The sequence below is a fragment of the Archocentrus centrarchus genome, chromosome 5 (assembly GCF_007364275.1).
Source record: "Archocentrus centrarchus isolate MPI-CPG fArcCen1 chromosome 5, fArcCen1, whole genome shotgun sequence".
Taxonomy (NCBI): Eukaryota; Metazoa; Chordata; class Actinopteri; order Cichliformes; family Cichlidae; genus Archocentrus; species Archocentrus centrarchus.
The window spans coordinates 4,678,137-4,822,315 of NC_044350.1; the positions used below are offsets into that span (position 1 = coordinate 4,678,137).

A 144,179-nucleotide genomic window follows, 5' to 3' on the forward strand; every position below is an offset into this window, starting at 1 on the left:
AAATGATAAATTTCAGACAATCATCTTACAATTCAATTCAATTCAATTTCAATTTTATTTATATAGCTCCAAATCACAACAAACTGTCGCCTCAAGGCGCTTTGTATTGTGGGTAAAGACCCTACAATAATACAGAGAAAACCCAACAGTCAAAACGACCCCCTATGAGCAGCACTTGGCGACAGTGGAAAGGAAAAACTCCCTTTTAACAGGAAGAAACCTCCAGCAGAACCAGGCTCAGGGGGGGGGCAGTCATCTGCCGCGACCGGTTGGGGCTGAGGGGAGAGAAAGACATGCTGTGGAAGAGAGCCAGAGATTAATATCAATTAATGATTAAATGCAGAGTGGAGTATAAACAAAGTAAATAAGGTGAATGAGAAGAAACAGTGCATTATGTGAACCCCCCAGCAGACTAGGCCTATAGCAGCATAACTAAGGTGTGGTTCAGGGTCACCTGATCCAGCCCTAACTATAAGCTTTATCATAAAGGAAAGTTTTAAGCCTAATCTTAAAAATAGAGAGGCTGTCTGTCTCCCGAATCCAAGCTGGAAGCTGGTTCCACAGAAGAGGCGCCTGTACAGTGTAATTGCTGCTACAGTCATGTAAAAAAGAAAGTTTTCACAGTATACCATTACTGCTTTCATGGGAGGGTAAGTAGCAGCCGGTTCCTGCTAATCAAATGCACTTGATTAACTGATCATCAGGAAGTTTGACCACCTCTATAAATGCAGACGTTTTGGCAGGTTGCTTGTCTGGAACATTCAGGTGTGTCTATTGCAATGCCTTGTCCCAGCAAATTCACCCCAAGCTCAATGCAAGGTAAGGCTCAGAAAAATTCAAATATAATAAACTGGATCATGCAACAGGACAGCAATCCCGAACTCACCAGTAAATCTACAACAGAATGGCTAAAAAAGAAAAGAATCAAGGTGCTGTAATGGCCCAGTCAAAGTCCAGCCCACAACCTGATTCAAATGCTCTCTGGGACCTTAAGAGAGCTGTGCAGAAACAAATGTCTGCAAACCTCAATGTACTGAAGCCACACTGTAAAGAGAGTGGGTCAAAATCCCCCCATAATGATATGAAAGACTGATAAAATCAGACAGAAAACAATGACTTCACATTATTGGCGGTAAAGGTTGTTCTATAAGCTACTGATTTTTAAATTTTTTTATTTAACCTTTATAAAGGTAGTCCCATTGAGACTCATTGAGATTGTGTCTCATTTTCAAGAGAGACCTATTTCCAAAGCTAAATAATTTTACAACAATAAAATAATACAATAAATAGTAAGTAAAATGCCAAATGTTTACACAGTCATATTAAAAGAAGAACAAGGTCCCAGTGATGATGTAACAAAATTGTTTATACGTATTTTAAAGTCAATGGGCGAAATCATTTGGCAGGGCTGCAAGTCCTTCTGTAGTGTGTTCATGAAGATGGAGCAGAACTGATGGAATAACGAAGGCAATAAGTTCCTGAGAACGCAGATTGTGACTACTTTGTTTACATAGCATGTATTTTAATAAACAGGAAGGGACTAAACCAGAAACAGATTTATAGATAAAACGAAACCATTGAACCATCCTGTGTGAGGTCAATGAGGACCACTTGACAAGTGAATATAAGGTACAGTGGTGAGTTAGGGGCTTACAACCAGTTATAAATCTTAATGTCTCATGATAAAGTGAGTCCAGCTGATGGAGAGAATGAGCAGGTGCATTCATATAAATGATATCACCATAGTCCAGGTGGGGTAAAAAAAGGGGCAGCAACAAGTCTTTTCCTTGCAGCAAAAGGGAAACATGATCTGTTTCTGAACAAGAACCCCAGTTTCAGCCTCAGTTTCTTTAACAGGTGGTCAATATGTGACTTCAAGCAAAGACTGTTATCAATCACAATACCTAAGTATTTATATGAGGTCACAGGTTCAATAATAGTACCCTGAAATGATACGAGAGAGGGAAGTACTGCTGGCACCCTCTTTCTGTTTGAAAACAACATGACCTTGATTTTCTCTGCGTGTTAAACCAACCTAAGCTGAAAGAGCTATGACTGAATACTGTTGAAAGCTAACTGCAAGTTTTTGAAAACTGTGTCGATGGTACAAGCACAGCAATAAATAATTGTGTCATCTGCGTAAAAGTGGGCAGATGCTTTTAGATTTTGTCCCACACCATTGAGATAAATGGTAAATAATGTAGGTCCTAAGACAGAAACCTGTGGAACTCCATTAGTGATGTTTGAAAAACTGTAAGAGGAACCATTAAACTGCACAGTGCTTACAATCAGAAAGGTAATTAGAAAACCAACCAACTGCTTGGTCTGAAGGACCTATTTCCAACAACCTCTGACATAAGATGCCATGGTCAGCAGTGTCCAAGGCCTTTGACAGATCAATAAAAAGAGCAGCGCAGTATTTTTTTGCATCCAGTGCATGACATTGAGAACTTATGATAAAACAGTTACAGTACTGTGCAATTTAGTAAAATGTGATTGAAAGTGTGATAAAAATATTATTTTGATCCAAATAGCTCTTAAGTTGGTTGTTCACCAACTTTTCCAGAACCTTGGCTAAAATACAGAGTTTGGAGATTGGTCTGTAATTATTGACCACTGAAGAATCACCACCTTTCAACAGGAGGAGTACAAAAGCGCGCTTCCAAATCTCTGGTAAAGCATTCTGTTGTATTGACAGATTAAAAACGATATTTGCAGCCAGGCACAAGAAGATGGGAGACAGATTGTCCGGTCCTGCCGACTTTTTAATATCAACGCTTTTCAAAGACCTCTTCCACTGTAAAAGGTCTAAAAGAAAAAGCATTAATAACCGAGGGACTATTGCCAGAGTTGTATGTGAAAGGTTTACATCAGATACTGTGTCGAACAAAGAACAGGAAGTGACAAAATGTTTGTTAAAACAATTGAGCATTTCGGTTTTGTCTGTCACAGGAGTAGAGTCAATAATTAAAGGGGAAGGTAGCTCCGAGGAATGAGAGCTGGCAGAAAGAGAATTTATAGTTTGCCAAAACCTCCTAGGGTCTTTCAGACTGTCTGTGGTTGAGGCCAAAAAGTAATCGCGTTTAGCCTTCCTAAAAAAGAGTAGCCAGTCATCATCAGACTCAACTTCCTCATGGCTGCTCAGGCCTGGTTTTTCTCACGTAGGAGACCCGCCGGTTCAGAACTGAAACAGGGGCTGTCCCGACCTTTCACTCTGACCCGGGAGTGTGTTTGTCCTCAAAGTAGATAAAACGCTCATAAAAAATATTCCCAAGCTAAAGCGACATTGTCTATCGGTGTTATACAACTCCAGGTAAAATCCATCAAATCACAAAGAAATGCTTTCTCACTAAAAAGCTTTAGGTTTCTCTTTGTGATGATGCGGGGCTTTAGAGCGTGAAAGTTTTGTGTTCCTCACAGCACCAACCACGCAGTGATCACTCAAATCATTGGCAAAAACTGCTGATGTGGAAAATTTATGTGGCATACTGGTTAAAAAAAGATCAATAAGAATCACGGCGTGTGCTTAGTTTCTCACAGGACTGCACTGAGTCCTATGAAAACTTTTTTCCACAGGACTGTGTGTCTCATTGTTGTGCATTTCATACTAATAAATAACATTTACAAAGTTCTTTCAAATATTTTCTGCACTGAACAACATGCAAACACAGATAATATTTAATATCTAATCACTGATTAATATCTTGCGATGTTGCTGAAGTTTTCCTTCCTCTTCTCTCTCCCCACTTTCCTCAACCCCTCCCCTCCCTCGCTCCCCCGGTGCCTCTGCTCACTGACCCCTTGCCACTTCTTTAGCAGCTTTTGGCCAACATGTACATCAGATTCAGTTACAGCCAAACAAGCTCACAATGAAAAATGCCTCCACATTTCCCCGGCTTCACAAACACTGTTAGAAACAAAAAGCCCTTATCGGACCTGTGTATTATTCATGGTGTTAATTGGAGGGAAAATAAATGTATTGTGCATCTCAACTGTGCTGTTAAAACAAGATAAGGACCATGCGAGCAGGTCCGACGCAGTGGCTATTGAATGAATTGTTTAATAGCGAAAGTGTGAACAAGTTGGGAACCTGTTTTTTTTCCTCTTTCTGGTGAACTGTGGCCTGGTGGGGCCGATGTGACTAGTCTGGTAATCCCCAGGTAGGTGTAATTTATTTATTGTCACTGACTGCAGCATTATGTATTCAAGCTGCAAAGTTCATGGTTAAACATGAACAAAAAGCAAAACAATCACCACCCAATGAAAACGCGATAACTCAGCAAGCAGCATTTTCATTTTTGACGTGACACTGAACATTAAAGTGCGGCAGATACGGAGGCCTGCATGCAGGTTAGAAGAACCGTTTCTTTCAGTAAAGACGTTTTACTACATTCTCAGCAGCTGTCGAGCTTTTCTCTACCTCAAACCACAATGAACCTCACCCCTGTGTTCCTGACAAGTACAGCCACCTTATATAAGCGAAAAGTGGCAGCTTTGCGTGAATTAAAATGGCTGGTGACAGTGCGCTCATAAAGTTTTATTTCATTTTAGTAGCTTACAGAAAGGTTTCAGCAGCCTGACAATTGTAGTTCCTTAGATTATTAAATCAAACAGATGAAGGAGAGAAGACAGATTAAAAAGAAAAAAAAAGATTATTAGGTTAAAGCTTATGGAACCATTTTGTACTTATAAATATGTTTTGTGGTGCAAAACCACACGCTGTAACCCGGTTTGCAGCATCTGCTGACAGAAAGAAGCACTAAACTGAAGCAGTACAGTAAGAGATATTTCATTCACCATGATTCACTTTAGTAAAGTCCATATTTGGTAACATCAGGGCTCAGAAAAAAAATACATGGTTCCACATGTTTCTATAAATGATTTCCACATCACAGGTTAGGGCAGTGACAAGTCACTCCACCCTGTGCAAACTGAAACAAACTGATTGTCCACTTTGAATAAAACCAATAAACATGTCACTAAAATGATGTTTGTTTGGTGGGGGCTTCACTGACTGCTGCCGGCATGATACCATCTATTGCAAAGAAAAGCATGACAGAATGAATGAGTGCATGAACAGGTACAAGGTTCACATACAGGCTGAAATGACCTGCCATCACAATTTTCACTAAAATCACTGACTGACTCAAAGCCATTAACTGGTGAATATTAGAGCTTTTAGGTGATCGATCAGTATCTACATGTGTTTGTTTTTCAAGTCGTCACTAAGCAGTAATGTGCGTTGCAGAGTGTTACATCATTTGACATAAACATGGCCCAAAGACAGAAGCTGAAAGTAGTTGGAACGTGCTGATCTGGGTGAGTGAATATCATAAAATTGTTACTTATTTCAACTGTTGTAAAAAAAAAAAAATCTCAGTGATGTATTCTTAGAAACTCGAATGCATCACCGCCTTTTTAGGGCTACTGCTGTGCAGGCATTTTGACACACACCACGCCCTGCCGCTTTAAGTTTCCCTTTGTAAGTCTTCATGGGCTTTCCATGCCATGAGTAGCTTCCTGGGGCATTAGTGGGTCCCCACTAACCCGCACTAAATATAACAGATCCAGTATATCACCTCCTCTATCAGCTGATTAATTGGTTAGTTCAAACAAATAACTGGATGTAAGTCATTATTGTTTTAAAAGAAAAATGAAAAAAAAAAAAACCTGCTCCAGCTGCACAAATGTATTTGTTAGTTTCCTGTTTTTTCAATCAGTTCTTATGTACTGTTGATCAGTCAAAACAAGACTTTAGATAATGTTCTGTATCATTAATTATCAGTGAGGAAAGGGGGAAAAAGCAAATGATTGTTGGCAACTTTACAAAGTTTCAATAGTTGAGTAAGGCCTCAAACACTGGCTAGAGACTGGTTGGAGACCTCCTGGCAACCTCAGGTTGCTAGGGAAAAGTGTGTATTCCCTGTCCAATTGGCAAGTAGTTTCTGGTGGTTGCTGGTTCTTGCTAGATGAAAATGGTTGCAAAAAGTGTTGCACAAAAAAACCTCCTTGTGATTACTATGGTCATTAGCAGATTGCTGCCATCACCTGAAGTTTGCATGAAGATGCCAACTTATCTGCAAACACTCACAAACTACTCTGAGCAGCAGTGAAACTGTGAAACGTGCAATGCAAACCAGAAAGGGAGAGCTTCACCTTTAAAGTGGAAGCTCCAAACAACATATTTCAAAAGGTGCAACTTTTACTTTGAAGGCAACCACAGCAACATAATAGTAAAGTAAAGCAATCACAAGGAGTTTTTTGGTGGAACACCATATAAGCTCTATAACAGCTGCAAGCAACCTCCACCAACCAGCTGTGGACACACTTTTCCCAAGCAACCTGCGGCTCGCAGAGGGTCACAGTCGGGTCTCCAGGCCTGCATGAATGGAGATTTAGCAATTCATTTCAAATCCACTGTCAGCAATCTCCCGCAACTTCTTATCAGCTGGTCGTGGAATACACATTTTCCATAGCAACTGATGGTTGCCAGATGGTCACCCAAAAAAATTCAACATTACATTATGGGATTTGAAGGAATACATAGTTTACAGGCTACAGATCCTGTGGGGGTGCCAAAAGTGACTCCATTTACTATGCTTACTGTCATTTCTGAGACATGTTGTCAAACATCAAAAATCAAGTCAAGTTTTAAAAATCTCTCTAAGGAGACTTTCCAAGTTTTTTTTTACACATAAGGTGTCAGAAACAGATGAATGACAATTTTAAAACAACTGTAATGCAGTTCACTGATGATGCACAATGATGATCAATAGCAAGTTCTTGGACTTGAGCTCACAGTGCTGTAGGTAGTTCACTGACTCTTTATAGCTCTTTCATTATAACTAAATACAGAGCAGTGGCCAACATCAGCCTAGAACTGATTGTAATGACTCTAGTGTACCCCAGGAATTAAACATGTGGAAACACAGGGGTCTATAATACTGTATGTACTCGGTCATAGCTGGAGATGTGTTGTTTCACTACCTGATGTCACCCTCAAGTTACATCATTGAACTTTTTTTTATTAGATTTTAGACTCAATCTTATTTTTTTTCTAAGATTGAATCTCCATTACTAACTTTACTTAAATGACAAATGGGCAAGGCCAAAGGTGAGCTAATCTGTGGCCACAGACTGAGATTTCAAATTTCTTCCAAGTTTATTCCACTCTCTGTGATGTTGATCTAATAAACCTGGACATGACATCAACTTTGTTGTGTGCAGACTGCAGGCTACAACACAAGGCTGCGATTCCTCTGCTGTTTCTGTCCATACTATATCCTGCTTTATCCTGTTACTTTTACCAGTGGAAGACACGTCACATAAACAAGCTCAACTGGATTTTCTTCTTTGGACAACAAAACAATGTCAATAAATTGTGCTAAACAACATGTTCAACATGACAGTGTCTCAACCAGCATTCCTTTTGCTCGGTTAATAGATGTAAGCCATACAGTCGTGTGAAAAAGAGCACACCACGTGATTCAGTAGCTTGTAGAACCACTTTTAGCAGCAATGACAACATTGCTTCAGATCATTGAGGTTTGTGGGCACTGCTTTATGCACAGCTCTCTTGAGGTCCCACCATAGCATTTTAAATGGATTGAGGTCTGGACTTTGACTGGACCATTGCAACACCTTGATTTGTTTTTCAGCCATTCTGCTGCAAATTTGCTGGTCTGTTTGGGATCATTATCTTGTTGCATGACTCAGTTTCAGCCAAGCTCCAGCTATTGGACAGATGACTTCACATTTCACTGCAGAAGACTCTGGTATAAAGAGGGTTCATGGTCCTCTCAATGACTGCAAGGTCCCCAGGACCTGTGGCTTCAAAAAAAGCCCAAATCATCACCTCTCCACCGTGCATAGCAGTTGATGTGAGGTATTTGTGCTGATATGCCGTGTTTGCCTTTCACCAAATGTGGTGCTGTGCATTATTCCCAGACATCTCCACTTTGTTCTCAGCTGTCCAAAGGAAATAGTTCCAGTAGTCTTGTAGTTTGTTCAGATGCAGCTTTGCAAAGCTAAGCCATGCTACCAAGTTCTTTTTAGAAAGAAGAGGCTTTTTCCTCATCCACCACGGAGGAGGATTGCTCGTTTGGCAAACCTTCCAAACAGGCCAGACTTGTCTTTCTCTAATTGTGCTGTCATGAACTTTACCATTTCACCTACTAACTGCAACTGGTAGAGTTTGAGGTGTATTTACTCTTTCTTTGAGCAGTACACAATCTAACCTTGGGAAACCACTCCTGGAAAGATCGTGGCATTGTGTTAACACACACATGAATTCGCCAGACCAGCAAAATGCCAAATCCTCTGCTTTTATGGACGTGCTCACACTCGCTGACAATCAATCAAGTGCATTTGATTAGCACCACCTGGTACATCTTAATTCCTATGGAAGCAGTAAGGGTGTATTAAGTTTTTTACACTCTTTTCTTTTTTTCACATGGCTGCAGCAACAATCATAATGTACGACGATCATCTGAAATTTCTGACATCATCTGAATTTTGCCCCAGGTTATTTTGGCCTTTGAACTAGTCTCACTGTGCGATGTGTGCAATGACCAAATATATTACCATAATTGCTACAGATTGGTCATCTGTAATCTGGGACAGGAGCCCATAAATGCACAGTTTATTCCTGGATTTTGGCTACCAGCCAATAAAGCAGGGAAGTCAACACAATCCCTGTAAAGGTAGGATAACAAAACAGACATCTGTGGGGAATCTGTTAGTGTAATCAAGATGTGTGCTGGTTAAAAACTCAACCAGCTGTGCATCACTGCCAGCACTTACTATCCTTCAAAGCAAAAAGCAGCACATCACAGCTTTGAACATAACCTTTAATTGAATTTAATTGTACAAACACTCCCACTTTATAAATATGTAATCAAACTGCATGTGACAATATTTAGGAAAAAAAAAACATTATCAGCTCAGACTTGCAGTCTTGTTTCAACTGTGATCCAAGTGCATTGTGAATATCCTGTCAGTCAGAGAGGCAGGAAACAGACAGCCAGTAACTGACTCTATCAGGCCTGCAGGGGTCAAACCTGTCAGGTGGCACAGTGGTGGAGGCAGGGGTCAGGCAGGTGAGCAGCGAGGAAAACAAAGAACCACTACCAAACCCTGAACCCCACCCCCCCTTCCTTCCCCATCCCGTCTGCCTTCCCTTCCTCTCAGAACAATCACCACCAATAGGACCAGGAAGTGATGTAAAAAGGAGGTTGATCTAACCCGGGCAATTTTTTTTGGGCCAGGTCAGACAGGGAAAGAGAAGGTAGGAAAGACAGGCGTGGAAATGGGAAAAGATAGAAAACAAACACAGTGAGTGGTGGCAGAATATCCTGTTTGGGTGTGTGTGTGTGTGTGTGTGTGTGTGACTTTCCTATTTATAGCATATTCCAGTCCTATTGTGTTGTTCATCAGTGACTTACCGGGTCCAGTATTATTGTTTTAAGTGTTGTGCTCTTACTCCTCTTTTTGTATCTCTGTCCTGTAATGTTTTTCTCTTTACATTTGATCCTTGTAGATGTTATAATAATGAGAATAATGTCAGAAGATGCCCAGATGACCCCGACTGTGACAAAGTTATGGCAGCAGTTTGAAGCCACCCATTCTCTGCATGCTAACACCGGCCTCCATCACTGTTATTTTGACTCCAGGGCCTCTGTGGCTTGAGTGCCAGCGTCTGCAGCGTCTCCCTTCCCTCAGTCTTCCTTGAGAATGTGAGCAGGCATGTGGCATTGAGAGTCAGCCGGGCCATTCCTGCGCTCATAGCACAGACACAAAGCATGTGGCACTTGACAGCGATGCCAGATGAGGGACGCACACCACCACGAGCCGCAGCAGCCCTCTTGCCTTTTAAGATACAGCCTGAGGGGTTCCTACCCTGAAAGGCGACACCTCAGCCTGCGCCACCGAGGCTCCTTGCGTCTTTTCTTTCCCCCCACTTGCGGACTCTTGTCTGTCCTCGGCTACTAATTTCCGTCACACTTTCTCTTCTAGGCAGAGTGGTACGGGGGGCAAGACTGTGCTGTATGTTATTAATACTATTGTTAACTGCACACTCAAGGCTGGCCTTCCTGACTCAGCTCATCATGTTACAGGTATATTGTGCACAGCGGAGAAATGGCCAATCCTGGTTTATATAATGTCATCTCTATATATATCAGAGGGAATGCCTTGGCCAGTTATGGTTCGAAGCAGGCTGATTGTCACGATGGATCTGTCAACAACTTAAAGGGTTTCTTCTTGGACTAAAAACAGAGGATGGCTTCTGACTGTGGTGATTTCAGAGATTCTTTTTTTGTGAGAATGATTAAAAATGAGTTACTGCGAGACAAACTTAAGATATATTTACGTAAGAGACAAAATAGTTCAGGATCCAACAGAAGAGTTCAGGATCTTCCGGTGGTCCAACAGAAGAGTTCAGGACCTTCCGGTGGTCCAACAGAAGCGCTATTACTCATTTACCAATCAGCTCTGAACGTGTGTGAACAGCTGGAATATCAGATGTGTTGGAGCTCCCTCTGGAGGCCAGTTTCAGTAGTACTGTTGTCGGATTCTGTATGCAAACTTAAAGGTACTTGTAATTTTTATTGGAAAATTTGAAATACTTTAAATTGTAAATTTCTAATAATTTATTTATACTGATTGTAAATAAGAACGTGCTCTTAATCACTTGTGTGGTTAAATAAAGGTCGCACTGACTCTTGTACAAATTACACGAACGTACGGCCTGAGACCCATTCAGTTTCTTCTGTGTGCTCTTCAGCACGATACAGAAACAGCTTGGACACAAAGTCAGAGTGGCTATTTCTTCACATTCTTGTTGATAGTTGTATTTATTTTGGAAGCTTTTAAAATATTTTTAAACACAGAAATTTACCATAATTACCCCTAAACATAAAAACATTACTATAGTGCCAGAGTGAGTTCTCAAAGAAATTGCAGTCTAGTTGAAATTTAAGATTAGTAATAAACAAATAAAAAGACACAAAAGTATTTGCTCCCAGTTGCTATTTACTAGTTTAAGTAAAGTCTTAAATCTCTCCTACAGAAATCATCGTGCTAGGCTCCCGCTTCTGTCTTCTCAGGCAGTGGATCCTCTTTAAAATTAGAGATTCGGGTCTAAATGAGTGCACACATATAGATGATATCTACACCTGAGCAGAAACAGCACCGAGCAGATGGGGCTGTTCATCGGTGGCAGAACAGGTTCGTTTTACCATGGCGCCACCTGATGGTTAATTGCAGCGGTGGCACAATTACACATATGTACTTCACTTGAGTAGAAGTACAGATAACTGCGTTAAAAAAAACAACAAAAAAACACTCTGGTGAAGGTTGAAGTACTGATTGAACTACTTTACTCAAATAAAAGTGAGAAAGTACAGGCTCTGAAATAAACTCAGAGTATAGAAGTAAAAATAGCTCTCTGAAGGATTTTTCTACCAGCTTTTTTTTTTTTTTTTTTTTTTGCCAAGTTAACTGAACCTCATGTCATATTAATATCATAATGAATGTACTCAGCTTGAACACCTGTGATGTTAAAACAAAGGGAATTTAAAAAAAAACAGCTCTATTTGCTGTGGGATTCTACAGGTGTGGGAACCTGAAGATCAGCTGTAGTTGTGGAAAGTGGGAAAAGACTCACTTAGAAATAAGTCAGAATAATTTCTGTTGGGAGCTCTGGTAGATTTTGTGCACATGCTGGGATCAGCTGAGCGGTGCTGCTGCTCTTTGTGGATTTAGCCAACTCAGTTCAACAAGATATAATATCATAGCTGATTTATGACTCCTACACTGTTATAAAGTTAACCTTAAAAAAAGTGGAATTGAGTGAGTGAATCTAATCAGCATCCTCACCTTAAATTTAATTTGATCCCTGCCACCCTTGAAAAACTGCACTGACTACAGCAAAGTAACCACTGTAGCCTGCATTAGACTGCCCTGTATTTTCATGCAACCTCCGTATAACAGAAAGTTAGTATACAGTTTGGTTTGCATGAGCAAAAAAAAAAAATAAATAAATAAAAAAAACAATAATCATGAATCACACAAATCCATTCAAAAACTCTAAAATGGATGTAAGATTTAAATTTCCAGTTTATCAAATCACTCAACCTTTTAAATCTCCTGTCCTCTTGCATCTGAGTGAAGTTCTCTCAGTCTTTTCTCTCCTCGGGAAATACAGCAGCTGCTGCAGGGCACTTTGTGTGACAAACTGCATAGAAACAAGTTTTTTGTGTTTGCAGATACTGGTTGATCTGTGAGTTACCTGCCAAAGTTACTTACTTTGTGTGTGAACTTCTTCTGCAGTGCTAGTTAGAGCTTGAAGTACCACAGCTGCAATTTATGGGAAGCTGCACCAAAAATGCTGCCACAAAAGGAATGATGGTATTTAAACAGGTGTAAATGACTGGCTGGCCTAAAATCTGCCAAAAAACATCTCAAACATATTTCTATTGAAAGATATTAAGTAATTTTGAGCCTTAAAGAACATTCCTGTCACTAGGTAGAAGCTACAACCAGTTTTTGGCAAAGTGACTTCTAGATATCGTTTATTTATCCAGGTGAAAGGTCTCATTAACATTACAAATGTCTTTTTCAGGAGAGATCGGTTTGGTGTTTGAAGGTGCGCAGTGATGGGAAATAATTACTCCCATCAAACGTCTTAAACCTAAAGTAATGAGCCTGTTTTATATTTGTTATATATTTTATATTTGTGTTAAAGTGTAGGGAGTAGAAGTAAAAAGTTTCCAGAAAAATAAATACTGAAGTAAAGTACAGATACCTGAAAATGAAAGTAAGTGCAGCAACTGTACTTCAGTGCAGTTGCTGCAATTACAGCTGCAAGTCACTTGGGGTATGTCTCTATCAGTTTTGCACATGGAGGGACTGAAATTCTTGCCCATCCTTCCTTGCAAAACAGCTCGAGCTCAGTGAGGTTGGATGGAGAGCGTTTGTGAACAGCAGTCTTCAGCTCTTTCCACAGATTCTCGATTGGATTCAGGTCTGGACTTTGACTTGGCCATTCCAACACCTGGATACGTTTATTTGTGAACCATTCCATTGTAGATTTGGCTTTATGTTTTGGATCATTGTCTTGTTGGAAGATAAATCTCCGTCCCAGTCTCAGGTCTCTTGCAGACTCCAACAGGTTTTCTTCCAGAATGGTCCTGAATTTGGCTCCATCCATCTTCCCATCAATTTTGACCATCTTCCCTGTCCCTGCTGACGAAAAGCAGGCCCAAACCATGATGCTGCCACCACCATGTTTGGCAGTGAGGATGGTGTGTTCAGGGTGATGAGCTGTGTTGCTTTTACGCCAAACATATCATTTTGCATTGTGGCCAAACAGTTCGATTTTGGTTTCATCTGACCAGAGCACCTTCTTCCACAGGCTTGTGGCAAACTTTAAATGAGACTTTTTATGGATATCTTTGAGAAATGGCTTTCTTCTTGCCACTCTTCCATAAAGGCCAGATTTGTGCAGTGTACGACTGATTGTTGTCCTATGGACAGACTCTCCCACCTCAGCTGTAGATCTCTGCAGTTCATCCAGAGTGATCATGGGCCTCTTGGCTGCATCTCTGATCAGTCTTCTCCTTGTTTGAGATGAAAGTTTAGAGGGACGGCCGGGTCTTGGTAGATTTGCAGTGGTCTGATACTCCTTCCATTTCAATATGATTGCTTGCACAGTGCTCCTTGAGATGTTTAAAGCTTGGGAAATCTTTTCGTATCCAAATCCGGCTTTGAACTTCTCCACAACAGTATCTCGGACCTGCCTGGTGTGTTCCTTGGTCTTCATGATGCTCTCTGCGCTTTGAACAGAACACTGAACTTCTGGAGTGAGTTTGCTGCACTGAAATTAAAGGGGCCGAATAATATTGCATGCCCCACTATTCAGTTTTTGATTTGTTAAAAAAGTCTGACACATCCAATAAATTTCATTCCACTTGTTGTTGATTCTTCACAAAAAATTAAAATTTTATATCTTTATGTTTGAAGCCTGAAATGTGGCAAAAGGTTGAAAAGTTCAAGGGGGCCGAATACTTTCACAAGGCACTGTATATATATATATATATATATATATATATATATATATATATATATATATATAGTAACTACAGATGGATAAAATGGATGAGCATTGGGGGAGAGTTGTTAGGCCAGGTTAAGAAGAGAGGTGATGATCAGTGAGCAGCAGTATGGCTTCATGCTGAGAAGGAGCACTGCAGATGTGATGCTTGTTTTGAGAGTGTTGATATAAAAGTATAGAGAAGGTCAGCAGGAGCTGCTCTGTGACTTTGCAGATCTAGAGATAGCATATGACAGGGTGCCAAGAGGGGAACTCTGGTACTGGATGAGGAAATCAGAAGTTGCAGAAAAGTATGAGGGTGGTGCAGGACATGTATGAGGACAGCGAGACAGTGGAGAAGTATGAGGCAGGAGTGACAGATGGGTTCAAAGTGAAGGTGGGATCACATCAGGGATCGGCTCTGAGCTCCTTCTTGTTTGCATTGGTGATGGACAGGTTGACAGATGAAGTCAGGCAGGAGTCTCTACTGACTATGATTTTTGCAGAAGACATTGTGATCTGTAGCGAGAGTAGGGAGTAGGTAGAAGAGAGCCCGGAGAGGTGGAGGTATGCTCTGGAGAGAAGAGGAAGAGAGTCAGTACAAGCAAGACAGAATACGTGTGTGAATTAGAAGGAGACAGGTAGAAACGTGAAGTTTAAATACCTGGGAGCAACCATCCGAAGTAATAGACAGTGCACAAAAGAGGTGAAGAAGAGAGTGCAGGCAGGGTGGAGTGTGCAGCAAGTGTGAAGGGGAAGGTTTACTAGATGTCAGTGAGACCTGTTATGATGTATGGTTTGGAGATGGTAGCAGCAACAAAAAGACAGGAGGCTGAACTGGAGGTGGAAGAGCTGAAGATGTTAATGTTTTCAATGGAAGGGACCAGTAGGGACAGGATTATAAATGAGTACGAAGGCCAGTTCAGGTTAAGTGGTTTGGAGGAAAAGTTAGAGAGGCAAGGCTGAGATGGTTTGGACATGTGCAGAGGAGGGATAGTGGACATATTGGGCAAAAGATGCTGAAGATGGAAGGAGGAAAAGAGGAAGACGACAGAGAAAGCTAAAGGTACCAGGCGAAGGAAGATGCGCTCTCTTGCAAATACTATCAAGTGGGTGCAGTAGTGGCCTCCTACCTGCAGGGGTGCTGCTTCACATCACGAGACCTCTGTACTGGTACTGGCAGGGCACGCGGAAGGAAACCCGCCATTGAGGAGAACTCAACGTGAGTGTTTCGTTTGAGTGCATTTTTTTTTTCGAAAAAAGTGCAATTTTTTTCAGCATATATCTACGGCTGATATTTCGTTGGAAGGATGGCGTACAGAGGACAAGGACAGAAGGTCCAGAAGGTCATGGTGCAGCCCATTGTATCCTTTTTATCGCAGTAAAACGCTGCGCGGTTTAATCAGTTGCTACAATAGCTTAGCAGCTAGGCTAACACTTTCTCATTCATAAACATTCGCTGTCAAGCATACGAATAAATGGGCTTTAAAGGGCACATGGGGTGTTATGAAGACCCATATTACATAGTGAAATCGCGCGGATGTGAGAGTTGTGCTTTATTGAAATCCAGTCAGTGAACCAGTGCATAGACGCAGCCGCGGAAAGACGGATATCTCCAGGCCTCATCTACGGTTCCGTGTTAGAGCTGAACCGCACCACTTAATACCGGTAAACTAGGGTTTTAGCCGAGGGTAGTTAATACCAAAGTGTAACTAATGTGGCAGTGTGAACAATGTACGGGATTAAGTAGTCAACACGACTATTTTGCCAATTATTTGTTGACAAACATTGATTACTTTCAGCATCTCAAGTGTTTAAAAAATAATGAATTGGTAGAGATTAATAGGTAATTGCAACCTGCATTTGCAGTGGATCCAAAGTAGTTTATATAAGTGGTCTTGTGAGAATTTATGGTCTAAAAGCATGCCAGCTACTTTTATTATTGCCTAAATTGGTTACATAAAGCATCAAAATGACCTTAAATAACGACAGGATTTTAAGTTTTGGTCTTCCACCAAAGTACAATTATCCTGACAGTGACCAAAAAAAAAGAAAAAATAAATAAATTCATGGTTAAGAATAATTTTTACAGAATGACCAAAAGTAACAAGAAATGGGCAGACTTTGCCTTCACTATATGTGGACCAATGGTTAGGTGGGTATTCAGCCTCAGAGGCCCATTTTAAGCTAGGAAGAACCCAGGCCCAAAGTCTTTGAGATTTAATTAATTTTTCCAGTAACCTGCTCTGCTAGTTGTTTTCTGAAAAGTCCAGGATGGGAAATACGGACAGACATTAACAATAAATGTGGACATTTTAACTCTAAACATGTTGATTTCTTTTGGTCTGTGCATACATGTTTGCAGTTGAATGTTGTTCCTTGACTGTGGTTGCCAGAATCTCATTTTCAGGTACCTGCAAAATGTAAGTAGCCTCTAACTTTTTTTTTGTGCATCCTAATTTGTTTGGTTCTCTGGTGATTTTAATGATGAAACTTTATTCCATTTATTCTTCCTCTCATTGCCAGCGCTCACGGATCCAAGTCTGGTTGTATGAACAGGTGAACATGCGGATAGAAGGCTGCATTATTGTAAGTACCGTCTGTCCTGTCTTTCTTCATGTTCTCAGTCAGTTTGTCAAGTGTGACGTTCATGGTCAGTGTGAAGTTTGTACTGTGTGCGCACACAGACATGAGCAAGCATGCAGGCAATCAATTTTCCTTTTTCTTCCACACAATTTTACATGATTCTGATGACTAAGAAATGCATCTTTTGAAATGTTGATTTGTCCTGTATAATACACTTTGTCTCATTCAGGAATAGAAGTGTGTGCATATACCATTAAACTTCGAATTATCATTTAAATCTGAGCAAAGTTCACGAGTGTCTCAGACTTCTCACACGTTCAGATATTCGGCTGAACTAAATTTAATATAATACTTAATATTCTGTTCATGTGTCTTTACGAACATAGCTCTGCCAGCTGTTAGGATGTCTGTGCAATTTCCTATTCAGAGTAAAGGCCTTTTGTCACTTCTTTTTGATAGCCTGCAATTTGCATCATGAACTGCTGTGCTTCAGCAAGATGTCTAAAATGGCTTTTTTAATGTTAGAGTACAGGAATGCTCAGATGATAATTTTCACTCGTTTGGCTTTTATCAACTTTAAAAAGAAACTTTCCATTTAAGGTTGTGCTTCCCATACTCGTCTGTCAGAACTACTTGTTGAAACATTTTATTAACGTACAACGACCAATTCAAAGATTGTTACAGGATGTGCATACTAGCATGGAAGAAACCATGGCTACTGCTGCTGGCACTGCTAAGGTTAACCAACCATTCGCAGCGCAGAGTGCTGCACGTTTAAAATATGATTTGATTAATGAGGAATGTGATTAGTGGTTTCATATAGCACTTAAAATACACAGAAAATATTTGTTTGGCCATTGTTTTACTTCACTTATGAGTATTTTCTGTCTTTTAGAGTAGTTGACTAGTCGGTTTTTCTCATTTAAATATCTAGTAAATTAGTCACTGGGAGCGTCCCTTATTTAATGAGAATGCTGAAATAAAACATATACCCTTGCATATCAATTTGCATGGTGTCAGTGACAATAACCATCGAATCTCACATAAAGACACCTGCCTTTATCTGATGGATGCCTCTGTGTCAGACAGGTGGGTGATAGCATGTGGGATCAAAGATTTCCTGCATCTCTCCATCAGTCTGTTAGAGAAGGTGCTCTGCTGCTGCCTGTCCAGTAGGTGGTGTAGAGGGTGTTCAGGCTTCTCCATCACAAATAACTTTTAGTGACCACCTCTCCACCACAGCTCCAAGTGTCCAGTTTGCAACCAATCATAGAGCCAGTCTTCCTAATCAGTTTATTCAGTCTTTTGGTGTCACCAGCTCCGACTCTGCTTCCTAGCAGACAACAGCAGAGTACACTGCAGTCACCACAACTGACTGATAGAAAATCTCCAGCTTCCTCAGGAAATAGAGCCTTCTCATCCTCTTTTTGTACACAGCCTCTGGGACACAAATGTCAATACAAGAGCAGTAAATTTAGGTCAGAGTAATGAGTAATATCACAAACTAACCACCTTCTATTATTAGTTTTAATTCACTTTTTAAATAAACACATTTATATAAATATCTAAGCATACTTGTGAGTAATTTCAAACTGAATTTTTGTTAATACTGCGGCCCCCCCGCAGTACCTTGGCCCACACTTTGGGAACCACTGATTTACACTATTGTGCTAAATGAACTTGAGAAATCAGAGGTGATCCTCACCATGAGGCAGTTGCTATCCAGATAAAAGTGAGCTCTCAGTAAGAGCAAACTTGTCACATACTGTTACTGTGGGAGCAGTAGGTCTTAGGGGCTTAAAATTAGTCAGTCTTACTTGAAATGGTCTAATTTGAGCGCAGTTTCCTCTAACTCTGAGATCGGCCCTGCACAAGTTCTACTTAAGCTAATTGTGACTTTCTGTTCTCATGTTCTCTTAGGGTTTCGATGAGTACATGAACCTGGTTCTAGATGATGCCGAGGAAGTCCACATGAAGACTAAGAACAGAAAGCCATTAGGTAAGATGACACTACTTTTTTTTTAAGCTGTTTTATCTTGTCTTGCAGGATTAGCTCAGGTGATGTGTGCTGATGAAATGTTTTTCATGACGTCCGGCTGTCATGTGTACATAATAAAATATGTTCTCCATTTATCAGGATAATTTTTTAAAATCCTAATGATCAGTTTCTTATACTGTACGTAAATGTTTTTGTTTTAAAGGGAAGGACCAAAACAGGACTCTCACATTAGTCTAATCCACTGTTAGACTGGTTTCAAAGTAACAATGTGATCCTGTTGTTTCTCCCTCAAAGTGCTGAAAGACTTGGTTGCTTTTGCACACTAACATAAGTTATAAACACTGTTAAAAAATAAAATCTTCACCCAACACTTCAGAGGGACACTGAAAGGACTTCTGTATAAGCTAACAACACAGAAAAGTGTAGTATTAAAATAAGATCTTTGCCGCTGAAATGTCAAAATAGCATTTCCTGCACGTTCCAGAAACCTACAAACCCAGTTCTGAAAATGTTGGGATGCTATGTGAGGTGTAAGTAAAAACAGAATGTGAGGATTTGCAAACCTCTAAATCCATATTTTATTCACAATAATACAGAAAACATGTCAAATGTTTAACCTGAGAAAATGTGCCATTTTAAGAAAAATGTCTCAAAAAAGTTGGGATGAAGCCATGTTTACCACTGTGTGGCATCCCCTCTTTTAACAAGTCTGTAAATATCTGGGAACTGGGGAGAGCAGCTGCTGGACTTTTGGGAGAGGGAAGCTGTCCCTGATCTGATAGAGCAGCGGTCCCCGACCATTTTTGCACCACAGACCGGTCTTTAAGGTGTGGTGGATGAATACAACAAAACATGAATCCACTGTGTACTCGTATGCAACTTTATCAGCAGTGTCATTGTAACATCGCGCCAACGACATAACATGAGAAGCATCCTCTCTGCCCCCAACACTCTGGTCGCCATGGTAACATTTCAACATGCCTGTGTAGTCCCTCTGCTCTTTAGTCCGGAGGCCACGGTGCCCATGTTTTCCAGAAAGAATTTCAATTCATCTGAACAGTTTTCCACTTTGTCTCAGTCCATTTTAAATGAGTTTTGACTCAGAGAAGATGGCTGTGTTTCTGGATCGTGTTCACATGTGGCTTCTTCACTGTATGTTAGAGCTTTAACCTGCTTTTGTGGATGAACTCTGTTTCTGTTCAGTGATTTATGGGAGTTTTCCTGAGCCCCTGACAGAATAATGCCTGTTTTTAATGCAGCGTTAGACTTTGTGGATTTCCAAGTTATTGCATTATATTAATTTACATTTTACACAGCATCCCAACTTTTTCAGAATTGGGTTTGTAAACAAAGTCAAACAATTTACCTTGAGGACTGATCCGTTGTCCCATTTGATACTGATCCGCTGTGCACTGACATTAGATTTCCCATTATCTTTACCCAGCACTGGAGGGGGCACCGTGCTTTATCTGAAACTGAACTGACACTGTTATTCATCATCTGGCTCTTCTGTTCTACCTCCACGTTGGTTTCTCCCTCATTCTTTTCTCTGTGTTCCCTAGGGAGGATCATGTTGAAAGGAGACAACATTACTTTGCTGCAGAGTGTGTCCAACTAGGGAGAATGGAGACATCTACAAACTTTTGTTAAAGGAGTTGTTTTTCTTCAAAGTTTAAGTGTTTGTGTTTATATGACATGAATATTGTAATTGTTTCTTTCTACCACATGGATGTGTTTGTGGAATAAAGTTTTTTTTCTTAAAGCTGTTCTCTGTTAACTAATTGTTTCTGTCTGGATGTGTTTTGGGGTCATTGGACTGTACTGCCATCTATTGGCAGACAGTACTATTGCAGTTCACTTATGTAGGTCAAATACAGTACAGTAGGACATTTACCTTTAACAAGTTTGTGTTTTGTAGTGGGATCTTTTCAAGTGTTGTGACATAGAGGAATGGCAGTGTACTGTCTTGCACAGCATAGAAAAGTTAAAAATCACAGTATGAAAGCAGATTTGGTCAGAAGAAAAAACGGGGGAGGGCATAATTCATGCATGTTCCTGGATTATCAATATTGAAGCCTTTTGATCACCTATTTTGAAAGTTATGTATAACTTGTTCATTTTACTATTAGCATTACTAGATACAGGGGGAGTATAAACCACACTTTAAAGAATGCAGTACTTGATGTTTATTTTAGACAATGTAGAAATGTTCTTAATTTAGTGAAACCACATGCTGCTTGACTGAAGCAGTGATAATGCCTGTTTATCTTTGGTGTCAGAAAATTAACCTGAATATACTCATATTGATTAACGTAATTACGTCGTGAGTCACTACGCGACGCAACGTGTCCCTGTTCTGTTGACTGGGAAGCCCCTAGCGCGGAGCTGCCAACGCCCGGCGTAAAGACACAAATAGAGGATACGGTACGAAAAAAACTCTTATTCTTTGTATTAGTATATACTTCTGTTTAGTGTTTAGGTCTAACTGTTGTCGCTATACTCTATGTTGTTAATCCCTAACACGGATTGGAATTTACAGTTTATCAGTCTCATTCAGCAGCAGCATCCGCTAAGGTTAGCTCCGCTTGTTAGCTCACAGGCTAATTGGGGAGGACAGTAGTTGGCTAGCGGAACAGGCAGGGTGCCTAACCTTTATCCCGGTGTGTAAATCTAACTTTAAGGGTTGTTTATAAAGCACATTTAAGTTTCTTTAGTTGTGATTTTTTTTTTTGCGGTGATGAGGATGAAACATATCTATATAATTTAGATCGTGAAAAACTACAGAGTTAACTAGTCGCGGCTAGCGTGTTAACGAGCAGAATAAAATAGCAAAACAAACGCTTGGTTAAGTTATGTCAAAGTCGGCATGGGCCCATCTTAGAGGTGGACAGCTTGATGTTCAGGTACTAAGATAAAGGTTCACAGTACTGGCTGGGTTAAAAGAAGGGAGTAAGTTTATTGTTTAAACAGCGGGCAGGAAATTAGGCCAGATTGAGGCCGAGGATGTGGCCGAAACATACGGCTAATGCTACCTAGCTAGCAGTCCTTATAGTGGTGGTCATCCCAGGTGTGAGGTAAAAATGCTTTCATAACAGAATATTTACATGTTCATCGTAACAATTTGTCACACCATTCACACCTGCTTAATTAAACATTTATAACACGTTTAACAGAGGGTAAAAGCGGAATAGAAAGTCCAGTTTGAGATTGTGTGTCGATGATGTCAGTTCAAAATGCTTGTGATTGATCTCGGTGGCTGAGGTTCGTTTGCTTCAAACGGTCCCGACGTGCTGGAGGGCGTACTGTTTCAGAGGAACCTGGAAGGAAGCTGTGACCGGTCCTTGAGGAAATAAAGCTGCATCCAGTGTAATGAAGGTCCCATCATTACGAGCCTGTGTTTAAATGCACTGATGTTTGATAAATGAGGTGACAGAAGTATTCCCTTTAAAATACATGCACGCTATTCAGACATGATTAGCTACCCTGAACAGACAAAATGACAAATTATTCAGAGTTCATTTAAACTGAGCAGCTAAATGTTGATAGGAAACTGTTATCAGGCTAAATTTGAGCTGCTTTCACTGTTAGTATTTAAGCTGGCCTTCAGTCAGTGCTCGCTGGCCTACAAACACAAATGTGGGGATTAAGGTTGGCGGCATTACTGCAGCTGCAGTCATTCGTTGATACCCGTTGCCATTAGCTTACTGCACTGTTAAACTTAGATTTATGTTTTTTACTCTTAGAAGAGGAGTTGAGATTTACATACAAGGAGATGGGTCACACAGTAGAACACTTCAGTTCATACATTGTTTTATGGATGTGATGGTGTTCATCTTACAGTGAAGCTTTTCATTCGCCAGCCATAGTGGCAAAAGGATCCCTGAAGACAAGGGTGTGCTTTCTCTTGCTTGATAATTGGTTGAGTTGGTCCTAAGGCACAGTTATTCTCCATGTCCTATGTTGGAGTATTGTCGATCACCTAAATGTCCAATCCACTAACAATAGTGTTATGCTTGATTCATCTGTGAGTATAAAAAAAGTGTGCTTGTGTTTCAGTGACATAAATCTGATAGTCAGTTTGCTGATGAAGCCACCAACTATGTGTCCTCCCAGTGGGCTAGAAAATAATCAAATAAGAACTACTAATTGTCCATGGTGTCTGCAGCTGTGCACACTCTCCTAGCCTAAGGGACACGCTTCAGTTTTAGGATCAAGATAATGCACAGTGTGGCTTCTTTATATATATATATATATATATATATATATATATATATATATATATAATCAACCTTATGTTATGAGCATTTTGATAGTGTATGTACTCTGAATAAGACCCCCCCCCCCAATAAAATAATCATCGCAATATTAAATTCACATGGACAGACAAACATTTACAGTTCACCCATTACTATTCAGTATTTTCAGGCAGTTTACATTCAGCACATTTTCGTTCACTCATGTTGTTTTCATGAAATAAACAACAACAACAAAAAACCCACCTCCCCTCTGTTGCATCCCACCTGGAAAATTTCCAGCCACAGTCACCCATTGTTCAGTTTCCTGTAATGCTGGCTGCTCATATGATGCACTCCTGGTAATGGATAAGGTCCATTAGCATGTACAGCCCCATTCAATTAGATGTCTGACAGTTTTAATTGCATTTCTATTTAATGGTCTAGATAACAGTTTATTGCACAGAAAGACATATTTTTTGATTAGAAAAGCTTATGTTCAGAAAATTGGAATCAATGTTGGAAAATAATTTTGGTCTAGAAAAGTGCGTAGTAGTGGATACATTCATTTAGTTTAATTGGTGAAGTAAAACCTCAAAGACTTGCATACCCGTTAGGGTTACTTGTTTCTGCTTGTTGCAGTAACATGGTGGTAAGAGACTGTGGCAGGAGTGATGATACTCATGACAGAATCTAAATGGATTAAATTGATTCTTTGACTGTTGTGTAATTGGACTTAAACCTCACTGTGTGTTACTCCTGTGATTTCCATTAAAAAAACTTAGAGGTTCAAAGTAACATCCTTTTTTGCAAAGGGCTGGTATGTTGAAGATATTTGGACTGTTACAGTCCATGTGTTTTTGTAGGTTGTGTTCCTGTGTTAAACAGTGCAGCATTTGCTGCCTGCAGTCCCTCATGCTTCTTTCAATGACATCCCCACCCCCACACTGTGCTGCAGAGCTCTGCAGTGGCTTAGTACTGACATGCTGTAACTTATGGAGGAGAAATGGGAGAATGTACTATGTACAGAGTGTTGTCTTTAAAATCAGGTAATCACTCAAGATTGATTTGAATTTCATCTGCAGGCCATGTCCTTACTAATATGTTTTCATTTATACAGAAAGCTGTACATAATGGAGTCATAGCTGTTCTACTGGATAAACTTTGGTGACAGAATTTCTGGATCTATAAAAACATTACATAGCTGCATGTTGTAAACAGAACTAGGCATGTGGAGTTAAAGCTACACGTAGTCATTTAGGAGCGGTTTGGGTTGAGGGGTGATCGTTGAAGAATAGTCAAATAATTCTCAATGAATATTGAATAGTACTTTTGCTTGAAATACCCATCTTTACATAGAACCTGATGTGATAAATCTATAGCTAATATATTAGGAGTGTTCCATCCTGTCATATATCTGTCTGATACAGTTACCTGACAGCAAAGCATCAGCAGTTTCTCCGTTGCCCCATCGAGTTTTTTTTTTTGTTAGTTTTGTATTGTTCCTTTTGATAATGACTTAAAAACTCTGACATTTTGTTTGATTGCTTGTTAAGTTTTTTTAAATTTCATTTCACTTAAAGAAACAAATTTCTGTGTAGCTGATTGTTCTGTGTTAGCGGGTGGGTGCAAAGTGAAACTGAGAGCAGCGGAAAAAGCAAACTAGAAGGGCCATAAATTACAACAAATTGCACAAAGACTTTCCCACTCAACTGTATAGAAACTAGTGCAAATAAATTAGCTTAATATATAAATTAGCTTAATATATAAAATTGAATTTGTCTTGATCTTGTTGTAGTGTTTTGTTTTTTTCCCCTCCCCCTCTCTACTGCCTTCTCGGTCATGCCCCTGATTCTACCCTATCACATGACCCTCTTTTGGACCAAAGACACCATCTCCCTCTGCAAGTGGTTAATTCAATTAGGATGAGAATTTAGAGGTGCTGCTGATCTTGTTGTCTATTTGAGTAGCACCTAACCTGTACCCACATGTGCAGGAACCATACCCAGTGTACGTCCTGTAATATGCACTTTGAGCCATGTTAATATGGGTGCCAGTTTTAGGTTCAGGGTTAGTGTCCTGGGCTGGTTCCTGCTGGGTCACTGTCACAGCTGAATATACCAAAAGTGTTGTTTCTTTTATTTGTGCCATTTGAGCTTCAAAAAGGTCTTTTTTAGGTTTCAACAAGTCATGTTTAGCTTTACTCTGGCAGTTGTGTGCTCACACTCTTCGGCCTAAGGTTCAGCATTGATGTTGTGGTTTCCAGTTTAATTTACAGATCATGAATCTATGTGTTTAATTATTTGCAAAGAGAAAAGCTTTATTAAACAGATTTGGACCAACATACGTGTGTTTGATTCTGATCTGGTTCTTAGGTCATATGTGGAAGTGAGACTACCCCTTCTGATGTTTTCCTTTTCTTTCTACATTTCCTTCCATGTTTCCTTCCTTCATTTGTGTGAAGCCCACTTGTGCTGTGTGCAGCTGTCGAGCTGAACTGACCCTCAGCCCATTAAATCTAAAAACCTCATCTGAGTCTTTCCAGTGTAATTCCTGTGTTGTTAATAGAGGTTCAGTAATTTGGTTACTGGTTGGGATTTTCCCCCTCATAAATGTTCCTGTGGCAAGTAGATTATGATTTTTATTCAGGGTTCAGCTAAAAAGTTCCTAACCAACATTTTGTCTTTTACAAATAATTAAAAATGGCATCTGGTATTCAGCTTTTCAAAAAGATTGGCTTCCCCTTGTTCCATGCATTTTTCCCTCCTCTTATTAACTCACCTCACACAAATGTCATTATCATATGTCCATGATTTATAATAAGAGTAAAAACAATAGTGATGAACAAAGGCCGAATGGTCAGAGAAGATGAATACTGTTTTTACATTGACCTGTTCTCTGGCTCGTGTAAGTAAGCAATCAGTCAACAATCAAATGTTCCTGTTTTCTGTTCCAGATCTTGAATGAGTAGCAAAGACTGTAACACACAGCTATGCAGACCATTAAGTGTGTCGTAGTTGGGGATGGTGCCGTGGGTAAAACCTGCCTACTCATCTCTTACACCACAAACAAGTTTCCCTCTGAATATGTACCTACGGTAAGTGCATGAACCTCCATATTGCATTTTAAATGTTTTAGTCACCACATGCTGACAGTTTGAAACTTCGATAGATTTGCTTTGGTGAGTTTGTGTTTGCTTGCTACACAATTTACAGATATTTCAGTTGGATTTTGTAGTTTGAGCACATTCGTTATTGTTTGCGTGTTTGGTGTGATCCTGCAGAGGTCAGGACAGGATGTTTGCTATTGCTGACTAATCGGCCCTGACCACTGGTGACGTGATTCTGTTCTGTTCTGTTTTATGTGCAGTTACAGAAACACATTTCAAGTGAATCAGGAAGATGCTGCTTGAAGATAGTTGATTTGAAAGATGTTGAATAAGATTAATAGAGATGAGCAATTTGAACATAATATTTATCAAATCTGCAGTATAAATAAAATGTATCTATAATTGCATTTTGCTCTGAGTGGGTGATCTGATTTTGGTTTGTGTGTTGCAGGTGTTTGATAACTATGCTGTAACTGTAATGATCGGAGGTGAGCCCTACACTCTGGGCTTGTTTGATACAGCAGGTATGTTATGTTTCATTTTGTATTATAAAGTGGGAATCGTGCTTTCAGAAGCAATTGTCCAGGGGAGTTTTAGTGAATGCAGGGTTTGTGTGGATGTTTTCTTTCGGCCTGAGGTGTGCTCTCTGTGTTTGTTGCTCGGCCTCATTCTGCTGACAGAGACATCCTGTGTCCAGTGTATCTCTGTTGGTTTACATGACGACCAAACAATTAGAGGTAAACATAATTTGTATGTGACTTCTCCAGGTCAGGAAGACTACGACAGGTTACGACCTCTGAGTTATCCCCAGACAGATGTCTTCCTTGTCTGTTTCTCTGTCGTGTCTCCATCCTCCTTTGAAAATGTCAAAGAAAAAGTAAGTGTGGCCCTTTGTGGGGTTTTTTTTTGTGTTATCAAAAACACCCACAAAAAATAGTTATTGTAACTGTTATTTTAATTGTTATCTATCATCTGTGGATGGTCAGTGGCTTACCAGTAGATTTTTACATTCCAGCAATATAAACTGTATTATTTTCATCTTGTAAAAATTAAAAAATGGGTTGCTCAAATTTTATTATCTTAAATTTCTTTATTTTGAATTAAATTATTTTAATTCTGAAACCCCAGTATTTAGCACTTGTGAGTTATTATGTTGACCTTTTGAATTTGTCCATCTAGTGGGTTCCAGAGATCACCCACCACTGTCCAAAGACGCCCTTCCTTCTAGTCGGGACTCAGATCGACTTGCGAGATGATCCTTCCACTATAGAGAAGTTGGCTAAGAACAAGCAGAAGCCCATTACCCCGGAGACAGCCGAGAAGCTGGCAAGAGACCTCAAGGCTGTGAAATATGTGGAGTGCTCAGCCCTCACGCAGGTAATGTTTATACTTGGATATAAAGTATTTATAGTCACATACACACACTAGGAGACATGTGTGATCAATGCCTCAGTGGCAAGAACTAAGAAAGTGGAGGAAAGAGGAACATGCCTGTACCCCTTCTGGTCTGTGCACGTCTGTTCTGCATGCTGGTTTGGTTGTGGTAATCGATGTAACTTCCGAGCTCACTGGTTTGCTAATTGGAAATCATCCCAGTTACAGTAAGCAGAGCTTCCTTTAGCTGGACTGTTATTTATTCAGCTGTAATGGTCGTGAGCCTAGTCATATGGGTTGATTATCCAACCTGGCTTAACAGTGGGGCAAATTTCAAGCAGCTTAGAATGCTGAGATCAGCAGACCTAAACTGCTTTAAGTGTAGGAAGGAGTGAGTTCATGTTTTGCAAACCTCTCCAGTATTAAAACTGGTTAAGGCTTGGTGGTTTTCCTGAGAGCTTCCAACCACAACATGACCCAGCACCCTCTCCTGGGAGCTGCTCGTGGCACAAACACAGATTTGGCATAACAAATAAACACATTAATGTGTCAGTAGTTTGACTCACTGGCAAAGTAAAATGTTTCTCATTTTGCTGCTAGCAACTCTGTTACACATTGCTGTTTCTGAAGAGGACCAAAGGTAGACAGTGGGATTAATGTCAGATTTAGGAGCTTTTGTCTTCTGTGGTAGATTTAATGTTGTAGTATTGAGTGCTTGTGTTGAATAAATCAGTCAGTGCCTTTTTAGAGATTTATCTGCTCAGTCAAAGTTTGCTGCCTTGGTGTTGATGCATACCTGTTAGAGAAGTAAGCACAGTAAGCATGACTCACAGGAGTACAGATGACTTAGTTCTCTCTGACTCGTGACAATAGTGTTGATAAAGCTGAGGTGCCCCCACCTCCGTGCTCTGCTCCTTCCTTCCTCTTCTCCCCCCTTTCTCAGTGGCACAACGGTTGCATGGCTGCTGATGTCATTTCCTGTTTCCTGTCAGGGATCTCAACACCCAGGTCCCCACTTCACTTTCAGCCCCCTGTTAAACCGCTTCCCTCTCTTGATTCGGTGCTGCCGCTGCTGCACGCCGCTGCTGCACGCCACCCTTCATCTTTGTGCCACAAAACTTTCATCCCTTCTCTTTGTACATCACACACTTTCCTCGTCGCTCTGCCATGTTCCTTTTCTTCTCCTCCCCATCTGTCTCTCTGTGTTTGCTGTGCTAATTGTACTCTTGTTCTCTTCCCTCTCTTCCTGTCGCCGTAGCGAGGGCTGAAGAATGTATTTGACGAAGCTATCCTAGCTGCCCTAGAGCCACCTGAGACGCAAAGAAAGAGGAAATGTTGTATATTTTAAACTGTCACAGCTCTCATCTCTTCCTCTGATCATTTCCATTTTTTCTTTCCTTTACTCCACCTCTCTCTTTCTCCTCTCCTCTCCATTTTCTCTCTCTCTGGATTTGCTGCTTAAAAATCTCACCTGTCTCAATCTCAGCCATCTAACAAATTCTTCAGTTTATACTCACCACTACTGCTCTACTCTGCACTGAGAGTGTTTCAGCTCATCTTTGTTCTGTGGCCTGTTTAACTAACTAGAGGCCTTTCTGCACGTAAGAATACTTGTTGCCTTTTCTAACTTGGTTTACTCAGCATTTTAATCTTCATATTTCACCTCTGGATTGGAGGTAACACCTGCATAATTTCACATCATGAATCTTGGACCTCACTGTGTCTTTCTTAAGCTGTTTTCACACATGAACTCTGGACAGTCAAAGGAGAACCGAGTCAAGACATTGTCCACACTTCTTCTTTCTGGATGAATTTTCCAGACAGATATTCTCCTTTCTCACATGGACTCAAATGGTCATTACTAAGGATTTTTCTAGGCGATTGAACAGGAGAAAAAAAAAATTAGACTTGATGACTAGTCAGTAAGGAAACTGTAACTGGAGCTCAGTTTAATAGATGAGGTTAAATGTTATTGTGTTTGTATTTAAGAGCCACTGAAAACCATTTATCGCAGTCTTTAGTAACCAAAACTTAAAAAAAATTTTTTTTGAAATATGTGGCACTTTGCACAATCTAGCATTACACACACACACACACACACACACACACACAGTGTTAGTTTGGTGAATGTGGTAGCACCAACAGCCTTCTTTCCATTAAAGTTATTAGAGTCAACTAAACTAAAAACTAAAACAAAATTTTAAATAAATACAGTATGAAACCCATTCAAAAATATCAGAACTCTGGTTCACACGTGTGTGCACAGTGGTGTTACTCATTGCTGTCTGTGGGCTGCTGACACAGTCCTCAGTATTTTGTGCATCAAAGTCCTTACAGAACTGTGCTGGTTATGTTTTACTTTCCACCTTGCATGTTTATAATTTCCCATCACAAAGAGTAGAAATATGTCTAACATCAATAATAATACAATAAAAAAAGTGAATAACTAGCATAGCAAGAGCAGCGGCGTTTCATCGACCAGCCATGCACGTCACTGGTCATTTCACAGGCTTTGTGTTAAAGCAGCTGGGTGGGTAAAGCTAGATCAGTGTGATTCCCACACAGCTTCACCAAATGATGTCTAAAAGGTTCATGTGTGAAAACGTCTCTAGTTTTGTTTGGGATCCTCTCTGCTCTATGGTAGTAGTGTGTGTCTGTGTCTGTGTGTGCGTGTGTGTGTAAGGGTGGTGGCTTTACAGGCTGAGATTGAGTTGACACTTAACAGAGCTTCCATTTCTAATGCTAAAGTATTTTTTATACTTCTAGAGTTGATGTTTAATTTATCAAAATTTGGAGTGTGACTATGAATCATACAGGGCTTTTCACTGCGCAAGCTGGAGTTTCTGGCCTCATCATACTTGCCCATTTGCTGCCATCATGGTACTCTTATTGACCTGTTTTATAGCTAAGCCACACTTGATGATACTTGTAAGCAATGTTTAGTGACTTATTTGACCAAGCTTTCTTTACATATGGCATCAGTGTGCCATTACATGTGGTACTTATTGTGTTGTATCAGAAGTCCATATGATAGCGAAAGCTATAATTATGTAAAATGACTTGTGAACTGATTAATAAAGGACAACTGAACTTGCTCTCCTCTCTGGCTTCCTCCTTTTTTTCAGTGCCATGTCAGAAGAATTTAGTATGCTTAGTCAGCTGAGACAGGCTTCGCAGATGGGGGGGTTACTGGTTTACAGCACAATGTAGCTCTGGTTACTTCACATGACTGAGCTCATGGTGAAAGCAGTTATGCTAAGGGGCTAATACAAAGGCTCTCCTCTTATGCTCAGCACAGTGCTTTGTTGATGGTCTTGGTTTCTATTAAAATGTGTGTTTTCTGTTTTAAATCTGAACCAGTGAAGTCAAGAAAAGGTTCAGGTTCAGTTTTTGTTTGGCGTTGTAACGTTGAGGGTTAAGTTCTGTTTTTCCTCCACTTGCTTGTTTGCCTTGCCTTTGATTTTGGCTGTCACAGATCAGCTGCACTTTTCAAACATGCATGTGATTTGTGTTGTTGACACTTAATCCCTGATCTGACTCACACAACTGAAACAACCACATGACAGTGTTTCCCACACACAGACTTTACATCGGAGGGTTGCCCACATTTTTATTTACAATGTGATCAATTTACTGTTGGACCGTCTTCTTGCTTTTATTTTAAAAGTTCAGTCACTGCTAACCAGGACACTTTCAGGACACTTTCACAGATGTCTTTGATGCCAGTCAGAAGCAGTTTTCTCGTCCTGCAGTCAGATGAACTCAGCTAAACCAAGCTGGACTTCAGCTGGTCAAAGTAGACTTTGTTCTGCTCAGGAGATCTGCTGTGAGCTGGAGAAACACTCTAAGCATGATGTACCTGAGGCCGCAGAGCAGAACGAGGACTACTCTCACCACCTGAAGCCCTAAACAGTGGAGTTGGTTCATTCACAGGATGAGGAACTCACTGCAGAAGCAGCAGTCTTTACTCATTTATTATTGTCACATTATTGTATGAGTCTAATTTAAACAGCGCTGCGTGCAGCTCTTTTCAAGTGTGCTCCTTGTTTCATTACTGCCAAAACACAATCCAACTCTGTGGGAAACACTACATGGCATTTTTATTGCAGATCTTACTTGGAAATCTTTTTTTTTTTTTATTCCCACCAGTTTTTGTTTTCTTATGAAACCCCTCTAAATGACCTTGAATGCTGTTTATTTTTCACTGTTATTTTTCCTCAGTTTAAGCCATTTCTGCTTTTTAAAATTTTTTTTTTTTTAACCTGTGTGTTTGTGTGGTTCCCTCATTCTGTTTGTATGTTTTTGTTCACAGAAAGGACTAAAGAATGTGTTTGATGAGGCGATATTGGCTGCACTGGAACCCCCAGAGCCCAAGAAGAAACGCAAATGTGTGCTGCTATGAGAGGCTCCACCCTTTCCAAAGCACACACCCCCTCCACACACGCATACACACACACACACACACACACACACATACAGAAGTACACGTCTTTAAATACATACATCCCCGCCTCCCCACACCCTCCTCCCTTGCTCTGCTAAGGCTGCTTGACAGCATTGTCTTCCACAGAGAAGACTAGGAAGAAAACAGTCTACCAAGTTTCAGATGATAATTCTCTGCAATAATAACAAACAAGCTTCACCCCTACGTCTTGAGTTCGGGACAGAAGATGAACGTAACACGGCCAAGAGGCCACTGTTGGCTCAGACAGGGTTCCAGATACCAATCTTACAAGTAGAAGTCACTCTGTCGAGCTTTGAACAGCTGATTTTATCAGTTCAGTCAGTGTTGTGGCCCAGTTGAGTTCTAGCAGCCCAGTTGTTTAGTCATCTTCAGCCAACGTCGGGGTTTTATGGATATAAGCCCAGCCCCAGCTCCTCCCAGCTGCTTGATTGGCAGCTGCTCATGCTGCTGTTCCGTCGCCTCAGTTGACAAGCACGCTCATTGCCCAGCCCCCTCATGTTCTCATTCAACACTACCACGAGAGATGCTAACATAGTAGTGTTGTGTTGTTTTTGTTTGCCAACACCCCATATACCCCTCAAACACACAAGTCTGAAATATTTACTCAATGTTCCAAGTAGACGCGCTCTTAACCACTAGGGCACCATGGAGGTCTGACAGAGCTCAGTAATTGAATGAAAGCTCCAACTAGTATGCAGTACCTCCACAGTACAGAGTAGCAGTCTTTTTAGAGTGCGGTGATCACTTGAAAAGCTAAAGGCATTCAGTAGTAATGGGTCTGTTAGCTGACCACAGGAATTGGCCTTTTAGATGCAGGGAACTTAAACAGTGTTAGCAGAACAAGCGGTTGTTCTTCATGCGTTGCCAGGGACCAAGCAGAATACTGTTTTCACATTGTCATCACCTTACATTTAGAACGGGTACAGCAGAGACAACTATGTTAAATGATGAATGCTTATTGGCCAGACGACTGATGAGCGAACATGAATTTTTCCACCAGATTTCTGTGCCAGGTCAGAATTTGGTGCCTTCCTGTAGTTTGTCACACGCAGGCTGGGGAGTGAGGCCTGCTGTACCCATTCAACCTGTACGGTGCTGCATGTAGCTCAGCCTTGGTCTCTGTTCTAAATGATAGGTTTAACAGATGTAATTATAATGTAAGCTGGCAGACAATGTTCATGTAGGCTCCAGGTGTTTTTACCAAAATCTTTTTTTCTTCATCATTTCTGTTTGTGCTGTTTTTTTTGTTTTTTTTGTTTTTTTTTTAAATATATATATATAAATATATAAAAATATATATAAAAAAAAGGTTACTTTCACTCCTTTTACATTTAGGGGTCGGAACTCATCTGAACTCTCACCTGCCAGTTTATACCAAGAAAACCTCTGATTGGTTTAGCTGAATAAAAACCTCCAATGGCAGAGAGACTGTTTGGTAACGATTATTTGTGATTGGTTGGTTCTTGATTTCCTTTACTGGTGGCTTAGCGTTGGGTTGATGTCCAGCCCAAGTCAGTAAAATTATTATAACCTGTTGTTGTTTTGGTGCAAAACCAAATGCTTTGTCTAAAGTCTTTGTTCTTTGTATATGCATTCTTTTCAAAAATATTAAACTTATACCTTAATTGCCTTTACCACTTTGCACTGGCCATTCTTTTTTCAGCCAGCAGGTGGTGCCGTCCACTCACACCTCAAATGCTGGTGCCCTTCAGTCGAAGCTGATGCGTGATAGTGTTACAAAATGTCCACAAAAATCCTCTGAAAGTATTTTTCTTGCACTGTGAACTGGTAATGTTTCCTTAAATAGTTTAAGAAGGATAAATCCAAGTAGCACTGGTACAAAAACGAACATTAATCCAACATAATAAATATGTGGAAAAGATTGTGGAAATGTTCACTAAACAGTGTATTACATGATTTTACTACATCAAATTTATTGATTCAGATTTATTGATGGGGCGATCATACATGAACACATTTTCTGATTTGAAATATTGTGATTTCTTAATGATGTAACAAATCAATCAGATCTCTTGCTGTAATCACACCTTTAACATGTAGCATTAAATTTGCTGAACATTGTTAATGTAGATATGGTAAATCTAAGGTTTTATTAACATGGGATTTTTAGGATTTATGAATGTCTTATTCTCTGGAGAGCTTCGCCAATCATGCAACAACTAACCTGTGGAGTACCTTGATGTGTGTCTGCTGAGCGTGCCACCACGTTATCCTGATGAAGGATGAAACCATTTGCCTACAGCTGTGAACTCCTGACCTTTTTGCAGAAGGTAGTGTTGGTGATACTCTTAAATTAGAGTATTCCTCTCATTGCTTAATAATCCTACCTTACATGGCAGGAAAGTATTGCCCCATTGTCTATGTGGAGGCTTCCCGTCATGCCAACTTCAATTAAGCTATCCCATAAAACTCAGACAATAATTGCTGATCATAGTTAAACTGTCTGGCTGGTTCTTCATTCATTTAAATATTAAAGTGTGCTGCTGTTCTACCAACTTGATTCAAAAAGATCAGCAAACCAAATTGGCTACCTAGGATTGTTTTCTGCTAGATACAATATTAACTGCTCTGCTTTTTTTGTTTTTTACCCCTTTTCCTACAAACCAAGCATCCCCTTCAAACCACAGTGAATAACCGATGTGCCTTGTGAAGCAACATATTATCCATAGACTGTATTAAATGATAGCTGTAGCTTCCATGTCTTAAAAGTGAAGCAGCTCCTGAAGTGCCTTGAGCTTAATGGCCAGCAGAGGGCAACTTTCGTGCTAGCAAAAGAAGTCAGATTGTATAGAAATCTATGGGAAAACAAGCTACCTGCTGCTTTAAACTTCAGTAAACACTTAACTAATGGGTTCAAGCCATCATCCACCCGTCTTTGTTAGCCAGCCAGTGACATACTTTAAAGATGATTAAAACACTTCCACATAGTTTCAGCATTGCTGCTTCTTGAAAGTCATCTTTTATTTTCTATCAAATGAATCACTTGCTTTCCATCACGCACACTCATGCTGTATTCAGCCGTGTGCTGATGTGAGGTAGTGTTGAGAGATCGGTATTATTTTCATGCAGCTAACACAAATGTCCTAAAATTCCTCAACTGACAGCAAATGAGGGTAATATCCCAAGTTTCATGACCTGGATCGTCTCCCACAGACAGTTGGGAGGGATGCTAAACTGGAGCTCCCCCCACCCTTGGGTCCCCTATTCACCCTCATCCACCCCTCTGAGGCGTTCACACATTCCCTGCGTTTCTGGAGTGCTGTCTGTCAGCACCTTCTTCCGCTAAAGAGACGCTGACAGCTATTAATTATCACACGGGCTGAACGAAGGGCATTCTTCTCTGCTGAAACATACATGTACACACACACACAGATGCTCCTCAGATCGCTGCATCCACCCACAGATGCTGAGAGACACCACCTGGCCTCCACTGGTCTTCATCACATTTGATAAATAGGTGTAAATGTTTTGTTCCAAGCAGTCTGATCCCCACCAAGCCTGGGATGAGCGGGCCGAGGCTGGGACCCAATAACCGTTCAGCAAACGAGGACACGTAAAAACCCATGCAGTGCTGGCATTCAGCTGCCTGTGCTGCACCCACTTTTATGAGACCATTTTATGATGATCTGCACAGATACTGATTTGTGATGAAAAGCACGCTGAGGATTTTAGCAGTTTATCGGAGCTCAGCAGTAAATCGGTGTTCAGACATCTCAGCTATATACTGTATAAGAGCATGTGTGCTAAATGTGTGTGTGTGTGTGTGTGCGTGCGTGCATGGAAATAAATCTCCAGTGCTGGCTCATGGACACAGCCTGCTTAGCTGTGCTGGTACTCAACGTTTGACAGCGTCCGGAGCTGCTTCCAACACACGGAACACAATGTGGTTTTCATGTAGAAGTTGGCTGGGGTGTAGAGGTGCAGGTTTGGCCCTGGACTTACTGCTCTTCAGCAGGTAGGAGGAAATGCTAAGAAAAAACTGAGGTGGAGAGTGTGGGGTCTTTATTTTTTAAAGCAGCCATATTGTAAATCATGTGGGGAAAGTGGCCCTCAGCAGGTGGGTTTATTCCATCAAAAAGCTGTTTGGACTGGATGAAGACATTCTCATCCTCGCTCAGTGCCAGACACAAACCTCCACAGTTTACAATTATCCAGCATTGGGACCACTCATCTATAGCCAGAATAAATCACTTTGCAGTTAGTGTTGATCCTACCTAAACTGAACCTGCCTCCTTATACCATAAATTCTAGGGAACACTGTTAGACTGTCTGAGATAAATTACTTTAATATGCGACTTTATTCTTGCAACACGGTGCTCAAAGTCTGCCAGTCGCTAGAGGTTTCTAATGGACGTTGCCTGCAACCATATCATTTTAACAATGGGTTAGGGATCTGCTAAAGAATGCAGAAGAGAGCTTCATCAACAGAAAACCTCTCTCTCGTTCATGAGTGGTTGGAAGAGTGGTTGGGGAGATTGACAGATGGGCTGCTGTACTGGACTGTTGTGGTAAAATGAAAGATGAGTATGAAGGTAAAGCAGTCAATTTAATAGTAAATCTACTGTATGCTCCTCTCCTCACCTATGACCATGAGCCATAGGCAGAGACCAAAAGAAAAGGATACAATGAAATGAAGTTCTTCTGAAGGGTGTCACCCTTAGAGACAGGGTGAGGAGCTCGATCATTTAGGAGGGACTCACTGTGTTTCCAGGCATGTCCTAATCAGAGACCCCAGGCCAGACCCAAGACACGCTGGAGAGATTATGTCTCTTGGATTGCTTAGGGATGTCCCGGTGTCCCCCTAAAATCTGGAGGAGGTGGCTGGGGAAAGGTATCTCTGCTTAGATTGTTGCCCCCCATGACCCAGATCCAGATCAGTCAGGGGCATATTTTAAAGGAAAAGAAAGAAAAGTAGATTGGAGAAACAAATAATGACAGAACAGGAAGAGGAAGCTATGAGGTTTCCATCTACACCTTTTATTTATGTATTTTTTGGTGCTGTTTCTGTTTGTACGTCTATATGTGTGTGTGGTGTGAACTTACACCGTGTACACATATAAGCCCAAATTCAAAGTTCATTTCACACAGAATAAAATAAACAGCTCATGTTAAAGTTTACACTGACTTCATATTCCTGAAAATGCACTTTTATAATGAGTTGCTCTGAGCTCTTACCATCCGTGCTGCTAGCAATCGTTGCTGCTTCCCAAACGAAATCAGGGATTGTAAAAACCGACCAGGCTGATGCTCTGACTTGTTTTTTTTCAGACCCAGGGGTACAACGTGAGAACGTGAGTTTTCATAAAGACTGGCCTCAAGTTCATCTAACCCCGTTCTTGAGTGTAACCACTGATTATGTAAACTCTGTATTTCCATTCATGAAGGTGATTGTAGCCTTTGATCTGTCTACCACCTCAAGGGTGTTCTTGACCCGCGGAGGCAGAAATCAGTCACATGCTGTGATTTTCTTAACCAAGAACCAAGTAAGTGATCTTAGATCTTTCAGCCTTCAGGTTTTGCTGAGTTGGCCACTCCTCAGTTTTTTTGCTGTCTCGCTTGTTATTATCTTTATTGATTATTATCTCTCAGCTTTATGGTGGCCTCCATCACTTGCATCAACATCTCTTTGGACTTCACATTGAGAGTTCCAGTGAACAGCTACCAAATACAAGTTCAACACATGGAATCAACTCCAGATCCTTTATCTGCTCAATTTGATTTGTCAAGGAATATAATGAATATTCAATTCAATTCAATTCAATTCAATTTTATTTATATAGCGCCAAATCACAACAAACTGTCGCCTCAAGGCGCTTTGTATTGTGGGTAAAGACCCTACAAAAATACAGAGAAAACCCAACAGTCAAAACGACCCCCTATGAGCAGCACTTGGCGACAGTGGGAAGGAAAAACTCCCTTTTAACAGGAAGAAACCTCCAGCAGAACCAGGCTCGGGGAGGGGCAGTCATCTGCCGCGACCGGTTGGGCTGAGGGGAGAGAAAGACATGCTGTGGAAGAGAGCCAGAGATTAATATCAATTAATGATTAAATGCAGAGTGGAGTATAAACAAAGTAAATAAGGTGAATGAGAAACAGTGCATTATGTGAACCCCCCAGCAGTCTAGGCCTATAGCAGCATAACTAAGGGATGGTTCAGGGTCACCTGATCCAGCCCTAACTATAAGCTTTATCATAAAGGAAAGTTTTAAGCCTAATCTTAAAAATAGAGAGGGTGTCTGTCTCCCGAATGCAAGCTGGGAGCTGGTTCCACAGAAGAGGCGCCTGAAAGCTGAAGGCTCTGCCTCCCATTCTACTCTTAAGTATCCTAGGAACCACAAGTAAGCCAGCAGTCTGAGAGCGAAGTGCTCTGTTGGGGTGATATGGTACTATGAGGTCTTTGAGATAAGATGGGGCCTGATTATTCAAGACCTTATATGTGAGGAGAAGAATTTTAAATTCTATTCTAGATTTAACAGGGAGCCAATGAAGAGAAGCCAATATGGGAGAAATCTGCTCTCTCTTTCTAGTCCCTGTCAGTACTCTAGCTGCAGCATTTTGGATCAGCTGAAGGCTTTTCAGGGAGCTTTTAGGACAGCCTGATAATAATGAATTACAATAATCCAGCCTAGAAGTAATAAATGCATGAATGAGCTTTTCAGCATCACTCTGAGAAAGGATGTTTCTAATTTTAGAAATATTGCGCAAATGCAAAAAAGCGGTCCTACATATTTGTTTAATATGTGCATTGAAGGACATATCCTGGTCAAAAATGACTCCAAGATTTCTCACAGTGTTACTGGAGGCCAAAGTAATATTAGACCTCATATGACGGTTGACTGACTGCTTGTCAATTTTGGGCCTTTGAAAATGGGGCGTTGTGTATAAAAGTGGCAGTACTGTAATTCCTAAGCAGTTAATTCAGTACTTTTGCTAAGCCCCTTGAATTAAAGCCTAAATTCTGCATTTCATACCTTGATTGTTTGATTTAAAATCAGCTGTGGTGGCGTACAGAGGCAAAATTACAAAAATTTTGATTTTGATCCTAAATTTTATTCATAGATGTTCTTAAAATGTCTTTAAAGTCTTAGACGCCCTGTGTGTGTGAGTGGAGTACGTGTCTGACTGCCAGGCAGCATCAGATGAGGCTACCACTGGTCACCGCAAGGATTATTTTGACAAGGTGGGTTGCTGCTAGTTAATAGATACATGTAACACACATACACACACACACACACACACACACACACACACACATGCACTCTTTCACCCGCATACACAGACAGCGTTGGTTGTGGGAATGGTGTATTCAGTGTCCAGGTGTTAAGGGAAAGTTTTTTGCAGTTCAGCTGATGACAGACACACGGCTATAACCACACCATCACAGAAAGCATGTGTGCAGGAGTAGACTCAGTGATCCTCCATACCAGCATCCAGAGATGGAGCTTTGGCAGCTAAAGCCCCCATCAACAGCCTGATCCACCATCTCTGTGGGGGAGAAGCTGTCACTTTCACTCCTCCTTCTGATGCATCCTTATCTGATCAGTCCACGCTGGGATGAACTGTATTCTTAAAGACCTTAACTGGGTGTTTGGAATTTTACTACAACCTAAATTAAGCTAATTTTGTGTGGACCCATGTGAAAAACAGACCATGTTAAATTTCACTGTAAATGCCTCAGTGCATGTCTTTTTCAATAAGTCCAAAAACCCACTTGTTCATTAACACTATTTAAAACTATCTGTGTGCTGAACTCGAATCACAAATGAATCATGAAAAATGTTTTCTTCAGCTACACAAGCTGCTGCATTTATTATTAAAATCTCTATTTAGCTCTGAAAGGGATGTCAGACTTTCAGCCTGAGAATTTTATCCACATTGCCCCTGTTTGTCCATCCATCTTCTTCCACTTATCCTTTTCAGGGTCGTGGGGAGCCTATCCCAGCTAGGGAGCTGGAGCCTATCCCAGCTGTCATAGGGCGTGAGACAGGGTACACCCCCAAATAGTTTGCCACCCTGCTGCTAACACAGAGAGACAGACAACCATTCACACCTATGGGCAATTTAGAATCACCACTTAACCTTGGTTAATGGTGGAGTAGGTAGCGAGCTGGGAAATCCTTCTAAAAATGAGTGAAAACACTGTTAGCCCTAAACACCAAATCCAACTTAATAAGTGTTATCAATCCCTCTTCAACCGATGACATTAGAAGACACTTTTGTATAAATAATGGGCCATGATGATTGATGTACACTCAATATGTATGTAAAAATTAAGGTTATGTATCTAAAATAAAGATGAAAACAAAGAATCACCAATTAACCTAACCCCACATCTTTTTGGGAGGAAATTTGAGAAAACCCACACAAATACGGGGAGCTACACACAGAAAGGCCCGGGCCAAGGTGGATTTAAAAAAAAAAATACTTTATCGTTCATATGAATGGGTGAGTGTGTCCAAACTTTTGACTGTTGGAGGTCAGGAGGGCAGTGGTTCATATGCTTTCTAGGACTTGCCATCTGCACAGTAAGCTCATGAGAAAGCATTTCATCGAAAACATTATTGGAGCTCCAGGATTTTCTATCATGTGATCGGCTTGATTTGCACGGATCCCCTCAGCAGCGTAAAGCTAGAATACAGCTCAAACATTTCATATGCGATTTAAAACAGATTCAAAATGCTAATATGCGTGTCTCGATGCCCACCAGCGTGGTTTTAACACCCGCTCTGCTTGTGCTCCGCAACGTGGCCGTTTCAGGGCAAAAAACACTAGAGACACCGGAGGAGAGCCGAGAGGGAAGATGAGGGGAGGAGGGCAGGAGGAGAAAGAATTGCAACTGTCATCACAAACAAGAACCATCTGTCTCATTTGTGTAACTTGTTTTCTTTTAATATGAGAAGTATGCTGAAGAGATCTGGGAGTTTGAGAGAGGCCTGGGAGGGCCGGGCCCTGGGCTAAAGCCAGCCTTCTCCTGGGTTCTCTGAGCGAGTGGCATTAATATCCTGCCAACCTGCACTGTTAACCCTTTGCACACTCACAACACACACTGATGGAGAAAGGTAGAGAAGGTATATGCACATAGCTGAGTGGTAAATTGAGCTGTTTGGGAGAAGAATGGTTGGGAAGGTTTATGCATTGGGTTGATCATGTCATGAATATGTACCAAATTTGATTTGATAGAGTTTCCCCAAAGGTGAAAGACATTATCCCTTCAGTACGCTGTTTAATCATGCTAAGACTGTGTCTGCAGGGAGCCAAAGCTAATTCAGAAATCCCAGGCTTGGTTCCATAAGTAAGGAAACGTTCACGATCCAGTTGATTTGATCCCATAGATCATCCTCAGAACAAATCCTTACCTAATATACTGTATATGTTTTTGACAACTTTTGACCATAGCCATTTTTTATAATGCATTTGAAATCACAAAGGTTCACTTCTTTAGTAAATGAAAACACCAGAGCTGAGTATGAAATCAGTTCTGGTTTAGTGATTCACTCCTTCGTACCCACAGTTATGGCTATGAGCAGTAAATTCTGATGTCAGACACTCATTTATAATCATTATTGTCACTGCAGGCTCTGAGGTTCTGCAGCAGTCATTTTGGTATCTACAGTACTGTGCAAAAGTCTTGCACCAACACTCATTTCTTCATATTTTGCCAGGAAAACAGGAAATAGTTGCAGCGATTTATCAAAATATGTGCAAACATGCATGGAAATACAGTATATAAGACAAAAACAGAGTATGATTATAACAAGCTTGAAAGTCAATATGAGGGCCTTTGTTCTTCAACACAGCATGAAATCTCTTAGGCAAGCTTCCCTGGAATTTCTTTAACTAGTCTTCAGGAATTGTTCTCCAGGTTTCTTGAAGGACATCCAAAGATCTTCTTTGGATGTTGGCTGCCTTTTGGTCCATTCTCTGCCAAGATGATCACACACTGCTTCAAAAATGTGGAGGTCCGGGCTCTGGGGAGGCCAATCCATGACTGACAGCGTTTAATTGTCTGTTTCCTTATCCAGGTGCTTTTACTGCACTGGCAGTGTGTTTGGGATCACTGTCGTCTGCTTTGGTGTTGTGGGTGGGCCTCATTTTCCCTAATTTTCTGCTGAAAATAGACAAACAACAGACAAGGTGGGAGTTATATCTGAAAATTTCTGCATGTTTTATTTTTCTCCTTGAACGCCAGAGGCAGTTTCTGTTGAGATAAGTTAATGAAAGTGAAGTGCAGTGCACTGCTCTCTGTGTTGATATCAGTCTCACTCTTTCTCTCTCTTGTGTAAGACAGTTTATTTATTTAATTACAATTTGGATCTCAGTGTTTAAGTGAATTGATTGGCTACACTGTCTTCACAATCCACAGTAAAAATAACAATGATAGATCAGGTATTGTTTTCTTAATTTATACACGCGTGTATACCCGCTAGAAGCAGCTGGAAGCAGTAAACACATCGAAATGAGTTTATATAAAAGGAAAAATGAAGCCGTAGCCAATCAGATCCCTCCCAGATGGTACTGCATCGTGAATCAAAAATGACAGTAAATTTCTGCATTCATAATTTCATCAGTTTTGACAAGATCCCGAACACCACTGTCTGACACACAGCCTCTCTCCTGATCTCCTCTGTACAGATTGATGACAGTTTGAACCAAAAATCTCATATTTGCATTCATCGCTCCATAAGACCTGTTGCCACTGAGTTTTAGTCCAGTTCTTGTGTAGTGTGGTATACCTCAGCCTTTTCTTCCTGTTTCTCTTCCTTAAAAACAGCTTCTTGACAGCCAGCCTTCCACTCAAACCATTTCTCCTGAGGCTTCAGTATGCAACAGTAGCTGGACCGATTCAAGGGCCATCTCTCAGGACCTGTTTAAGGTCTCTGCTGTATTTTTTCTTATTTCTAGAGGACCAGTGACTTTAAAAAACACCAACAATCTAACAGCTCCTGAAAAATGAAATTCCTGAAATTGCCCCTGGTGTCTGGCTGCAGTATGGGTTCATCCCAAAGCTTTGATTGACAGCTTCAATCAAACTTGCATATTTTTGTTGGGGAATTGCAGATAAAAAATAGCAAAGCCTAATATTTATGAGCTGAAACCAAATGATTATGTCTGTCATACTATTAATACGCAAAAATCTATGTTTAATTTACTTTTGAGAAATTTTTTCAACACCAACATTATGACATTCAACTTTGGTGCTGCAAGTTTTTGATTCAAATACCCCGGTTAAAATGGATTATTCTTAATATGTTATGTTCACAAAATTACATGTGGTGTACCCTGTACAGCCTGCATCCTCTGAGAGAAATAATATAAAGCATTAATATATCTTACTCAGCTGGCAGCTGATCAAAACACTGGCGATAATAATGCCGCATATTTTACAGTGTTTTCCTGCAGGACTGGAAGCCTGCACTATCATTTCATCTTTACAGGCCTCCTTTTAAAAAGCACCAATGACTCAAAGGTAAAATACTCTGCTTGATAACCTGTTGGTATATAAAGCTGTCTCTTTTATTTTAAAAGAAAAACATCAGTTGTCAGCAGAAGCGTAGACTGAAAAAAATGTAATGTTACACTGGGCTACAGAAAGGCTGGTGAACCATTTCAGTACTTCATCAGTGACAGAAAGTCTGGCTGTGTTGACGGGGCTGTATCTGAGCATGTGTACTACAGTTTGCCAGTAATGAGTCATTTTAAATGCTAAACATGCTAAAATGATGCGGACACCAGATCCTCCATGGATCCGTTTGCTCTCGTGCATCCGGTGGAGAATCAAGCAGGAGGCTGAAGGCTGAGACAAATGGCCACTTTGAGGTGGGCTCCAAAAATGAATCATGTCAAAACGTCCGACTAAAAGAATAAAAAACAAATTCAATGGCTGGTGCAGAAAAATGATTTTTGATATAACTTGACGCATGGCCACTTTGGCTGAGAAGCTCCAACACATGGAGGTGTGCTTAGGCCTCGCCTCCACTAATTTGGCTCATTGAACTGGATCTCTTCAGTTTGTGGTGAACTGCTGTGTGGCTCAGCTTGTTCAAGAGATCTGCACCTCACTTCTTGGAGTAAAAGTCTAGTATTTTATAGTCTGTTACTTCGCCAATATGTGTATCGGCACATTGCTCCTATGCAGTTTGTGGGTGCAGCCTTCTTACCGTGCTTTCTAAATACGGTCACATATCCAGCTTCAAAAAAACCAACATGGCCGCTGCCAAAGCACTAACGTTGAGGCTTCAAAATGTGGAGTCTAAAAGCTGGCGGTGAAAAGCTGACATGATGAGGGTTTAGATGAATCAGTGGATAAAATATTTTTCATTGTGTGTCATCAAAGGTGTTTGTGTCTGTCAGGGAGTGCCTGGGTGGGGGTGGGGGTGCTCTGGCCTGTAAAATGTTTGTGTGGATAGTAGGTATGCTAAGTATTAGTCTAAAATGTCAGCTATGATTAGCTTAAACATTTGTGTCTCAGCACTCATAAATCTGGATTTGTTGCATTTTAATTCTGACAGACTCGCAAATGCACATAGATTGAGTGGTAAAAGCCCCACCGTCAGCCTCTTGTCTCTGCCACAACCGCAGCAAACCACAAGCAGCATTAGAGTTCTCTGATTGGCTCATTGTACAGTATGTGTCGCTGTCTGACAGGGAGAGTGCACGCACGCACGCACACACACACACACACACACACACACACACACACAGATATGCATGCAGACTTTCTCAATCAGTGTGGCCACCACCACCCACCTTATGTAGGCCATCGCAGTGGCTTAATGAAGGACAGATCCAAGAGTGGTTAGAGTTACGCTTTCTGCAGAGTGGGGAGCTGACTGAGACCACTGTTAAGTCAATGATATTGCAGGAGAAAGAGCAAGAAAGCCAGAGTTGGAGGGGTGCAGGGGGGGGCAGTATGATACTGATAGAGATAGAAGGAGAAAAAAAAGCTTGTGCCATGTGGTCTGCATTTCACTGTAATCCCTGTTCTAGCCTGGTGTTCCTGCCTGTGCTCCTTCTTCAGCCCAAACTCAATCAGGCGGTCTTTGAAATCCGAGCAGTCGCTCTGGTTCTTCCCAAAACTGCGTTCCCCACGCTGCAAGAAACACGTCCTTAGTTAATATACCATAAGTGCTGTTATATGGTGCATAAACTGTGTTTATAGGTTTCAGGGGTGCAGGGAAGCACCTCACGGTGTACCGCAGATACACACACACACACACACACACACATGCCCAACACTCACAAAATACTACACAGTACAAACTGTGGCCACATCATAATGCAGCTGAAAGACACGGGAAATGGATGATTTTATTGAAGTATGTGAAAGTCTGTCAGTCAGCAGAGCTCTGTGCATGTGTGTGTTTGGAAGAGGATCTGCACTCTTTCACTTTCCATCTTCCTCTCCTCTCTCTCTCTCTCAAGGGCGCGCACACACACACACACACACACACACACACACACACACACACACACACACACACACACACACACAAAATACGCGTGTTCTTATGAAAGAAGCAACAAAAGTCTTTTGGTGACACAGCATATATTCATTATTAACATACATTCATAGGCAGTATAATCTTCAGTGTATAAGTCTTTACAGATCTACAGTATGTCTCTATGATGATAGCAAGTTATTATAGGAAAGCCTGGCTTTATGATGACAACAGAGTCCTGAAAGTGGCATGGGAAACTGTGTTTGTCTGTGTGTTTGTGTGTGTGTTAGGAAAGGAACAGGGAACACTGGACATGTGGTTGGATGTTTGTTGCTCTATGTGCGCTTGGAGAGAAAGTGCTTCAGTCATCGTGTATGAACATGCTCGACAGCCCTCTGGCAGACCCCTTTTGTACGTCTGACTGTGTATTTACATTGCGTCTGTTTGGAGATGCATGCATGTCACTGTGTGTTAACTTGACTGTGTGTTGTTTGCATTAAGCTGACTAGCATTTGGCAGATGGCAGCGTGCAGGAGAAGGTCAAGATCAACATCAGTTCCCAAATGAGCACACAATGTATACTGAGGATATGCAACAAATCCTGTTAAAGCTGATCTGCAAAGTGTTTTTCATGTAATCTTTCTGGTTTCTGTTTGTTGGTAGCAGCTGTGGGTGAATACAGGAGTCTTTCTGGAGCAATGTTTGTGAGTGTTTTGTTTGACTGACGCCCATCACCTGCTTACTGAAAGAACAGGACACAGCTGACAGTGGCTTTTATTTGTCCGTCGTTGTCCTTCCTTTGATAGGAAGACAGTGAATGAGTGAGCGGAGCAGCATCAGGGCACTGTGGAGGGCAAAATAAGTGACTAAGAGGCAGCTCAGCCTCAGCTCAGCCACTCGGAAAGCAAATCACAAAGTGTTCCTCTTTGTTGGTTGAGCCTGTCCTCTGACAGACTCGCAATCTCCATTTTTGACATCCAGCACTCCAAGTGAGTCCCTGAAGCAGCAGCAGCAGCAGCAGCAGCAGCAGGAAGGGCCGAAGGCAAACAACCCTCCTCCTTAACTCCTTAAACCAACCCCCCCAACTGCCTAGCCATTTGTCTACTTTGTCCATTATAATCACCACTCATCTGTTTGTCTGTAGTCCTTCTAGGACGATCCCTGTCAATCCCCTCAGCACCCTTCTCAACAAATAAGTTAAACATTACAAAAATAAGGATCAGTGACAAACCAAACGTGATCATGAGGGAGTGAGACAGGAACTGAAAGATGCTCTCTACTTGAGAAGAAACAAACAGACTGTAGCGTTGTAGGAAATCCCATGCCTAATCTACTGATGTCCATTAAGGTGGCAAAAAAGGATTGGATGACCTTTGACCTCTCAAGCGCTCAGTCTGTTTCTATTGAATAGCAGTAGAAGGCTGGGATGGTATCAAGGTTTGAGGAGATGAAGGAGCTAAACCAGTCCTCCTTACTCCCTCTCTCCTTGGACTGATCAGGAGTATGGGGTATTTGTTTTGTCCATCAGCATTTCCCTCTGTACCTCCACCTCCATCACCGGCATGTGTGAATCTCCACCATTTTACGGCACTGTTTGCATTTGACATAACAGCACCAGTGGAACTTACAGCTGCACCTGTCCACCACCTCCACCTCTTGTGTCTGGAAGCCACGGCCGCAGCACATCAGCTCACAGCCGTCTATGGCCTTGGAGGTTCTGTTACACTGACGGCCCACCGTGCCCAGCATTCCCGGCGTGCGTGGATCATAATCACAAAAATCTGGACTTGGCTCCAGGTAGACCAGATCTTCATCTGTGTGAGGTTTGAACTGGGAATTGCGAGGAACCAGGACTTTGGTCGTGCCCACCTTGCGCTGCTCCACTTCAGTGGCGCCATCAAACTTCTCCTTGATGATGTTACCCACCTTGCGAAAGGGTGGCATGGCTTTCCAGCAGGTCTTCACCTCACAGGAGCCTGATACTCCATGGCATTTGCACTCCACACGCATGTGGGACAGGATGGCCTGCAGGGATTGCAAAGAACATTTGGTTTGCTGACACAACTTTAAAGGTCGTGATTACATAAAAACTTGACAACATCTGCTTCTAAATGTGAAATGCGCTCTCAGTAACACCTAAAACAAAAAAATTGGAGCTTTGACTAGTATTTTACTTTTAGTATTTTAGTTCTATCTGTACCTACAATACAAAGCGCCTTGAGGCGACTGTTTGTTGTGATTTGGCGTTATACAAATAAAACTGAATTGAATTGAATTCTATTAAAGGATGAGACAACTGACTTTGCATTTGTCTCGAATTCATTGTAATGGATGTAATGTAACTCTGCAGTAGAGCAACTCAGTTCCTTTCATTTTGGCCTGTGGAATTACCAGACTTGACTTGAGGATTTTTCTCTTGTAGCTTCAGTTTGGTTAGGCTGACTTAGGCTTCTCCTGAATGGCTCTTCACTTAACTTGGACCTTTCTTTAATAATTAGTGATTTGATGGCACTAAAGATGATTCTCAACTTGGCTGGACCTGTTTTTAGTAATAGACTAAAAACCTTTGCATACTGTACTGTAACATGACACAAACCTCGGACCTGTCACCAGTCACTTAATACTTAAACTTATTCCAAAGAAGTTAAAACCCGAACTAGAAGTGCCCCAAACGACTCGAGAAGACTGAAATAGATATGAAAACCCTACAAAATGTAAGATTGACCTTTTATTTGTTGATCTGTTAAATGACTAGGACAGAACCGCCCAGCTTGAACAGTGCAATTGTCTCTTACGACCTCAGGCTTGGCTTTCTACTTGGTTAGACTGACTTGATTGTCTCAGATTACTTGAAGCGTGACTATAATGGACATCAGAAACCTACAGAGATCAAATCGGCCTTTTATGTCTTGACGTGGACTCAAAATGAATAGACTTATCTTGGAAATGTCTTGAGGCTTGACCTAGACTTTTTTTTTTTATCTTGAATGACTTAAAACTTGATTGTCTCAAATAACTTGAACATAAACCACAGCTCTTCACCAACAGCAGCGAGTTACCTTTCTTCCAGCCTCGTTGTTGTGCAGGTTCATGAGAGCCCGACTGGAGGACTGGCCTTTACTCCTCTCCCTCACGTCGACAAAGGACTGAGAGAAGGCCACTCCATATGCAATATTATCACTGCAGCCTGACCACTGGAACCCTAATACAGGATATTATTGAGGAGACAGGAAGCTGTTATTTGTATGGCCTCCAGCCTTTAAATGTTGCATTGATACTATACTAGAAGCTACTTTGCAGGCACTGTTTATTCTGTATGAACTCATAATTCAGTGTGGAAATGTATGTGGGGTGGCTGTACACATGTGGCTTTAAAATGATGTAATTAATATTCTAACAATCACGTCTACTTCAAAAATAATTGTTATTATTTAGTCCTATTTCTGTATTAAACTGCACAGGATCAGTTGGCCCTTGTGCCAACTCCTTTTCTGAGTGTGTGTTTGTGTGTAAGAGCGAGAGAGACCTACCTTCTGGACTGACTCCATGTACATTGTGGTCACAGCCACATTTTTCCAGCTCTCCGCTGCTGCAGGCCCTCGTGACCGCAAATGCCACACTGGCTGCTGAGATGGCATACACAAAGGCTGCTTCACGGGTGCCTAACACACATGCATAAATACAAGCACACATAGTCATATTGATTCATTATACAAATGAAAACCACTTGTACTTCTGAATGATAAGGAAAAGAGTATGTGTGTGTATACACAAAAGAGTGTTAAAATCTGAAGGATTAAGCCCAGACATTAATATGCAGGAGCCAATATAAATGGAAACAAGCTCAAACATTTCACAGCATATAAAACGTGACGAGTTATTTATGTTGCAGTTTTGAAAATGCATGGCAGATAAACCTCTTTTAGTCTTACAGACCAGCTTTAGTGCTGTCTGTCACAGAAGTGTCTTCACTGCCATGTATAATCTTACCTTGTGTGACCACTTTCCCAAACACAGGCATCGACTCCAGAGTGGAGCAGTTCCATCGACGGTTACGAAACTGGAACTGACACTCATCTATAGCCAGCTGGGCTCCACGACGCACCGCATCCATCACTTCCACGCTGCGCTTACAGATCTGAACCTGTAGTGGGCACACAGGAGCTGTGTCAGCCACAAACAAGAGCATGCACTCAAAAATGATTTACTGTTCTGATCTGAAGATTTCTCTTACCCTGGAAATAAAATGTGGAGTATTTTTTTTTTACTGAAATGCTGTTATTGAATTAATTGTGGTGCCAACCTGAAAATAAATACTAGAGAAAACCATATACTATATAAATATATATTAAAAAAAAAAAAAAAAATATATATATATATATATATATATATATATATATATATATATATATATATATATATATATATATATATATATAAAAATCACAGCCAAAACTCACATCGGAAACAAATGTGTCCGTCTGTGTACATGTTTCAGTTTGGACAATGAACAGAGAGGGGTTTTCAACCACCGCAGACGTGCTCCCATGCAGTCCTCCAAAATCCCAACTACACTCGCTGGGAATGTATGACCTATGCGTTGGACAAATGCTGATTGGTTGACAAGTGGGCCGGAACAGGGAAGGGAATGACAGTGGAGTTCACCAGGAAAAAAACTTTAAGATTGAAAAGTACAGCATGATAAGCACACACAGTGGCTGCAGTGGACACTTTTCATTGTTTCTAACACTCTGTTTCACTTGACCTCATTGTATGGTGTAATTTTGCTCTTTTCAGTGCCTGGCTGATGGACCAGCAACAGCACAATCAAGAAAGGCAGTGTTTGACTGCCTGCGGACTGCCTTCGTGTACCCCTGTTCAAGCATAAAACAAGCTTAAGCCATTGTTAGGGTTACTGTTCCATCCATCCATTCACTTCCACTTATCCTGGAGCCCACCCCAGCTGTCATAGGGCGAGAGGCAGGGTACATCCTGTACAGGTCACCAGCCTGTTGCAGGGCTAACACAGAGAGACAGACAACCATTCACACTCACAGTCACACCTATGGGCAATTTAGAATCACCAATTAACCTAACCCCACTAACTGCATGTCTTTGGACTGTGGGAGGAAACCGGAGGAAACCCACGCAGACACGGGAAGAACATGCAAACTCCACCCAGAAAGGCTCAGGCCAAGGTGGATTCAAACCCAGACGTTCTAGCTGTTCTGCTAACCACCATGCCACCATGCTTTTTACTGTTAACTGGTAAAAATTAAGCCAACAAGGATGTGTGAAAAAAAAAGCCCCTCAAGTAGCCACTTGAAGCTGGCTTAAAAAAATGAGTCAATTCCCACAGACCCCTGTGTTAAAATGCCCAATTTCAGCCATAAAAATAACCTATACATGTATATGCAGCTGAAGCTGATATTTTTAGGCCTCGCCTTAGCTAAAATGAGTCACTGGCTTCAATCTGTTGATCAAGTTAATTGCTCTTGGTGCTTTTTGGAGCATTTGTAATGGAATTATCTAACAAATAACATGGTTTGCTGTGTTCTTCAGCCCATCCAAGAAGCTTACACACCAGCTTTGGTGAAAATTTTGGTGGAATTACAGTATTTAATTATTCTGTTACTTACATTATAGCAGGTAGCCAGTCTGTGCCTGTGGTTTCCACCTATACACTTTATGGATGTAGCATAGCTTGCTAATGAATTAGCTGTCCACCCTATGATCTAAATATGATCATTTCTGACCCCCCCCCCCCTAAAAAAAAAAAAAACCAAAAAAAAACCAAAACAAAAAACCATACTGAAGGTAAAAGTGTCAGCGCTAAAGCTTCAAAACAGGGCTTCAAAAAACAAAAATCTAAATCATGGTGGCTGCTTCCATCTTTGATATACAGTCTATTGTTACTACCCACTTAGGCACATCCTTAAACTTTAATGACATCACCATGCTTACATTCTCATAGTCTCAGTATTAGCATGGTAATGTTTAGTGGGTATGTTTGTTTAGCACGTTGGCATGCTGAAAGTTACATAATACCTGTAATTAGTTGGCAGGTATTCTGTCAGAAACCAAAATACAGGACAAATTAGATTTGACCTGATGAAGGGGCCACATGACAAGTAAGAGGATCATCAGTTACATTCCATTGCAAATTTTCCTGAAGGGCAAATTTCATTGCAATCCATCCAAAACTTGTCAGAAAAAATTTCATCCTAAACCACAAATGTCAACTTCGAGGTGGCGCCGGAGGAAAAGTCAGGGGATCAGCAAAGTCATGTCTGGGACCCAGGAATGTCTGTAGAAAATTATGCCCCAATATATCCAGTAGATATTGAGATATTTCCCTGGATAATGGAACATTTGGGATTGCTGGTGGCACTACAGGAAATGTCTGGGGATCACCTAAGTCAATAGGACTTATCCTTTGGGGAATATCAGTGTAAAAATCAGTGGTAATGCAACTAGTAGTTGGTGAGACACACTGAGTGGCTGAAAAACCAACATACCAACTTTGCTATCTCTAAATAAGTTCCAACTATCATGGCAAGGTTGTGTCCACGTTGTTCGCCATATGGCTTACTTTAACATGTGTTTCCTTCTACAGTCTATATACAGTTTAATGAGTGTATTAAGTCTTTGTTTTGGTTGACTTCTAGGATTTAATGTTGGGATAAAAACCCTGTATGTTGTTAGTGAGGCAGGACAGACTACAGGTAACCACTTAGTGTGCCTGCTGGTAGGAGGGTTGACTGACACTCATGCTGCGTTCAACTCAGAGGTCGGAATTTTCCAAGTTCAGCATTCCAGATTCCAAGCTTGGAGCGTCCAAGACTCACATCACCAAATGTAAACAATCAAGATGGCTGACCGCGAGAAACTTTCCTTTTTTTCTCTCATGGCAGGCAGTACATGAATGTTTGCTACGTCAGCAAAGCTTAACTGGATACTTAACAGAGGAGGACAACAGATATAAGTGGCTGGAACAAATAATATCACCACATATTTTTCAGTTTATTCAGAATACCTAAAACAGTAGACCAAACAAAATAAATATTGCAATAAATAATACAGCCTAGAGGCCTTTGCTTGGTGAAAAGTTTAAAGGGCTCGTCCATGAACTGTTGTTCTCTGAAGAAGGCACAGCCAAAACGTATTGGCATGCTGTTTTTGTCTGTGTTAAAATCTGACTTCAGAAAACCAGTGAATTAATAATCCAACTGCTTTTGGGGCACATATTCTTTAACACTCAGATTCTTTTGAGTGTAGAAGTTTTTCCAGAATTAACAGCTTGGTTGTTTTGATTGGTAATAATAACAACGATTTATTCATGATTTTTATTGATTAAGGAATTATATGCTTGTTAAAATCATCTTATTCCCAAGAGGCAACCCTTGGAGATGCGAGATTTTCTCTACAGTTCCTTTAATGGCCACTTTGAGGCTGGGTCCAAAAGTCATTCGATCCCCCAGAGACTCCCATGTTAACATACCCAACTTTACAGCATTAAGAAGCCATTTTTATAGCCTATCACCTTTCACATGACTCACACAACCCTTTTATTTTAAATTAGAATAAAAAACACTGACTGAACACGAGTGCTAAAATTTATTGAATAAAAGCCAGGACCTTGACTTTGTATGTTATTATTACAAAGTCAGTAACTTGAGATGTGTACCTGTCTCTGAATAAGGCCTCGTAACCTCTCGCATGTCTCCTCGTCCCTGATGCTCCCCACTGATGACAGTTTAGCAAGGTACCTGTTGGAAAAAAAAACGAAAAACACAAGGCTTATTTAGACATGTATTGTTTCATTCTACAAAGAGATACACAAAGAGGTGAAAGAGAAGTTAAAATGACTACAAACAGTACAGACAAGATAGAAGCTGGACACAATCGTAACAGCTTCGTCCCTTACTGCCCCAGTTATCATTCCCACTTAAACTGTGGACGTTAAATTGATTGTCTTTGTAATAAATAAGGAATAGTTCAGTGAGACAACTGACATTTGAAATGACTGATTGATGGATTGCAGCAGAGTACATTTAGAGTCTGGCATCTACGCTCCTCGATCATCATTTAAAAATATTTTTGGGGGCTTTTTTTAGTCTTTATTGTGATAGTTTTTCCTGGTAGTTATTGTGGAGACATGCAGGGTGGATTTTTACCCGGGCCTCTGCATTAGCCTTATCTGATGCGGGTCGCTTGCTTAACCGTCACCCCCTCCTAGATCATCATTCAGTGCAAATATGATACACATAGAAATTAGTGAGTCATGAATAAACATCTCCTTGGAGGATGCCAGGACGGTGGAGGGGTTGAAAGATATGATGTAAAGAGACTGAGGTGTATGATGCAGAGCAGCTCGAGATTCCAGCCTGAATTAACCTGCAGACTTTCTCCATCCATCATTAATTATTCCTACAGTTGGGAAACAGAGCTGAAAAAAGCTCCTGCGATTTGGTGGGAATGTTTTGGATGAACATCTGGCTGTGAGGACACTGAGAGAAAGGAAAGCTTATCACACAAACACACCACCTCCAGGCCAGACAGGTCAGAGATATACACACACACACACACACACACACACACACACACACACACACACACACACACACACACACACACACACACACACACACACACACAATCTAAGATGTGTGAGAAAATGCCCTGACCCTAACACTTCCACCTCAGTCTCATATCTCAAGTCCCAGCTTCACCTTACAGAAACAGGCTTTCCCATAGCCAGCCGCTGATTGTGTACTGTCTGCACCTCTCAGTGTCCTAAGACGTCATTAGATCCAAGTTGAGTGTAAAAAGTTTTGTTTTTCTAAAACAAAGAGATTTGATCATTCCTTTTTTCAATTTTCTAAAAACAGAAAAGAAAAATCAAAACAAAACACAGGTTAGAAATTGGTAACTATTTTTTTTATTCCATTATTAGCTGCATGTATTAAAAAACAAAAATGCACATATTTTGATAAAGAATTGAATTAAATGGGAAGATCCTTTTAAAATAAAGCAAAATGGCAATTTTGCAACAAGATTTTGCCAAAACAAAGACCCAAGAAAATCATAAATGAAAAATAAATAAAAAAGTAATGTTTCATGAGGGCAGCACGGTGTCGCAGTGGTTAGAACTGCTGCCTCACAGCTAGAAGGCTAGAAGGTCCTTTCTGTGTGGAGTGTGCATGTTCATGTTTGCCTGAGTTTTCTCCCGGCACTTAGTGCCTAAGCTAAGCTAAGCATAGCTTACCTTAGGCGTCAGTCTCACAGGCCCGGAGACCAGTTGAAGACCACCTGGCAACCACTGGTCGCTAGGGAAAAGTGAGTATTCACTGACCGGTTGTGATTAGTTTCTGGAGGTTGCTGGCAGTCACTGTAAAATTGATTACTAAAACCTCAGTCACACAGGCCTAGAGATTGGACAGTGACCTCCAGGTAATCAACAATTCAATTCAATTTTATTTCTATAGCGCCAAATCACAACAAACAGTCACCTCAAGGTGCATTATATTGTAAGATAAAGACCATACAATAATTACAACAGTTGCTAGAGAAAAATGTGTATTCCCTGATTGATTGGGAGGTGGTTGCTTGCTGTTGCTAGGTGAAAGTGGTCCCAAGAAAGTCACTAGCAGATTGCTGCAATTGCCTGTAGTTTCTATAGAAGATGTGACTTCTATGCAACTATTTCCATCAAAAAGTAGTTGGCAAGTGCAAAGACTAGTCAACTACTCACTAAGTTGCAGTGAAACTGTGAAGAGTGCAAAAATGTTTGCCTTCTGTGTAAAAGTCGTTGCAGTTTTTCAAGTTTCACAAACTACGGGCGACTGTGGCAATCTGCTAGCAAGCAAAGCAATCATAAAAAAGTTTTTGGTGCAGTACCCCCTTGGTGACCAATTTCACCTAGAGATAGTCAGCAACACCCAGGAACCAATCACTAACCAACTGGGGATTCACATTTCTTGCTAGGGGGTAACGGAGTCTGTAGGCCTGTGTGACTGAGGCCTTAAATACTGAGAGCAGGTCCTGGCTCAAGAAACTAATCACAACCAAACCAACTGGCCACTTAACAGTCACCATGGTAACTAATGAGCATCAGCGGTGTTTGTTGGTGCATTTTCTAACTAACATGCTGAACCAACACTTTATGATATGCTAGGCTAACTGCCTGACTCCAGATCAGATTTTTAGCAAAAAACTGATTAATGCAACAAAAACTTGAACTTTCTTTAGCAGGCTAAATCCAAAGTATAAACAGGAAACACTGGATTGTCATATGCCAGTGCTTTGAGTATTTTTCACTGCATCAGGATACATAGTGGTATATGTATGAACTAGCCTATTAACTAACTCAAAACACCCAAAGGCTGGCATATACTTTCAAATATAATAACACAGCTAAAATTTCAAGTGGACAGTGTTATAGTTAACTGATTCATGCTCATATGTAAAATACAGTTTATTTTCTTGCTTTCCCACTGTCATCATAATCATAATAATACTCATAATAACCATGTAACTAAGAGAACATAGTAAATGTTTGAAAGCATCTATTTCAACTCAAACGTTTTGTCATTTCAAAAAAGTCAGTCAAAAGCAGTTTTAGCACCTAAATCTGAGGCACAAAACAAAAGTTTAAAAGCCCAAAAGTCAAAATAATGTCCTGCAAAGTCCTGTGAATTATGCCTCAGCTACCTCACCTGTTTCATTGTCAGGTATTTTTTGGAAGACAAAATGTTTCCCTCTAACAAAACTTGACATTGCAGTGTAGCTGTGCAGCAACACAATTTTTAGGAGACCTGGCTGATTTTACTGTGAAAGAATGAATTCAGTATACATGCAATGGGCAGAGTTTTAATACCAATCTCTTAATAAAGGCAAATTCCAACAGAATTAACTTTTAGACTATTATTCTGTACAAGTAGACATGTATTTCCTTCAGGTTCCCCAAGCTTGTTTTATGAGTCTTGGGTTATGAGTTCCCAAGACCACACATACCTCTGTAAAGCCCTGTTTGCCCATCTCAATCAAGCTATGGCACACAACCAGACTGCAAAGAATTCTGCTGTAAGATTACAGACCAAACTTTAATATAACACAAAGCCAGCCGAAGTTCTTTACACTGGCTGAGGCTATAGATAATTTAAAAAAGATAGCTGTTGCTCAACTCTTTTAACCTCTTAACATCCACCAGGTCACTGGAGGCCCTACTAGGATTAGTTTTGTTTAGGCCATGTAGTAAATAAGCAAAGATTCGTGAATTAGAAGATGGTACCTTTCAAATGAACTCTTGTGTATTCATTTTGGCATTAAAGCTTTTCTGTTAAAAACTTTTCCATTTGTGTATTTCAAATGGATGCAAATTTGAAAAAAGGGGTGGATGTTAACCAAAACCCTACCCCTGACCCTAGATGAGTCACAATCACCTGGTGGATGTAGAGGTTAGCACGCCTGAGCTGAAACAGTGAAGCTGTAATGTAGCAGAACTATAATGTCATCCTTCTTGAGGTCAAACAGCTCCTCCTCCCCCGTCACCCCCTTCATCGCCACCTCTCAACAGCTCAGATAATCTCTTCCTCTCTCTTTCTCTCTGTCTGTTTGATGGACTTTTTCTCTTCTCATCCAGACAGTGTCTGGATTAAACACTCATCACTATGATAACCCTACTCTCTGCCACTCCACCACCTCTTAGCCACATGTGCTCAGATCTGCTCTCATCCTCCCAAACGACTGACATCATTTAAAGTTAAAGCCAACCCCATGTTGACCTTTAGCAGAGGGTCTGTACTGTTTTCAGGTCACGAACGCCCAGCATTGTGGCTGAAGGTTCACTGATCAGTATTTCTATATTAACACTGGAATATGTAAAGATTTGAAATGGCTACAATTAACTTCATGAAATGTACCATGTTTTACTTTATTGCAAAAAGAACGTGCTCTGATAAACCCACTCCATTGGTATGGAGTGTAGCATTAAGGAACTACAGAGCAAAGTGTGATTATTCATGTGTTGAGTCTGAAAACGTGTGGGCAAGTGCCTTAAACCTGCACTTTTTTCTAATGGCCAGCAGGGGGGGCATATCTCTGCAAACTCAAGTCATGCATAATAAAATGATGCGACTTCCATCTTAATTTATTATGGTTGTACACATTTTCTGATGGGTTTATGGTTTCAGTAACTACTTTCAAGTACTCTTTGTTCGGTGGATTATTTTCAAATTTTGGGCAAATGGAAGGAAAAAAAATGGCAGCGGTGAAAATCCCAAAATCAAGGCTCAAAGTGGCAAAAATGTTTTGTTTTAATGTTTTAACAATATAGCTTGAGTTTACAAAATATTTGTCTTTTCGAAGCCAAATTGGATCCATGTAAAAACTTACATGAACCAAGGAGCTTATTATGTATATCTTAACTTAAGGACAGTAAGACCTGACCTGCATAGACTTCTTATTGAGTTTATTAAGTGACATCATCATTAAACAACAAGGATGAGATCACAAGTAGTGAGGAATAAACAGGTAATCTGAGATATTATGTGTTTATTTCTCATTTTACTTTTATGACAAATCCACTGAAAAGTTTATCTGTGACTTGCTAAAACTTACATTAGTGGAAAGAGGGCTCAGCAGTGCAATGAAAAGTATGACATGTAACATGTACTGAAAAAAATCAGGAGTGCATTATGCAAAGCAGCCCCTTTCTCTGTGGTAAATTATTTTTTCTGCAAAAAAACATTTGGAATATAAATGGCTTACTGTCTGGACAAGATACATATTTATCATTATTATTAGAACATATTGGCTGAAAGTAAATCCCCAGCATATGTGGATTTGCACAACTCCAATGTGAACAACCTCCAACCTCTCTAATCAAGGCGCATAAGTCAAAACACCTGTGTGCACGTGCAGTGCCAAATCAGGTTTTACAATTCACTCAGAGCTTTCGGTTTGTAAAACCAAAATATCCACAAACTACAGCTAGCAGAGTAAAAAGCCCGTTGCTTTCATCATAAAAGTGAGAGTACACAGGACTGGAAAACAAAAAATACAAGCTAGAGTACAATTCAATAGAATACATTCAAGTAAATGTACACATAGATACCACAGAAAACAAAGTCACAAACTACCACTAATCTCAGCCACGCAGTAATTGCTATTAAATGGTAAATGAACTAGTTATTATATAGCGCACTCAAAGCGCTTTATACAACACATTTGTTTGTCATTAAATGTTTGTACTTTCACATAGATATACCTTTACCTTTAAATTAGTTTGAAAAGTGAAAGGACAGTTTTCCTTCCTTCCTTCCTTGCTGCACGACTAAGCAGGAATAATAACTTTTGATTTGTCAGAGGCTTGTAAATATAAGCTGACCTTACTGGTAATGCTACTGTGTACCTGGAGTAGAAATTATGCACTACTAAACCCCCCGGACTAAGTATATTATTGCACTTCTGTATATACACTGCTCCTGTTATCATATGCTCTTTTTTTTTTTTATCGCGGCTCAAGCTCTTCTGATTAGATGCAATCTGCATTTCGTTGCACTGTACTTGTGATATATGCAATGACAATAAATTGAATCTAATCTAAACTTTTTTTTAACACAATCAAAAAGTTCACAACAATATAAAATATCAACCAAATGCTTTGAAAAACATATTCTCACACAGAGGTTTAGAAACTTAAACCAGTTTGCATTTGGAGAAATCCAAACACACCTCATAGCAAGTGTGATGATGATGATTGTTTAGGTTTGTTTTGCAGCCACGGGACCTGGGGACCTTGCAGTCTCTGAGTCGACTGCGAATTCCTTTGTATACCAAAGTATACAAAGCAACGTAAAGAAGTGTGAACGGAAATTCCTCCACAATGATGTGACAGATTGATAAAGTCATACAGAAAATGATTACTTGTATGTTATTGCTTCTAAAGGTGGTTCTGGAAGCTACTGACTGGTGGGTGTCTTAGTTTTTCTTAGTTTGTGCCAGTAATGAACCAACTATAAGATAATAAAATCTGAGGTAGCCAAGAGGAACGTTCCATGGGGCAAACGTTTTACAAGATATTCTCCAGGTTGTAGGTCATCCTCTTCATTCATAAACCAAAACAAAGGCCTCAGATGAGCAGCAAAAATGCTCAGTAGGTAAACTGGAAATGACGAATGGCTGAAACTCAGCTGGAGTCAAGTCTGTGTACGTTTCACTTTACAATAGAGAAGAGAAATATGAAGTGTCAAAATGTGAGACTGTGAGAAAAGAAGACCTCATGAAATTCTTCAAATTTAGCTTGGAAATGTTTTGTTGAGGTAAATTTAAACTTCTACAAGGGAACCCGGGACCTGTACCCTCTAACTCTCTGTGAGGTAAATTCTCTTCTCAAATTCAGCATGTCCTGCCCCCCCCTTCTCATCTCCCTCCCAATGTGGATCAAGTCCAGCTCAGCTCAGCCCTCCTCTGATTTGCTCAATTGCAGTTGCAAGGCTTTGATCAAAGCCATGTGCGGTTTCTGATCCATCTTTGCTCTCCAGCGTAGCCTTGGGCTGGGTGCTATGTTTGGGTCAAGGCATCCAGCTGGGAGACCATCAGACAGCAAAAAAAAGCCCACAATGACAGAGTGCAGCGCCACACAAAGAAAGGAACAGCTGGATGGCATCCCTCTGCCCTGACATTCACCCTGGAAACATTTAATAAACAATGGATAAGTTGTTATTCAGGTAATTTTATGGATGTGTGTGTGTGCGCATTGGAAAAGCTCGGTGTAGGCCTTGGGCGAGTGTGTGTGTGTGTGTGTGTGAGTCCTCTCTCACTTTATCTGTTCATTTTGCTGTGTATACACTTCACTTCCCACAGATGAGGTTAACAAAACACCTCTACAGAGGAGTCAACCCTTAGAAGGACAGAGCAAGACACACACACACACACACACACACCCTCATTTCTCCCCCTCTCCTGCCTCTGTCTCTGGGGTCTCTGGTACTTGCGTGCTTAAATCCCAGAAGGCTAAGCCCAGTGGAGCCAGTGGTGTTGTGAAGGCTGCGACGTGTAATACAACACAAACACACAGCGGCCTGCGAACGCATCACGCTTCAGGTGGTATGCTCCATACCTTCCACCCTCCACCCCACCCACGGCCTCATGGGAGGCTAAAGCTGAAAATAACAGATAAATATAAACAGAGCACACGCTCATAACAGAGGTTATTATTGCTGCATAAGAATAAATGAGTAGCATGCAAAAATTATTGTTGATATTTCTTTAACAATATGCGCCCTGTGTCATCATCTGAGAAGACAAACAGTTACGTTTGGTAATCATTATTAAACATACAGTAAAGTTTGTAAAGCTGATGTCATGAAATGACATCATATGGAGACTATGAAGTAAGTTTTTCTTTTACAACACAAACTAATGACAAAGAAACAAATCATATAGAAATAATGGTTATTCAACAATATTAACTGTGATTTCACTGTTTAACTGTAAAACAACTATATACTCAAATTTAAAGAACAATTTAGTATTTATTAGCGACATTATAGCATCACCCACATTTTTACTGGCGGTTACAGCGTGTTTCTTCCTCAGCACAGACTTAGACCAGCGACTTGTAGACATCACCTTAGTTTCACTGCGTTTTCTTTCTAACAGTTTGTAGAACATTACTACATTCCTGATGAGAATGCTAAACAACAGCAAAATTACTGACATCAGCGATGTTTCATTTATTAAAAGCACCCCCCCACCCCCACCTCCACCCGCCCCCCCAGGAGTACTCGAATGGAAACCAGGACACAGTGGTATGTAAATGAACAATCTTTGTTGGTACAGACTGTAGTGGCTATGTCAGATACCAGTGGAACTGAGACACAACTACAGACAAATGATCAGAATAGACTTGAAGTACCTTGAAGAGAACCAGCTGAGGAAAACAGTGCAAACACAGAGGAGAGCTGATGTAGTTTATACGGTGGTCACAGCAAAACACACTTTGTTGAGACCTTTTCTCTCTTTGCACTGTTGCTCTATCAAGTTAAAAGTATTCAAGGCATTTTTTGTGAAAGCAAAAAACTTTACATCTAGTTCCCAAATCTTTTACACAGTGTTGTATATTTACACATAAGCAATTAAAGTAGAGAGTTTTCAGTTTACTTCAGTGTTCCCTTGAAATAGAAGAGATCCTCTGCTGGGTTTAATTGAGTGGCAACCTTTTGGTCCTAAAAAGTGCCCAAACTGCAGTTCCTCTTAGACTACTTGAGGCTAGACTCCCATGTTAAAATACTGAACTTCAAGATGAAATTAAATGTTTGCAGTGTGGTACAAAATATGGTCTCTATAGCTAACGTCCCCCTTAAAAACTGAGGCAAGCAGGAAGGAGGTTAATTTCATGACTTACTCCGTCTCTCTCAATTATTTTAATGGTCTGTTACTCAGCATTAATGATCATTATCTATATTAATGAGCGGGTATCTATATCTGTGCATTGCACTGATAGAGTTTATGGATGTCCAGTGGTAGCTGACATCGTAGAACATTGCAGTGGTCAAAATGTTAACGTCGACCTATGAGTGATATTACAATGGCTGCATCCATCTTTTATATACAGTCTATAAAGAAGAACTACCTTGTCAGGTTCAATTACAGATCTTTTAACAATATACTACTCCCTTCTTTCTAACCTTTTTTTTTATTCATTCACAATAAAAATGCTTGCTAAAAAAAAGTGTTTCAAGCCACCATAATAAAAACATGAGGGCCAAAAGGAAGAGAAACTACAGTCAAGAGAGAAGAAAGAGCTGCAGGTGGAGCTGGGGTGGAGAGAGTGCTGTGCTTCAGTAAATCTCTTCACACAAAATGACACAAATGCTCCCAAACTGCAGCTCACTCTCTGTACTTCCATCATCACCAATGTGTATTTATATGAAAATATCCTCATGTTTGACTTTCCAGTACTGAGCACACAGCAGAGGTACACAGTGACTGGTAAATATAGCATGAATGGGAAGTGCAAGGAGGAGAGCTGCAAGAAAAGAGTCTTTTCTGCTGAGGGACTGTGTGCATGTTTTACAAGGGCTGAAGCAAAAGTACAACTAGTTACAGTCAACATGCTATGGCAGTATCTTTATGCAGTGCAGTAAAATGAAACAATAAATCTTCACAGTGAGCACTGCTGTAGATAATGTGCAGACAATGTAAATTTGAAGATAAATGACCTGAACTAACTCTCAGTGTCCCCTCTGGAGTGGACAAACACAGCATGTAAAACAGACAGTGATCTGTAGAGGGCACTATTCTCTCAGTTTGCCTTCAGCCACCTTCCCACACTGAACAACGCAGTACTAAACTCCCCCACTCTTAAACATCCTGATGGCTTTGCACTGCTCTGAACAGCCAGTGTTGTACATGTGCCTGTACAAATTGCTATTTGGAAAACACTCTGGCAGATTGGATGGGAAAAATCATTAAACCTACAGCATGTGTATAACTCCAGAGAACATAAGTGCTTATGTTTAGCTGGATAATATCAGACAAGCTTCTGCTTGGTCAGGACTGATTATTCTCCAGTGGCACAGACTTTTATTATGCACACATCCAACTGCAGTATGGTTATTCCAGACTTTCTATGGAAGGAAAATAGTGCAAAAAATGATTTACACACGACTGATAACATTTACAAATGCATCCAAACAAGTAGATGGCAGTTAAAATGCAGACTTTTCTTAATTTGATAATTGCCCATGGGGTAAGTGTTTTGTTATAAGCTAGCAACTGAGTATCTATAGCTCAAAGAAATAAGAAAAATGACATCTGAGTGCAGCGAATGGCTTCAGAAAGTATTCTCATCACTTCAGTTTGTCCATACACAGGTTAAACTCTTTTAAGATACACTATGTTGTTGCCAAAAGTACTCACTTGTCTTGATCTTGAGTGACATCCCATTCTTAATCCATAGGGTTTAATATGTCGGCCCACCCTTTGCAGCTATAACAGCTTCAACTTTTCTGGAAGGCTTTCCACAAGGTTTAGGAGTTTTTATGGGAATTTTTCACCATTCTTCCAGAAGTGCATCAGACAATGGCTCACAGTCTGTAATTCATCCCAGTGGTGTTCTGTCAGGTTGAGGTCAGGACTCCGTGCAGGCCAGTCAAGTTCTTCCACACCAAACTCTCTCATCCACGTCTTTATGGACCTGGTTTGTGCACTGGTGTGCAGTCATGTTGGAACAGGAAGGGTCCATCCCCAAACTGTTCCTACAAATTTGAGAGCACGAAATTGTCCAAAATGTCTTGGTATGATGAAGCATTAAGAGTTCCTTTCACTGGAACTAAGGGGCCGAGCCCAACTCCTGAAAAACAACCCCACACCATAATCCCCCCTCCACCAAACTTTTACACTTGACAAATGCAGTCAGACATGTACCGTTCTCCTTGCAATCACCAAACCCAGACTCATCCATCAGATTGCCAGATGGAAAAGCGTGATTCATCACTCCAGAGAACACGTCTTCACTGCTCTAGAGTCCAGTGGTGGCGTGCTTTACACCACTGCGTCTCACTTTGCATTGCACTTGGTGATTTAATGCTTGGATGCAGCTGCTCAGCCATCTTGAGCTAATCTGAAGGCCACGTGAAGTTTGGAGGTTTGTAGTGATTGACTCTGCAGAAAGTTGGCGACCTCTGCGCACCACGCTCTTCAGCATCCGCACCCCACAGCATCCCGGTCTGTCATTTTACGTGGCCTACCACTTTGTGGCTACAAGGCTGTCATTCCCAATCACTTCCACTTTGTTATAATTCCACTAACAGTTGACTGTGGAATATTTAGTAATGAGGAAACTTCATGACTGGACTTGTTGCACAGCTGGCATCCTATCATGGTACCACGCTGGAATTCACTGAGCTCCTGAGAGCGACCCATTCTTTCATAAATGTTTGTAGAAGCAGTCTGCATGTCTAGGTGCTTGATTTATACACTTGTGGCCACAGAAGTGATTGGAACAGCTGAATTCAATGATTTGGATGGGTGAGTGAATACGTTTGGCAATACAACCAATTACAACCAAAACCTAAATGATTTTATCTGTCTACTCCTAGTAATGTAAAACTGACAGTGGTTGAACACCCTAATCTGGGAATTGTACATTTTAACAGCGTGTTTGTAAGTTTCAAACTAAGAGAAAAACAAACAAGATCAAACCAGTGTTTTTGGCAGAACGAGGGAATAAACCTGCTAAAAAATGGATCAACAAAACAGAATATTCACAAAAATCTAGTAAAATCTGGTGAATAAGAGTGATTTAAAAATACCTTTTAAATTAAGCTGTGTTTTGAACTATAGACTGCAAAATGTTTTGGGATGGCAGCCTGAACATTTGCCAATTATATATTTAGTTAATGTTTTTTAATTTTGTCTTATTTAAATTTAATTTAATTAACCAGGAACCAGGAACAAATTTGCATTCACAACGGCAAAGCCTCCTGAGCAAATGAGGGTAAGGACTCAAAGCAAATATCAAAATGTTAAAAGTAGAAGCACTTCAACACACTAAAAATCCTTTTTCTCCATTTTTTTTTTCTTATAAACCCTCATCACATGGCTGATATTTCTCTGAGGGCTTTGCTAAAAACAAAACAAAAAAATGAAAAGAAAAACACTGCTGATATGCAGTAGCTGGGTCAAGAAGCTGAACGTGGTGGTATTGGTGTTGTTCGGTGGATGTGTGGGTTACTGTATTCATTTTGAGTCATAATACTCAAAATGGCCTTGTGATACAAAAACTAAAAGTAGAGGGGAGAGAGACAGTACCTTCAGTGGAAAGAATGAAAGATAAGGAGGGGAGGATGGAAAAAAGCTCAGAGGAAATAATTTAAGGTCAGAGAGGGAAGGGAAGACAAAAAAAGGGGGATGTGAGGAAGGGAGAGGGTTAAGTGATAAAAGATTAAGGTGTCGAAAGGTGAGAGGTCAAACAATCTGAGGAGTTCAGTTAATGCATGGCCTACAGCGGGCTCTGCAGCTGTGTGTGTGTGTGTGTGTGTGTGTGTGTGTGTGTGTGTGTGTCTTGATGTATTTATATGCTGCTGGCTCCAATAGAGCTGCTCATTTCCCCCTAAAAATAACACGCTCTGCCAACACCACAACCCTCACACACTTACACACAAAAACACACTTTCACACACATTTGGAGAAAGAAGCAGTAAAAGCCATGAAGTTAACCTCCTGCCTGGTAGCCTCAAAAGGCTACGAGCCAATTACTGTGTGTGAGTGCGTGTATGTGTGTGCGCGCGTGCATGTGTCTGCAAGTGCTTGTGTGTGTAGATGTGTAGCACATGGGAAACAATAGCTGTGAACAGCTGATTATTTCTAAATGCAGGACTTGACTGTGGCTGATTCCTGTGCATGTACCTGTGGCCATTTCTGTGTTTAGGTAACGTTAGCTTGGTAGCTAGCTCTCAGTAGCGGCAGAGCTGCTATGAAATGTATAATATTGTAACACCAGCGGACTTGATGGCTGTGTGTAGCTGGGTTTGGTAGGACAAAGATGATAAGCATGCATGATGATATCAGCTTGTGAGCAAGCAAGTCTCTATTTGTTTGTCAAACTTTATTCACATGATAAATTTAGTTGTCAGTGTTTTCTCATATAAATTTCCTAAAAAGCTGAAACAGCGGGTTTCTGTTAAATAAGAGCGTTCTAAAAAAAAGTAGTAAGTAGTACAGTTCAAAAAGCTTCTTATTTAAACAGCGCTGAGCCAAAATCCACCCTACGGTCTTGTGAGGCACTAACCCTGCAAACGGTAACCCTCTGACCCGAACATCAACCCTAAGCCCAATCAGAATATGTTATTTTAAATTAAATTAAACTTTATTTACACAGCATCAAATCACAACAGTCACCTCAAGGTGCTTTACATGGACAAATGACTGTCAGACTATTTGATACACATTTCAGTCAGTTCTGCGACGGTTTCCTGCGTTTCGCGTGCCTGTTTTATGTTTTGTGTTTTTATTTGCTTGCAACCAAATTCCTATCCGGATGGAAAGGAAAGTCACAAAGAGACTAATTTCCAAACAAAAGTGCTGTGAGTCTCTAAGTTTAGTGGATTCTATTTTTGCAGCCAGTCGCTCTCACTCAATTAATAGATAATAATGTACTCTTGGACTTTGATTTAATAACAGTGCTTCAATAGTTACAGTAAGCTGAAAATGTAGCTACTAGGAACATACCATCAGTGAAACTGAAGTTGTGCGTGCCGTGGTTTTGAATTATCTAAGCGATTCATGTTGAATATAACCTATTCATTGGTTTAGGAGCTTTACCTGGTGGGATCAGCAATGGACTGGTGATGACCACTTCAAGGGGCTCTGTGGTGGCACAACTGCACCATGCCATAGTGGAGTGTTTATGTGTCTGGATAGAGCTGTGCAGGAGGCACCACTCTACCTGCAAGAACCACTACTGAGAGCTCTGATCGTGAGCATGAGAGTATGCTTCAGCTGCTCAACACAGTCCACTAAGGTCCTGGAAACTGCAAGGCAAAGGGTAGCCGGGGACTGAACTGGCAACCACCAGAGTTAGCAGGGCTAACAGAGAGCAAAAAGGCTCATATGGTGAGCAGAAGCTCTCCACATAGCGCTTCATGGATCTTTGCAAAGGAAAATTGAGGGCATACCCCAGGACAAATATCAAAGCAAAGTGGCCTCTCTTGTAGTTTCTCTGGATCAGACTTTAAGCAAGTCCATGTGGACAGTGGTAGTCTGGAACATGGGACCTGTAACCACAACATAGTCTAGTCTTATTCTCTGCAAGGGTCCTCAGCCAGGGGCATGCAGAGAAAGAATTACCTTAATTATTCACCCAAGTCTTGGCAATCAGGGAACAAAGAAAATAGTCATTCTAACTGACACACATCAAAAACTATTGATATTTTTTCCCAAAAAGGTCTCTCTTGGTAGTCTCTAGAATATAGGGTTAGGGTTCGGTGATAGGGTTGGGGGCACCACTGATGATGACATCTAGTCTTGGTTTTGGCCAGATTCCAGTGGGCATTCTGGGCATGTCCTCAGGGGCTCACACACAGATGGGGGCCCATCAAAGAGGCAAATTAAAAAAAAAAGAAAAAAAGAAAAGTTCTCTTAAACTTTAGATTGATATTATCAAAACATAGATATCTATTCTTTATCAAAATAATATTGGTAGCGTACAGTAGTCATATTTCACCTGCCCCATTCTCCCCTACATTGCTGAGGGTACTAATCTCTCCCAAACTCAGCTACCTATCTCAGATAGAGTACTTCCAAAGGGAATGAAACAAGCAGACTGACAGTACCAGTCAAAAGTTTGGACACAGTGTGTGTGTCCAAACTTTTGACTGGTACTGAAATCATTGCAATGAACTTTAAAGTTGCTTCTACAAACATTTGTGAAAGAAACTCAGGAGCCTGGTGAATTCCAGCGTGGTACCATGATAGGATGCCACCTGTGCAACTAAAACAGTCGTGAGATTTCCTCACTACTAAATATTCCACAGTCAGCTGTTAGTGGTATTATAACAAAGTGGAAGCAATTGTGAACAACAGCAACTGAGTCATGTAAAATCACTGAGTGGGGTCAGCAGAGGCTGAGGCGCATAGTGTACAGAGGTCACCAACTTTCTGCAGAGTCAATCACTACAGACCTCCAAACTTCATCTAGCCTTCAGATCAGCTCAAGAACAGTGTGTAGAGAGTTTCATGGAAGTATGTTTCCATAGCTGAATCCGATAGAACATCTTTGGGATAAAATAGAGTAGAGACTGTGAGCCAGACCTTCTCGTCCAACACCTGCATCTGACCTCACAAATGTGCTTCTGGAAGAATGGTCAAAAATTCCCATAAACACTCCTAAACCTTGTGGAAATCCTTCCCAGAACAGTGAAGCTGTTATAGCTGCAAAGGGTGGGCAGATATCATTTTAAACCCTATGGATTAAGAATGGGATGTCAGTCAAGTTCATGTCCGTGTGAAAGCAGACGAGCGAATAATTTTGGCAATATAGAGAACGTGCAGGTACTCAAAGGAGATAAATGGGGAGATTGTCAGGGAGAAACAGAGAAAGGGAAATGAAGGAGAGAGCAACTAGTGTTTGTGTGTGAGTGTGTGTGTGTGTGTGTGTGTGTGTGTGTGTGTGTGTGTGTGTGTGTGTGTGTGTGTGTGTGTGTGTGTGTGTGTGTGTGTGTGTGAATGCTTACATTAAACATGATGTTATCCTTATGAAAAAACATGAAAAGGTGCTGGCTCCTTCATTTCCCATTTGTTATCATACTGTAAGTGAAGCTGTGTTGGGATGGTTACTTTTCATTTTTTCAGTATGAACCAGTGCTCTCCCTTTAGAACTATTCTGCAAACATGTTTGTACACATTTCTGTATGATATGCCTAATTACTGAAGAAAGAATAAAAGCCTGATCACCAGAGATCTGTAATATGCCGATCCTGGTATGAGTTAACGTTGTTGTCTGCTGAATGTCTGTCTCGTGTTTTCTAGCAAAACGTTTGTGTAGAAGAATCGTTTCATAATACCCTTAAATTAATTTGATCAAAATGAAAAAAAAAAAAAAGCATTTTTACTTTAAAAAAAAATAAAAACCTCAATAAAAACTTGAGATAGAAACTGGTCACCTCTCACTCAGGAATTCATTTTCCATCCAATAGTTAACTGTCTGATCCTAAAACACATCAATGTTTCAGCCATATTTGCTGGGAAGATATGACTGTGTTTTCAGCTATGTGCTGACATGTTAGCCTGCCTATTTATTTCTACCAAACACAAAGGGCACCTGAGGCTGATGGTGACGCAGTCATTTCTGTAGGTAAAAAGATACAACACAATCGCATTAAAAACAACCATGACATACCATTTGTCACATTCTTAAGATGCACTTGCAGATCATTTATTTGCAGATTTCAGGAGAAAAATATCTGGTTGTTCAGCATGATACAACTTAGACAAGCTTACTATACCTAAGAAAACAAGGCCATCCCAGCTGTCACAGGACATGCCGCTAATCTCTCACAGGGCTAATATATCCAGACAGACACCCATTCACACCTACAGGCAATTTAGAATTACCAATTAACCTGATCCCATGCATATCTTTGGACTGTGGGAGGAAGCCGGAGAGAACCCATGCAAGCATGGGGAGAACATGCAACCTCTACACAGGATTGGAACGGAACCCAGGACCTTCTTGCTGTGAGGCAACAGTGCTAACCACCACGCCACCATGCTGCCTGTGGAGATGCAGTCATTGGACACATTATTAGTTACATCTCGCTAGTACTGGGTTGGAGCCCCTTTGCCTTCAGAACTGCCTTAATTCTTAATGGCATAGATTCAACAAGATGCTGGAAACATTCCTCAGAGATTTTGGTCCATATTGAAATGATCGCATCACAAAGTTACTGCAGATTTGTTGACTGCACATCCACAATGCAAATCTCCTATCCCAAAGGTGCTCTGTTGGACTGAGATCTGGTGACTGTGGGGGCCATTTGAGTGCAGTGGACTCACTGTCATGAACAAGAAGACAGTTTGAGATGATTTGAACTGTGTGACATGGTGTGTTAAGGCACCAGTATACCTGCATTGGTTGCTTTGTGCACCGCCGGTAATGCCATCACACAACCACATCTATGGGAGCCACTGCAGTATTCTCCTGAACGATAGTTGTGGCCACTTAGATAATACCGCCACATCAGCACTGATGTAGGAGGAGAAGAAGTCAAAAGCAGAAGCAATGAAATTGCAGAGTGCTTTTTTCAGAGTTTCTCCCACAAAGTCTTTCAAACGGGTGCGACATCTCCCTCTGTATAATTTGTGAATCTCAGAGCTTGTAAAAACCAACAAGATAGTACACTTGTGTCTTCAACCCAGCTGCACAGGCAGCGGCACAGTGGGGCCAGATTACAAAAATCAAGAGTTGCACATGTGATGTCAATTTGATGTCAACTTTGTCATCTGGTGTCATTTGCGAGGCACCGCTCAGCAGGTATAAAATGGCCCTTATCCTGCTGCAAGCAGCCATCAGAAAGTGGGCACACTTTGGTTATAGAGGGATGAACATGGTCAGCAGCAATGCTCAGGCAGGCTGTAGTATTTAAACAATGCTCAGTTGGTACTAAAGGGCCCAAAGTGTGGCAAGAAAAAAATGCCCTACACCATTACACCACCACCAGCAGCCTGAACGGTTGATACAAGTCAGGATGGATCCATGCTCCAGTGTTGTTTATGACCAGTTCTCACCCTACCATCCAAATGTTGCAACAGAAACCGACACTCAGTGTTTTTCCAATCTTCTGTTGTTCAGTTTTGTTGAGCCCGTATGAATCACAGCCTCAATTTCCTGTTCTTAGCTGACAGGAGCGGCACCTGATGTGGTCTTTTGCTGCTGTAGCTCATCCGCTTCAAGGTTTGATGTGTTGTGCATTCAGAGATGCTCTTCTGCATACCTTAGTTGGATTGAGTGGTTATTTGAGTGACCGTTGCCTTCCTATCAGCTTGAAGCAGTCTGTCCATTCTCCTCTGACCTCTGACATCACCAAGGAAATTTCACCAGGAGAGCTGCTGCTCCCTGGGTATTTTCTCTTTTCCAGACCATTCTCTGGAAACCCTTGAGATGGTTGTGTTGGAAAATTCCAGTTTCTGAAATATTCATATCAGCCATTCTGACACCAACAACCTCTTCCCTATTCTGATGCTCAGTTTGAACTTCAGCAGGTCATCACAACTATGTCTACACGCCTAAATGCATTGAACTGTTACCATGTTGTTCTGATTAGATATTTGAGGTAACGAGCAGTTGAACAGGTGTACCTAACAAAGTGGATAGAGTGGGATTTGCATCCAAATGTTCCAAATAATTAGTAATGAGTTTTTCCAGTGTCAAAAACACATTTATGGTTGTTTTTATTTTCACATTCAGTTTGGATAGATAAGAAGATAAGCTGGCTTGTGAAATTGACATCCTTCATGCGGAACAGGCAGGTTAGGACACGCACCATTTACCGCTCCTGCTTACTGTTTACACAGTTAACAATGTAACCTGAGTGTTGTACCTAATGTTGGATGTATAAAAAATTCCCCATATATGAGGCTAAAATTAATTTCAAGCATAGCTCTTCTCACCTTTCTGCTACCAAGTTAACAATACTCAACAGAATCAGCTACTTTATACTTTTACAGTGGCTTTAATGTTTTGGTTTTTAAGTGTAATGCTTTGAGCAGTAGTAAGGTACATCACGTTGTTCAATGTTAAAAATAAATAATAATGTTATCCTCCACCCTTAAATGTTTCTTATGTTCCTAAGTTTCATTGATAAAAGGGAGTTTTTTTTTAATCCTCTCTGTGCAGGGACTCCTGTGGGAAAGTGGCCCCTGCCCTGACTTAAACCTTTCCTTCTGACTTTATGGTCTCAGTCACTCATTTTTGGACATGCTGAATGAAACATTGAGTCCATTTTGTAAATTTAGGTCCTTCTGAGTTTCTTGTGATCGACAAATCGTTAACAAATGTTAAAGGTACAATAAGGTATTGAAGAAACCAAAGACACAGAGGTCCAAAAGCGCTTAAATTTTCCATTAACATGCTCAGCAGAAGTGGGATTTTTGTTGCCAACTGTAGCAACACTGGAATAACAACTTCACGTTGTTTTAAAACACTTGCGTGCATCTATGCCCGTTCTGCATCTGCATACAGTTGATATATATATATATATTTTAACATTTTCTATTCCTGCCTCATTTAACTTGCCCAGGAGCTTTTGCACATTACAGAAGCTGTAGTATAAATGCAGAAATGCAGTCAGCTGTTCACACCCCAGGACCCCCGCACACCTCCAAGGGCATGTTATGTCTTCTAAAACCCCTGTGCACCTCTCTGCTGATTGGCCAGGGCTCTCTATGTCTTTCAGCGGTCCTGGTGTTTCCTCGTCAGCCTGAGCAGTACTGGCCATAATCTGGTTATTCCGTGGCTCCAAGTGTGCCATGATAATTGCACACACTCTGGTGACAAGAGGGCTTGAAATAACATGCCATAGCCTTACCACATTTGTGAGTGCGTGTGAGAGAGTGTGCATGTAAAAAGAAGCGCGAGGCGCCAGTGTGTGCCGCAATGCCAAGTTCCCTACTTTCTCTGATTACTGATGAGCTGCCATCTCTTTACCACCTTTCCATGGCTGTCCAGGACATGCGCATGTTCACACACGTAAACACACAAACAAACTGAAAAAAACAGAAAACAAAAAGCACACTTTGCTTTCCGTGCTTTTACTCTACAATTAAAACAATAACAAAACACTGATAAATTGTTACCGACTTTTATTTGTCCAGCATGTCGAACATGTAGGATGTTGAACCCACAGTTTGGACATCAGTCCAAACAGTGGGTTTTTAACAAGTCAACTTTTTCTTCATGTTAAATGTGATATGCCTGTTCCAGCCCATTAATGAAGATCATAATACTGTCTCCAGAGCAGGACCGTTTAACTAAACAGATGTAATCTTTTTTGCCACTTACTTTACTTTACTTGATTACTTACTTTACTCCACCATTGGTCTTAGTTTAGTATGTTAACATTACAATATTTACAAACTATGCTGCTCAAAAACACGCGATTGCCACAGTATATTAACACAAAGTCAGTTAAATTTCAGGGATATGGTTTATCCATAAAGAACTGTTTGTGCTTCCACTTAGGAAGCATAGACATTGTGAATCCATTTCACCTTCTTTGGTACAAATGAAAGTAAAAACAGGTGCTCTGGAGAGGCAACAACAAGACAATCCAGAAAGGGAATGGTTTTGCAGGTGACGGCCACAGACCACTGCTCTCTCCTTATCAGTCCTCACTGATTTTTCTCTTTGTCACTGCTAGTAGTTTGGGACAATGTCAGGGAATGCATTCTGAGGAAACATGGGTGGTTTTCTGGGAGATCTCCTCCCAGAACTCAATCAGTTAGTTTCTGGAGAGGCTCTGATACTATTTGGCAGTGTTGGATGCACCCGTACATAATGTCCCAGAGGCTCTCAGATTCATGTCAGGGGAATGTGAAAGCCAGCCAGTTGCATCAATAACTTCATCATTGAGGACCTGCCTACACACTCTGGCCACTAGAGGCCAGGCATTGTCCAGCACCTGGAGGAGTCCAGGGCCCACTGCACTAACATAAGATCTTACAATGGATCTGAGGATTTTATCCTGGTACCTAACAGCAGTCATGGTGCTGTTGGCTAGCAAGTGGAGGACCGTGTGACCCACTGACCCACTGCCAAACTGGTCATGCTCGATGATGCTGCAGGCAACAAAACATTCACCAAGGCATCTCCAGACTCTTTAATGCCTGTCACATGTGCTCAGTGTGTGCATGATCTCATCTGTGATATGCACAGAGTGCCAGTGGCAGATCTGCCAGTTCTGGTGTTCTCAGGCATGTTACTAAGCACTGAAGGACACTGAACCCTCATGCCATCCTCAGTGAGTCTGTTTCTGACAGTTTAGCCAGAAATGTGCTCGTGAGTGGCCCACTGGAGGTCACTCTGTAGGGCTCTGGAAATCCTCCTCCATTCCTCCTTGCACACATGAACAGATTCCGATCCTGCTGCTGGGTCGACGTCCTTCTACAGTCCTGTTCAGCTCTTCTTATGTAACAACCTTGTCTGCTGGTATCTACTCCAAACTCTTGAGACTGTGCTGGGAGACTCCAAACCTTCTGGCAATGGCACATGTGGATGTGCCATCCTGGAAGATGTGCAGAAGGTGAGATGGATTCACAGTGGTTTATGCTTCCTAACTGGACAGACTGATATCCCTGAAGCTTAACTGACTTTGTGTTATGATACTGTGATGACTGAGTGTTCCCTTTTTATATAACACTCGGGCTGATTTGGACACACACTGAAATTTTGACCAGATGATGTTGTTAGGGGAAAAGTCAGAAGCCAACCAGCAATTTTATAATTCATCTTGAGCAGGACTTGAATGCGTGTTCTATATAACAACAACAGCCACATTCACAAAATAAGGTGATACCAGAGGAAAAACTATCACTAAAGTCTGATTATCTGGTGACTGTGGATTTCTGCACAAAATTTCATCTGATTATAGTTAAGAAATGTCATTAAAAGCCAAAGAAGTCAACCTCATAAAACTGATAGAGGAAAAGTTATTGGATTATTGAAGTCACTAACTGGAAAGATAAGTTGGTGATTATGTCAGCTGGAAAGTGTCCTGGATGGAGAGCCGTGCCAGGTGGCTAATTTCTGTGTTTACACTGTCAAATAACAATATAAGCCTGCCATTGGCAAAAACAAGCATTTTTTACTTTTTACAGTTGCTCCCTGGGACCACATTGCAGCTGGTTTGCAGTTGACAGTTATAGCCTTGTTGCGCAATACTGGAACAATTACAAACATTTTGGTCTCTTAATAATTTAGATCAAAATAAGGCCCAGGTAAAAAAAAAAAAGATCCTGTAACATGTGAACTATATCCCGATATGTTACCTGAATAATGACATTCTTTCTATTGTTTTTGCTTTTTTACCACTGGTATTGAAAGTATTTTAGTCACAATTTGAGCCAATCTCAGTATGCAAATTAATTGGGTGGGTTAGCTGACTACTTGTCAACAAACAGTGTCTACACCACTGCAGTTCATGGGGAGAAATGATCCTGTGCGGCCCTTACTTTATTTCACGGCTCCTAAGGTTGCTGATACTATCTGTGGCTTTTAACAGGCTTGCTTTAGTTGATGGTAAGAAGAATATAAGCATCCTTTCAAATATACATCACAGTGGGAGCTCAAAATGTGGTCAATGTGACTTTATGACACTCAGGTGAATAAACATCATTCATTAATACATCTTTTTCCTGTATGCAGATGATTTATTCAGATACAGATCATGTGTTTATACCAGGTGTAGCTGGTTGGTAATTGTGTTCTGCTGAGAATACATCTGTGTGTGTGTGTGTGTGTGTGTGTGTGTGTGAGTGTGTGTGTGTGTGTGTGTGTGTGTGTGTGTGTGTGTGTGTGTGTGTGTGTGTGTATGTGTGTGTGTGTGTGTGTGTGGCTCTCATTCCTCTGCAGTTAGTGTGATAATTACTGAGCGTGTGCCACCATTGGGGGTTATGCCAGCTCACATACTCAAATACAAAAATCACAGACACACACACACACACACACACACACACACACACACGCAAGGCCAGCAGCAGCGTGCAGGTGCAGTAGAACCAGTTGGTGCAGGGCAAGAGAAAGAAGAGGAGGAGGAGGAGGAGAGCGATGACGGACAAATTAATGAAAAGTAGCATTCAAATCCCTGTTTGCCAAACGGGACACTAAACATGACTCAGCAGCCGCAGAGATTTGGCAAACTGATCACATCCTGGCTGATGGGCTAAAGGAGACATGGAGAGCTACAGGTGGAGTAAACAAACAGCCCGGTTCAGGCTGCGGTTCAGTGTGATGTAAGAACAGCTGAGAGGTGTGACGAGCAGTTTAACCTCCCAGTCAATCAGGATTTTAAGACCTATACAGTGGAACACGATGCTAACCTTATCATTTAGTCGACCTCTGCTAGCATTTACTGCTTGAATGAACAGAAGCCGAGCTGCAGTTCTCTAAATTACTTTATAATATCAGCTAATCTGCAGATTATTAGTTTGTATTAATAGATTTGCTCTAGTAACTCATGAAAGTAAAAATGCCCACCACAGTTTTCCAAACCTAATTTTAGTGAGATTTCATGATGTGATCTTCAACTATGGAACAGAAACAAAGCAGGTGTGTGTGCGTGTGTGTGTGTGTGTGTGTGTGTGTGTTTGTTTCAGGATTTCAGCTTAGGAGTATGACTCAACGTATTCCTGACCCTAATTATGTCATAGTGATAACATCAGGGTTATTTTGCCTTGGAGACGATACATTGTTATATTATTATGATTATACGGCAGATTATACTGAAGTGTCTTTGTTACAAACTGGGGCCAAGTAGTTTTAAAGGTGTGGCTATTTACTGGGCCGTAAGGGTCGACTGGTGTGATAACACTGTCAAGTTGCATTATGGGCAATGTAGGATCGAGCTTGTGAAGAGCTTAATTCACAGTATAGAGTTAATTTCAGGGAATTCCAGCCTCTGCTGCTTCGATATTGCTAAGAGCTCACAACTGTTTGGAAGTATATCACTAAATCCGTGGAATGTCCCTTTAAATCATACATTTTCATTTGTTCTCTTTGCAGATTTGTACAGTAAATACAAGTCAAGTTATCATAATACAAAGGTACAACAAAGGTAGGCGTATTTCCTTGACTTTTTTCTGCATCACTTCTGGCATTTATTAAGATTATTTGCCTATTATTTTCAGTTAATTACTGTATTATATGATATGTATTATTGTATTGAAATATGAATTATGTGTTGAAACTGATGCTTTTGCTACAGTGGCCATTTTAATTTTAAATGAAACCAGAACAAAAGCAGCAGCTGCCTTTAGATTTTTGGTCAAACGAATAATTACGAGCAGCACATGTAGAACTGCTAATATAAGGTCCAAGTACCCTAACCCTGTGCTACCAGAATATGTGATTGTCTCATGGCTGTACAATTAATAGAATTTTGATTCCAATTCCACAGATTATTAAAACAAAATAACTGTGATATAATGAATATTGTGCTTCATAAAAGCCCAAACTCACTCCCCACCAGGCTGTGCCACATTTGCACAAGTTCACACTTATTTAGTTTATTCAGTTAAACCATAATTAAAGTTCATAAACATTTAGTTAAAAATACAAGTTTTATTTCTTTGTGTGAATTTGAATAAATCCACAGATTTTGCAAAGTCTGGGAGTTATCATGTTAAATAATTGGGATCACAGCGATCACAGAACCAGACATCACAACAGTGGATCACCATGTCTGACTGATAATTCATGAGCCAATGAGCATCCCCTGCTTTATCCTCCTTTTTTTAATTTAATGGGGCGGTAATTTACAAAAAGAACATCATATTCTGGAAGTCTGGAAACTAGAGATTGAAATCATAAACTCATCAGGAAAGTGCTTAATGAGGTCACAGATCAAGAGGGATGAAGACAGTTTTCCCATAGACACAACAGGACAGCTTTTTGCAACCACAGGAGTCGCCCTCTGCTGGCTTTCACAAGGAATGCAAGCTCAGTATTCATGCTATGTCCATCTTTTATATACAATTTATGGTTTCGCCTCAGTTGATCAAATATTTGATTTACAATGCATCAAATGTATAAAATAAATAAATGAAAACACATGAAACTGCTCTGTTACACACTAAGTTTAGTTATTGCATGTTTTATAGCCACTATGGTAACGGCAATATTGAAACTGCTTCCCATCTTCTGACCCTTGCTGAAGCATGGAGGACTCACATACAGCCCATACACAGATTTTCCTCAACAGTTTAATCCTACAGAGCAGACTGGCAGCTCGGCAGCCTGCCTGTACATGCCTGCTGTGTGCTGCTGTCACCACGCCTTCAGCCCCAAACAGCACAATTACCCTGCACTCAGTGACAGAGTTCAAGGTAGGCAGTGCTGTTTGGCAGGACTTTAATTTAACTTACTCTGATGAATCTGTCAGCAGTATCAGTCGGGCCGTCTGCAGCACTAGTCTGACGTAAAACACAGAAGGTTACTATAAATCTGCCCACTATGAGGAAATAAAAATACAAATCTTCAACCACGCTTTTAGTATACTGTAGTTATTTGTCACTAAATAACTTTCTGTCAGCTGAAGTTCATATCAACAGAGCCTTGATTCTATGGAGGAGGAGGAGGAGGGGAAGAAGTAGTCACCCCTGAATGATGAGCACTGCTTGTAAATTTGCTGAAGGTGAGAGGAATGAATGGCAGCAGAAAATGGAGCGGAGTCTGCGGAGGAATGCAGAAACCCACCTAACCACCTCCCACAGGCTGCCTCGAGAGCAGGCACACACATGCGACCCAACCGACCGGCCCCCAGGAAGAGGTGGCACGGTGCACTTCAGCTACAGTATCTGTCCGTGTGTGATCCGCAACACTTTCTGAAAATAAATACATGATACTCATGTGTGGCTTTTAGTGACCTCAATGATCTTCTGATAGCTTCTCATCTTCAGTCATGTAACCATAATATCAGAGTGCTGGTCAGACTTGGTGTTTCTTTGCAAAATTTAAGTTAGGACTGTTTTATTTCACTCGTTTTTAAAAGGCAGTTATTTACCTCAAGTAGTAATCTTAGAAAGGCTGAAGAAAGGCATTTGACGATGAGAAAAACATACTCTTATTTTTATTTATTTCCTTTTGTATTTATTTAATATATGCCCAGTCTGGTTTGTCAGAGGAGGAATTGTTCAGAGGCTGCACTGAAAAAAAAATCTAAATTGTATTTTTTGGGGGCTGATAAGAGCAACACAGCGGACGAGAAAATGAAGTTTGCTTATTTTTTTCTTGGGCTTTATGTGATTTTGTTTGTTTGTTATTTTACCTGCCATTAATTACATGTGTGCACCAAAAGTTTATTTATTATTATTTTTTTTAATGTGCAAAATGCTATTTACTAACCAAATAAATTTTCATTTATATGGGAACCTGCATCAGTCCAAATGAACATGTGCTTTTTCACTCATGGGCTGGATTTTTTTTTTTTTTTTGTGAGGATATCTGCGGGGTGGCTGTAGCGGTCTTAGTAAGTTATTAAGTCTGAAAGAGAGAAAGTGAATGAGAGACAGTGTGTGTCTGATGGTTAACAATTAACCTGTGCGCCCACTGAGCCGGCGGGAAGAGGACAGAGGAAGATGATGTGTAGATGAGGAGGAAAATAGGAGCACACGTGAATGAGAAGAGAGGAGATTTGTGGATTCAGGATTAGAAATGTGAAGTCCAACTTACAGCCAGTTACTCGCGTTGGCCGAGAGAAGCGCGCAGCAGAGCATCAGGACGCACCGAAAAACATATTCCTCGGTCATCTCGAGATGGAATGAGGGGGAGTCAATGAGAGCTGAAATAATCCCCAGGTGGACAAGGGTGTCGTGCGTCAAGCGGCAGAGTCAAGGATGTTAATCCATCATCCCGCATCCAGTGGATCCTGTACCGGAGAAGACGCGCAACTTCACGGTCCGTCCGCCCGGTTCTCCCGTCCCTCCTCTATCAGCACGCGCTCAGAAGGGACGGGGAGAGGGGCAACAGAAGGATGCTAAAAAAAAAATTCTCTCAAACTCTGGTGCCGCTTTAGTTGGATCGACCCTTCTTCTTAATAAACTTGTTTGCTTTCGTTCTCAGCTGCGCCGGGAGAGCGCGTGGAGAACCAGTCAAATTTAAAAGCCAAAAAGTAACCGGCTCCTCGGCCGTTCTTCTTTCTCCTCCTTCTCTTCTTCTCTTGAAGCCTTATCACCCGCTGCCGGGTCTCGCTCTCAGACAAGTGGAGCTCTCCAGTCAGCGTGCCGCGGGACCTCCAACCTTACCTCGAGACAGGCATACGCACACACACAGTCTGAGCGTAAATACGCACGGCTCCTCCTCACACACCGCCGTCTCCTTGTGCGTCTGGCTGAAGAGAGAGCGTGTGCACTGACTTTAGTTGAGGGGCGGTGCGAGGCTATAGAGGTACGGCAGCGAGATGGGAGTTTTTTTGCGGATGAAGGAGGCGGGTTTAATACTCTGCTAAGGTACTGTGTGTGTGTGTGTGTGTGTGTGTGTGTGTGTGTGTGTGTGTGTGTGTGTGTGTGTGTGTGTGTGTGTGTGTGTGTTTTAGAGGTCTCCTGGGAGGATGCAATAGCACAGCCATTCACTAATGCCCTCCCCAGCCACCCTCCACTCCTGTCCAACACACACACACACACACACACACACCTCAAACCGCACACACTTCTTGGCAGCGCTTCGCTCTCCCTGTCACACACTCAACCAAATATTCTGCGGTCAACGGGCTATTTAAAGCTTGGCTGCAAAACGTCTACATTTGAAACCAGAAAATCCCAATAATATGACAAATGTCAGTTCCACGCTATTGATTGATGAAAAAGTTGTAGGAGGATAATAAGGTGAGGCAGCCATTCTGGCCTCGCGCAGGACTATTGAAGACTCTATATGACTCACCTGATCCTGGCGAAGATGAAGGAGAGAAAGTGGAAGACTTTAAAGTCTTTTTGTTATGTAAATAACATTTAAATATCATCTTACAAACAAATCTGCCTTATTTATTGTGCATGAATCAGAACCGCCTAGAACCATCACTTCATATAACTACTGAACTTTATTTTTAACTGTAGTGAAACTCCCCCCAAACTCCATATGTGCCAAATATGTCTGAGTGAATTATGGTGGAAAAGTGCATAAAAAGATACACAAACATGTAGAATATTTCTGGTTAAGATTCTGTCGCCATAAGAAACACGGCAGTGGATTAGTTTGTTTTATCACTTCATCCATATGAATAAATGTTCCAGAGTACTTTATGTAACCGAGGGGAAATCTAATGGGATAAGCGAATGCTGTTCCTAAGATGGCTGATATTAATAAATACCGTATGCACAAATATCAAGTGGTTTATTATCACTATTTCACTTGGAGAGTGTTTAAATATATAACATGCAAAAGAGATTGAGAGCTAAAACAGGATTAAAGTTCATCTATGTGATTTTATGTGTTAGTATGTATATTGCAAAAATAATAAACATATCATAGATGATGTGCCTTAATTGATATCCCCCCAGTGAAGCCTGATGGGGGGAAATCCAGACATTGCAGGAGCAAAAAGACAGGAAAGGGGACATATAGAGGAAGTAAGATTTAGATAAAGGAACAATGAATACATAGAATATAGTAAAATACCTTCCATATATTACATATAATAAAGGTATATCTTACATGTAATATATATAACAGGGATATAAGAAAATATAATGTAAAGAGAAAAAGTAAAAACTAACAAGAAGTGCAATGCATCATTTCACCTTTCATACTGTATAACACAAATAACAATATTATACAGCCTTAGACATTTTACATATGATAAGGATATACAGAAGTAAAGGCAAAGAGAAAAAGTAAGCACTATGTAAAATAATACTGGCTCAACTGACCTTTCATATTAAAAGGATATCGTTACATGTAATATATAAAAAAAAACCTTTATATATAATAGAATTAAGAAGGACATAAGAAACAAAATTAAAAATACAGAAGACGTTACCTTACAAATAAACCTCTGATCACACTGATTTATTTGTAAGCATATTTAAGTGTTTATTAACGTACTTGTCAACAACAGCTACTCACCCTCTGTGCACCCATTAAATACATAATAAAGTACAACATTGGGAAAAATTGTTAGCAACATGCATAAATGTCAATGTACTGTAAACCATTTACTACATGTTTGTATGCTGCTCAGAAAAGCCAAAAGTAAAATGTGATATGAGAAGATGTGAGATAAATTATTACTACCACTGTGTTATACTATATACAGGCTAATCTAATGTGTTAGAGTAACACAATCAGTTTTAGGGTGTCAAGAAAATGAGTAGGGATGATGTTGATGTACACAAAATTTGTGGTTTAGTTTGAAATATTTATGTATATTTTCAGCCACAAGTTTTAATGTAACCGCTCAGGCACTCGAATGCTGCATGCTACCAACACGAGCATCTACTCTGAGCCTTTTACTCTCAAGTATAAAAATGGGCTGAATAAATTAACGACACTGAGACAAGTGCAACAAATTTATAATGAACTTAAATATTCAATTAAAGCCAGCAGTTCCATTTTAGCTTTAAAAACACAAAGTAACGCTGCCTTTCTTTCTTTTTGTCATCACCGAGGACGTAGCCATCTTGGATAAAACTGTACTTGTGAGCAGACAAGCTGCAGACGATGGCTGCAAAGGAAGGCTGATTAAAACTTTTTATGAAGACCTAACCTTAGTTTTTGTTACAGATCTCATTGGTGGATAGAGACGTGGTTGGTTTACTTTAAGCACCAGTGTCATTATTCCCGCCTGCGGCATGAAATGACACACGAATACCAAAAAAGCCACTTGTAACAAAAGAAGCAACACAATTAACGTAGAGTGCTGTGCAAGTGGTATTTCATGATAACAAAATCATTCTGGACAACAACATAATAACACCCATTTATATATACACAAAAATGGAAATTAAGAAATAATTCAGTCACCAAAATCAGGAATTTATTGGAACAAATAGTTCAATTTTACTCTTTGCAACAAAAAGTTGCTCAAACCCACAGAACCTTTTTATAAAACAAACAAACAAACAAACAAACAAAAAATCTAGCACAGAAACATTTCCAAAGTTACAAAGTCTGAGAAAATATGATTCACAAGGTGTTTACAATAGTTGGAAAAAATCTGCATCTATTAAAATATGTTTGAATACTTATAATGTAAAATAATCAAACTGCAATTTATAGCCTTAATGTACATATATGAAAGGACAGGAAACCTGTATTACCTTACCGTAATAACGGTAACAGGGATGTATGTGAGCGCATGACAGCAGAGCTGATCTCAGTCACAACACACAGACGTGGACTCACACTCAGAGAGAAACATCGACAGGAGACTTCAGCCTCTCGCCTCACATGGGCTTGGTCTTAAGCTTTTGTGTTTGTGTGTGTGTGTGTGTGTGTGTGTGTGTGTGTGTGTGTGTGTGTGTGTGTGTGTGTGTGTGTGTGTGTATGTTTGAGGTTTGGGTTTTGTGTGTGTGTGTGTGTGTGTGTTGTCTAATCTCATTTCACTTACTGGGTTTTAGGGAGCTAAGAATACACCCTGCTGGGACAAGACGCTGCAGCCGCACCACCAGCTGTGCGCAGTGTGGCTCCTGACTGACACACACACACAGACACACACACACACACACACACACACACACACACACACACACACACACACACACACACACACACACACACACACACACACACACACGCACACACTTATATACTGTAGAGCTAATCAAGACAGGTCATCTGTCTGATTTTGGAACTTATAGATAAGATTGATCCCTGCAGGGAGGTTTAACTCCAGCAGCCACACTAAATGAATTCAGCTCTGGAAAAGACTCAAACAGGAGCCCAAAATGCCGCATGAACCAAACACTGAAAGAAAACAGTAACTGACGTTCCTCTGACGTTCCTCTGATGTTCTTTCCTCATGTGAGTGGAAAGTCTGCAGATTTATCTGAAAAAACACCCACAGAGTTGGGCCAGCGGAGCGGGGCAGGTGCAGGTGCAGGAACCTGATGACCCCATTCGGGTCCTGATGGTTCCTTTTAAACCCTTCGCTTCGCATTGAACCCACTTCTGCTTCTCAGTGAAACACATGGCACCTGCAGCAGCCTCAGAGGAGAGCATATGTGAGAGTTGCAGCTGAGAAAGCTTCAGCATGCGTTTGGTGTGTGGGTGACCCACCAAAACTCATCCAAGTTGTTCTCCAAGAGGTCACCCGCACCAGCTCTGCTGCTGATTGGCCAACAGAGGGAGGAAGTGAGTAAAGGAACTTGCCAATGATGAATAGGAAATTAGAAATTCATATGTTCCCTGCATAATATATGCATTTGAAATCTCATTATCATATTGTCATAATATAATTTCATTTAATTATTAATGTCATACATAAATAATTTATAGCTGATGACAAAGAACAAAGCAAAACTTGTTAGTGGGGAGAAAAGTGAACTACATGAATTAAACGTCTTTTCCTTCCTTTTGTTCCTCACAAATCAAGTATTTATTTTTAAAATAGCTATTCCTTTTTTATTTTTAGCAACTGTCAATCCAATTAGATGAATAAACTGTTGTAGAGTAAAATTACAAAGTATAATATAATTACAATATTCAAAGTCAGCGAGTTCTGTCCTGAATTTCTGTGCAATATTTGAATGGAGGCACCAGTTACACACACTAACTGATCAGTGACTTATCAAAGTGCAATGATTTTCATAAATCACTCTTTTAATGTTAAATAATGGACAATTACTTTCCAAGAGAAAGTGAAGAGCATTGCAATGGTGCTGTTTCACAACATGTCCTGTTGAATTCTTGGTGACTCGAATTGTTAAACATGGAGAGGAGAGCAGATAAGGTGGTAACGAATGAATATTAAATCAAGTGACAAATTGTGCTGTGACAGTTTTCATTTTAGATCATACTCATTGGTTGGTGAAGCTGGGTGCTTTTGCCATCGCTGTCTTGGTGTTTTGAAAGCAGATGTGATGAGTGGGGGACAGATTACTGGCTAACAACTTGTGATTGACGTGTTCAGAGCTCATACATCAACATCTGTGACCAAAATTTTGCGTGAGGGAATGGTACTGGTTTCACTCAGGATTTTGAGTTGAAGAGTCCACAGTTATCAGTCCCAAAGGCAGCGTGTGAGGTGAGGAGCAGGGCCAGGAGCAGGTCTGTTGTTTTTTCAGCATTCACGGGGTTTATGCACCATGAATTCATTCTGTAGGGAGGTCACCTTATAGATCTCCTGGGTCATCTGGGGGAGACAATTCACCGGAAATGAACTGAACTGCTGTTTGTGCCAGTGTGTGCACCAAAAAACCCAGGATTTAAAAAAATTTTCTGGCCATGCAAACGCAGCTTTCACGCACCACCTGGACCTCTCATTGGAGTTGCCGCTCTGCCTCTTCATCGATTTCTTAAAGATGAAAATCAAGTCAAAGGAGCTCACTTTGATACACTGGAGGAGATCTAGTGTGCATCACAAAGGCACATGTAGAACGGGACTTCTACAAAGTAATGTAAAAATATCCCAGCAGGTGGAAAAGAAGACAACCTTGAATGAGAGATCAGCCGAATCTAAAAATTTAGATCTAAAAATCTAAAATCTGCTGTTCTCAGAACTTATTGTTACCGCTGGCAGGAGTAACAGCAACTGGGACTTAGAAGTTGTTGATCACTATTTTAGATGCTCATTTTAAACACGACTGATATTTTAACTCCTGTAACTGAAGTGATCAACTTTGTGTTTTTTGAATGTATTTTAGAACGTGTAAATCTCATGTGGCTCTCACCGGACATGTCGAGGTTTGGACAAACTGAGCTGAACTGCTGCGGTGTCCTGAAGATTCATCTGCTGCTCACAGTCAGGACCAAATCTAATTTGTGCAAAACACACAAGCATGCAAGCACTTGTGCCAACACCGCTTCCTCTCCAGCGCACTGCGTGTGCGCTTATGTGTCGTATGCAACTCCTGTTCATTTTGTTGAAGTCAGATCACTGCAAGCATGTGCCACAGCTAAGGGAGACACAAGCTCACCACCAGTGAAAGAAACCATTATCCCCCACGGAGCCCCAGACATCTGGGCTCGTGGCACGCAGCAGCGTGTGGAGAGCTCACACAAACACACACAAACACACACACACACACAAACACACACACACACACAGGCATACACAAGCATGCACACACACAGACACATCTGTGCATGAATGTGAAAGAGAGAGCGATCGGCATGGATACATGAAGCAAAGTGAAAGGGGGTCATGAGAGAAAAGGTTTGAGTTACCCTAACGACCTCCCTGATCTCCATGGCAATGGGTGCTGGCACACATGTCCGGTACAAAGGCATTCTGGGAAAGCACAGGTTTTATATTGCCCCCCTGTTTTTTTTACACTCCTGTGCCATCACCTCGGTAACACTAATGCTGCTCAGCTCTCCAACATTTGCTCTGAGGCAACACACGCAGTTTTGCACAAATGAACTGATGCACACACACACACACACACACACACAGAGTGTGTGACCTCTGGAACAGTTATGACAATTGTGACAAGTGTCTTCCTCACTCTCTCTCTGCCTCGCTTATTTTCTGGATGAACCTTGTAGATCTCAGTGGTAAATGCAGCAGACTGGATCCATCTTTTCATGTCCAGTTACTGTTATTGTACAGTTTTCCTAAATGCAGCACATTCAACAGCTCTTGTGTTTAGACGTGTGTGGATTCATTTAGTCTTGCTGATTTAGCTGCTTGGCCTGATAACTTACTGAAGTTGAACCTGTTAGCAGTCATCATGACCCTGACCCTAAACCTATGCTATCAGAAAGTCTTTCCAACCAGGGAACAAAAAAGGTAATAATTTTAACTTAACAAGCATCAAAAACTCTTTACATAGTCCTTGCTTTTACCCAAAACATCGGGTTAGGGTATGTGGGCTGGGTGTCTCTGATGATGACCTCACAGGGTTTATCTTTTGATATGTTTTTCCTGGACATGAACCAGGAAAATAACTTTAGAAAAACAATCATGGGCTCTTTTTCTTTCTTTTTTTTAAAGCTGTGTTGAGTACATATATTTTGAGGTAACACACTGTAGATGCAGTGTTTCACGTGTAGAATAGAAAGAGTCCAGACATTAACTGTCTGGATCTTAGGATATACCAAAACAGAAGTGTTAGATCAAACCAAATATAATTTACTAAGTGATTCAAGATATATACACACACAAGGATAACAGCCCTAATGTGAACCGTAACAGAAGTCAAGTTTCCATCCAAATGTTTAACCAATTTTAAGCAAATTTCCAGAAAATCTGCAAAAGAGAAATCCAAATAATACGTTTCCATCGACTCCTGTTACACAAATATAAGCAGTTTGGCACAAACAAGGCTAATTCTCCATTCTTCAGTGCCAATAAACCACTGCAGAAGAAGGGACTGAAATGAGATGATAATTTATCATCTCATTTATAATTTCAAAGCATAGCAGTCAAACCACAAAAAAAGGAAAAGATGGTGGAAAAATGGCATTTGTGTTTCATTTGAGGAACGTGTATAAACATCTCAGCCTGGTATAAACAGAGTATTTTCCACTAACCTCGTCACAGACTGTCAGAGGCAGTGACAGCTGTAGTCTGTGTTTAGAAAGACATAAAAACAAAACAAAAACATGAATCGCAAAAACATGAAATAAAATATGCCTGCGAATAAATTAAAAAGTAAAATCAAATTGAAATCACAACACTGATACATAACCAGACACTGGATTGTGTTTTCAGTTAGTTACTCATCTTTGTGTGTGAAAACAGAGCAAATCTTTAGCAGAGTCTGCATGTGATTTCTGGCAGGCTTTTAAAAAGATGTGATGTCCACCTGCTTATTATACCAAGAAAATGATCTGTATGTCTTTTTTCTATCTTTTTATGTATCTCTATAAAACTTTGTGAACTGTTCTTCTTGCAGAAAACAAGTGGATTTCTCACACGAGAATCATTTCAGAGGCAAATGAAGTCTGAGACTGTTCCACTGATCGACACCTATCCAGAACATGCAAATGACTCCTTCCCCCAAGGGGTTCACCAGTGATGTGTTGAATGTTTGGAGGTTAATTCACTGTATATATATATATATATATATATATATATATATATATATATATATATATATATATATATATAAACTTTGACTGTGTATGACATTACCATGACTTCCAGTATTACTGTAAGGAATCTTGGAGTCATTTTTTAAAAATCAAAATATGTACATTAAACAAATATTTAGGACTGCCTTTCTTCATCTGTACAAGGTTGCTAAAATTAGAAACATCCTGTCTTAGAGTGATGCTGAAAAACAAGTTATTGCATTTGTTACTTTGTGGCTGGGCTTTTGTAATGAATTATTATCAGGGTGCAGTAAAAGCTCAGTGAAGAATGTTCATTTGATTTAATGCGCTGCAGTGAGAGACAGGGACTAGAGAGTGAGATTATATTTCTGCCATAGTAGCTTCTTTTCACTGGCTCCCTGTTGAAGCCAGAATTGAATTTAAAATCCATCTTCTTCCACAAAGTCCTAAATAATCAGGCCCCATCAGTATTAAAACCTCATAGTCTTTCTCCAAACCGTTGCCAAGTGCTTGCTCATAGGCAAACATCTGTCCATATTTTAGGATCTTTAGCTTACAGTACAAAGCACCCTGATATAAGCGTTCTTGTTAATTAGAGGAAATTACTGTGTCACAATATCCAAAACATAAAAAAAAGGTGGTAAAATCTTTCTTTGTGGCAGTGGAGATGCAGTGGAGAGGAGTGTTAGATGAAGTGTTCAGCTGCATGTACAGTAAATGGTGGAGAGGGTGGTAATCTCACCCACAGTGAGTGGGGTGGCTGTGGCTCAGGAGGCAAATCAGGTTATCTACTAATCGGAAGGTTAGGTGGTTCGATTCCGGGCTCCTCCAGTCTGCACGCCAAAGTACTGTATCCTTGGGCAAGATACTAAACCCCAAGTTGCTTTCCGATCCAACTGCTGAATTATGAATATGTGTGAATGTTAGATAGAAAGCACTGAGCTGTAGAAGGAAGTGCTTGTGTAAATGCAAATTTACAGGTTGTATAAAGTGCTTTGAGTGCTCAGCTAGAGTAGACAAGTGCTACATAAGAACGTGGATGACCTCTGCACCAGCTCATGGAGGAATCCAGCAGTATGTTGCTTCAAACAGCAGCAGAAATGATTAATTTCTCCAGCAACTATTATGGACACATTTCAATAGCTAGCAGTTCAATATTCAAACCACAGAAACCCTCCTTTGTAGTAACATGTCCAGCATTACAACCCTATTAAGTAACAACAAGAACAATCTCTCGATGTATTGCTTAGACTACCATCTCTATCTTCATGACAGGTCTTGAAGCCAGGTAAGGTCACACTGTGGTCAGGAAAGTGGCAGTGTTGCAACATCTTGCTGCAGTGCTCAGAGATGCACATTAAACTACTCACTGTGTTCTCTCTTGTTTTAATCAGTTCATCAAACACCTGACATTCCCAGTGATAATCGCTGAAACAGCTCCAGCTTTGAAACCCTGTAATTTCCTCCATTGCTCCTTCAGAATTACAGGCCTCACCTGGTTTTATGGTCCTGAGAATGTGTCCACCTGCGTACACATTTCCGTTCAGACAATGAACAGAGAGGGATTTTCACCCACCGCAGACCTGCTCCCAAGCAGTCCCCCAAAATCCAAACTGTGCGTCACTGGAAGCGGATAATATATGCGTCTGCCAAATCTTGCTTGCTTGACAATTGGGCCAGAATAGGGAAGGAAGTGACAGTGGAGTTCAATGGGAATGGGAGAAACACAACCAATCTTCAAAGATCAATATGAAAAGTACAGACAGTGGCAGTGGATACTTTTCAGTGTTTTTAACGCTTGGTTTCACTTCACTCTTCTCTGTGACTGGCTCATGGACCAACAATAGCACAAGCAAGAGTGGCCCTATACACTATTTTGCCAAAGCATTGGCACATATACCTTCACATACATACTATGAACTTGAGTGACATTCCATTCTTAATCCACAGGGTTTAATATGATGTCGGCCCACCCTTTGCAGCTATAACAGCTTCAACTCTTCTGGAAAGGCTTTCCATAAGGTCCCTTAGTCTCCGCTCATTCATCCCAAAGGTGTTCTATCAGGTTGAGGTCAGGACTCTTTTCAGGTCATTCAAGTTCTTCCACACCAAACTCACTCATCCATGTCTTTATGGACCTGCTTTGTGCACTGGTGTGCAGTCATGTTGGAACAGGAAGGGTCCATCCCCAAACTGTTTCCACAAAGTTGGGAGCATGAAATTGACTAAAATGTCTTGGTATGCTGAAGCATTAAGAGTTCCTTTCACTGGAACTAAGGGGCCGAGCCCAACTCCTGAAAAACAGCCCCACACCATAATCCCCCCTCCACCAAACTTTACACTTGGCACAATGCAGTCAGACACGTATCATTCTCCTTGCAATCACCAAACCCAGACTCATCCATCAGATTGCCAGACAGAGAAGTGTGATTCATCACACAAGAGAACACGTCTCTACTGCTCTACATTCCAGTGGCGGCGTGCTTTGCATCCGCACTCCACAGCATCCTGCTCTGTCATTTTACGTGGCCTACCACTTTGTAGCTACATGACTGTCGTTCCCAGTCACTTCCACTTTGTTATAATACCACTAACAGTTGACTGTGGAATATTTAGTAGTGAGCAAATTTCATGACTGGACATGATGCAGGTGGCATCCTATCACGGTGCCACGCTGGAATTCACTGATCTCCTGAAAGCGACCCATTTTTCACAGATGATTGTAGAAGCAGTCTACATGTCTAGGTGCTTGGTTTATACACCTGTGGCCATGGAAGTTACTGGAACAGCTGAATTCAATTATTTGGATGGGTGAGTGAATACGTTTGGAAATACAGTGCATTTTGTACACTGCATCCAGTGACAATAAACACTTTCTGCAGGTAGACTGACAGCATGTGACTACCTGTGGACTGCCTTTGTGGTACCACCGCTTAACCATAAATTCTGCTCAGTATGATCAGCTGGGGAAGACTCTCCATTGCCAAGCATGTAATAAAATGAAGGAACACCTAAAAAAAAAGCTATTTGATGTCTCACACAAATCACAATGAGAAAAAAAAAAAACATTAACAGGTGCTAAAGTCATTAAAATAAAAAATACAAATACAAATGCAAATAAAACACAACAAAAGGAACTACTGCAACATACTGCTTCTCAGCTGAGGCACTCAGAAACTATGCATCCCTTCCTAAAAAGGTTTGTCTATTTCAAACGGGTAAAAGGAGGTTTATAAGGCGATGTATCAATTTATATACTAGTGGAATAAAAAAAAAAAAAAGTAAAAAAGAAGAAAGAAGGTGCCTTCTGAGGTCTAGGTGCAGTAAATGGCCTATTTTTCTATTTTTATTTTTTAAAGCACCTTTGTCTGACAATACTATCAAAAGAAGATGTGACAAGTAGTGGTGTTATGAATATAGATATGCCTTGAAAGTTTTACTTGCCCAGAAGAATCAGGTTTCTGGACCACACAGTAGCTATAGCTGCCTCTAAATCTCATAACTGTTTATTTCTTTGTGACACAAAAAAGCTTGACTGAATTCATGGGGTTCAGTAATGTGCTAAATGACACGGATCTTGGCTACAGTTCAGTCGGGCATGAAATCTAGTCACAAGGCCCTTTCTGTCCAGTTGTTCATGAATTCAGGCTGTCCCACCAACTTAGTGTTCTTTATAACTGAGGCAGCATCCATTCATTCATGTGTGTAGAGTCTCAGTCATACAGGCCATAGTAGTCTTGAGAGATTGAAAAGAAGGCACTTGGACTTATTTAGGTTTTTTAAAGATGTTTTGCCTCTCATTCAAGAGGTTTCTTCAATTCTTGAACAACTGGTGGACAGTCCCATGTAATAAACCCCTTGTGGGGGCTGTTCCCTTGGAGGTGGTCCTGAGGGTCGTTAACCCACTATTGAGCATGTGAGTAAATGAGCCAAGGTGTGAAAAATGGTTGTGGTTCATTCCCATCAACGGGGCCTACAAAAACTGGTTCATCCGAAGGACAGAACACATATACACAACCTAAACAACATAGTGTACACTGCGCAGTGCAGTGAGGAGCGCTCAGATCTCTACATAGAAGAAACCAAACAGCTGATCCACAAATGCCTAGCACAACATAGGAGAGCCACCTCGACAGGACAGGACTCAGCTGTGTAACTGCATTTAAAAGAGAAAGGACACTTTTTCGAGGATGCCAATATTCCAATTCTGGACAGAGAAGACTGAGAGAGGAGTAAAGGAGGCCATCTACATCCACTATGAACAGCCATTGTTGAGGACAACCTTCAAGCGGACAGCCCCCACTAGTGGTTTATTGCCTGGGACTCTCCACCAGTCGTTCTAGAGCTGAAGAAGCCTCTTGGATGAGAAGCAAAACATCTTCAAAAACCTTAATAAGTCATAAGACATCTATTTATTCATTCCACCTGCTCAGTGCTGACCACATCAAATTTATCCTGGTTTCTATAACTCATCTCCTCCACCATCCCACCCTCCACCTGCAAATTAGTCCATACAGAAACAAAATGATTGGAATATGAACACACACACACACACACACACACACACACACACACACACACACACACACACACACACACACACACACACACACACACCACACACACACACACTTTATGTCCACAATTGAGATCAGTGCTGTTCAGAACTGACTATAGAAATCGATGATGACATCATGCTTCTGGCTCATTTATTCAACTGATTAAAAGTGAAGTCTGATATTCATCCTAGCATGAAAACAGGATCAGACTGCACTGAAGTTTAGTTTAATTTGTTTTACATCTAAGCAGAGAGTACAATATGTTGATTTACTGCTCCACTGCCAACTCCTGATGAGCTCAGTAATTGCTTCACTTTCACTGCTGTTGAGACAAAATGGCTCCACAGTGAATCTGTTCAGTTTAATTACTATTCCATATACAGCTGTAATTGCTGTTTTACATTTTTGAAAGCCGGTCATTTCCTGTCACACCAATAAATCACTTTTAAATTGAACTGAATTTTCTTGTGTTTCTTGTCGTCTTTTTTTCTGTGTATCCTATCTAGTGCATAGTTACTGATTAGTCAAGCTTGTTATGTTCTCTTACCCCCCACCCGGGCCCCAGCCATAACACATAGGTCAGAGGTCAAATGCCCTTTGGCTTCCCCACTCCCCTCCCTGAGCTTTGTTACCCAACCTCCTCATCGTCCTTGTTTCATCCTCTTTTCTACTTAGAAGAGAGATTTTCACGGGGTGGATGTTTTTTCTAGTAAAAGAGACGGAGTGGAAGATTGACGTATGAGAAGATAATGTCTGAGGTGTTTTGCGAGTGTGTGTGTGTGTGTGTGTGTGTGCGCGCGTCTGTGTGTGTCCGTGTCTGTGTGTGTGCATCTGTGTGTGTAAGGTGTCACGAGGGCTGTCAGGGGTTAGGCCAGTAAATGAACAGCTGAGAGTGGTGATTTAGTCTGTATGAAAGCAGTCCAACTGTCATAACAAAGCCCCTCTGACAGCAGGCCAACCGGAGACAAAGAGGAGTCACTGGCCCCCAGGAGGCCTCCAAAGACCCCTTTGGACACACACACACACACACACACACACACACAGACAATGGGTAGTCAGCAGCGGTGTCCCGTAGACCTTCCATGGGTCCAGGGGCCAGACTAAGCTTGGTTAAAAGGACCTGGCATCCGTTACAAAGCCCAGCAGGCGTCAAAAGACCAGTCAGTGGGACACTCAAGTGCCCTGCCACTGGGATCCTCAGCCAAACTCTGAGGATGATGCTTCATCAGCTAGTGTCTTAACCATGAAAACAGATCCCCTCCAATGGAAATGTGGTGATGTGAAAGGGATGGGGGGGAGGAGTCTAAGCTTTAGAAGTAATCATGTTTGCTATTCCATCACCCACAATGCATCTCAACCACCAATAGTATGGCTGGTGTTTGTGGTGTGTTATGCCAGTTACACCTAAGGTAGCAGAGATGAGGCTACGGAGGTCTAGTAGGCTTACTTTCTCTGTCTGCCATCATTGGAGTGCATTTATCAGATTTTGCTAAGTTTCTTCTTTAGCCACATAAGGCTTTGCAGCTCTTTCCACATATATTCAGTGGAAACTGACTTTAATTGTTACTTGAAATTGGCTGGAGGCAAACATGGCATGATCTTACTGTGCCTTATAAAGCAAATCACTCATAACTTTGTGGCTAACAGCTGGTGGTACATGGACATTCAAGACTCTGGTATCTCTTTAATACAAATACTATCCCTTCAGAAACATTTATTTTGCTTGTCATTTCTAAAAGTCACAGAATTTAGTTGACATTCTGTGGTCATTGTTATGAGTCTCTTCCTATGTGTATGTCTTTTTACCCTTGTGTCAATCTTAAAGCCAGTTCATGTCACTGGAGACACGATGGATGTGTGTGTGTGTGTTGTGGGGGGGGGGGGGGGGGGGGGGGGGGGCCCAGAGTACCTGGAGGAAACCCACACAGACATGAGGAGAACATGCAAACTCCACACAGAAAGGCCCAGGCGGATTCAAACCCAGACCTTCTAGCTGTTCTTGTAGCTGTGAGGCAGCAGTGCTAACCACCACACCACCGTGCCGCCCTGAAAAAAATATTATTTTTTAACTTAAAAAGAGAGAACAATAACAAGGTAAAGCAGCTAAAGACAAAATCATTATTGAGATGGAAATAAACACAACTTCAAATAAATGTAAATAGTGCCATTTCACAACAACAAACTGTATTTGTTGACATGTTTGCAGTATCATATTTATATGTAAACATTATGTTAGTTTTCCTTGCAGCGTTTCTCCCAAATGTACTAAGATGAATCTATTCACATCACTTATTACAAAGTAGCTTTAACCAAACTTTAACCACTGAACAGTCCAATCCAAGCTAGTTCACACTGGAAGACAGTAACAACCAGCCTATGTGGCCACTTTGTCTTCACTGGGGAAAGAATTTGATTTTTTTTGCATCAGGAATACTTGAACACTTAGGAGCCTTTTAGCGTGTTTCATTACCAAGCAAATGTGTTAACCACTACACCACTGGAGGCACAAAATATTCTCGTCTTAATAATACTTCAAATTTATTAGAAATAAAATACATGGCCCTGAGGCTGGTCAGTCTTGTATTTAGAGGTTACGGAAGGAAAAACACAGACAAAAAACAAACAAACAAAAAAACTGGCACATTGTTGTTTATCTTGTAAAGAATTATTTGGTTGTTGTCGGTTTTGCCAGTTGGTGTACTGCAGGCCTGACCGGCCTTAGTTAAAGGACAAGTGTGGCCCCTCCATCCTATTAGCTCTGATTAATCAGCCTTTTCTTCCGAGTCGAGGAGCGTGATGAGAAAAGGCATTGAGCCCTCTGTAACCCCCTGCCCCCTCCTGTCTTTCCTCCACCCTACTACCCATCCACCTGCTGTGGCTTTGTCTGTGGCTTTGGCTTTCAGCAAAAAGCCAGCAGTGACCACACACTTCAACACGGCCTGCACACACACTCAAGCTGGCATCAAGGGTGGAAAAATTGTCTGCCACAGAGCACTCCTTTTGTCTGGGTGGAAATGCCACCAGAACAGGGTTTTGGTCATGAAGGGACACTAAACATTCCTCTGAAAGTCATACTGGTAAAATTTTCTAAGTTATGATTGCAGACAGGGCGAGGCAAGTTTCACTGCAGGTTTTATAGCCTTCAGAGAAGCATTCTCCCACACCACAGTGGAATGATGTCTCTGCTCAGACATCTGATACAAAAATAATCAAAACACAGTCCTGCATACTTTGGTGGAAACTGATCAAATTATAATTAGACCTTGAAAATGACTTTGTCTCTATGAGAACAGGCACGACGGAGATCTGGAGGCAATCTTGTCAGAATATGTAATGTAATGAGAACTCTGGCCATTTTACTAATTCTGAGTACTGAATGTCTTCTTCCACATCACCTCTTGGCCTTCCAGTCTTGGCAAAGCAGCAATGCACTACATTGGACTTCAGTAACATCACATCAAAAAAGGCTTTGTTTGATGTAGTGTCTATTGTCTGTGTTGTGAAGTTGTAGTCCAGAAATCCTTTTTTTTATTCCAGCAAGACGGAAACTATGAAGGGAAGGTCCCACATGATCGTCCTTTCAGCAACGAGGATTTAATTCAGTCAAAAACAGCGGAGCCAGCAAAGATGTACATTGTGGTCATAGCGTTCCACAACATTGACTTTTCTGTCCTAAAAGGCCTCCTTTATACTAATCTAATGGAAATTTAATTTACTTTTGGAATAAGTCTTGTGGTCATTTTTCCGTAAAAGACACAAAGCCAATATTACTAGGTCACTTATTAACATTGCTGTATCACTTTCAGCACTGGCTAAACAAGCCTGAATGATTGCAGTCATAATGATGGATAAACATGCATCATCGAGATCATTGTGTACCGCTCAGTCACAACAGCTCTGTAAATGACTGATCTCTATAAACAGAAAATGCAAACCTGTAGTCAAGGAACAAGATTATCGGTACCCCAAGCTTTTAGTTTGCTTTTGTAATTTGACTAATGTTGACCAAGTCTGAGTGGGATTTGGCTGCTTGTCTGTTAACTGATATATTTTACCGGCTTTTTCAAATTTACCAGCATTCACTCCATGTTGCACTGTAAACAACAATCAGCTCTCACAACATGGAGTCATATCTATTGGCTACACCTTAAGCCCAAAACACCAGCTTTTGACCCCAGAAGCTGCAGTCCCGTGAAAATGAAGGTTTTTCCCAGGCCTCTGTGGAGAAAAACTCGGGAAAAACTTTGCCTCTCAAACTGAGCTGTCCCTCTGAGATAATCATATTCTAATCCTGTCCCTCCTTTGACATCTTCAGTTCTGCCACCTTCAGCTCAGCATCCTGTCATTTTGTTAGTGCCACAGTTTCTGAACCATATGTCATAGCAGGTATCAGTACCATCTTGTAAACTTTCCCTCTCATTCATGCTGTTATCCTTCTGTCACAAATCACCCCTCACACTCGTCTTCACCACTCTTGTGCACTGTCCATTGCTTTGGATGGTTGACCCCAGGCATTTAAAGTCATCCGCTATTCACTACCTCTACTCCTTGCATCTACACCTTTCCACCTGCCTCCCTCTCATTCTGTCTTGCTTCACGTGACTTCTGTTCCATTCTTTGCTCCAAAACATACCGCCACCTCTCCAGGCTCTCTTCCAATTACTCCCTCCAGTGACTTTTAAAATGTGGGCTGTGTCCAGTCTCCCAACAGACTTGTACACCTGTAATCATCATAACTGTAAAACTATAACGATGGTGACAAGCCTCAGAATCTGTAGATGACATCTAAATTATTTGAAAAAAACATTAGAAGAAAATCAGAGGACAACCAAATTTTTCTTTTTGGTGGGACTAAAATCAAGCAATGATGTAGTAATGTTGACCATCAGCTCACTTAACTTGTTTTCATTTCTTGCTTTCATATTTTTCATGCATGAAATAAAGTCTTAGGGCAATGGTGAGCATATTTGATTAATGATGTGATGGTAAAATGATATTGATCATTTATAAACTTGGTGTTGATGACTGACTAAAGGTTTACCTCCACAACATTGTTGATAAGGATCAATCCACTTTAAGAGTCATTAATGATTAAATGAAAGTACACAGTGGACTGAACACGCTGTGTGAGGGGCACACATAACACACTCTCCCTCTCTCACACACAAAGCGTTATTCAGTAATGAGCAAAAAGAGGGAGAGAGAGTCAGAGAGATGGGCCCTCGAGGTGTTGACTACATGGGCGCTGACTTTAGCATTCACTGGCCCTCTCTTTCCCCACATTTACTGGCTGTGACTTCCTCTGTTTTTAGTGACAGAAGCCACAACTATGCATGTGTTTATTTCTCAGCGTCACTCAGGAGCAAACAGTTTCCCCACTAGCGGGAAGAAAGTGAGGAAAAACTGTGTTTGCATGTGTGCAGAAGGCCTATCTGTCAACACCAAAAGTTTCAGACTCCATGCACAGGTTGACAGGAGAGGCTTTGGCAAGGCAATAACTATTATAGTATGTATGTCAATAGGTAACTTTTGAAGAACTCATTTTCCCCACCAGGCAAAGGAATCAGGGTCTAAATTAATTTGAGCGAGATTGCTTTCCACTAAAAAATCCCTGCCCAAGGTTATACTTCCTGAATCTTCAGGAATTTTTAGTTAATTTGCATTCAGTGGTGTAACAGCCAATTCAATTTTATTTATATAGCAACAATTCACAGCAACAGTTACCTCAGAGAGCTTTATATTGTAAAGACCCTATAATATTAGAAAGAAACCCCAACAATCAGACAACCCCCTATGAGCAAGCACTTGGTGAAAGTGGAAAGGAAAAACTGTCTTCACAGGAACAAAACTGTGGCAGAAGCAGGCTCAGGGAGGGGCGGTCGTCTGCCGCGATCAGGCGGGGGTGAGGGGAGGGAAAAGAAAGCAGAAAGAGACAGGAAAAAAGGCAAACTACAGGAGAAAGAACCAGAGTTTAATCATTTGTACAATCTCATTGTACATTCTGTATAATGACAATAAACACATTCTATTCTATTCTATTCTATTCTATTCTATTCTATTTCTAATGATTAACCCTTTCAAGGTTCAAAGTCACCTGATGCATCCCTAACTCTAGGCTTTATCAAAAAGGAAAGTTTTAAGCCTAATCTTAAAAATAGAGAGGGTGTTTGTCTCCTGAATCCAAATCAGGAGCTGGTTCCACAGAAGAGGGTTCTGAAAGCTGAAGGCTCTGCCTCCCTTTCTACTTTTAAGTATCCTAGGAACCACAAGTAAGCCAGCAGTCTGAGAGCGAAGTGCTCTATTGGGGTGATATGGCACTGTGAGGTCTTTAATGTAAGATGTGGCCTGATTTTTCAAGACCTTGTAAATGAGGAGAAGGAGTTTAAATTCAATTCTGAATTTAACAGGGAGCCCTTGAAGGGAAGCCAATATGTGAGAAATATGCTCTCACTTTCTAGTCTCTGTCAGTACTCTAGCTGCAGCATTTTGGATCAACTGAAGGGTTTTGAGGTAGTTTTTAGAGTAACCTGTAAATAATGAATAAAAAAATAATGAATTACAATAGTCCAACCTAGTGATAATAAAGGTGTTAACTAGTTTTTCAGCATCCTTCTGAGACAGGATGTTTCTAATTTTAGAGCTATTGTGCAAATGCAAAACAGCTAGGTATCATCTGCATAGCAATGGAGAAGTATGCTATGCCTTCTAATAATACTGCCTAAGGGAAGCATGCATAATGTTAAAAGTACTAACTTTTATGTGTGAAGAAGACTCCCCATTGACATGAACAAATTGGAGTTTATTAGATATTAGATATGATTCAAACCACTGCAGCGCAGTACAGTACCATTAATAACAATACTGTGTTCTAAACTCTGTAGTAAAACATTATGGTCAGCAGTACAGAATGCAGCACTGAGGTCTAACAGGACAAGCGTAGAGATGAGTCCACTGTCAGAGGCCAAGAGAAGATCATTTGTAACCTTCACTAATGCTGTTTCTGTACTGTGATGAATTCTGAATCCTGATTGAAACTCTACAAATAAACCGTTCTTTTGCAAATGACAACTACTGGTTGACAACTACTCTTTCAAGAATTTTTGAAATAAAAAGGCAGGTTAGAAATTGGTCTACAATTAGCTAAGACAGCTGGATCAAGTGATGTTTTTTTAAGTAATAGCTTAATTTCTGCCACCTCAAAGGCCAGTGGCTTGGCATGTCATGTGGTCATGTCTGTGGGTAATGTTGCCATAGCTCAGGAGAGCAAGTCACCTATTTATCGGAAGGTTGGTGGTTCAGTCCCAGGCTGTTTAGTGAGCATGCCAAAGCATCCGTTAGCACAATACTGAAGTGCTTGTATGAATGAGGAATATTGCATAAAGCACTTTGAGTGCTCAAGTACAGTAGTAAAGTGATACATAAGAACCAGTCTATTTATTGTTTTAACTTTTCTGGTTGCATCTAATGCCATTTAGTTCGTGTAGCCTTCTCAGAAATCTGAGAAAATTCATATTTATGTATTTTTTTCAGGATTTGCCAGAGAAAACCAAACACGTTATTCATACGCCCTCTTGTACGACCGCTAGAGGTCACTTCATTTTATTTTAAAACGTAGATATTGGCTGGAAAGCGTGCGTGCAGAAATAACCTATAAGGTCGTTTTTTTTTAGGGAGGCCAGGCTTAGTGTTTTAGAGAAAGACATTACAGAAAGATCTATCGGAGGGAAAAAGTCTAAACAACCGCAGTTATTAGAGTTGCTGTACTTAATGACACCTCTATGGGACAGCTGCGAATATTTTTTTCTACAGTGGTTAAAAATTGATTTGTGATGAAATTCATAAAATCATTGCTAGTTAAAGTTAACATTCAGTGAACTTGTCCTTTACACAAACTATTTCCCTACGTTCACGTCTTGCTCTGCTCAGATTCATTCCTTGTCACAGAAGCTGAGTAATGTAGGAGCTGACAGAGAGTTGGTTAGTGTGTAGGTGAAAGATAAACTCATGCTGGTTCCAGTTTTGTCATGAACAAGCTGAGAGCTGTTCCTCACCCTCGTAGCTTCACTAGTCTCTTCACTGATTGCTTTTCATTCTGACAGATTTTATAACATGAACTGACAATGATACTCGAGGTTTGTTGACCATTTTTTCAGAGACAGACATCTGGAGGGACTTTGAGACTGTCACACTTTTTGTGAAACAGGTGCCAGAATGTTCAGATTTTAGCATCCAACTGATGACTGATAACTTGTTAAAGGGTATGATTAGGGTTAGGGTCACATCTACGCCTAGATTGAAATTGAAATCATATAAATTGAAATCATATAACAGTAGGCTTGTAAGGTCAAACTGCATGTTAATGGGTTGATTTGACATGTCATTACCTCTGCCAAGGAGGTAATGTTTTTGGTCACATTTGCGTGCGTGCGAGCCAGTTTGTCTGTAAACATGACAGCTAGAAAAGTTTTGAATGAATTGTGATTAAACTTTGTGGGGGTGTAGAGCAGGGTCATGTTATTTGGGAATCATTAAGTTGGCCTTGAAGACCACAAAAGTTTTCAAGGCCAACTTAAGGATTTTATGATCAACATTTTTAAAAAAGCCTTATAACTTAGAAACTGATGCTTACAAGTGTGGTTTGTATTGCCAACATATAGAAAGCACCCTGTAAAGATTTATAATATCATGTCACATTTATTCGATTGATCTGTAGGTCAGTGATAATAATGCCATATAGACCTATTTAAACTATGTTTTTTAATTGCTTTGAAAAACAAAATAAAATTGTGATCAAAAACTTTTTTACTTGATATTTATTACTAAGTATTTAACTGAATTTTAGAAAACAATGAAATGAATGGTACTATATCCATAAATATAGTACCTGTGTAGTACATAATAAAAACTAATTATACTCACAATTATGTCAAGTATATTAAAATGGGTTTCAACAGGACAAATAACAAAAGCCTGCATTCTGAACTTGTTTTTGCTGCACTACAAACTTTTTAAAGTACGTTTAAAAAGGACAACAAAGACAACAAAATGAATACATACAAAATACAATACTAACGTGAATAAATGTAAATACTGCTTAGAGAGTGAGCTGGTGGAGGTCTGTGTTCTCAGAGTGCTTCTTGTTTCTTCTAGTTTTGGGAATTCTGCTTCTCAACCATGAGAATAATAGAACCTAATCCAAACCCTACACTTGATCTGGTCACTATCTTATCTTCTGGTTGATATTTTAACTTTTAAAATAGGAAGACCATAAGATTTTTCTCAAGTTCCTGGAAGTGATTTTAGGCAATCTTCATGTACCTTATCGGAGCCATTAGATGACAGGAAACCAGATAGCTGCTTTCGACCATGAAGGTTTCTCAAGTATTTTAGGCATTAACCACAGCACCAGTGTGAAAACAACAACAACCGACCTCTCCAGCCTGCTGAGCTTTGCTCTTGCTGAGTGTTTCCTTTTCCCGTCCAGCTCAGTGTCATTTTGGCCCACGTGTTAACACACACACACTCACACATAGAGACACACACACACACACACAGCTGAATTTAATTTGGTTCATTCGTCTGTTTTCTGAGGGCGCAGAATGGCGTCACCTCTCACTGTTATTGTGAAGACTGAGTGCTTCAGGGATTTACCACTTACATTCTCGTCTTAGGATGCCCAGGTTACAGTTTGCAGAGGCATATATAATTCACAAACACGCACACATACAAAATTAAATGTGTCTAAAGTACACCTCTCTACATGTACTCAACCTTGTCATTGACAGTGCAAAAATGTTTAGGCATGCTGAAGAACTGAATTGAGGAGGATTTTAGAAGGACTCATGTTGCAGTAAAAAATGAGCCTGGTTCATAGAGACATTAGAATACTGGTCCAGCTAAATCATGGCCACACAGAGCCAGAGCTGGGTCTGGTCTGCTATGTTATGGTAGCCAGCTAAAAATAATAGTTGGGCCGCATAGCTTACACACAGATCAGAAGCTAAAACAACCAACTAGTAACCTGCACGTTGCTTATTTGAGTACCTGTTCAGATGCTGGGATCTCCTCACTTTAACGTCTTTGTATATGATCCCTGACAAAAATAGGCATTAAAAAAAAAACAAAAAAAAAAAAATCTGGAATGAACTAATATATAGATGACTAATTTTTTCCAGTGCATATATAGCACCTGTTTTATCCTTGCTACAGGCAAGCAGCAGCAGTCACTACAGGAAAGATCTGCTATCCTATATAAGGATAACACAGTTATTACACAAATAGAGACACACATATACACACACTCCAAACCCTCAAAAAAAAAGCTATCCAACTTTTCTTGTGTACTCCAAAATACTTAGAAATACTACTATAATTGATGCTCTTATAGTAGTTTAGATAAAAAACACGATAAAGATAATGAACGGTCAGAATTTAAATTCACTGAAACCAACTGGAATGTCTTCAGTAAATTTCTCACGTAAACATTACTTCAAAGGAAAAATCAAAGCACTTATTTCCATGTTAGGCTGTTTGCTTGATGCGAGAATGTTAAAAAACAGTACAGTAGCATGCAACACATTGCCTTCTCTTCACAAATTAGAGCAGGTTTGAGTATGGGAATGTTTTTGTAAAGCAGTGAGTCATTTGTGTGTGCTTTACTTTTTAACCTTGCTCTGAATTCATAGTTGAACAGCAGAGTTCTGTTTCAGCTGGTGTGCCTGGACCTCAGATCACGTTAAGCACATGTTCACTGAGACACAGACTGTAACCTGCCCACCCAGTAAGGAGTTAGAAATTTACTTTCTGTTTTATGCGCTGTTTTTCCTGCTGGTGGAATGAAAACATGATACATTTTCCTTAACTTTTTTGTTGTTGGACAAGACTTGGCTGGGTTGAGCCCAACCCTGCTCATAGCTAAACCTAGCATGGACCCATGGTTTTGATAGACTTGATGCAAAATGGATTAGATGGATGTGGATATTACAAGTAAACACTTCATCTAAAAATGGAAAAGGAATGTAGTTTAATTAAACATAAATTACATTTAAAACCAAATGTTGTGTCATGTTTTTAAAAAATGTCAATATGTAAAATTGACAATACTCATTAGCTGTGTTCCTATATTCCCAACTTCCCTCTAATCTCTCAGGTTTTCCTCTGTACACCACTGTGTGTCTCAGTGTTGGACTATCAGATGGCAGACAGGGATTTGGACTCAGAGATCTTTTCTGTGTGAGGTCAAAGCTCTGGTATTTCCAGTTGGAATTTCAGTTCCACGGAAAACCACAGCTTTAACCCCACGAACCCCAACTATCACCACACACACCATCACACAGAGACAAAGCGTGGCCACCAAAAGGACAACAGGGTTGGAGTTCTAGCAGTATGAATAATGGGAAAGCATGCACACTTAGATTTGGTATGTACGTGCTATTGACTAGTAGGGGATAAAGTCATAGGTACAGCACTCACTAGACAGTAATGGGAGTCACTGCTGTGGTTTCACAGGGAAGGGGCAGTGAGACCTGGGTAAGAGAGTGGGCATATAAATAGTCCGGAGAGGTTAAAATGCTTTTGATGGTTTGCCATGATCAATCTCCCTGGATTTCCTTTTTGCGTGTGTGTGTGTGTGTGTGTGTGGGGGGGGGGCCTTGATGCTGTTGCTTTTTTGTCAGATACTGACTTATTTTATGTGTATTTCTATATGCCCACCCCACCAAAAACCAAACAAACACACAAACAACAACTTTACTACTGCTTTCATTTGCACACCAGCTTCTTTAGGTTGGCCCTTATATTGGAAACAATATCATGGGACTAAGTGGCATGCTTGACACTTACTTGCACTTACAGTACTTGCCTGATTATTTCACAGGACCATCTTTTACTAGCAAAGTGTGAAAAAAAACTGACTGGATAATAAACCCCACAGAAATGTACATTGCTTTATTATTATCAGCTAACCATAGCAAGCTTGGTTAGCAAATCACACCTATAAACTATTTGGGTGTGAAGCTCAGGCATACATTTCTGTTAAAGTGTGTTAAATAACAGACAAATAAAATACTATAATTTCACTCACCAAAATTGAACCATAAACAGGTCAGTACCACAACTCTAATTTTAGGCACGGAGGGTATCGAAATAGATAAGTTACAGAAAGAAAACTCATCCACTGTACACTTGTTATGAAGGTGGGAAACTATCCAAAGAAACCAATACTGTTTTTGTACCAGGCTGAAAACATTTGTCTCATGCTGCAAAGTTGGAGATTTTTATAGAGGATTCTATGGAGATTGATTCACTTTTTGGAGCCTCAAATGAAAACTAGAGGAACTGGAGAGGACCTTAACTGAGACATTGCATCACTTTGATTCTTTCATTTCTACAGTTTTATGTATTAGGACAAACTAAAAAATCATGTGCCCTTATCTAGGTTCTAAAATAATGTAATTACAACTTCAGAGAAACCACAACTTGTGATGTATTACACTGTCATTATTTATTATAAATAAGTACCCCATAATTCAGTAGCTTCTCGAACCACCTTTAGCAAGTTGAAGTAATCATTTTCTGTCACATTGTCCATCCATTTTCGTCTGCTTATTCAATTGCAGGTTGCTGGAGGCCCAGCTGCCATAAGGTGAGAGGCAGGGTACACCCTGAACAAGTTACCAGTCTATTATATGGCTAACACAGAGAACCAGACAACCATTCACACCATTTTAGAATCACCAATTAACCTGACTGGACCGTTGCAAGACCTTCACTCTTTTCTTTTTCAGCAATTCTGTTGTAGATTTGCTGCTTTTCTTGGGATCATTGTCTTGTTGTGCGACCCAATCAGAACCAAGCTTTAGCTGTCAGACAGACGCCCTCTATTGGTTTAACTCATATTTATCAGACAGATACCAATTTGTTAATATAACTGAAAAATCTGCACAGTGTACTAAAGTTGCCTACGGAGTGCCACAGGACTCTGTATTTGGACCTATTCTGTTTACACTTTACATACTGCCCTTAGGAAACATAATAGGAAAGCACAGCATTAATTTCCACTGTTATGCAGATGATACTCAGTTGTATCTGTCAATCAAACCTAATCAGATAGCTAAATGTGTAAGAGATATAAAGACCTGGATGACTGTAAATTACCTTCTCCTAAACCCTGACAAAACAGAGGTCATTCATTTGACCCCAAAATGCTTAAGATATTCTATGTGACCATTTAGTTGCCCTTGATAACATCAATACAAGTTCAAGTTCTACAGTAAGAAATCTTGGAGTTTTATTTTACCATGGTTTATCACTGCTCATAGCTCATATAAGTCAAACATGTAAAACAGTGTCCTAAGAGCTCTTTGAATTGTCTGTAACGCATTCAAAATGCAGCAGCTCGAATACTGTTGGGACTTGACAGACAAGTGCACATTAACCCTGTATTATTGTCCCTTCAATGGCTTCCATTCAAGTTTAAAATTCAGTTTAAAATCCTCCTCATAACTTACAAGGCCATAAAAGGTATGGCCCCATCCTATATTTGTGATGTTTTAGTGTTGTATTATCCATATAGAGACTTTGCATTCCCACTCTATACTTTTAAGACCAGACTTAAAACTTTTAACATAATAACTGAGGCCTGTAGAGTCTGAGATGTAGCTCTTGGGTTTTTTATATTTTCTTTGAGCACAGTCTGACTTTGAGGAAAATTTGCTGGAATGTCCACTCCTGGGAAGACTGGCAACTGTCTTCATGGGTTTCCCCTTGTGAATAATCTTTCTCACTGTAGAACGATGGATTTCAACTTCCTCAGAAATGGCCTTATAACCCTTCCCAGATTGACGGGCAGCAACAATTTCTTTGAGATCATTGCTGATGCCTTTCTCCTTGGGATCATGTTCACACACACCTAAATGCTCCAGACCAGCAAACTGCCAAAACCTCTGCTTTTATAGAATTGGTCACACACTCAATTAATCAGGCTCAATTAATCAAGTACTTACTGCTTCCACAGACCTAAGAAAAGGGCCTTCTGCCCTGACCTCAATTTCCTGATGAGTTTATGGGCTATGTCACTCATTTCAGGTCATATTAAATACACATTAACTTCATTTTATAAATTTTGGTCATTCTGAGTGTCTGAGAATTATTCAGGATAATGATGAATTGGAGCATTGGCCAATGACCTGTCAATCCCAAGTTGCTGGCCAGTGAGTGTGAAGTTTCACAGTCAGATCCGGCACACGTTCGTCACATCCAGTTTTAAAACATTTTTTGTAGGACTTCACAATGGGTGACATCACAGTGGCTATGTCCATCTTTTATACTATCTATGGTTAAACCTCTGACCCTCAGAGTCTTAACATAAAGTACAATATTTCTTTACTGACTGACTTAGGGGTAGACCTTTTCTTGATCAGTAATCTACTTATAGATCTGCTTAATGTAAGGCTTGACTGGTCTATTAATAGATAGAAGTGATCTGTCTGAAAGATCTAGCTAGTTTTTTGTTGAATTGTTGATGATTGGAAGTAGAAAGTCTGCACACCGGAGTACTCCTGGGAGATAATTTATTACAAAAAGACCTTCAAAAATAGGTAATGTTTCGGGCATCCATGCCCTTCTTCAGTCTGAAGAAGGGCATGGATGCCCGAAACGTTGCCCTTCAGCAGACAGCAGAAATGTTGGATGCCCGAAACGATGCCCTTCTTCAGACTGATGTCTGAAGAAGGGCATGGATGCCAGAAATATTACCTATTATTTGAAGGTTTTTTTGTAATAAATTATCTCCCAGGAGCGCTCCGGTGGGCGGACTTTCTTCTTCCACTTATGTAACTGTTTTTGTTCCTGCACCCTTTTAATTATTGGATGTGCTTGTTCGGCCTACAGTGAACTGTTAATGATAACATAGATCGATTCAAGGGGAATTAATCATTTTGATTCAGGTATGGACTTAAACACAAAAGCTGGATTGAGGTCCTTTGGTGGGGACACAGCAGTTTCAGCTGAGCAGGACAGCAGTACAGTATACCCATTAGCCAATACACACTCAGACAAACACACACACACAGACAATGATATGCCTGCCTTCAAATTACATGCCTCTTCCCCCTCTTCTTCTGACCCATCTCCAAACTATGATTAAGAAATAAAAGCCGGGAAATAAAGACAACAAATAACTTTCCTGGTACATGCCTTCAGATGTGCTCACACATAGCAACACACACACACACACACACACACACACCCACACACATGAATATGCTCTACCATAAAACCACTGGGCTCCAGAGACAAAAGCCTTGTCATGCTCTGGTGGGGTCCTGTCACTAATCCGCACAGCTTTAGGGGTTGCAGACAGCAGACACACTCTCTCTCACACACAGTGTAGATGTATGTGAAAGAGAAATTCAACACACACAGGGCCAGGGATTTGTGGATACATACTTACACACACACACACACACACACACACACACACACACACACACACACACGCTCATGCATGGACACAGTGGTGTTGTATAGCCGGCTGGCTGGGTGTTAAGGCCAAGCAGAGCTACTGGCGACAGGTTGGAGAGAGGAGATGGCTCACTAAGCCTAATCACACGGGGGAATGCTGTCTGGCGCACCTGACCATCAGACCTCTCAGTGTATGTGTCGGTGTATGCTTTTTACTTATATGTAGTTTTGCATGCATATGTGCGTGTGAACCTGGACGAGGGCACTCATAATTGGGGCTTATCGCCCTGAACAGGGCAGAAGAGAGGTGCCAGAGCAGGATTGGGGGTGTCTGAGCGGAGAGTTGAATGGGGGTTGGACGGTGAAGGTTGAGGGTGGGGTGTGGGGTTATAATGAGTCATCCAGATTCTTACGGGCAAAGCCTCACACAGCCGGAGAACATATTCCATACACTGAACACAGCCCATCCCATAAACTCAGCGTCAATTACTTTAATCCACAGATCAAAGATAGCTCAAAATGTTGATGTTCATCTGTTCTGTTCATCTGTTCATTTTTTCTGGAACCTGCTCTGGGCCTATCCAGACTTCAACTGATATGTCCGGTTTGCTTTTAGTATATCAAATTGCCAACACATTGGAATTATAGCAGATGTTGTGGCCACAACAGTAGATCTTATCAGCAAATAAAATTATTGGCCACCTTGACCTCTGCAAGTCTAAACCAACTCATCTAAGGCTGTTTTCAAACCCTTCATGTTTCTGTTAGGTAAATGATGAATTGGGAAAGTTACTAAGGCTTTCCTTCAGTTTTTTTTCATTTCACTCAAAAAAATTAAATGTCTTTCCATTCATTGGCTACACATGTCTGATCTGAGAAAGTAAATCCAGGAAAAGTCCTGAAGAAAGCCTTATCTTTGCTTTATTGTAGTCCATGTTAGACTTCAGAGCACTTTACTTCTAGCTCCTAGCGTCTTTTGATTTCACTCGATGATGATTTCACATTGTTTTGGCTATGGTGACCTCTCCACCAGTGAGTGAATTTGATGTGTGCAGTGGATCGACTCTCCGGTTTCCTGTGCTGTTTGACCCCTGTTGTCATCAGTGTGATCCCAGCTTCAACTCCTCTCAGGATAGCGCTGATGAATGTGCACTCCATTTCAAATAAGACTCTCATTTTGAAAGATCGTATTCTGTCCAAGGACCTGGGTTTCCTGTTTCTGAATGAAACTTGGCTGAGGAAGCTGGAACAGAGTCCCCTTATAGAACTGGGTCCTACAAACTACAGATTCTTCAGGACGTGATAGACTGCAGTTTTTAAGATCAGCTTTATGTACCGATGGGTGAGCTCAGAAGCCTTTTCATCATTTGAGTCTTAGATCTTAAAAGTTGGAAGAAACTATCCATTCTACAGTATTTTAAATCAGTCCACCTGGTCCATGTACCTCCTTCTTGAAGGAATTTAGTATGTTCTTGTCTTCCACATTGAAACTGTCAAGACTCACTGGAGATTTGAACTTTAACATAGTGTGGCAATTGCCAGATTATTCTTTTTGAATGTGATTTTTTTTTCCCTATGAAATGAAATTATATTTGTGATTTTCCATTTGGATTTACCTCCTCACACTGCTGGCAGTCAAACAGTTAGATTACTGGGATTTGGCACACTAGGATTGGTCAGGCCATTATTCACTTCCTTATATTTGATCTAGCAGGGCATGTGGGAAGGGGGCAGCAGTCTGAAGCTCTCCTCCACAGACCGTATTTTGGCCTGTCTCAGGCAAAAATAGTCTCTTTGGCCATCAGTAAAATTGTCAGGGATCATGTGTCAATGTGATGCATGAGACTTTTTTTTTTGGCCTTTAATGGACAGTTTTCTGTGTAGAGAGACAGAAAAGCAGAAGGAGAGAGATGAGGGAAGACACGCAGTAAATGGCGACAGCTCAGGACTTGAACCAGCGCTGTCTGCACCCCCACGTGGCATAAGTGGTCACCTGCTCAACCACTGAGCCACCCTGGCGTCCATGCATGAGACTTTTGTAGTGTCTGATCTGAGTTGACAGATTTGACTCTAAAAACAGGTCAAACTATTACATACAAACTACTACATAAATAAATGACAGCCAATGTTTAACCCAATAATGCCGGGCAGGTAACGGCTGAAGCACCTGTTACCGGCCCCTACTAGCTGTGAACAGCTGGTTAAGACCGAACGTATCGCCACTGAGCCGGCTGATCAAAGGAAGTTTGAATTACTGTAATTCCTAAGTCCGTTTGTCCTATCAGAAAAATTCAAATGGTTTCTGAAAGCTGAAAAATTGCGCTTCACACCCAACACAGGGTTATTACAGTAATTGTTGCCGGAAGTCCACAAATGGCGGCACTTTTGAAGTATGCTGTGTCACTGACGACACATTCAGTGTTATATTAAGGAATTCAAACCGAGAACTAGAAGTATAATACCTAAAATAAAGAGCTCTTTGAAGTCTATTAGGAATTGTATTCTTATATTATATAACTATTTTTTTTAATTAATAACATTAACCCTGCCTGTGAAAACATAATATGGTCAGCATCGGCTTTTCTGAAGTAGGTTAAGGAAGATGTTGGAACCAATCAACAGTTCCTGAAGGTACAGAATATTCTCTTTTGTACAAGTATTTGTGTGAGGATGCTGGGTCATCCACTCATTCCTCTGTATTCCTCGCCTCAGCTTCCACAAGGTGATGTCTAGGGTTTAATCCCAGGATTCCCGGGAAATGTGATCAGAACCATTTCCCGTTTCCCTGGAAATGTTAAGAAGGGAAACCGGGAAAAAAGTCACGCGAAAGAAAGAAAAGAAAGAAAAGAAAGCTTCAGAATGTTAAATTTAAGGAAATATTGAGAGAAGGGTTCGTTTAATGCGAAAAGCATTACTCTTCATTTCAGGCACGTTCAGCCTCCGTTTAAGGCTTCAGCCTTCATCTCAAGCGTTTTAATAGAGGTATTACACAGTTGTACTTTTTTCCTCTTTAATTTGTTGAAATCGTAGGCAATGTGTTTAGCCTAAGGTATTTTGTATTATATAATTTTATATTATTATATATTGTTATATTGCATTATATAGCCTATAAAATATGCCTGCCCTGAACAATAAAGAAATATCTGTTTAACTTCGAGTGTTTCTTTTCCTCGTTTGCAGCCGCTTACTAACAATCATGAATTAGGATGCGGGCATAATGTGTGAAGAAAGTATCATGAAATAGATTACTTAAACATATTTCGCTTTTAAAATGGAATTGAGTAAACTGTATATTTTTTTAGGCTACAAGGATTGGCCAGTTTTTCAAAAGATGATTCACAACGAACCTACTTTAACCCTTAAACACGGCATTATAAATTTGCTGTTGCCAGAATGGCAATGACCAAGTTGTAGTGCATTACTCAAGGCCCTGTGTTATGTCATATTATAGTGTAGTACGGTAGTTAACTTTTCATTGACTATTACAGCGTTCCACTGGTGGAACGGTGTGCATTGTGGACAGTGCAAGTAGCTGAGCCTTTGTCAATGCTGTGTGGAGATGAACCGTATTGTTTTGCACCAGCAGTTGTAAAATAGCTTGGTATAATTCCATGTACAATGCAGGAATATTCTAATTATATTTGTTAAGGGAGTGTTGAGGAACAATACAACACCGCATAGCTTGAGCACTCGAATGTCGAGATGTAGGTTTTATTGCATTAATCAAGCCTGAAAAATTTAAATTTAAATTTAAATTTAAAAAAAAAAAATTTTTCCCGGGATTCCTGGGAAATGGCTCATCTTTTCCCGGGATTTGATTCATGTCATTTTCGGGAAAAATATTAAGCCCTAGTGATGTCCTTGATAGCCCTTTTCAGGGGGCAGGGATGACTGGTGGATCAGGAACAATTACCAGGCCTTTGGAAGAGAAATTGCAAATGCTTTTGGATGTATGATGGTTTTACATCATACAAGGCCGAAAACTAAAGGAGACAGAGTTTTTGCAACAGTGAACTTGAGAGCTGTGGATTTGGTGTCTTTTAAAAAAACAGCTAAAAACTCACTTTTTTTAGAATTGCATTTGGTTGTTTGTTTTTTCTGTTTTGCTCTGCTGTTTTGATGTGAAATACTTTGTGATATTTATCTTGAGAGGTCTTATATAAATAAAATTGTACTTTACTTTACTTTACAGTTTCCGACAAAGTGGAACTTCAGCCTGTGGTGACAACATTAATGAAACATGTCACTGCAACTTCTGAGGGTTTACAGTACAGCAGACCTTGGAGAGACAAACTACTGCTGCTACAATAGATCATACAGCAGATAAATATGCTGCAAAATTCATCAAACTGATCACATTTGTATTCTTTTAACTTTGTCTCTTAATTTGGATAGACTGTTTCACATGTGTTTCACTCCTGTGTTTTTAATCACCTTTCTTCTTTTAATCATGAGGAGGTTTTTGTTTTAAATGATGTAATCATTTGAGCAGATTATTTTAATCATCAGTCTTTGTCTGTTTTAGACAGAGTAGATCCTTTAAAAATAAGAATGACTTTTAACTACTCCTCTCCCTGGATGAACAGCAGTATTTGCTGCTTGAAGCAAATCTGTTAGAGTGGAGCTTTGTCGTTTTCCACAAAATGCTCCACTGTGACAGGTTCGCTTCAAGCAGCAAATACTGCCATTACTGCCATGATTACTGGTTGTGTCCCCCAATCCTCTTTTAAAAGAGCCTGGCACTGATCCTTCTCTCCATCAGAATTTTAGACCAGTTTCAAAGTTGCCTTTTCTTTCCATCCATCCATCCCCCCAGCCACCTCCTCCGGCTTATCAAGGGGAACACTGAGGTGGTCCCCGGCCAGCCAAGAGATATAATCTCTCCAGTGTGTCCTGGGTCTGACCTGGGGACTCCTCCCAGTAGGACTTGGCCAGAACACCACACCACTCCATGAATCACCACCTTATCATGGTGGAGGAGTTTGTGTGTCCCGGTGATCCCAGTGGCTATGTTGTCTGGGGGCTTTTGCCCACTGGTATGGTCTCCCAAGGCAAATTGGTCCTGGGTGAGGGGCCAGATGAAGACTGATTCAGTCGACCCACATGGAAGAATGATCAAGGGAACAGTTTACCCTGCCTGGGATAGGGTTACCAGGACATAGGAGCCAGGAAGGAGGCCTATGTCCTAGGCCTGGGGAGCGTACTGAGGGAGCGTGCCTGGTGGCTGGGCCTTAGCCTGTGGGGCCTGGCTGTGTGCAGCCTTAAGAGAAGACACGAGCCCGGCCTCCTGTAGGCCCACCACCTGCAGGAGGCATTGTTGGGGCTGGGTACAATGTGTGTACCCTCAGGCAACTCGGGAGGGGAAAGCGGTGCTCTATCCACACAGTGTGTAGTGTGGGTGGGGTGCTGCTGACTTCAACTGATGATATAGTTGGGCAGTGGAAGGAATACCTCGAGGATCCCACTGACATGCCTTCTGTAGAGGAAGCAGTCTGGGGATGAGGGGGACGACTCACCCATCACTGGGGGTGAGGTAGTTAAACAGCTCATTGGTGGCAAGGCCCCTGGGGTGGATGACATTCACCCAGAGTTCTTAAAGGCCCTGGATGTTGTAAGGTTGTCTTGGTTGACATGCCTCTGCAACATTGCAGATCTGGGGTGGTGCTTCTGGATTGGCAGACTAGGGTGGTGGTCCCGATCTTTAAGAAGTGGGACCAGAGAGTGTGCTCCAGCTGTTAGGGGATTACACTCCTCAGCCTCCCTGGGAAGGTCTATGCCAGGAATGAAGAGTTCGTTCATTAGTCCGTTAGTCAAACCTCAGATTCAAATGGAACAATGTCCTTTTTATTTTGGTTGTGGAATGCTGGATCGGCTCTTTATCCTCTCAATGATAGTCGAGTGTGCATGGGAGTTTGCCCATCTGATCTACATGTGTTGTGGACCTGGAGAAGGCATTCGACTGCAAATTTCTAGCCGTAGCCAAGTGGTGGAAGGCTTCTGCCTTAGTGGCCTCAGAATCTCATCTCTGCTTTTTGTGAATAATGTGGTCTTGTTGGCTTCCTCAAGTAGTGGTCTCCAGCTTGCACAAATGGTCCAATATGTGGCTATGAGACTCCTTAATAGGTCCTCTAAGTGGTCTTGTGACACATATTTTGTCATCTTTGTACTGGCTTCATATAAAGTTTAGACTTCAGTTTAAGATTTTGATGATCATTTCAGAGCTCTGCATGGTCACATGGCTGCTTATATTAGCAGGCTCTTAGCTCTACTGAGGTCCTCTGACCAAAATCTGGAGGTAGTTCCTCGTTCTAGATTGAAAACTAAAAAAGACTGTGCATTTGAGGTTGTGGCTTCTAAACTATGGAATGCACTACCAAATAAATTTACACAGATCTCAAATGTAAATTTGAGGACTATGGACTCTACAGAAACCTTTAAAGAGCAGCTCAAGAGTTATTACTTTTAACTAGTGGATACTATTGTTATGTATTAATTATTTGTATTTTATTTACTGACTCTTTCTGTAAAGCACTTTGTGATCCTTTTCTAGAAAGGAAATACATTTTACTTTTATTTAAAGTAATGATAAAGATTTTTTGAGCCCTGTGAGGTTAAGTGCTAGGGAATTTAAAAGAGGAGCAACTCCATCCCGGTATGTAATCATAGTAAAACAGGAAAAACAGCCTCCAACATAAAAATGGGCACAGAAACACTACAGATTGAAGAGGAGTGAATTGTTGTTGTAAGGTCTCCTAGGATGCTACTTTTTACAGTAGTCACTGCATATCTTCTAGACACAGAGCCACATGACTAAGTAGAGTAAATTGAGTTATTTCTTTCTACCAATCAGCTTTTGGTAATATTAAAGATACTCATAGCGTTGTTTGTGTCTTCACCAATTACTGAGGAAATTATCTAGTTTTTTCTAGAGTTCCACGTTTAGGTACCATCAAGACACCGATCAGCTACTGTCACACACCCAGACAAAACCTCCGAAGGCAAAAAAGTAATATTTCAGGGCTTCAGGTATAGCTAGCAGATATCTGGAAAATGGCTAACATCCAAGCCTTTTTAATATGCCGGTTATCCAGTGTGTTCCTCTTCTTCTATTGACTTGGACATAGTTTACAAGCTGACTAAAACATAACTGGTCAATACAAGTGAGACTGCAAATTGACTATAAATGGATACTAGAAAGCTTCTGGTAATCTTGTCCAGTAATCTTGTCCTTTGCATATGCAAATATATTTTTTTTCTAGAAAGCAGTGTGACAGTAAAAGCCTGCAGTTTGGTGTCAGTGGGTTATCCAGTTTTTTTCTACGCTTTCTTGTTAAAACTACTGCTAATTAAATGACCTTTTAGTTATTCTTAGTACCACAACCAGTTGTTTCAAAGAGCTTCTTTAAAATTACAAACATTAGCAGTTACTAGTAGTCCAGCTAGCAACATCTCTTACTTGTAGGTAATGTTGTTAATGAAGGTTTTTCAGGAATACGGCTTGTGTTGATCGTAAACCAAAGCAAAAATGAATTTTTGAAGCTGTCTGTTATTTATGGTCTCCCAGGGATTGAGGGTAAGAGGTTTTGGAAGACTAGTCATAATTCACACTCCATCCATTTAATGAATTCCTTTGAACACAGGCTGGTGTTGTTGTGAGCCGAGATGGAGGCTGAAAGCAAAGAAGAAGGAGATAGTTTGACAGTTTTGTGAGATGTCCAGAATCTGGAGAGTCTCACCCAAACACAAGAGACTTTTATTGATTTTCTTTTTCAAACATTCTGCCTGTCAGCAGCTTTTCTCCCCTGCCACGTTACAAGATGACTGTCATGGAATGAACTTGAGAGGAATTTAGCGATTAAAGCCCAAAGGCATTTTGGTGAGGTTGATAGGAGTTGCTGTGTTGGAACTGTCTATATTAGGGAGGTGAACTAAGAGAGGTGTACCGGGTGCAGCTTTACTTAGCTCATTTCAGCGAAAACACTGAGGGAATAGACAAACAGCTTTAGGTACAGTCCAGCAGGTGTTTCCTGATGTGATCCTGAGTAAAGCCAATTCAAAACTAGTTTTAGAAATACTCCATGTAGTCTGTTGTAAGGTAGACTACAGAACATAGTAGTACAGCTTCTTGGCTAACTTCATTTCTTTACAGTAAGTCAGTCATCCCTTCATACAGTCTCAACTCCCTCCACATTTCTTATTCTTGGCTTAATGAAAAGAGAAGTATCACTGTTTAAGCACTTGCATGCTGTATATGACTAAAAACTGTACCTGGGTCTTTCCATGAAAAATCAATGACTGTCTCCTACCTGAACCCCTCAGAATCTTCATTCTATGAAAATTTTCCAAGTTGCAGGCCCTCCAACTAGACATGAGTTGCTTGAAATATTTTTCCCCACTGGAGTTCTCAAGCAGAAACTAGCTACATGACATTTTAACGGCTAAAAGATGTTTAAGTCACTGCAACCAATTTTACATCCAAGTTGTTCATGTTTTTTCTTTGATAATCAGTATCATTGGGGATGCCTTAGTTTCAAGAACAAAACTACACCAGTTTTATGCAATGGAAACAAGCATTGGTAAGCATTTTTTTTGTCTAATAATTCAGTGGATAAAGCCTAATAAAAGTACATTTGGGGTAAGCTTTAAAGGGTCATATCACCATGGGATAGGTGGCAGTTAAAAATAAGTTACAGCCTACGTTCTTATACCAAGCTCATCTTCTAGTTCTGATTCCTTTTTGTAAAACTCCAGCAAAGGTTTTACTGCAGGTTCAAGTGGATACAAGCATGAGTAGATTGAGAACTAGGGTCACACCTCCCAGATATACCTTTTAATACTAAAAAATAAACTCTATTTAATCAGTTTTGGATAACAAGACTAATCATGTCATACTTTAACAACTATTAATGCTTCGTTTGTTTTAGGCAAAATGTACTTATAAAATGTGTACTAAATGAGTGGTTAACAAAATCTTTCATGTAACACGATTATTTAACTTTTAAATAAAAAATGATTTTGTTGTTATACAGTTTTCTGCTGTCAACTCAGTTTGGTTTTGGATATTTTAATCTATAGTGTAAGCTATAAATTTTAACTGTATTGTTCATCTATGCGTTAGCAGTTTTATCTTTTTTTTTGGCTGTTTTGGCTTTTTACTTATTTTTTATTATTTGGTACATGGACTGGTACTTCTATAGCACTTATCTACTCTGAGTACACAGAAAACCTTTTACTTAAAGTAATTAACACACACTCACAAAGCATCTTAAGCACTAACTGTCAATCATACTTTGATTGATGCAGCAGGGGCGATATAGGGCTCACGCTTTTCACCAAGGACACTTCGACATGTGGACTCGAGGAGATGGGGATTAAACCACCAACTTTACTATTAATAGACTCCACCTTTTAGCACCCCCACCCCCACCAAAAAGCTGTCCATGGTCCCCCGATAATAAATTAGAGTTAAGAATATAACCTTTTAATAATTTATTTTTAGCCATTTTAACTCTTTCAGGATTCCTTTTTCAGTTACATTGTTTTTTAAATATTTAATAGTTTTAATATTATACTTTTTTTTATTATGCATGTATCGAATGTGGTTAGCTCTTTTAACCATTTATTCATTTCTCTTACTATTATATAGTCATACAGAAGTATATATATATATATATATATATATATATATATACACACTTTACCTACGACAGCTTGTTACACTGAGTGCTTTTGTTGTGTGTGAGTTAGTTTTGGTCCAACGTTTACTGTATTTCCCATTTTATTTTAAAAGAGAGATCCTCAAGGAGACTTCTGTGTTTTTACTTCCTCTTTTGTTCATTTTCCCGCTTAAATAAGAATCTAAATATTCACCTGTTCTTTACTAACTGTCCCTTCTTGTGTATTTTTTCCATGTCTGTTTCTTCATGACTCCTTTCCTTGCAGCTCCTCGATTCCTCTACTTGAGTCCTCTGCTGTTCTCTTAGCTTGTCCCACAAGAGGTGCAAGCAGATTATTCCAAGCAACAGATATTTAACAAAATGAGATCTTCTTGCTTTATAGCCTCATTTCAAGTCACTGCCAACACAATATGATGTTTGACACGACTGCATCATAAATCCACTGTTCAAAAAAAATTAAAGGAACACTTTGAAAACACATCAGATCTCAATGGAAGAAAAATCATGCTGAATATTTATAGTGACATGGACTGGGTAATGCATTAGGAATGAAAGGATGCCACATCATTTATGAAGGCTAGACCGTCCCATTTAACAGCCCCTCATTTCTGGCCTTCCTGGTCCTTATAGAAGGATGCAGCGCCTGAATTGGGACACACTCTCTGATTGGCTCTACTTGCCTTTGTTATTAATCAGTGTGACCACACCCCTAACTCAATTATACAGGTGCATGAGTTATTAATGTGGTATCTGGTTTGAGGTTAGCACAGTAGAGGATGAAGAACAGAGTCAAACATTTTCTGTATTACATTTAAGTATTTTACATTACCTTTTCCCCCATTTTACTGGAAATGGTAAATCTGTGGTATGCCATTCCACCTTAAAGCAACGGAATCATTTTTGTTTAAATAGAAACATGTTAATGCTCTGGGCATGAAGGAGCTTGGTGAAGCATGAAGCACTTCCTGAAAGGGTAGCATAATGACCACGGATGTGTGGGCTCTCTAAACCTCAAGTAATAAGTTGCATACTTTAGTTGATTGGTTAGTATGCTTGTTTTATTTTGGGCAAGTTGGATTCTGAATTCATACTTCACAATGACAATGAGCCTATATTTCACTATGACAGGTATGTTCAGCAATAGGCAGGACAAGGATTCCTGCAAAAAAGTGGTATGGTGCACACACCGAGCCCTGATCTTCAGATCATGGAACTGGAGTCTATAGTTTCATGAAAAGATAGGAGGAGTGTGCAAGTCTACCAGTGTGAGTCTGTTTTAAATAAAAGAGCATGTCATGTGCTGTATGCGTATGCATTTTATGACTCACTGGTACCTTTGACGAAAAGCCCCCCCCCCCATCACAGTCCTCTAAATTTTTTTTTAAATGGCTGTTTTCAGTCTGAATACCCACTAAAGGCCCACTAACATCTTCCCTCTCACTTGTTTTAACTCATCATTGGTGATAAACTCAACCATAGCCGAACCCCATGCAGGTTAAGAAAGACAAAATTATTATTTTTTTAAGATAAAAGATTTTAAGAAAATGTAAATAGTTTTTGACTTGTGTCAGTTAGAATGATTATTTTCTTTGTTACCTGATTGCCAAGACTTGAGAGAACAATGTAATAATAATAAAAAAAAAAACAGGTGCAAATCATGATCAGAACTGAAAGCTTAGTCTTAAACCTGGAACACCATTTGCTTACACTAACATAAAACAGAACTGTGACTGCTAATGCAATGTGCTACTTCACCCTAATTTCGCTGAAGATTTGAAGTCTTACCCTCAAACTTATAATGCAGGCTTAACATTCACCTTTTGGGTATCAATGACACCCCAAACCCAAAAGACCAGCCATTATCATTCTGCCCTGTGGTCCAACTCTGTCATTGCCTCATCCTGCTCCCAATATGGTTATGATTAATCACTCTACCAGTAATCGGAGTGCCCCTCTTCCCCTCTGTTCCTTCTCTATTCTTCCATGGGCTCCAGATGACTGTCTGATGTCGGGGCATGAGACAATGGGATCCAGATGCGTGATCGATGGAGGATGGACAATGCTCATAAGCGGTAAGGCATTGTGGTTTAGAGTTACAGACATACAGCCCGATTCGCTGGCTCGGCCTGGCCTGCCTTGTGGCTGCATGGGTGATTAATGGGACTTTACTGGCAGCAAGAGGGACCTGTTTCCGCTCTGACACAGATACAGAACAATACATTGTGTACAGTGCGTGCACACTTTGAGATGCAAGTGCATGGAATCATTTGTGTGCATAAGCAGGCTCAGACATCAGCAGGGTAAACCCCTGAGCACTCCACTGTCAAAATGATGAGTTCTGCAAGGTCCAAGGGTCAGCAGATTGAATGTGATGGAGGGATTACAGGTTATTTGATGAGAGAAAGCCAGCCACAATATAAGAATGATGGCATGGAGGATGCAGGCTGGGTATATAAGTGCTGGTTAAAGTCACCACAAATCACCTTGTAAGTCATGTGATCAGCAGGCAATGGGATTTCATGATCTGGAAGAAACGCACACATTCATACAACACAAGAAAAATTCATCACAAATCAATAAATGATAACTGTCTCACTGCTGCTATCTTCCCATTTCTTTTCTATATACCACTGCTTCAGTCTCATCCCTCATGTCTTTGTTTCTTCATGCTGACTCATTTTTCTCTGTAAAGGCGCATCAGAGCAGAGCCCTGCTGTCTCTGGCAGCCATACAGGACTGTATGGCATGGCTGCGAGGTCATATGCTGAGCAGATGTGGTTTGTGTGGAATCTCTGGGTGGCTCCACATGCTATCTGATGATAAGCAGAGGATCAGATCTGATCGCAGCTGACTCCGGACTTTTGTTTCCAGTGAATCTGTCTGATTTGTTTTGTAACTTGTGCTTTTTCATATAAATTAGCAGTATGTTATGAATTAGTTTTCAGAGAGACTGGACCTATAGATCTGTTCTTTATTGCTGCAAAGCTCCAACACAGCATTGTTCAGAACTTTAGTTCTTGCAGCAAAGTTGCAATGGACTCTCTGTATGCTGTCACATATGTATGCTCTGTTTTTCTTTTGGTTCTTTTTGCACCACCAGCTTTGACCCACCAAACGACAGACCTTGCAAACCGCTGAAGGTGTCCTGTGCTGTCTTGAACTAAGATACTTGGCCTTTTGGGTCTGTAAGTTGCTGCCACCACCAGCACAACTGCCAGTGCCTTCTGGTAGTTCATGATTTGTTCCTCCTCAGGTTGGTTGGTGCTCATTGTGAAAATGCACTCTTAAGATTTGAGCACACTAATCTACTATAAGCAAAGCAGTTTTTTCCCACACAAGCACAAAAAGCAGTTGAAATGTTCAAAGTCTCTTTTATGAAAGCTGTATTTTTTAATATAAAAAATGTAAATAATGTGAACTTATAAGTAATCGTTAAACATTTTTCAGATTTCAGACTGGATAAGTGGAAGAAAATGGATGGATTAACTTTTCTTCCTATTTTGTTCGGTCTCAGCTTCACTAAGTTAACCACACATCCAACAAGAACAGTTCACACACACTTGGACTCAGAGGCTGCACCATGGCTTACCAAAGCTATCAGTATAAGTGTCAGGGATTAAAAGCACAATAGCTTGAATCAACAAGTAGTGATTAAAATCGCAGTGTGGGGAAGACAGCCCGGGACAGAGGTTTATCGCTGTAACCACAGACACTCCCGATCTGAGTTCACCACCAAAGGTCTCTGTCTCTGTGAGACATTCTCACTGTTTTTCCAAACTTTTACCAAAAAGGTGGCCTCTCCTCTTTGTGAACTCAGAGAATACAGAGTACACAAACAGATGCAAATGGTGTAGTAGCCTGGGGTCATTTTCTCAAACAGGCATGTATAGTGGCAGCCCCGTGTGGCCGAATATCATGAAATTTACCCTGTGTTATTATTGTTGTGAATATATGTGCACCAGAATAAGTGTAACCCAAATATAAAATACACAAGATGAGTTATAATTATAAAGGCAACTACTGGATTCGAGCACAGTTTTGAGCTACACGTGAGCCACATTAGGCAATTCTAGGTTTATTAACACAATCCCATTTCAAAAATGTAAATGTAAATAAAAAAGCAGATTTTAGAGAAAAGATGGGACAGATGCTTGTGCCATGTGTTGCATCACCCCTTTTTTCACTGTGCTCTGCAAGCATCTGTCAACTGAGAAGAGTTGACTAGTTTTGAAAGCAAAATGTTTTCCCATCCTCACTTGATATAGAATTTGGGCAAATAATCATGTAAGGGCCTTCTTATTACCCACACCATGAGCACTACTGCACTGATAACAAACCAGATGGTCTCTCTCCTCTCTAACACCCAGAGGCAGAGCCTGCAGTGCTTCTTATCCCCCCCCCAAAATTTACCTTTCTACAGGTGTTACTGCAGGTCATGGTTTTCCACTTTCCCAGTCCATCCTAAATGAGTGTGCAAAGAGTAAGTGGTGCCGTTTTCTGGTTATTGATTTCATCAGTGGCTTTGTGCTAAATAAATGTGAGCATGTTTTGTCTTGTCATTGTGGAGGTTTAATTTGCATTTGCAGGAACGAACCGTGTTCTCTAAAAGTGGTTATCAGAAGTGTCCCGGCCCATGCAGTGATTTCACTTCAGTGCATTCTGAGAGTCCAAGATCACAGCCACTCAGTATTGCTTTAAAGAGTCCCTCTGAATCTTTTAATCATGGTGTATGCCATAAGCCACCAAGTCACCAAATTCTTCTCTAAAATGTAAATTGAATTGTACATATTTAGCTCTCTGCCTTACTGCACTTAATTACATCCTTGAACCAAGAAGACTCTCAGTCTCAGACTCTTAGTGTTCCAGTTTATTTGGGCATAAAAAGACAGAAATGTGGTGACATTGCATTTCTACACAGATATCAGGGACAGGTGCATGTGTGTATTGTACTGATACAAGAATACTCTCTCAATATAGCTGTTAATAATAAAACTTACCTCTCCTTAGTTAACGCATAATTTTCTAAATGGCCTTCATAATGCTACCAAATTAGCCAGTTAACCTACTTCTAACACCTTTAGTCAATGCACCCTCTGTGAGTATAGGTAGTTTACATGTGTATGTTTTCGAGGTCATTTGGTGTCTGTGACTGTGTGTGGCTTAGATGAGTGTGTGTTTTGGCTTGTGTGCGGCCTCGGGGAGAGTAGGAGTGTTTGGGGTGGGGTGTGGGGGTAGAGGATGGTCAGTATGTGTTTTGGGGTCACTCTGAGGGTCTGGGATGAAATTACCACCCCACACGCACACATGCACACATGCACCAGTACACCAGTACACTCACATAGTAGTTTTATACTGGTTCCAGCTCACTCTGCCAACCAGCCCTTAACTTTCATTCGTTTACTCTATCACCCTGTTCTGAAACTGCACTTCCATTAACAGCCTAATTGTGTGTGTGTGTGTGTGTGTGTGTGTGTGTGTGTGTGTGTGTGTGTGTGTGTGTGTGTGTGTGTGTGTGTGTGTGTGTGCGTGTGTGTGCGTGCGTGCGTGTGTGTGTTTGAATCTTGCCACCCGGGACGGAGACTAAAGAGGCTAAAGAATATGCCTTAGGCTTCGTGTGTGTGTGAGTGTGTTAACCTTCCACCACCTCATTCCCCACTATCCAGATGTAGAATTGCACTGGTAAAGGTGTGTGCGTGTGTGTGTGTGTGTGTGTGTGTGTGTGTGGGTGGAAAAGAGCTGTGATGTTTCTGTGGAGTCTGTGTTAAGATGTGCGATTTTATCTGTGCAGTTGTGTATGACTGATGGTGTGTGTGGTGTTGTGTGGGTGTGTGTGTGTGTGTGTGTGTGTGTGTGTGTGTGTGTGTTTTGGTGCTGCAGGGCAGCTTTAGGATGACTGATGTATTGTGAATGTTGCTGAGGGACACCTGAGACAGAAGGTGGATCAGATGGACATTTTTCCATCAGTAAAGTGTCAATAAAATCTCACACACACTCGCACACACACACACACACACACACACACACACACACACACAACACACACACACACCAATCAGAGAGGAACAGGAAGGAATGAGATAAGACGAGACATAAGCAAGCGGGGGTGGGGGTGGGGGTGAGAAAGGGAGAAAGAGTGAAAAGGGTGGATGTGTGTCAGGTCGGAATGTGTGTGTGAGGCAGGTGAAAAATGAGGAAGCTGTTTTGTAGACAGAACAATTGTAATTAGTACCACACGCAGCTTCTGCATGTTTCAGTGAATCTGCTGGTTTTTTTCTGTTAATCTTTTTTTTCTCCCATTCAGTCAGAAGTGCACTTTTCACTCTTCAAAAGATACTAGTTAACTACAAAGTATATGATCAACGGTTCGATTAACAAATAGTAAAAGCTACATGTTTGTAAAGCCCAATATCAGGAGCCCGTCAGTGTTGAGCCAAATAGAAACTGAAATTAGGTTGAACATAGTTTTAGATTTTACCGTTTTGGGATTTAAGTTAAGAGAAAATAATTTAACACATTCTCACAGGTTTTATTCTGTATCTGTCTTTATATTGGGGCCATTGTGGTGCAGAGGAAAGTGGTACCACAGCAAGATGTTCTGGCTCCAAATCTTTCACGCTAGGTCGATGTACATATGAGGATAAGAGACTTAGGAAGGTGCTATAAAAATCCCCGAGGTTTTCCATAAGCATGTGAATAAATGAAATGAATGCAAGGATATGCAATTTTGCACCTTTTGTAAAAGGTCTGTTTTTTTTTTTTTTTATTGTTATGTTACGGTACAAAATTGCCAGCAGAGGTTCTGTACTGGTCTCCATAAGGTACAAGTCACAAGGGCACAATAAGTGCTTTGTGAAAGGTACAATGACAGTACTGTAGAGGGTACAACCCCACTGACAACCTATTTCATCCCTAAAGGTACATTAAACTTCTACTGGACGTAGCGTGTTTGGTGCTGTATAGAGCGCTGTAGACAAGGCCTAAGGTTGACCTAGTCAGTTTTGTTTAAGGACGGTTCCTGACTGAGTCACCTGAAAATACATGACTGCCATAATAAGAACTACTGGAAAATCTCTTTATACTAAGGAAAGTCCTATAGAGGAACTCCTATAGTTGAGTATACACTGGATCATCCTTCACCTACATTTCTACCACTGCACTATCCAACATCAACGTAACAAGTGATCATGTAAATGTTAAGATGGCATTTTCCATTTCAGGCCATAACCTGCTGGTGTTAGAAGCCTTCAACAACAGACTACATTAAAACCAAAGTTCAGCTATGAACCTTATCCTGCTGTGATTAAAGCTTCTCATGGAGTTGCTGCCTTGTGTGAAAAATGTAGATTTGTATTAAAAATGTCAATCTATAACGATTATGATCTGTATTAAAATGATCAAAGTAAATTTACACCATAATTCAGATGACATTAGTTTTGTCCACTTCTGTATTGCTGCCTTTAGTGTCATCATTATTATTCAAATTTTGCTACGGTCACCAAAAGCCTTGATAAAAGAAGACAGTAGGGTTTTTTTTTTTGGACTATTAAACCAAAGCCTCAGATGTGCGAGTGGAGTGAACCAACCATTTAATACCCTAATTCATGATTTTTTTCTTTATTGAATATAATTAGTATTTCCTGGTCTGTAAAAGTTAGAGGCTTGAAAATCAAAGCAGTGAGCTGAAAGACACAAAAACGTCACAGAACTAACTCTGAAACAAGTCATCAGGTGCATATGGACAGTCATAATAATTCTGCACCACCATTTTTGTGTGAGTTTGGTGCATGTTGGACTGCAGTATTGTGACAACAATCCCCAGGCATAAAAAATGTCAAACAACCTGAATCAGAGAGGGAGAGAGAGGTGGGACAGAAACAAATGGCTCCCGTTCAGGACACAGAAGCCCGCCGATGACAGACAGTCAGCCTCGCAGGCCAACGTCGACAGCAACCCTCTCTTTCTTTGTGTCGGTTTTCAGTGTTTCTTGCTTTGTTTGCTTGCTTCCTCTCTGTTATACCCATAAACACTTTTTCTTCCTTTTGCAGTTCTTTCTCTCCCACCTCACTGCATCCCAGCCCGGTCGCGGTGATACCGCAGTGACACAGGCCCATTCACAGGCAGACACCTGACACTGAGCCACAGCTCTCACACACGGATTAACACTGGCATTCCTCCATGCATCCCTCCATCCATTACATATTATTCCTCCTTCCTTATTCACCCACTTCCCAACATTTATACCTTTCTAATTTTCATCTTTTGTCTTTTCTGCATCTCTGTTTTTTTTCTTGTGTTTTGTCTTTTTCCTGCCCTCTTAATTCCCTTCTCACCTCCTTTATTAACACTTCATTCACCTTCTTTATTTCCATGAGTTCTTTTTTTCTCACATCATCCTTTCTTTATTCAACATGCCATGATCACTTCTTTCATTCTTGTTTCTACCGTTATCCCATTTGATTTGGGCTCTTCCCCACTGTCTTTCTCCCGTCTCTTCCCTGTTTCTTTGTTTCATCATCCCTCCTTTCCATCCTGAACCCACTTACCTTTCTGACAATAATTTTTGAAAGATTTTCCACCATAATTTAAAATCAGTGTTATTATTTTCATAATTTTTTACAGTACTAATCATTTTTCAGTCATAGTAGTGTAAAATGGTTCATTTAGAGTGCACATAGTTGTCACTCCAACCTGCCTCTCCCGCCCCCCCGCCCTTATTCCTTTCCCCTTCATTTCTTAATCTTTCCCATTGTCCGTTTACTCATTTCCTTTTCTTTTTCCTTTCAATCCCAGCTTCCTTATCTTCTTTCTTAGGTGTTTCCTTGCTTTTTGTTGAATCTTCTCTTCTCCCTCCTTCTTTCCTTTCTGACCTCATTCTGTCTTTTGTTCCTTTTCCTTCATCCTATTCCCCTCTGCTCACTCACTTTCTCACATCATCCTCCTTCAGTGCCCGTGGATGTGTACGGTGGAAATGAGACAGTTTATGAGGAGAATTAAGTTTCATAACCCCACCATCTCCCTGACCCTGGACATATTAACTACAACAGCCCCTCTGGACATTTACGTAAACACATGCAGACACACACACACACACACACGCACACACCACTAGCGGATCCAATAAGAGAGCGAAGTGTGCTTGGATGCAGCGTAACCACAAACCCACCTCAAGTCTTCCCCTGTGTATCCCGTAACAAATTCCATCTCATATCTACATTGACCGTTTGGAAAATCATTACCCCAATTCACACATCCGCTTTTCTCATCTGCACACAAATACCTTGGAACAGCTCAATGAAATGAGCGTGTGAATAAAAATGTATTTACGCTTCCCAGAAGTCTTTTCTGTCTCTTAACTTTCATATAGTCCAGAAAACGATGGTCTGTAGAGCACAAACTGCGTGTGTTCAGCACCAATGACTGTAAAAAAATGGGTTTGATAAACTCTTCAGCTGAGGAAAATGTGAGCTCGGCAGCAGACCTGTGACGTCTGCAGACGTCTGCTGTGTGAAGCCAGGTGATCATATTGGTAAAACCTAAACACCACAAAGCTGCAAAGTTCACCAAAGATGCTTCACTTTGTTGCATAAGTCCATTTTTCTATTATTCTGTCTAATAAAAATAAATCCTTGAAAAAAAGGAACATGGTGCAAAGGACCTGAAAGTTAGATAAGAACAACCATAAATCCTACACACAGTGGGCAGGTTGCATGGATGTACTGCTGATTGGATTAAAGATATTTAAGATAAGCTAGATAAAAGGTCTGACTAGGTCCTTTTACTGATTTGGCTGCTCTACTACCGTCACATACAGCATGTTGATGATTTTAATTTCACTAATGAATTAATTAAAGCTTAAAATCGGAGTTAATCATAAATCAGACATAATCATGAAGCTTTGATTTGAGGACATAACAATTACACATTCAACCACATCTGATTCGTCTTTAAATGAAAGAGTGCAGCGGGTGTTGGATTATTGTTTGTAACCTTGATGTTTCCAGTCCATTTAAAGCAGGTCTTTTAAAGTCAGTCAGCTAGAAAGGGTTTCTTTGGCCCAGTTTTAAACCTGCCAGAGAGTTTGAAGGCTTGTGTAAAGAAGTTCAGAAGTTTTTCTGACGTCTTCACCGCAGAAATGAACCCGAGAATTACGTCTGTCACGGATGGTGATTCTTGCCGTGAGAAAATGATTTTAAGTGTTTCAAGAGCAAAACAGTCTGTGACAGACAAGATACACAAATGTGGGTTTTTAACATATTCCCAATTTTCATATGAAACATGAAATATGGTAATGGGATTGCCTTCGCCCTGCATGAATAGCATGCTCCCAACAATTTTTTCCAGTTGGGTGTGTCTAAAGTGTCTCCTACCATCTACAGTATTGCTGGAGTTGGCCATTTTCTCCACTACTGAACAGTACAGAGAGACAGAGAGGCCTCACTCTCCAAGTAGAGAGAAACAAAGCTTTTGTTCTGGAAGCTGTAGTCTGCTGTTCATACATTACCTTGCAAGAAAAGTTGTTAAATCAAGCTGCAGAGTTGCTATGTTGGAAACAATGAGGAGAACCAAAGAATGAAAGCATTACATATTTAATGCATAACTCACCTTGGTAAAAGTAGTTTGTTATGTTACTGCTACATTACTTTAGTATTTGTAACATGGGCCTGAAATGCATTTGCGTATAATTAACCAGTTAATTCCTGTCCTAAAGAGGAACACACTCTGTTTTTCTCTTAGTTAAAGTTTAACACAAAGCCAGGCTAAACAGAGCTTTACAGCAACTGCCACAAAGAATCTACTACAGAAACAACAGATAGAAATGAAGGCTACAAATGCTACAATGCTATAAATCTGTCTGATCATCACAGCTTTTGTTGAAGCTCAGGCTCTGGCTGCTGCTTGGATGAGGCTGGCATATACTCTGCTTAACAGGCCACTGGCATCACTCTGGGTTCTTCGATAGCTTTTTGCTAGCAGGCCGTCTGCGTCGATGTTTGCAAAGCAGCAGTGGATAGTGGTTTCTGTTCATCTTCCCAGCAACATGGTACACTATACTCTTGCTTGTGCTTGTGCTGTTGTTGGTCCTTTAGCTGGTACAAAGTAGAAGTGTTAAATCAGGGGTCATCAACTACATTTGTCCAAGGGCCAGAATTTTTCTCGGCAGACACTGTGAGGGCCAGATGCTCTCGTAAAGTAAAATAAAATTTATATTGTATCCTAAGTAATATATTATCATTTGATATATCAATTTTCCTTTCAAATTTATACTATTATTAATGATGTGAAGTGCAGGTCTTGCACTTACATGTTCTTCTCTGTTATGTTGATGGTTGTTATGGAGATGCTGCAATTGTGCACAGTTGTTCTCATTATAGATATAATGAGCACGGAAACAATAAAATGTTACATGAGAGCAACGAGTTTATCTCTGCACAATCTACTTTTCAGAAGCTGTTTTTGTTGTAGATTTTTTCAAATGAATATAGAAACATGAAGAGTTCAGATGCAAAACCTTCGAAATCTGCCTGGACACTTTTCTTTTAAAAGAGCTTCTTTTTTTAACAAATAATATTTTTGTTTTGAGCCCCCCCCCATGAGCAGACCGTGTGAGAGACCCTCAAAGCAAAGGAGACGGAGTCCCATGCAGGCCGCAGTTGACGTTCCCTGCGTTAAACAATCAAAACTGTCCACTGCAGCCAGTGTCTGTGATTTGCTCTGATATTTTTTTTCGTGGTGAGGAAGAGGAGCTGTTGCTTCTCTTCCTGCCTAAACCTACTCTTCAACCACTCATATTGGTCTACATGCTGTTATCTTTGAAAACTACATGTCAGTGTGTCTCCACAGCCTCTGTAAATGTGTTCCCACAATCCCCCTCTCTGTGTAGCCAAAGAACTACACAAATGGACACAAACGTTGGACTATAAACCCTGAATAATGTGAATGACATGGCTCTGTGGCACAGAGGAATGGCACATACCAAGATTTGGACACACACACACACACTTCATAAAGCTTCAAGATTTAGGTATGCACTTTCATAGCGGGTAATGATAAAGAGGGCCAAAATGCCATTATGGAAATTTTTACAACTTTCCAGCTGGAAGTGGGTCAGTGGGAGCACACCTGACAGATGCAGCTACTGGAAATAGAGGAGTACGACTGCGGATTGTCTTTCTCAGTCTCATCACCTCTCTGTGTGTCTGTCAGCGCCCGAGCCTTCTGCTGCGATCTTATCTCTCAATTACAGCACCCAGCACATTCCTGTCAACCACACACATGCATGCATGCACACACGCACCTGCACGTTAAATTCAAAACATCTCAGTGTGAAGCGCTGTGAGCCGGGTCTCATAACTGCTTCGACATTATTCTCAGCCGTGACTTAATGGCCTGCGTTTTTCTGGCTGAAAGCACAAGTAACATTTTGCCCGCGAGTAAAATCATAAGAAAACTTTGCAGCCAGGACGACTTCAGATGATGAGAAATCGCTTTTGCCGCCTCCCATATTTCATGGGTGTCACTTAAATCATTTGAACTGTTACGACACACGGCCGTCACAGTCACACACTCATTTCTCACACTCTGCGTCAATGAACAAATGAATCTCAAACACTCATAAAGACTTTTGAAATTCTTACTCACTGACTCATGCTAGTCTAAGAAACAAGCATGCACGCACGCACACACTCACACAAACCTCAAAAAACATGTGTGCACCCAGGGCCATTTTGACGAGAGAGCGCCCTCCAAGCTATAATAACATTCTGCTACTCCCTATATGAATTATTAGAATATCCAGAAACAGACTCTGTGTGTGTGTGGTGTGTGTGTGTGTGGTGTGTGTTGTGTGTGTGTGTGTGTGTGTGTGTGTTGTGTGTGTGTGTGTGTGTGACGTGAGCCCTGTGCATGCCACTCAGTGTGTATCAGTCATTAAAAAGGTGGTGACAGGGATTTTGTGAGAATTGCAGAAGTAACCAAGTTTAATAAAAGAACTAAAAATAAAAGCCAAACCATCCAAACTTTACTTCCACATGCAAAGAAAATGATGTCCTGTCAAACAAGGTAAAAATGCAGCATAGTTGTTTGGGTACATGGACACAGACTGTCACTTTTTTCCCATTAAGCCCAGACCGCAGATAGTATAAACTGATTCACTCTTTGCACGTCATTTTGAGGCTAATGGTTGGTTGCGGACATTCAAGCTCTGGTTGTGTAGGTAACCTCCTGTGTATGTATACACTATACCACCCATATATTACCAACTCAGTTACAATGTCCTTCACTCATTTTGGTTGTATTTAAATCCCTTTCCTCAAAATTAAAATAAGTTTAGCCAGGACCTGCCCGCTTCATGTTAAAGTTTATTTTACTTGTCGTACAAGTCACTGAATTCATTAATATTCCATATTTTAGTCAGAACTTGTCTCTTCCTGTTTAAGAGCGAGTATGAAATCAGTGTATTTTGTTTTTGAGAGTCCTACTGTAGAAGAACAAAGATGATGGAGCTTTACATGAGTGGCAGCCATTTAACAAGCCTTTAGTTTATTCGCCAAAAACTAACAGATTTTTTGTTGTATTGTAAGAGACTCAACTGTAGTCGCTGAGGGGCAAAATGTGTGTGTGTGTGTTTTATGTTATGTTTTATTTCTTTGTAAAGATGTGCACAAAGCAAGCCAAAATTTCAACACACCTACATCCATATCTATGAAAAATACTCTGTGTCATCTGACTTGTCAGTTCTTCTTTCGACTCTCAGGTGAAGGCTCCTAGTGTGATAAATGCAAATTTTGCAGTAAGCTCCATTAGCATATAGCTCCACTTTCACACAGCGGACAGTTTGCTGCCTCTGGCTAACATTCTCTGTTTGAGAGTCACTCTTTGAAAGTTTCACTTTGTTAGCATTAGCCAACATCTCCAGACAGATGATGCACTTTGGCTGAATGCTGTTGACCTCCCACCCACCCCCACTCCAGCTGAAGCCACAAGATAAGGAGATAAGGTAACTTTAACAACAGTTGAGATTTAAAAAAAAAATTTATTTCTCTTTTTTGGGGGGGTGGGGGCGGTGGAGAGTCTAGACTGCTGGCTAGCTTTGATTTACTTCACATAAGAAAGCGATCCGTTTTTTTCCCTCCCAAATTCAGTTAATTGTGACTATTAATTAAGATGTTTTTAATGCAGTTTCCCAATGTAATAATAATTACTATCTGCAGGGTTCCCTTTTTTTTGGCTTTTGGAAAAAAAAATTTAAGATGTAAAATTTAACTATTTATTGGTTAAAAAGGAAAGAAAAATAGAAAAGTCCTACAAAATATAAATAAGTGAAATGTAGTGTACTGAAATCAACAACAACAACAAAAAACAAAGTAAAACTAAAAGCAAAGCGTCATCACTTTTTCAGTTTATTTCAATAATAACAGATGGTGGATTCAAACCCAGGACCTTCTTGCTGTGAGGCAACACTGCTAACCACTACACCGCAGCAAGAAGGTCACTCCTGTACTGTACACCACTAAATCACACAGAGCACTGCCTGGGCTCACATACTGCAGCCTGTCAGATAGTGTTTACTGAGATTTCCTTTAGCTTCTCTCTCAGTAGCAGCAGCTACTGCACTTAAGAAATCAAAGAAGGTGAGCATCACCATGCAGCTCTCTGCATAATGTAGGTTATTGCATCATCCACTCCCAGATTTGATCTGTATGCAAACCACAGAGGGCCAAGAAATGTTTTCACTTGTGGTCTCCGGTGGGCCAAGATTAATTTATCCAGCAGCTTAACACATGTGATGTGAGGGTAACTGGTTGATAGTCGTTAAGCTTTGATGTGTCAACTACTTTGGCACAGGAACTAGACGGGATCTTTTCCATAATAACAGCGTGTTCCCCTGTTTCAGATTCAGGTTGTAAATGTGACTCAGGTTCACAGACAGCTGGCTAGCGCAGGTCCTCGGAGCCTTGGGGCTGAAGCCAATAGAGCCAGCAGCCTTGCTGTGGTATAGTCTCTTGAGGCGTCTCCTAACTTGGTCAGAAATCACAACCGAAGCAAGAAGTGTTTCTCAGATGTGGGGAGTCTGATCCACAGAGTTCCCTTTGGGGGATAGAACTGGAGAAAGGCAAACTCACTGAAGGTACTGAGGGTGTTTGGAGGCCAGAGTGTGTGGTGGAGGAGGGCTGTGAACTAAACTTGTTAAAAAATTGTTCAGCTCATTTGCTCTGCTCCAGGCTGCCCAGTATTTGCCTGTCTGTCACCTTAAACCCAGTGATTTTTCTTCATTCCACTCCACACATGTCGCATGTTAATCTCCTCATCTTCAGTAGCCTTGGGTGCGACTGCAGAACTGTGGTCATCAAAGCCATGTGTGTGTTTGTGTGTGTGTGTGTGTGTGTCCAAACTTTTGACTGGTACTGTACATACAAAATATAAGGAAATAGCAGTGCAGATATAAAAAAATGTAAATATAAAATAAAAAGGGTTGCTTATGTATAAAATAGATGAGAATTTCTTACTCAGTGCTCCTAATAAATATGTACTGTATTACAAAGTACCAGGTTAATGGAGATTGTGAGCAGCTTACTATTCCAAACACAGTATTGCTCAGATAATAAAATGTATATTCCACATGTGGATCAAGCAGATATTGCATCAATGAATATTATTTTATAAAATAAAATGTTGCACATTAGATTTTAGTTGTGTGAGAAATATTCCAGTGGATTTTGGTTGTGAACAGTCCTTCACTCCGAGTTCTGGGATGCCATCAGTCTGACTGTGGCAGGAAAGAAGCTCTTATGGAATCTCGTCCTGTGTGTGATGATGCTGTCAGCTCTACTCTTCCTCAGGCTGTGTGCTGTGCGTTTGGTGTGGGTCCCTGATAATATGCTGTGATCTCTTTTTGCATCGTTGCATGTAAATTGTGCCCATTGATGGAAGTTCAGTTCTGATAATTGTTTCAGCTGTTTTTACGACTCTCTGCAGAGCCTTCCTCCCTGCCTGAGTGGTGTTGCCCTACCACACTGAGATGCCAGTGGTGAGGATTCTCTCTGCCAGGCCCTGGTAGGCCTGCTCAGCCCAGCCTTCCTGAGCAGTCTCATGAAATGCAGCCACTTCTGAGCCTTTTTCACAGTGGCTGCAGTGTTTGCCGACCAGCTCAGATCAGATGACACTTTAAGGCCGAGGAGCTTGTGGCCGTCCTCTCTCACCACTTCAGTGCCCCTGATGGTGAGGGGGTGCAGTTGAGTGCCTTTCTTCCTGAAGTTAATGATGATTTCTTTTGTCTTTTCTACATTCAGGATGAGGTCATTTCCCTCTCCATATGAAAGTGTGATGTCGAGTAACGCCCTGTACCCGGTCTCATCCCCACCCTTGATGAGGCCCAGGATGGTCGTGTTGTCAGCGTATTTGATGTCCCATCTGTACAACCTGCCTGTGAGGAAATCCAGAACCCAGATGCGGGTGGCGGGTCGGACAGTTTCCCAATCAGCTTTTCTGGTCGCATGGTATTGAAAGCAGAGGAAGAGCACCAATACACTGTAATTTGGAACATTACCTTTTACACAAGCAATTTAATCATTTCTGATAGAGACCAGAGCATTATTAATTGAAAAAAACAAAAAAAAGGCCACTTATGAATGTCACTGCCCTTTCCATAAAACAAATCTATTTCTTTATGAAATTTCCTTGCTGTTTTCCTCTATGACTTTTTACTCTCTATGCTAGCACATACACACACACACACACACACACACACACACACACACCTTGTGGTTTTACATGAGAAAATGTCTCTGCCTCCCTCTCCATTTCTGACCCCCGTGCCCCAAACAAATCCTGAATTAATTAAAAAGGGAAATCCCAATGGTCCTCAGGCAGAGACACACATTCTCTCTCTCTCACTCACTCACACACACACACACACACACCCACACACACACCCACACACACACACACACACACACACAGATTGAGTGTCTCTCACCCTTATGCTGTGGTAAGGGATTAGTCGAGCTTGTTCAATGACGGGAGTGTTTCCAGGTTGACAGAAAGTACGGAGCTCAAGCAGCCTTGGTTCAAACATCACCAGGCACTAGACAGTAACTTCTGATTGGAGGATTTACTTTGTCAAATTTACAGTTAGGAACCAGGAACAGACAAGGTCACAGAGTCAGTCCTGTCAGTATTAAAGGGGACTTATTATGCCTTTTTCTTATTTTCTGCCAGAAAGAAATGAGATTGTTCTCATGCTGGATGCTCAAATTAAACATGACCACTGTTTCAAATAATGAGGTCAGTGTATATACTAGTAATCCCTGTGAGTCAAAAAGTCAGGCGTCAAACTGCTCTAATTGTTTCTACTCTTCCTTCTGTATGGCATCAATAAGAAAGGGTGTCCCTATTATAATCATCTGAGACACACAGCTCTGGCCTTGAGTACAGAAGCCCCACCTACATTTTACCAAACAGCTTGTTTAAGATGAACTGAGGGGCTGCAGTTTAAAGGAAATCTACTACTCTGATGCAGTCCAAGATTAAAAATACTGTGTTGCAAATAAGCAAATCAGGTCCTCTTTAATCTATTTCACATTGATAATATAATCTCACATCTATTAAATTTTGGCTTAATTACAATAAAATAAGATTTGAATGATGTGGGATTTTTGTATCAGGTCTCAGTCTTATTTCAAACATGGATCTTGACCAGACTGCTGTTTATAAATTGGAACTCTACATCAGTTCTAGCGTTACATGAATGCAGCATTAAATGACATTTGACTCACTGATTCACGCTGTTGACCTCTCTGTTTATGCTCAGCATTTTCAAGAGAGACAAAAAGTTAAAATGGAGGGACACGGGGCAAGTCCATCCATCCATTTTCTTCTGTTTCTCCCATTCAGGGTCACGGGAGGGCTGGAGCCTAGCTCAGCTGTTATAGGGTGAAGGGCAGCGTACACCGTGGACAGGGCGCCAGGCTAACACAGAGACAGACACCCATTCTGTCATGGCCTGGGCTGGCCTCTCTCTCACTCTGTTGTTCCTGTTCAATTAATCAATCTGTGTTGTAGAGGCAGTCTTCCTCCAGTTTTCCAGCCACTTAGCACCTGGGCCGAGTATCGCAGCTGGTGGTGGTTTGGGTGATCGGCACGCTTAAGTTGGCGGACGACATACACTCAACGCCAGATTGGTACTTACCTCCCAGTTAGTAGCCACCTGCTCTCTAGGACATTGCTTTCTGTTTTGTGTGGACCCCTAGGAATCCTTTGTCTCCTCTCTGCACAGGAACCCGAGACTTCTGAGTGAGCACCTGAGAGCAAGTGAGAGAAAGGAGGAACTAAGGAGGAAGGCCTGTCGTACCCCTTTGGATATTGGTCCCAGGAGCCCTTTTTGGAGCAGTCACAGAGTCCCTGCTGTCACCCTTTGTTGTCTTTCTGCACTTTAAAATAAACTCACTATAAGCCATCCAGACGAGTCTGCATCTTAGGTCCTCTCTATTCCTAAGCCATGACACATTCACCCTCACATTTAGAATTACCAGTTAACCCCACTAACTACTGTACATGTCTTTGGACTGTGTGAGGAACCCGAAGTACCCAGAGAGATCCCACACAGACATGGGGAGAACATGCAAACTCCACATGGTGGATTAGAACCCAGGATCTTCTTGCTGTGAGGCAACAGTGCTCACCACTGCGCCACCGTGCTGCCCCAGGGCAAGTCCAGTTTGATATATTATAAGCTTTCTCAGAATTTAACCTGAATAGATGAACTGCGGGACGAAGATTACATAAATCTTACTTGAAAACTGAAAAATGTTCTCTTGCTGAAAGTATCAGTTAATTTTTTTTTAAAAATATTTAAGGTCAGATTGTTTTAAAAGAATCGGTTCTTATTTTCCTGACCTGTCCACTTGTTATTAATGATTGGTATATCACAAAGGACTGTCTGCACTTGCTTATCTTTCCACAAACTTTCAGGAAAATCATTCTTTAATGCCAGAGCTGAATGAGGAAAAATGTGTCTTTGTGTCTGCTCTTTTCTCACAGAACCCATTACGGAATAATGAAAGAGTCCGTTTGTCCTGGCGACTTGAACCTGAAGATGAAGGATGCTGTGGCAGACTGAGTAAGGGTCTGCGTCTGCTGTGTTTAGTCAAGATTAAAATAGAACTGGCCTGTGATCTTGTATGTCCCATATTGGACTATTTGCTCCAGGAGCAATTTTCTGGATAAATGTAGCCCGCTCACTCTATAATGGGATTGTGGTTCTGTTTTGATTACATGTATACATTTATCTGTTACTGATCTAACAGGTTTTGTCTCTACTGTGATCTTTTTTATTGTTATTGTGTGCGGCATGTGTCTTTTTACCGCTTTGTTACTTCTTCTAATATTACACACCAATAATGTCAGCGTGTAAAGCTGTGATATAAAGTAAGCTAGGTAGTGTTAATCAAAAATCAAAAGAAACAATTAGTCACACTTGAAAGCTCAGCAATCAGAGTGACTGCTCTCAGCGCACATCTGAGATGTTTGTTTCTGCAGTCTTTCCTGAGAATTGTGGACGCTTTGAACTCCTGTAATCAAGTTCTCATCTTGTCGTTGTTTTGAAATTGTCAGGTCTGAGGGATGTTCAGTAAACTAAATCACATCTGCAGGAAATCAGAACTGTAAGCAGCTGTTGACTGCTGGGAAAAACAGGAATACTTTCTTCATTTGACAAGCGTGTTGACGAACCACATTCTCTTGCTGTAAGCCGGGAGACGCTGGAGTCTTTGGTGGTTTATCGCCGATGTTGCTTGGAGGAAGAAACATGAAGTTCAACGGTGTGGTGAAGATGTTTTTTTTAATTGTTTGCTAAATTGCAGAGCAAAAAAATAAAGCACAAATAAATAAATAAAGCGCAGCATGTTTTACATTGTAGAATCTTCAAAGTAGCCATTTTTTGCTTTGATTAAACACTCTTGAGCTTTGAATTGGTTTCATGAGGTCAAGAATCTGGAAGGAGTCACCACATACAGTGTGTTGTGCGCTTGTTGGTAGCTTTATGTTCATACTGAGGTTCAACTTACCCTACATCTTTTTAGTTGAGTAAACCTGAGCACCAGTAGAAGCTACATCACCTCCTTGATCACTCTCCTCTTGGTCAAACTGGTCTTAAGACTGTGGTTGTGGTGTGTTTTGGCTCATTGTTCTGCAGAAGTGATGGACCCACTCCGCTGAAATGCAGATGCAGTGGCATGTCAGCGAAGAATGTTGTGATAGCCATGGTGGTCTGGACTGAAGTCCAGGTTTCTGGTATGAAGTCCATTCTTGGGTGACTTGTTCGAAGCTGTTTTCTGCTACTTCTGGGACCCCTGTGTTTGTTTCTTTGCAGCAGTGTGATCATGAATACCTGCTTTAGTTAAGATATTTTCACACATGATCCTCAGAAACTGATGGAAGAATCAGGCCGGGACATTGTCCAAAGTTGTCATTTCTCATGTAGCGTACAGCAGGAGGTAGTCCACTTCAGACATGTTCTCACTCATTGGAAATACTCCAGTTGCTTTAGGCAAGGACGTTGCCTGGGTAGAGCATGTAGGAGGCAGCACACGTGACACTGAGAGTAGCTGCACTATTTTCCTAGGGGGAGCTGTAGATTAAAGTCACTTTCTTGTCCTATCTGACTGCAGTGGATATTTGCTTTCTTGCCATCGACAGTATAAAAAAGCTAGACATGGCCACCCACTGCTTTTGGATTACATATTTTGCTATCATGCTAGTTTTTTGGAGCCACAAGTGATCATGTTTGGATGAGAGCGTAGGTAACTAAGATAGCAAGTAACACTAGCGAGCTTGGTTAACAAGCTGAATTCAGAAACTGTCTGGGTTCATCAGAGACACACATATCTGCTAATTATTTCTAAGTAACACACTAATATTATACCAGTGTGTGTGTGTGTAAGACAGAGGGAGAACACGGCTTGTAATCCATCATCCTCGACTGTTCTTCTGTTCTTCCATTACAGAGTAAACAGGCTTCTTCTGCTGAAAACCCACTCACGGGTGGCCATGTCCCTTTGCTGATCCAACCAGTTAACTCATGCGCATGTGTGCAGATATGAAAGTGTGTTTTTAGGTGTATCTGTGTGAGCATCTGAGTGTGCAAGTGTGCTCCCCATGTAAGCAGTCCAGGAGGTAATTTTCTATAATAACAGAGCTGAGGATGCTCCAAAAACCTTGATTAAAACAGTTTCTATTCTCAGAAAGTTCTGTGTGTGTGTTTGTGTTGATCTGAATGCACCAAAATTCTATCAGTAGCAAGCAGAGATGTCTCAGTGTGCTACAGTGTCAGTGTGTGCTTGTGGTTTGTGCATATGTGTGTTTGCACCACTGCTACCCCCACCACTCTTCCTGATCTAAAAATGGTTCTAACTTGCCGTTGCTTTCCCAACTGAGCCGTTCCCCTCCACTCATCTACCACCACTGAGACGTATCAAGGTGTTGATGTTGGACTGGAGTCTGTGAGCGTGTGTGTCCCGTCTGGTGTGTGTATTTCTGGCTATTTTGAGAGTCGTGGCAGTCGGCCCATATAAAACTCTGCTTTATCTCTGCAAAGCATACCAAGAGGCTAAAAACTCCTTTGCTACAAAATGAATAATGAAAGTCGGTGCTCAACCGCAAACATATAGATAATCATCTCTGATCATTTTTTGATCCCACTGTGTAAACTGTAATGACTTTTCAATGGCTTCCCAGCACTTCATTGAGTCTAGTTTCTATAATTTAGTCTAGTTTCTACTATAATGAAATCAGGACCATCTTAAAACCATCTTCTTGATGTGATAATATTGAAAGTCAAAAGACAACACCTGTGATGCTAAATTACAAATGATAATTGCCTCTTTATTTCATGTTTAAAGGTAAGTTTTTAACCTCTTCACATCCAGGTTGCTGGAGAGCTGCTTAGGGGTAGGGTTAAGGTTGCATTATAGCCACATGCCATCACATCTCTTATATGGATTTTGGCCACACAGTTTTACCATGATAGGGTTTCCATTTGGGTGATACAAATCCAAACAGAGGGGTAGATGTGAACCTAACCTAAACAGTGCCTCTAAAGAGGTCAACATGGACATAATAGTTAAAGTGTTGTTTGTTGTTAATGGCTGTAAACTACCTGCTAAACACACCACACCCAATAGACAAAGTTATGAATATAGTGGAGCCTCTGGACAGATATTTTACATCAGTACTTCAGAGTCAGAGTCCAAAAACCATGTCTAATGAGTGGATATTAGACTTATATATGCCAGGTGGCCAGAAGGAGCCACCCATGCACCCAGACAGCAGTAAAAAACCCATCCAATCACAGCAAGCATCTGCTGGGCACACGGGAACCACCCTCATCCACGAATGCCCCACCCTGACTCCTGTGGGCCCAAAGTGGTAAGTAGGACCTGCACAGTGCTAAGTAACTGGGTTTTGTGTTGTGGTTGATCAGCGTGTCTTGAAACAGGAATATGAAGACCAGCCGTTTGAGCTTTTCAATTAGATTATAATTCTCAGAGCATATTATTTACTGGTTGTTAAGGTATAATAGAGCAAAATCCAAAATAATTTGTCAATTCAGCTGAGTATGGGTATAAAGTTCTTCAAACAACGAAAACTTAAATTCTTGAAATAATGCACCAACACTTTAACACTTTGATATTTTCACATGAAACATGTTTGAAATTAACTACAATTTCTGCTAATGAGTTATGACAAAAAAGGTTGTTTTCCTAAAATTAGAATTTTTGGAAAACAACCTAATAGTAACAACTGCAAATAAAATTTACGGTACTCACCCTGAAATTGGACATTAGCCTGTGTCCTTTTTGAGTTTGCAGTGTGAGATGTAAGTTTTTTTAGTGAGCAATAGTAAAAACATAGCTGGGATTTCTATATGAATTAGATAAGCAGAAAAAAAATGTCTCAGATTTAACAGCTCAATACTTTCTTTTTTTTTAAAAAAGCTGTCTAAATAAAGTGTTCCCAAATAATAATTACTCCAGCTTTAATGAGTTTTAATTGCATAAGAAAATTAATCCACTCATGATATTAGACTGGTTCCTAAGTCTCCTTCAGAAATGCATAAAATTGGTTTCATTTTCAGCCTTTTCTCATTTGTGATAACACCAAGTTCATTTAACAATTAAAGCACCTTGAGCCGACTGTTTGTTGTGATTTGGCGCTATATAAATAAAATTGAACTGAATTGAATTGAATTAGCAATGACTTCCCAACACTGGGAAATTTTACATATCGTGCAAAAACAAACTTATAGCAGCATCAACAAATTCCAGCCAAGTGCGACTGTGACACGTATATCTATTCAGTCTTGAGGTAAATCATTAGAGTAAACATCTGAGCGGCTATTACACTGACGACTCCAGAACGGCAAAATGAATCAGTGATAAAACAAACACCTGTCACTGCCTGATGAGCCCCATCTATGCAATCAAACAAGCAAATTAATATTGATTATAAGTCTGTTCTGGTAAAAAGCAATGCACAATAAAACACACTCAAAAGCACAAAATAGGGACAGACATCTAACCAAGGATATGTGCACGTACTATGTAAAAATGCAGACAGTGAAGGGATCCAGCTGTGCAGCAAAGGACAGCAAAGAGGAGGAGACATGACACAGCTGGAGCATTTAAAGTAAGCTCTGGCTGCGCTAATGTGCTATCACAGTGCAAGACTAGCATGCAGCCAGTAGAGAGAGGAGGTGTGTGTGTGTGTGTGTGTGTGTGTGTGTGTGTGTGTGTGTGTGTGTGTGTGTGTGTCTGTGTTCATAGCTGTCACGTGGTGGACAGTGCAGAATTGAGATTTTGTGTTTGGGATTAGCAGGTGGTGGTTGTGGTTGGGGTGAGGCTGCAGCTGTGTATTCACACATACTGTTTGGCAAATTTCACGCAGGGTCTGATTGTATACAAAGATAAAGTCACATCAAGTTAGCATATGCACTAATTCTGGGCTTTTATGAATACAGATAAGAGGGAGAAGAAGACAGCTTGGAGGGAAAGAACAGACAGAACTAGACTCTATTCAGGTGTTTCAGTGTGACTGTAAACTAGAGTCACTGTAAACGATGGCGGTATCAATAAAGCGGCATACAGCTCCCTACAGTAGGTCCCTCATATTTGAAATACAGGTAATGTGCCTGTTAACCCTTGGTGATAACCCTAACCCTGACCCAACCCTAAAAAACAATAGGGAGCAGTTTTTTAATGGGGGATTATCATATTATTATTATTAGTTCCCTGATTTCCAAGATTTGAAAAAGCAATTTTAAAAAAATGCTAAAAGGGCAGGGCACTTAGTAGAGCGAATACATCAGCCACTCCAAATTTTCTATGTGCCCATACTTTAGTGCAATCAGTATCACCCAATATTGTCACACTCCACCAGTCTCAGCCGTATTTTGGTGTGAGTTGCATGAGCTTTATTTCTTACTCTACAGGAGTGAAATTTTTTTTAACCCTATAATTTTCAGGATTCTGGATCATAAAGTTTATGTGTTCATTTAAATGCTTAAATGTTCATTACATTTCAGATGAGTTGCTTGTTGTTGGAGTTACACGGTGTCTATCAGAATTTGTGTATTTAATGTTAAAAACTCCCCTATATCACCTATAGTTTGCCCAATCACTCTTTGTGCTACCACAAATACAGAGCAAGGATAGCATGCTGGTGCAACGCAAGACTGAGCTTTCTCTGAGCAGCCAGCCCTGACAGACAGGAAAACACCCCCCTGAGATCAGTTACAGAGCTAATATGTACCTGTCAAGGACCCTAATTACTTGCTCACACACATACACACACATCACAGCTGTCAGGGCTTGCAGTTAGCCATACAAATCACCAGTTGTAAGACTAGCAGTGTCCAGGGACTGTGGCTAGCTGGTAGCAGCCGTGGCCTGCAGCAGTACAGCTATGACACCAGGATATGTTGGCCTTGTCTTTGACCCAGTTATCAACCATGATTTGATGGGAGCTGTCTGGGTCAGGCTTAGAGTCTTTACTCCTTCAGCATCCAAACACCAGAAATGAAAGTGTAACCCACCTAAGTCAGTGCATTGTAGGTCTAAAGTTATTTTCTTTGTTTTATGGTGTAGTATCTGTGTTTCACCAGTAGATGGGATGTATGTGCTACTGACACACTTACCGCCATCTTGGAAAAACGTCAGTCCAACGCATTACTGACGGGAGAGAGCACTGAGTACAGAGAGATGAGATCGTGTAAAGAAAAATGTTATTAGAGTGGTAGTTTTTGGCATTTGATGACATACCTGATCCCAAGAGGTACTGAAGAACGAGGATTTGTCCAGTTCTTTTGATTTCTGTTCTCCGGTGAGTGTTGTATATGACTTGTGTATCAGAGTACTGCGATTAGTTAAACCAAGCTAGCGATGCTATGGTGACTTGCGTCACCATACCACAAGTTTTGATGTAATTGTATTTGTCTGCATTATACTGTGAAATGATTACTTAAAACCAATCGGAGAAAGTGTGAAACTATGTGTAGGACAGAACTTGATGACAAGAAATGATCATAAGCAGGCAGTTACACTACCGCATGACATGCTAGTGCTATGTGTGCAACGTGATGCAGTAGTATGACACTGTGTAATGACCTGTAAACTGCTGCATAGATTATTGCAGTTGTGAATGAGTTTTACCAGATCTGGTGTTATTAATTTCTGTCTGAAAAGAGTGATATTGATGTTAATGTTCACCTGCTTGTGCAGGTTGGTTTTTTTGTTTTCCTGATTCAAGTTGGGACTGGTTAGATGTGGAGCCACGACTGTGTCCGCGAGCCGCTGACGTACTGGATGCCCTAAAATATCTCCACAGTGGACCCATTCGTATTCCAGCCCTCATCCCAGACAGATAAGCTTGAACCATTGTGCACAAAATCACACTACCCGGGTAGTTTTATATTTTTGGAGCTCTGAGCTATTTTTTTTATTATTTTGTGGACATTTTATAATCCATTTTTGGATCCTCTTTTTTTTGGGTAAAAGACTGAAACAAATGTAAAGAAGGATTTAAAGGACAATACATGGTGAATATATAAAGTGTAAGGACTGAATTACAAGAACTGAACTAAACAAAGGGTTGCAGGAAAAGAAAGAAATTATTAATTTTTTGGTATTCATTTGGTTGTTGAATAAATGCCGGCTTTGTTTACTTACAAGCAATTGTCTGATTTCATCTCACCTATACTCCTCCTTTAGGATCTAGAGTAGTGAGTGCGTGTATTACTGCTTTATACACGTTACAAAAGCAACACCATTTCTGTGGCGAGCCAGCCAGGAGGAGTAGGTGGATTTAAAATGAGAAGTTAAAGCTAAATCTATTTTTTTTGCCGGTATACATTGCCAGTTTATTTCCTTGTCCAAGTGTTCATATTTTTTTTTGGGAAACAAAACATTTTATTGCATGCAAACATGGATTTTGAAACAGAGTATGGTATGGATATGAAGAAGTGTGTGTATGTTGAAGGTATTGCCGCATCTGACACAGATGAACAGATTTCTGAGTTCTGTTCAACTTTTGGGCCAGTAAACAAAGTGTTGAGGGTAAGACAAACAGGCCAGAGTTCTGGTGTAAAAGCTTTAGTTGAGTTTCAATCTGAAGAATCAGTTACAAAATTAGCTCCTACCCTCCCACAGCTTTACCCCAGCACTGAGAATACTAATATTAT

At 40.7% G+C, this 144,179-nt stretch overlaps 3 protein-coding genes across 4 annotated transcripts; 2 read left to right on the forward strand and 1 right to left on the reverse strand.

Annotated features, from left to right (window-relative positions):
- The first annotated feature begins 15,283 nt into the window (after positions 1-15,283).
- snrpe (small nuclear ribonucleoprotein polypeptide E) lies at positions 15,284-20,439 on the forward strand. The gene is made up of 5 exons (XM_030729403.1): positions 15,284-15,456; positions 16,489-16,515; positions 16,619-16,681; positions 18,599-18,677; positions 20,240-20,439. Exons 1-5 carry the CDS (start codon positions 15,403-15,405, stop codon positions 20,293-20,295), a joined length of 279 nt encoding a protein of 92 aa, XP_030585263.1. The 5' UTR covers positions 15,284-15,402; the 3' UTR covers positions 20,296-20,439.
- A 558-nt stretch (positions 20,440-20,997) lies between these two features.
- Positions 20,998-33,491, forward strand: cdc42 (cell division cycle 42). 2 transcript variants are annotated; one of them, XM_030730139.1, is made up of 6 exons: positions 20,998-21,101; positions 25,866-26,006; positions 26,470-26,542; positions 26,786-26,895; positions 27,198-27,395; positions 31,705-33,491. In XM_030730139.1, the coding sequence occupies exons 2-6, from the start codon at positions 25,902-25,904 to the stop codon at positions 31,792-31,794; spliced, it is 576 nt and encodes a 191-aa protein (XP_030585999.1). In that variant the 5' UTR covers positions 20,998-21,101; positions 25,866-25,901; the 3' UTR covers positions 31,795-33,491. The 2 variants fall into 2 exon arrangements, with proteins under 2 accessions (XP_030585999.1, XP_030586000.1); XM_030730140.1 differs by lacking the exon at positions 31,705-33,491 and adding an exon at positions 28,651-30,487.
- An 11,981-nt stretch (positions 33,492-45,472) lies between these two features.
- Positions 45,473-79,904, reverse strand: wnt4 (wingless-type MMTV integration site family, member 4). The gene is made up of 6 exons (XM_030730059.1): positions 79,270-79,904; positions 53,005-53,086; positions 49,308-49,461; positions 48,848-48,979; positions 48,377-48,519; positions 45,473-47,342 (listed from the first exon to the last, which is right to left on the reverse strand). Exons 1-6 carry the CDS (start codon positions 79,344-79,346, stop codon positions 46,872-46,874), a joined length of 1,059 nt encoding a protein of 352 aa, XP_030585919.1. The 5' UTR covers positions 79,347-79,904; the 3' UTR covers positions 45,473-46,871.
- Between the last annotated feature and the right edge of the window lie 64,275 nt (positions 79,905-144,179).

What these genes read in the sequence shown, in the direction of transcription:
- cdc42 (XM_030730139.1), top strand. Translation starts at nt 25,902, where the DNA reads ATGCAGACCATTAAGTGTGTCGTAGTTGGGGATGGTGCCGTGGGTAAA. An exon ending in CCTCTGAATATGTACCTACG is followed by an intron (nt 26,007 to 26,469) that starts GTAAGTGCATGA and finishes TGTGTGTTGCAG; the next exon opens with GTGTTTGATAACTATGCTGT. An exon ending in AGTGCTCAGCCCTCACGCAG is followed by an intron (nt 27,396 to 31,704) that starts GTAATGTTTATA and finishes TTTTGTTCACAG; the next exon opens with AAAGGACTAAAGAATGTGTT.
- snrpe (XM_030729403.1), top strand. Translation starts at nt 15,403, where the DNA reads ATGGCGTACAGAGGACAAGGACAGAAGGTCCAGAAGGTCATGGTGCAG. An exon ending in TTTTCAGGTACCTGCAAAAT is followed by an intron (nt 16,516 to 16,618) that starts GTAAGTAGCCTC and finishes TCTCATTGCCAG; the next exon opens with CGCTCACGGATCCAAGTCTG. An exon ending in TAAGAACAGAAAGCCATTAG is followed by an intron (nt 18,678 to 20,239) that starts GTAAGATGACAC and finishes TGTGTTCCCTAG; the next exon opens with GGAGGATCATGTTGAAAGGA.
- wnt4 (XM_030730059.1), bottom strand. Translation starts at nt 79,346, where the DNA reads ATGACCGAGGAATATGTTTTTCGGTGCGTCCTGATGCTCTGCTGCGCG. An exon ending in TGGGAAAGTGGTCACACAAG is followed by an intron (nt 48,980 to 49,307) that starts GTAAGATTATAC and finishes CATGTGTGTTAG; the next exon opens with GCACCCGTGAAGCAGCCTTT. An exon ending in ACATGGAGTCAGTCCAGAAG is followed by an intron (nt 48,520 to 48,847) that starts GTAGGTCTCTCT and finishes ATCCTGTATTAG; the next exon opens with GGTTCCAGTGGTCAGGCTGC.